This window comes from Canis lupus, chromosome 3 (genome assembly GCF_003254725.2).
Source record: "Canis lupus dingo isolate Sandy chromosome 3, ASM325472v2, whole genome shotgun sequence".
Lineage (NCBI taxonomy): Eukaryota > Metazoa > Chordata > Mammalia > Carnivora > Canidae > Canis > Canis lupus.
In genome coordinates, this window is record NC_064245.1 from 26820743 (window position 1) to 26964921 (window position 144179).

The 144179-nt window shown below is 43.1% G+C and overlaps 4 protein-coding genes and 1 long non-coding RNA gene across 8 annotated transcripts in view; 2 read left to right on the forward strand and 3 right to left on the reverse strand.

Moving 5' to 3' along the window:
- Positions 1–16932: 16932 nt before the first annotated feature.
- On the reverse strand, positions 16933–19601 carry LOC112653600 (WW domain-binding protein 11-like). The gene is given in 3 exon segments (XM_035714314.2): positions 16933–17576; positions 17579–18768; positions 18770–19601. Coding segments are annotated over 3 exon segments (1917 nt in total). The 5' UTR covers positions 19450–19601; the 3' UTR covers positions 16933–17529.
- An 8329-nt stretch (positions 19602–27930) lies between these two features.
- Positions 27931–69926, reverse strand: THBS4 (thrombospondin 4). The gene is made up of 22 exons (XM_025437689.3): positions 69794–69926; positions 64840–65043; positions 53587–53834; positions 51190–51298; positions 50732–50814; positions 50333–50384; positions 49910–50121; positions 47993–48130; positions 45418–45486; positions 43357–43509; positions 40175–40279; positions 39541–39648; positions 39108–39267; positions 37152–37270; positions 36214–36266; positions 33409–33602; positions 32315–32493; positions 31699–31747; positions 31405–31601; positions 30510–30682; positions 28686–28825; positions 27931–28152 (listed from the first exon to the last, which is right to left on the reverse strand). Exons 1-22 carry the CDS (start codon positions 69879–69881, stop codon positions 28091–28093), a joined length of 2895 nt encoding a protein of 964 aa, XP_025293474.3. The 5' UTR covers positions 69882–69926; the 3' UTR covers positions 27931–28090.
- On the forward strand, positions 28203–31518 carry LOC112653498 (uncharacterized). The gene is made up of 3 exons (XR_003132231.3): positions 28203–28878; positions 29810–30228; positions 31009–31518. It is a non-coding gene; the product is annotated as an uncharacterized LOC112653498 (long non-coding RNA).
- Positions 69927–108227: 38301 nt separating the features above from the next.
- MTX3 (metaxin 3) lies at positions 108228–134716 on the forward strand. Of its 4 annotated transcripts, XR_003132065.2 has the most exons (11): positions 108228–108356; positions 108812–108881; positions 109249–109325; positions 110246–110338; positions 110824–111006; positions 111150–111226; positions 111707–111864; positions 113117–113205; positions 116503–116701; positions 128448–129867; positions 133981–134716. XR_003132065.2 is itself a non-coding variant. In XM_025437291.3 (9 exons), exons 1-9 carry the CDS (start codon positions 108276–108278, stop codon positions 116611–116613), a joined length of 939 nt encoding a protein of 312 aa, XP_025293076.1. In that variant the 5' UTR covers positions 108228–108275; the 3' UTR covers positions 116614–123038. The 4 variants fall into 4 exon arrangements, 3 of the variants coding, with proteins under 3 accessions (XP_025293076.1, XP_048964294.1, XP_025293078.1); XM_025437291.3 differs by lacking the exons at positions 128448–129867; positions 133981–134716 and having other exon boundaries at positions 116503–123038; XM_049108337.1 differs by lacking the exons at positions 116503–116701; positions 128448–129867; positions 133981–134716 and adding an exon at positions 112242–112338.
- A 6484-nt stretch (positions 134717–141200) lies between these two features.
- The window catches only part of LOC125754815 (basic proline-rich protein-like), a 6017-nt gene continuing 3038 nt past the window's right edge, over positions 141201–144179 (reverse strand). Inside the window, exon 2 of the mRNA XM_049108120.1 lies at positions 141201–143771. Coding sequence (XP_048964077.1) covers positions 141201–143771 — 2571 coding nt within the window. The remainder of the gene's footprint in view (positions 143772–144179) is intronic.

Sequence of the window (144179 nt, forward strand, 5' to 3'; positions counted from 1 at the left end):
CCTAGACGGGGAGGAGAGACAGAGGCAGGGGAATTAAGAGGCAATTACCACTTAATTCCCCTGCTTTTCTAGCCTGCTGCTGAGTTCCAGAGAATGCTCTGAAACAACTACAGGTGCTGGCAGTTAGACATCCGTGGGTGACCAGGGGTAAGAGAGATGGACAGGCCAGCAGACACGTCTGCCACAATGTTTTTCGGGAGGAACACTGATGTAAGCAAGGCCTAGCGTGCTTTGAGAAGTAGGTTGAATCTCTATGAGCTCTTTCTCAAGCCCGACGTAGACCAGGGCCCCTGTATAGAGTTGTTGGGGCTGCGCGCTTCCTACAGGCAGCGGGCCATGAGGCACGGGCGAGGCTGAAACACAGCCCGGGCTCTGCTCTGTAGCCCACCTGAGGCAGGCACACCCAGGAAACCGGCTTTGAACTCTGCGGGAAGATGAAGGCATGACATCAGGTAAGGGAAGGAAGGTGGGGAGAAGGGAAGTAAGGGCCTCTGAAGTCCCAGGATGTGCCTGTCTTCCACTTTGGGTCTTCGCCAAGACAGGAAGTGGGGATGGCCTCCCTGGAGACCCTTGGGCTTTTGTTACATACGCTCTATTAGCCCCTCAGGACACTCAAACATGAGTGTCCTGAAGGGAAACCACCTTTCATACCTGACCGCTAACCTGGCCCCTCTAAGGCAACTCCCAGAGTAGGAAGGAGCATGACTCTGCAAGTCCCCAAACCTAGAACCCAGTCCCAGCTCTGTTCCTAACTAGCCATGTGACCCTGGCAAACCAGAGGTGACCAGGCCTCAGTTTCTCCAACTGTAAAATGAGGATGTTGGAAAAAAAAATAGTCCCTAATGACCATTCAGATATAAAACCTGGTGATTCGGGATCCCTGGGTGGCGCAGCAGTTTGGCGCCTGCCTTTGGCCCAGGGCGCGATCCTGGAGACCCGGGATCGAATCCCATGTCGGGCTCCCGGTGCATGGGGCCTGCTTCTCCCTCTGCCTGTGTCTCTGCCTCTCTCTCTCTCTCTCTGTGACTATCATAAATAAATAAAAATTAAAAAAAAAACTGTTGATCTTTAAAAAAAAAAACAAAAAAAACCTGGTGATTCTATCATGTTGGATACCCTGACTATAAACAGCTGCCTATCTCGAATCTTTTTAGGGGTAATTAAATTCAACTGGGAGTAACAGAAAAGCTCCAAGTTCACAGATAAAAATGTCTCTCTCATTAAAAAAAAAAAAGTCCAGGGCAGCCTGGTGGCTCAGCAGTTTAGCACCACTTTCAGCGCAGGGTGTGATCCTGGAGACCCGGGATCAAGTCCCATGTGGGGCTCCCTGCATGGAGCCTGCTTCTCCCTCTGCCTGTGTCTCTGCCTCTCTGTCTCTCAGGAATAAATAAAAATCTTAAAAATAAATAAAGTCCAGATGTCGAAATTTTACTCCATAATGTCATGTCTGTCTTGTTCTCTCCTGTGACATTTCCATTCCCAAAGTTTCTCTTCAACCCAAGATCGTTTCTGGAGCCTGTATTCAGTTTAGGAGGAGGGAAAAGAGGAGGAAACATCAGCTATCTTTATTTTATGTATGTATGTATGTATTTATTTATTTAAAAGATTTTATTTATTCATTCATGTCAGAGAGAGAGAGAGAAAGGCAGAGACACAGGCAGAGGGAGAAGCAGGCTCCACGCAGGGAGCCCAACATGGGACTAGATCCCGGGACCTGAGGACCAACATCAGCTATCTTTAAAGGAAGATTCCAGAAGATACTATGGTTTTTGTTTGTTTGTTTGTTTATTTATTTATTTATATATTTTAAAGATTTTATTTATTCATGAGAGACACAGATAGAGAACCAGAGATACAGGCAGAGGGAGAAGCAGGCTCCATACAGGGAACCTGATGTGGGACTCGATCCTGGGACTTCAGGATCATGCCCTGAGCCTAAGGCAGACACTCAACCACTGAGCCACTCAGGCATCCCTGTTTGTTTGTTTAAATGCTCTTGACCAGAACTTAGTCATATGTCCACACTCAACTACAAGGAAATCTGGAAGCTGTAGTCTTACTCTGGGCTTGGTGTTCTAGATGAAATTGTGGGCTCTGTGATGATGAAAGAAGGGTAGGGCAGAATTGAGAGGCAGTGCCCCTGCCTTAAATTTCTCCCGGTGCAGGACTAGCCAAATAAGCCACTCATGTGCTCCTTGTTGGCTACATGTGTCCATTCTCATGGTCTACATTTGGAGCCTGCTCCCTGGCTCTACAGGCAATTAGCCATTATTAGCCTCAGGGTTTGGGTCCTTATGTCCCTTTATGTCCTAATTAGTGACGCAGAACTAGCACTTTGTTTATAGTCTTTGCACTTTATAGGCTCTGAGGCCTCTTTCAGTTGCTGGATAGAGGTGATGATGTTCCAGGGGTGCCCACGGCCACACTCAGGTTCAGTGACTTGCTAGGAATCAGCATACAGCTGAGCTCACGGTAGTGATTTATTACAGCAAAGGATACAAAGCAGAATCAGCAAAGGAAAAAGGTACATGGGGCAGAGTCTTGAGGAAACCAGGTGCGAGCTTCTATGATGGCTCTCCCAGAGGATGGGTTTCACTCCCAGCACCCCTCTCCCCTTGTCAAAGAATTGCAACAATGTGTGCAGAAGGTCTACCAGGGAAGAGCCTAGAGACTCCACACCCAGATTTTCACTGGGGCCTGGACGCGTACACATGCTCTGCCTGGCGCATACCAAAGTTCCAGACTCCCCGAAGGAGAGCAGGTGTTCAGGGTAAACCACAGTGTACAGCTCAGGCCCAGTGCGCCGTATTTCAGTTCGGCGAATGCCAAGGGCCCTCCTGAAATTCAAGTTCTCTGATGCCAGCTGAAGGCTGACTTTGCAAGTAGGCTTTTTACAAATCTCAAGCCTGCTTTGTTAACTCTTTCCTGCACAACTGATGAACGTTTTAGGTTTTGGAGCTAGTGACACCGAGTTTGAATCCTGCCCCTGCCATTTATAAAGTAGGTGTCCTTTGCCAAGTCCTTACCATCCTGTACCCCAATTTCTTTGGTTATAGACAGAAATTCCTTCCTTCTGCCCCTTTGTAGGGTTGTCAGGATTGGAGGTGATGTGTGCAAAGTGTCTGGAATGCTAAGCCAAGCTATTCCTGTTAATTTTTTCTCCTCCGTGTCTGTTGACAATCTGATGTTTTGGCCTGATGCTTGGGGCAGAGGACAGTGTTCTGGGGGCTAAATTAAGGTGGGGTAGGAGTATGTTGAGGTCTTGTCTTTGTCCTGGAGAAAAAGTGGGGCCCACTCCCTACCTGCTTCTACCCTGGTTTCCATCTTAAGGGACTGCCATGAACTTTGGCATCCATGGACCCCCTTACACACCTGAGTGCTGAGTTTGAATAATTGGGGAGAGGGAGAATATTGGGGTAGGGCTACTTATTTCCTTCTCCCTCGAGTTCTGCAGGATTGCTGCGCCCCTCTATCCCAGGCCATAACTCTTGTCCACCAACTGTTATTGCACTCCTACCTTCTCCAGGAATGATGACTGTTCTTTCCACTTGCTCTAGGAAGGCTGGTGGGGAGGGGTGAGAGCAGCTCCCCACTCTTGCTTGGTGGGTGGAGGTGGAGGGGAACATGGGAAGAGATACTGCACTCTCTCCTTCGGTTTCCTGAGACCTTCACCAACTTTCATAAATGGTCCCTTTATTAAAATCTTCTTAATTACCCAATTTGAATGTGCCATCTGTTTCTACTGGAGCCCTGCTGGGACTAGGAGTTAGGACTCCTGGATTAGAGCCCAGGCCTTGCCATTCAGTGGCTGTGGGAGTAAGGATAGGTCATCTAACAGGTGTCCTACATGGAAACACGCTCATGTTTTCCCTTACTATAGAATTTTTAAATTTATTTCAAGGTAACTGTAATAAAAATCCAAAGCTCTGGCCACACTATCTACATTCCTGTTCAAGAATCTTAGGGCTGTCTCCTCCACACACCCTCTTCCTTCAATCCTCTTCACTCATCAAGCTCTTACTTGGTCCCTAGAGGTGACACTCAGAGACCCTCAACTTAGAATGTCCAAGGCACTTTGAGAGGCCAGTAAAGGGTACAGAGAAGGGTTAGACTCCATCCCTCTGACACCTGTATCGTTGAATGTGGTTTGCTCATATATGTATATTTTTTTAGAGAGAGAGAGAGAGCATATGTGCGTGGCATGGGGGAGGGGAGGGGATGGGCCAAGGGAGAGGGAGAGAATCCCAAGCAGGCTTGGTGCCCAGTGTGGGCACCGTCACAGGGCTCAATCTTATGACCCAAAGATCATGACCTGAGCCGAAATCAAGAGTTGGGTGTCCAACCAGCTGAGCCACCCAAGCATCCCTCATTTGCTAATACTTTGCCGAGGATTCTTATATCTATGTTTATCAGGAATATTGGCCTGTGGTTTTCTTTTTTTGTAGTGTGTCGTCTGTCTAGTTTTGGTATCAGTAGTGCTGGCCTCATAGAATGTTTTTGGAAGCTTTCCTACCTCTTCAATTTTTTGAAACAGTTTGAGGAGAATAAATATTAACTCTTCTTTAAATATTTGGTATAATTTGCCACTTAGTTAATCCATCTGGTCCTGGACTTTTGTTCATTTGGCGGTTTTTGATTACCAATTCATTTTTGTTACTAGTAATCAGTCTGTTCAGATTTTCTATTTTTTCCCGATTCAGTTTTGGAAGATTATATGTTTCTAGGAATTTATTCATTTTTTTTCTAGATTGTCCAGTTTGTTGGTGTATAATTTTTGGTAGTAATCTCTTGTAATTCTTTGTACTTTCTAAAAAGATTTATTTATTTACTTGTGAGAGAGTATGAGCAGGGGGAGGGGCAGCAAGAGAAAGAGAGAGAGGATCCTCAAGCTGCCTGCCTGCTGAGTGTGGAGCCTGATGTGGGATTTAGTCCCAGGACTGTGAGATCATGACCTGAGCTGAAATCAAGAGTTGGCCGTTCTACTGACTGAGCCACCCAGACACCCTAAATCCCCTCTATTTTTGTGGTGCCTGTTACCTTTCATTTCTGACTTTATTTGGGTCATTTCTCTTTTTCTTGATGAGTCTGGCTGAAGATTATCAATTCTGTTTATCTTTTCAAAGAACCAGCTTTTCGTTTCATTCAGCTTACCTGCCTTTTCTTTTTTCTTTTCTCTTCTCTTCTCTTTTTTCTTTTCTTTTCTTTTCTTTTCTTTTCTTTTCTTTTCTTTTCTTTTCTTTTCTTTTCTTTTCTTTTCTTTCTTTCTTTCTTTCTTTCTTTCTTTCTTTCTTTCTTTCTTTCTTTCTTTCTTTCTTCTTTCTTCCTATTTCATTTATTTCTGCTCTGATCTTTATTATTTCCTTCATTCTACTAATTTTGTGTTTTGTTCTTTTTCTAGTTCCTCTAGATGTAAGATCAGGTTGTTTGAGATTTTTCTTGTTTCTTGAGGTAGGCCTGTATCACTATAAATCTCCCCCTCAGAACTGCTTCTACTGCATCCCAAAGACTTTGTTTTGGATTGTTGTGTATTATTTTTCACTTGTCTCCACGTATATTTGGATTTCCTCTTTGATTTCCTCACTGACCCATTGGTTATTTAGTAGCATGTTGTTTAGTCTTTATGTGTTTGTGTTCTTTACAGTTTTTTTAAAAAATAATTTCTAGTTTCATACTATTGTGGTCAGAAAAGATGCATGGTATGATTTCAATCTTCTTAAAATTATTGAGACCTGTTGTGTGGCCTAACATTGTGTTTTTTCCGTTTTTTTTTTTTTTTTCTTGTGATTTCTGGTTTCATAGTGTTATGGTTGGAAAAGATATTTGATGTGATTTCCTTCTAAAATTAATGAGACTTGTTTTGTGGCCTAATGTGTGATCTATGCTGGGGACTGTTCCATGTGCACTGGAAAGAAACTGTGCAGTTGATTTTGGATGGAATATTCTGTACATATCTCTTAAACCCATCTGGTCTAATGTGTCATTCAAAAACACTGTTGCTGGGAGAGGGGAGGAAGAAAAAATCCCCAGTTTCCTTATTGATTTTCTGCTTGGATGATCTATCCACTGATGAAGTGGGGTGTTAAGTACTAGTATTGTACTGCTACTGGTATGGTACTACTCTCAACTTCTCCCTTCATGTCGGTTAGTATTTGCTTTATATATTCAGGTACTCAATGTTGGGTACATAGTTATTAAAATTGTCATATCCTCTTGTTGGACTGATCCCATTGTCATTATGTAATGCCCTTCTTTGCTTCTTGTTACAGCCTTTGTTTGAGGGTCTATTTTGTCTGATACAGGTATTGCTACCCTGGCTCCCCTCCTCCCATTTGTGTGGGATCACTTTTCCATACCTTCACTTTTAGTTTGCATGTGTCTTTAGTCCTGAAGTCCGTCTCTTGTAGGCAGCATATAGATGGGTCTCAGGTTTTTTTTTTTTTTTTTTTTTATCCATCTCATTATGTCTTTTGATTGGAGCATTTAGACTATTTACAAATTAAAGGAATTATTGATAAGTACTTATTGCCATTTTATTACTTGTTTTTTGGTTACTTTTGTAGTTCTTCTGTTCCTCTCTTTCCTTATGGTTGATGACTTTTTTTTTTTTTTTTTGAGGCTTTCTTTCTCTTTATTTTCTGTGTGTCTATTAAGGGTTTTGGTTTGTGGTTACCATGAGGTTTGTACATAACATCCTATGTATATAGCATTCTATGTATAACTTGAGTTTGAACACATTCTAAAAGAACTTCACTGTCATTCATCTACATTTTATGTATTTGTTTTAATATTTTACATCTTTTTGTTTTTTAAGTCCTCTTAACTAATTTTTAAAAGACTATTTGAGAGAGCAAGAGAGTGAGTGGGAAGGAGAGGGAGAGAGAATCTAAAGCAGACTCCACGCTGAGTGCAGAGCCCAACATGGGGCTCGATCCCATGACCCTGAGATCATGACCTGAGCTGAAACCAAGAGTCTGATGCTTAACTGACTGAGCCATCTAGGCACCCCAATTTTTAGTTAATTGTGTAAATATTATTGATTTTACTACTTTTGTCTTTTAAACTTCATACTAGTTTTATAAATGGTTGCTGTACTACCTTTATTGTATGTTTGATTTTACTCATGAAATTATTTCCTTTTTTTTTTTTTTTACGATTTTATTTTTAAGAAAGCTCTACACCCAGTGTGGGGCTTAAACTCATAACCCTGAGATCAAGAGTTACACACTCTATTGACTGAGCCTGCCAGGTGCCCTCGAAGATTTTCCTTTTTAAATTTTTTTCTAAGTATGGCCTTTTCTGTTCCATTTAAAGAAGGCTAGATTAGTGGTGATGAACTCTTTGATTTTGTTTGGGAATATTATTTTATACCTGAATAATATTCCTGTGGAAACTATTTATGCCATCCTCAGTTCTGAATGCTTTTCTTGCTAAATAGAATATTCTTGGTTGTAAGTTGTTTTTTTTCCTTTCAACATTTTGAATATATCATGTCACTCCATTTTGGCCTGTAAAATTTCTGCTGAAAAATCACCTGATAGCCTTTTGGGGTTTTCTTTATGTATGACTAGTTGCTTCTCTCTTGCTGCTTTTAGAATTCTCTCTTTCATCTTTGACATTTTCATTATTATGTATATGATGTGGACCTCCTTGGGTTCATGATGTGGGACTCTCTGTCTTTCTTGAACCTGGATGTCTGTTTCCTTCCCCAGGTTAGGGATTTTTTCAGCTATTACTTTTCAAATAAGCTTTCTGCCCCCTTTTTTTCCTCTTCTCCTTCTGGGACCCTATAGTGCAAATGTGTGTTTGCTTGATGTTATTTATCTAAGAGATCCTGTACTCTATCCTCATTTTATTTTATTTTTGTTTGTTGTTGTTTTTAAGATTTTACTTACTTACTTACTCACTTACTTACTTACTTACTTATTTATTTATTTATTTATTTATTTATTTATTTATTTATTTATTTATAGTGCATGTGAATGGCAGGAGGAGCCAAGGAAGAGGGAGAGAGAAAATCTCAAGCAGACTCCACACTGAGTGTGGGGCCCAACACGAGGCTGGATCTCACAACTCTGAGATCATGACCTGACCTGAAATCAAGAGTCAGATGCTTAACCAACTGAGCCACCTAGGTGCTTCTTGTTTATTAAGTTTTAATTGTAATTCTAGTATAGTTAGTATACAATGTTATATTAGTTTCAGGTGTACAATATAAAAATTCAACAATTCCATATATCACCAGCATTCATGATGACAAGTACTCTTCTTAGTCCCCATCACCTATTTATCCCATCCTTTTACCCACCTCACCTCTGGTAACCATCAGTTTGTTCTCTGTAGTAAAGAGTCTGTTTGTTGGTTTGTCTTTTTTTTTCCTTTGATCATTTGTTCTGTTTCTTAAATTCCACATATGTGTGAAATCATATGGTATTTGTTTGTGATTGACTTATTTCACTTAGCATTAGACTCTAGCTCTATCCATGTCATTGCAAATGATAAGATTTCATTCTTTTTTATACCTGAATAATATTCCTGTGTGCATGCATGTGTGTATGTGTGTGCATGTGTGCACATGCATGCATGAATGTATCCCTTTGAATTACTGTTTTTGTATTTTTGGGGGCAAATACCCTGTATTCCCATTGCTCGATTATAGAGTAGTTCTATTTTTTAATTTTTGAGGAAACTCCATACTCTTTTCCACAGTGGCTGTATCAGTTTGCATTCCTGCCAATAGTGCAGGAAGGTTCCTTTTTCTCCACATCCTTGCCAATACCTGTTGTTTCTTGAGTTTTTGATTTTAGCCATTCTGACAGGTATGAGGTGATAGCTCATTGTAGTATTGATTTGCGTTTTGTGATACTGATTGAGGTTGAGCATCTTTTCATGTATTTTTTGGCCATCTATGTGTCATCTTTGGAGAAATGTCTGTTTATGTATTCTGCTCATTTTCAGATTGGATTATTTGTGTTTTGGGTGTTGAGTTTTATAAGTTCTTTATATATTTTGGATACCAACCCTTTATCAGATATATCATTTGCAAACATCTTTTCCCCACTCAGGAGGCTGCCTTTCGGTTTTGTTGATTGTTTCCTTCACTGGACAGAAGCTTTTTATTTTAATGTAGTCCCAAAAGTTTATTTTTGCTTTTGTTTCCCTTGCCCTATGGGGTCTATCTAGAAAAATATTGCTATGGGTGATGTCAGAGAAATTACTGTCTATGCTCTTTTCTAAGATTTTTATGGTTTCAGGTCTCACAGTTAAATCTTTAATCCATTTTAAGTTTATTTTTGTGTATAGTGAAAGTGGTTTAATTTCATTCTTTTGTATGTAGCTATCCAGTTTTCCCAACACCATTTGTTGGAAAGACTGTCTTTTTCCAAATGTATATTCATTTCTTCTTTGTTGAGGATAAATTAAACATATAACTGCAGGTTTATTTCTGGATTTTTTATTCTGTTCCATTGATCTGTTTTTCTGCCTGTACCATACTACAGTTTTGTAATATAACTTGAAGCCTGGAATTGTGATACCTCCAGTTTTGTTTGTCACTTTCAAGATTGTTTTAGCTATTTGGAGTCTTTAGTTGTTTCATAGAAATTTTAGGATCAATTGTTATAGTTGTGTGAAAAATGCTATTAGCATTTATTTAAAAGATTTTATTTATTTATTTTAGAGACAGAGAAAGCACAAATGTGGGGAGGAGCAGAAGGAGAAATACAAGCAGACTCCACACTGAGCACTGACCCCTTTGGGAAGCTCAACCCAGGGCTCTATCCCATGACTCTTTTGAGACCATGACCTGAGCTGAAATCAAGAGTCAGATGCTCCAATGACTGACCCACCCAGGTGCCCCAATGTTGTTGGAATCTTGATAGGGATTGGACTAAATATGTAGATTGCTTTGGGTAGTATAGACATTTTTATCAATATTTTATATCATGAGCATGGAACATCTTTCCATTTCTGTGTCTTGTCTTCAGTTTTTTTTCATCAATGTATTATAGTTTTCAGAGTGTAAATCCTTCACCTCTTTGGTTAAGTTTATTCCTGGAAATTTTATTATTTTTGGTGCAATTATAAATGAAATTGGTTCCTTAATTTTTCTTTCTTCTAATTCATTATTAGTGTATAGAAATGCAATAGATTTCTGAACATTGATTTTGTAACTTGCAACTTTACTGAGTTCATTTATCAGTTCTAAAGTTTTTTGGTGAAGTCTTTAGGTTTTCTATAAATAGTATGTCATCTATAACTAGTAATGAAAGTTTTACTTATTCCTTAGCAATTTGGATGCCTTTTATTTCTTTATGTTGCTATTTACTATGACTAGGGCTTCTAGTACCATGCAGAATAAAAGTAGTGAGAGTAGATGTCCTTTTCATGTTCCTGATTTTAGGGGGAAAGCTCTCAGTTTCTTCCCATTGAGTATGATGTTCACTGTGGGTTTTTCAAATATGGTCTTCTTTACGTTGAGGCCTTCTTTCCTTGACTTATTTTGTTGAGGGATTTTATCACGAATGGTTGTTGTACTTTGTCAAATGCTTCTTCTGCATCTTTTGAAATGATCATATAGTTTTTAATCTTATTCTTATTCATATGATGTATCATGTTGATTGTTTTGTGAATACCGAATCACCCTGACATCCTGGGAATAAATTCTACTTGGTCGTGGTATAAAATGTATTGTTAGATTCACTTTGCTGGTATTTTGTTGAGGATTTTTGCATTTATGTTCATTGCATTCTGTAGTTTTGTTTGTTTGTTTTGGTGGTATCTTTATCTGGTTTTCTTATCAGGTTGACACTGGCCTCATAGAATGACTTTGGACATTTTCCTTACTCTCCAATTTTTGGAATAGTTTAAGATGGGTATTAACTCTTCAAATGTTTGATAAAATTCACCTTTGAAGCCATCTGGTCGTGGGCTTTTGTTTGTCGGGAGTCTTTTGATTACTGATTCAGTTTCATTATTGGTACTCAATCTGTTCAAATTTTCTATTTCTTCCTGCTTCATTTTTGGTAGGTCATATATATCTGGGAATCTATCCATTTCTTCTAGGTTGTCCAATTTATTTGTACGTAGGTTTTCATAATATTCTCTTACAATTGTTTATATTTCTGTAGTGTTGATTGTTATTTCTCTTCCTTCATTTGTGATTTTGTTTATTTGGGTTCACTCTCTCAATCTGTTTTTTGTTTGTTTTTATGACTCCAGTCAGAAATCAATCAACTTTGTTGATCTTTTCAAAGAATCGCCTGCTGGTTTCATTGATCTGTTCTATTGTTTTTAGTTTCTGTATTATTTATTTCTGCTCTAATCTTTATTATTTCCTTCCTTCTGCTGGGTTTGGGTTTGTTTTTTCTATTATTTCTAGCTCCTTTAGGTGTTAGATTAAGTTGTTTGAGACTTTTCTTCTTTAGATAGGCCAGTATTGATAGAAACTTCCCTCTCAGAAGCACTTCCGCTGTATCCCTAATATTTTGGATCATTGTATTTTCATTTTCATTTATTTCCATGTACATTATGATTTATTTGATTTCTTGGTTGATCTATTCATTGTTTAGTAGCATGTTATTTAACTTTCATGTATTTAGCTCTTTCCAGATTTTTTCTTGTGGTTGATTTCTATTTTCATATTGTTGTGGTCAGAAAAGATGCATGGAATGACTTCAATCTTTTTGGATTTCTTGAGGCTTGTGGCCTAATATGTGATCTGTTCTGGAAAATGTTCCATGTGCACTTGGAAAGAATGTGTATTGTGCTGTTTTAGAATGGAATGTACTGAATATATCTGTTAAATCCATCTGGTCCAGTGTGTCATTCAAAGCTACTATTTCCTTGATGATTTTCTGTTTGAATGATGTGTTCATCGATCTAAATGGGATGTTAAAGTCCCCTTCTATTATCATGTTACTGTCCAATATTTACAATTGTTATGTTCTCTTGTTGGAATGTTCCCTTTATTAGTATATAGTGTCTCTTTTTGTCTCTCTTTTTTTAAGGTTTTATTTGTTTATTCATGAGAGACACGGGGAGGGGGGTGGCAGAGACATAGGCAGAGGGAGAAGCAGGCTCCGGGCTGGAAGCCCTGTGCGGGACTTGATCCCAGGACTCCAGGATCATGCCCTGAGCCTAAGGCAGGCACATAACTGCTAAGCCACCCAGGCGTCCCCTCCTTTTGTCTCTAATTATAGTCTTTGTTTTAAAATCTATATTGCTCAATATAAGTTTTGCTACCCTGGCTATCTTTATGTTTCCATTTGCGTAATAAATGTTTCTCTATTCCCTCATTCTCAGTCTACACATGTCTTTAATCTGAAATGAGTGTTTTGTGGGCAGCATGTAGATGGGTCTTTTTTTTTTTTTTCCAACTCCGTCACTCTATGCCTTTTGATTGTAGTATTGAGTCCATTTACATTCAAAGTTATTACTGATAGATACATATTTATTGCCATTTTTTACTTGTTTTGTGGTTCTTATATTTTTTCTCTGATCTTTTCTTGCTCTCTTTCATGGTTTGTTGGCTTTTGTTAGTGATATACTTGGGTTGCTTTCTGTTTATTCTTTGCATATCTATTACTGGTTTTTGATTTGTGGTTACCATTAGCTTTGTGTGTAATATCTTCTGTTTATAGCAGTCTATTTCAAGTTGATAGTTGCTTAAATTTGAACCCATTCTTTATTCCTCTCCCCCCACATTTTAGTTCTATGGTGTCCTATTTTACATCCTTTTATTTTGTGAATCCCTTGCCTAATTTTTACAGAAATACTTATTTTTACTGCTTTTGTGTTTTTACTTTTCATACTCTCACTTATATTCTTTCCTTTCCACTCAGAGACTACCTTATAATAATTTTTGAAGTGGTGGTTTAGTGGTCATGCACTCCTTTAGTTTTTGTTAGTATGAGAAACTCTTTATCTCTTCTATTCTGAATGATAGCCTTGCTAGATAGAGAATTCTTGGCTGCAGATTTTTCTCTTTCAGCAATTTGAATATATCATACCATTTTATTCTGGCCTGTAAAGTTTCTGCTGAAAAATCTGCTGATGGCATTATTGTGTTTCTCCTTTTCTGTGTCCTTTTCTCTTGCTGTTTAAAATTTTTTCTCAATCACTACTTTCTGCCATTTTAATCAGTATGTGTCTTGGTGCAGACCTCCTTGGATTGATTTTTCTGGGGGGATCTCCTTTTTGTTCCCAAACTGTGTCTTTGTCCTTTCTATCTTCCTTGATGTAGACCCTTCCTAATCTTTGGTTGTGGAGTTTATTCTGATAGTCTTTGGATTATTTCTTGGGTTGTTTATGCTGATGTGTTACTTAGTTGTATCCACGGGATGAGGCAAGCTTAGGGGCCATTTACTCTGCCATCTTCTCAGTCTCTCCCACCCTCATTTTATTTTATTTTTTAAAAGATTTTATTTATTTATTCATGAGAGACAGAGAAAGAGAGAGAGAGAGAGAGAGAGAGAGAGAGAGAGAGAGGCAGAGACACAGGCAGAGGGAGAAGCAGGCTCCATATGGGGAACCTGATGTGGGACTTGATTCCCGAGTCTCCAGGATCGCAACCTGAGCCAAAGGCAGGTGCTAAACTGCTGAGCCACCCAGGGATCCCCTCCCACCCTCATTTTAAAATATTGTTTTTCTTTTTGCTGTTCAGCTTGGGTGCTTTCTCTTATCCTGCCATCTATTTCATTTATTGTACTCTTCAAGTCTGATTGATTCTTTTTTATATTTTCCATCTCTTTGTTGAAATTCTGAGTTTATCCACTCTTCTGTTCAGTCCTGTTAGCATCTTTATGACCATTACTTTAAACTCTTTATCAGGTAGATTGGTTATCTCTGTTTCACTTAGTTCTTTTTCTGAAGTTTTTGTTTTCTTCTTTTGTTTGAAGCATATTTCTCTGTCTCCTCATTTTGCTTGACTTTCTGTGTTTGTATCTATGAATTAGATGGAACATCTTCTAACCTTGAAGGAATGGTCTTGAGTGTATGGTCATTCCCTGTGAAGACAACTCATCCCTAGTGACTTTGGTTGATTGATTGAAGCTGTTGCTGTCATTGGGACACTCTGTGCTGGAATGTCCTATTGGGATGGCTAGAACTGAAGCAGGCATAGGATAGGGTGGTCCTGGGATGCTCTCTGCAGAGGGTGCCTTGGCAGGATACCTAAATCTGAAGTGAGTACAAGGCCCAGGGTGTTTCAGGTTGTCTTGTGCAGGGAGCATCTGGGCATTATAACTAAAAGTGAGGTGGGCACAGGCCAGAGGATTCTAGGGTCTTTCGTACAGGTGGTACCTGGCTAGGGTGACTGGACCCAAGATCAGTGTGTCCCAGGGGGTCCTGGGTTGCATTGTGTTTGGCATACCTTGAGAAGTCATCTGGAGCCAAAGTAATATGGGTCTGGAGTGTTCTAGGGTGCTTCACATCTGTGTCAGCTTAGTGAAATGGCTGGAGCTATAGTGAATACTGACCAGGGGCATTTCAGTGTGCACCATCCTGAGGCTGCCTTCATGGGATGGCTGGGGATGGTATGGGCTGGGGGCCTGGGGCTCACTGTCGTGGCAGGCCAGCTGCGCCGGTGCCGACCCTGTTCCTGTCCACACTATCGAGGTAGAGGGGGTACATAAACTCTGGTGCTTACCAATTCCTCTAACCTTGAGAGCATTCCAGCAGCTCCCACACAGTCTGGCAGAGTTCTGGGGCTCCTTTATATTCTAGGTGCCCTTTTGTTTTTTTATTTTTTAATTAAATTAAAATAAAAAATTTTTTGATAGAAAGCAAGCAGGTGGGTGGGGGCAGAGGGAGATGGAGAGAGAGAATCTCAAGCAGGCTCCATACTCAGTGTGGAGCCTGATGCAGGCTCAATCTCATGATGCTGAGGTGGTGAGCTGAGCCAAAATCAAGAGTCAGACACTTAACCTACTGAGCCACCCAGGCACTGCCCTTTTAAGCTATAGCTTTTTTTTTTTCTGTGCCTCAGGGCAGATAAATTTGCTCAGTGTCTGGGTACCATCCCTCTCCAGTGTAGTTAACAGCATCAGGGATGGGGGTTCCTCTTGTTACTGTGTCTCCATCTCTTGACATTCTCTGGCGGGGGGTGGGGGAGGAGGGTGTGTGTCTCTCTATGATTTGCAGAAGCTTCTCAGTCAGCCCTCATTCCTTCTTCAGGGGGAATTGCTCTATAAGTGGGATAGATTTGATATGTCTGTGGAGGAGGGGAGTTCAGGGTCTTTTTACATTGCCACCTTGGACTATAAGTCCAACTTCTTCCAAGTTTTAAATGTTTGCATAAGTTAACCACCCAAACAAAAAACCCCAAGAACAATGAAAATACTATGCAGGCCAAATAGTTTTTGACTAAATCAGCTTTGGTCAAGCCACCCATCCCTGCCTGGAAAGCTGCCCTCTGTTCCCTGGAAAGCCACTCTTCCTGGTGGGATATTTAGGATGAGGCTCTTTTTGGCTGAGCTAAAAACTCTTAAGATTAAATAAGCAGAGGTTCTTCCAGTAGACAGGTGCTTTACAAATAGAGTCAGAGAGCAAGGGAATCAAGAAAATTGCTTTAAGTTTCATCTAGCCCCAAATTATTCTTTTGCACTTATTGGTGTTAGAGAGATGATTTTCACTCCTATAGACACCTGGACTACAGCCAGGTAGTCCAAACTGGATTTGCCTACTTTTTTTGTGTCCCGCACAGTGCCTGGCGCACAGCAGTTGCTCAGTAGGTATTTGGTAAGTGGGTGAGCGAGTGGTGAATGGAAAGGTGAAGGGCTCTTTTCTCCACTCACAGAGAAGATTGTCATGCGAATTTCGGCTGAGGGACGGGAAGGTCTTCTCTAGGCAGTTCTGGCAAGTAAAGACAATGAGGCTTCTGTGTTCAGAAGTAATTCAGAGTGTAATTTGCAATATTTCACATTTATTTGTTGCATGTGTGGTTGTCGTTTTTTAATTCAGTTGAATGTTTTGAACAGAGTTCTTAAATATTGGATTATTAACAGTGCCGAGGCTAGGAGTAAAGTAAGTATTTAATAAATTGTAATTGTTACTGTATTTTTAATGAACTTCAGGAATTGTTTTTTTTAGCTAGAACACAAGCTTGCTCAGAATAGGCCAATTTTTGGAGGATTGCTGCCCCCTCGTGGAGTCTATGGAGAAAGACAAGAATTTGAAGCTTGCTGTTGGGCTTGATGAGCAACTGGCTTTTCCAACTCAACAAATACTTTATTGAGGGGCTGAGGGTAGGGTACAGAGATAAATATTGCACAGTGCTCACCCTCCAGCAGCTCACAGAAACCGCAGGGCTGGAAGGGACATTACTTCTCAACTTTTAATCCTCAGAAGTCTGGTGGAAGAAGAGTGGGAGCAAGATGGGCCCTTGTGAGGATAACGCATAAAAAAATAAACTAACGGAGAACATCTTGAATGAAAATTTTCCTTCCATAAATTTTTCTTAGACATTATGTGTCTGCTACTGTTTTTTTTTCTAGTAGGTGCTATAAAAGAAAAACAATTAATGAACAGCTACTTAAAAGAAAACCCTCCAAACTGGTAAGAGATGTTCACACTTAGTTGGACAACTCTTTTTCATAGAGACATACGTTCCCAACTGTGATTTCTTATTGTGTTTTATAATGTATGAATTTGATATTACTTAGCAAGGTGAACTTAATGAAGGGGAGGCTTGTGTGCTAGACCATAGCTTGGGTAAGGCTTGAAGGGACTCCTTTCTTCAGGGTACTTTGTTGTTGTTTTTAAAAGATTTTATTTATGAGAGAGAGAGAGAGAGAGGCAGAGACCCAGGCAGAGGGAGAAGCAGGCTCCATGCAGGGAGCCTGATGTGGGACTCGACCCCAGGTCTCCAAGATCACCCCCTGGGCCAAAGGCAGATGCTCAACCTTTCAGCCGCCCAGGCGCCCCTCTTCAGGGTACTTTTTTTTTTTTTGGTGTAGAACATTTATTTATTTATTCCACGAAACACTCAAAGTTTAGGTCAGTGGGAAATAATTTTAATCAAAGAATTGTACATTTTCTTCCCACATATCTTGCTTTGTATTAGGAAATGACATTGCGATCCATTTCACTAAAATATTATAAAATATTTACAAGAAAATATTAAAATAACTCAAACACAAAAGGCAAGATGGGGTAAAATAAACTTTTTTTTTTTTCAGAAATCTCTACTCCAGTGCCCACTGCACACAAGAAGAGAATCAAAACAAATAAGTAACAAGATCCCCTCGATCACAAGTTTCCAAAAAATTGGAGAAGGGGAACAAACCGGATGAAAACGGTGGTATGAAAGGAATGGACTGTTAGCAGCACTGCTTCAATAACCAATTTATTCTGAATGAAATAATCCTCTCTTATATGCAATAAATTCTGAACAAGGCTAAACTTTAGGATATTCCTTGAACTGAAATTTAAAAATACCCTGACAGTGAAAGTCGCTCTTTCACTAAGTTTAGTAAGAGCCTCTTTCCCCACCAACCTCTGGTATGAACAGAAACGCTCTGGCATTAAGAGCTGTCACAGTAGCCCTTCCATCTCTTTCATGAAAGCTTCATAAACATCATGGTCTGAACGGAGACAGGAACAGATGGACCAGATTTGGGAGCTGCTTTGGCAAGAGGCACAGCAGAATCATCCTCTGACTTTCTTTGGGGAGCAGCAGCAGCCCCTTTATTCTCCCGACGTACCCTTAATGCCGTGGGCACGAATCGAGTAATCTCTGCCTTGGGATTAGTGATCTGTGGCTTGGCACTGATGGTTGCTGTGGCTTTCTTCTCAATGGTGGCTGCGCTTGTATCATCCGCCTTGGGTCGCTGAATCAAGTTGGGTGGAGCACTTAAAACCCCCGGGTTGGGCAAGGGAGCTGGTGGGAAAAGCCCAGGTGGGGCAGGTCCAAGTGGAGGCACCAAAGGTGGGCGCATCATGCCAGGACGAGGTGGAGGGATGCCTGGAGGTGCAGGGGGAGGTAGCCTTGGTGGGGGTCCCCGAGGAGGAGGGCCAGGAGGCAGACCTGGAGGTGGACCCGGGGGAGGGCCAGGGGGTCGGCCTGGTGGTGGGCCTGGAGGCAAAAGTCGGGGTAAAGGCCCCCGGAGTCCTGGCATTCCAGGGGGCCTCAGGAATGGAGGAGCTCCTGGAGGTGGTCCAGGAGGAAGGCCAGTAGGTGGTCCAGGTGGCCGTAAAGGTGGAGCAGGTGGTGGTCCAAGAGGAGGTGGTCCTGGCATGGGAGGTGCTTGTATCTGAGAAGGAGGAACAGACTGTGGGGGAGCTTGCTGCTGTGAGGAAGTAGTAGATGTGCCGTCAGAAAGAGATTCCTCTTTATGCTGTTTCTGTGATTGCTTTTCTGCTTCAGAATCATCAGAATCATCTTCGTCATCATCCTCTGAAAATTCTTCTACTTCTCGTCCTTCCTCGGGGATTTCCTGACCTGCCATTCGAAGCATCATGGCTTGAAGAGGAGTCAGCTCCTTCATGTTCTTCTTTTTCTTCCTTGATTTTCCAGGCATATCTGCAAATCTTACACTCAGACCTGACTTCTTTTCTTCATTGTTGTCTCTCTCGTTATCATCACGGTGCACAAATTCATCCCCTTCACTTTCTCCATCTGACCTGTCAGTGTCACTGTCATCAGTACTGTCATCATGCTTATCTTGATCCATGTCCTCAGGATATCCGTCATCTTCACTGGTGCTGGAAACATCATCATCATGACCCCGTTGAGCAAGTTCTGGGCTATATAACATATCTTCATCCCGCCTGCGGGGGAAGATCTAGGGCAAAGCCCACTTTACGGCCATACATTTGCAAGACTTGAGGAGGTGGTGGACCAGGGGGAGGACCAGGAGGTTTTCTACCAGGGGGCAAACGTGGCACACCATGTCCAAGAAGAGGAAGTATAGAAACTGCCCGTGTCGGAGGTCCATAGGCTGAGGTCTTTTTAAGGATGGAGGGTGGCTGGGCACCAGGAAGTGGAATGTCCTGGATCAAGATGTTGGAAGGAGCATGTGGCATATCTGGCAAGGGAATACTCTCCACTTCCACATGCTGAGCATTCTTGACAGCATCAAAATATTGGCTAAGTTGAGCCCTCTTCTGTTCATATTCCACTTCTAGCTTTCTCAATTCTTTGTAAATGTCTGGATTCTCTTTTTCATAGAGTCGTAGAATACGTTCAAAGGTTTCACGCAGCTTTTTACGCTTGTCTTTCAGCACCTTCTCATTTAACTGTGGTTGCTGCACTGGGTTAAACTCCATTTCATCCAATTTCTCCATGTCCCGGATAATCTGTTTGGGATCCTTCATCTTCAAAACTGCAGCTCGTACCATCATGCGCTGTTTTTTGTTCTTCTTTAATTCTCTCTTCCGGGCTTCTTTTCGGGCTTGGTCTGTGGGGTTCATAAATTTTCCACTCTTGGTGGATGATGTAGATCTCCGTCCCATGTTGACAACTTATATGGTTTACCGGGCTCATTAAAAAAACAAAAAACCACTTCTGCTGGGTTCCTGGGACTGCGAGAAGCGGGGAGGGAACGATTCTCGGCCTCTTCTACTTCGTAGGGGCCTTCACCTCGGCCTGCCCTCTTCAGGGTACTTTGAACTGAACTTGTGACTTCCGAGAGCTGCCTTTCGAGGGTGGGATCGACCCCCACCCACATGGAACACTCAGCTCAGGGGCTGTTTGTGAGATTTCTAGGTGGAGGAGTTGGCCTGGTCTAAACACAAGCATCTTTTAATTTTAGGAACAAATCCAAATAGTAGGAGCTGAATAATCCAGGTCACTTTGTAGCCACTCAAGAAACTGAGTTGAGATCTGGCCTTGGTAATGTGAGTTGAGAGGTAAAGCCAAGGCTGTTTGATTTCCATTTTATGTTTTCCCATTCATATCATTTATTTATTTATTTTCAGAAGATTTTATTTATTCATGAGAGACAGAGAGAGAGAGAGGCAGAGACACAGGCAGAGGAGAAGCAGGCTCCATGCAGGGAGCCTGCCATGGGACTCGATTCTGGGTCTCCAAGGTCACGCCCTGGGCCGAAGGCAGGTGCTAAACCGCAGAGCCACCTGGGCCACCCAATTCGATTCGTAACATTTACCCCCCCCCACTTCTCTTAGCCAATATCCTGTTGAATCACTTTAAACTGTTCAGTGGTTTCTCTGATACTTTCTTAACCTTAATTCGATTCCATTTCTTCTTAGAGAAACCACACACGGGCAGGAGTTTTAGAATTGTGACTATGCTTGGCAGCCTCCTGATTCCACAGGGGGGTACGGTACAAGGCTGCGTGTCACCAGAAACCCCTTCTGGAGTTGGGAGTGTGGGGCCTGGAGGTGGGCCTCGCACTGCCTGTGGACCCCTTCCTTCTCCTGGGCGCAGGTCTCTTTGGCCCTGGCCCTCGGGTCCTCCCTTCATCACCTCTTCTCTTAGCTCCCGTGGGTGGGTCGGGGTGAGCAGAGCCCAGGCCCCGCTCCCCCCCCACAACCGGCCAGCATCGTCAGCTTCCTGGGGCTTCTTCCTCAACCCCATCTCCCAGGTTCCCTGGGTTTAGGCGGGGAAGGGGAGGGGGTGCTTTTCCTCAGGATGGCAAATGGGTGTTCCTCGTGATGGGCCTGCCTGCCATTGCGGGGTGCATCTGGAGGTGGCTCCGGGTGTGGGCTGAGTGTGCGGTCCACGGTCATGAGCAGGTGCCCAACTGGGGGCTCCAGGGCTTTCTCCCACCAGGCGGGAGGGGCAGGCCAGGCCCCTTGCACCCCAGCGCCCCTCACCGCCCTCAGCACCCTCTGCGCCTCCAGCCTCGAGGAATCCCTCCTTCCGCCACCCCTGCTCTGCCTTTTGAGTAACTCCTTTCATTCTGCAAGTCTGACTTCTCCAAACAGTATTCCCGGTGGCTTTTTTTTTTCTTTTTCTTTTTTTTTTAGGTAGGCCCCGGAAACCCAGAGAAGACACTGCACCGTGGATCATCCGCAACTGAGGTCGTTCGAAATGTGCTGGGGTAGCTCCCTGGGGCACTGACCCCATCTCCCTTTCTCCTCCTCTTCTTCCTCTTCTTCCTCTTCTTCCTCTTCTTCCTCTTCTTCCTCTTCTTCCTCTTCTTCTTCTTCTTCTTCTTCTTCTTCTTCTTCTTCTTCTTCTTCTTCTTCTTCTTCCTTTTTAAATTTTTAAGGGTTTTATTTATTTATTCATGAAAGACAGAGAGAGAGGCGATAGACACTCAGAGACATGCAGAGGCACAGGCAGAGGGAGAAGCAGGCTCCATGCAGGGAGCTTGACGTGGGACTCGATCCCAGGACCCAGGATCAGGCCCTGGGCTGAAGGCGGTGCTAAGCCGCTGAGGCACCGGGGCTGCCCCCCATCTCCCTTTCATAGTCCCCGTTCCCTGATTGTCCAGGCAGAGGGGGGCTCTGAGCCTGTGACCGCACCAGGGACGGCCTGCGGGCTGGGACAGGCAACATTCCTTGCCAAGACCTCCTGGCACCCGGGTGGCTGGTGGCTGCCTTGGGCCCAGGGCGTGACCCCGGGGTGCCGGGATCGAGTCCCATGTCAGGCTCCCTGCGTGGAGCCTGCTGCTCCCTCTGCCGGTGTCTCTGCCTCTCTCTGTGTGTCTCATGAATAAACAAATAAAATCTGTAAAAAACAAACCAAAAAACAAAAGCAAGGGGGAAGATGAGGCTTTCTGCCTCAGCCTCAGGATAGATCCCCTCATGCCAGGGGGAGGCCTGGGGGAGGCCTGGGGGGCTCCGCGGGCCCCATGGTGTGGGGGAGGGAAGGGCCCGTGGGCCCAGGGGCTCAGCCTGGGGTGGGTGGGGGCAGAGACCCAGGCCGGGGAGCAGCAGGCTGCACGCTGGGAGCCCGATGCGGGCCTCGATCCCGGGACCCCGGGGTCACGCGCTGCCCCGCTGAGCCCCCCGGGACCCCGCCCAGGCCTTTGGGGGATGCGGCGGCCTGGTGGCACCCCTGGAACCACAGGGGCTGCACCGAGGTTCTTCTCCCCTCTGTGCAGTGACAGTCCCCTTTGGAGAAAAGGCGTGTGCTCTAGAACAGTCGTCACTACTAATCTGGGGTTGAGGATGTGTTTGCCCACACTAGCACTGGGCTGGTTTTTTTGTCGGTTTTGTTTTTTGCTTATGAGGGCAGCTTCTGTACACAGAAAACACAATTTATGGCTACTTTGGTTTTGAAAATTAGTGTTTGATTAAAGATACAAATTGTAAAACCTTAAAGGTTATAAGCTCAACTTATTTTTATTACTCTTCTATACTCTATAAATATACAAATATATTTATTATACGATAGCAAATTTTATCATCACTTTTAAGCTTTGTTTAGTCTCATTTGCAAACTTAAATTTCCACAGACATTTTCAATTTCATTTATAAATTGAATATATTAATTTATAGCATCTAAAATGCTATATTAATTTGTAATAGACTATAAATGTAGTATGTTTAGATTTCATTTATAAATTTAACTTTTTTTGACATTTGACAAAGCCTACATAGGTACTCAAGTAACTCTTATAACAAACTTATACATATTATGGATTTAAATTATCTTAACTATTTCTTATTTATATAGTCAATCAAATTCTTTCATACCTTTTAACCTAAAATCAGAAGTCTAAAGTCAAATATGCAATTATGCGTTTTTTGATTGAATCACAAGTTCAATTTATTAGATTCTCTAATATGCCAAATTCTTTAAAATATTTCAAATACTTTACTTGCATTTTATTTTTATTTTTAAAAAGATTTTATTTATTTATCCATGAGAGACACAGACAGAGAGAGGCAGAGGGAATAGCAGGCTCCATGCAGGGAGCCTGATGTGGGACTTGATCCCAGGACCCTGGGATCATGCCCTGAGCCAAAGGCAGATGCTTAACTGCTGAACCACCCAGGTGTCCCTCTTTATTTTTATTTTTTTAAAAAGTTAACTTATTTAAGTAATCTCTGTACCCAATGTGGGGTTTAAACTCAGAATCCCAAGATCAAGAGTAGCATATTGTTCCAACTGAGCCAGGCAGGTGCCCCTCAGGTACTTTGAATATCACATATTAAGGGACGCCCGGGTGGCTCAGTCAATTAAGTGTCAGACTCTTGGGTTCATCTCAGGTTGTAACTTTATGGGTCATGAGATGGAGCTGCCCCTCTCCACATGCTCAGCAGGGAGTCTGCTTGAGATTCTTGCCCTCTCCCCTTCCCCCTCACATGCACTCATTGGCTCTTGCACTCTCTAGAATAATCTAAAAATCAATATCATATATACAAAGATAATTTTTAGACACTATACAAAAATATTAGGAAGGTGAGTTTATTATCTCTGTACTTAATTTTAAGTTTTCTCAGGAATAAAAAACCCTCAAGAAATTTAGGGTAAACTTCTCAGTGGACTGAGGTTATTTATTACCAAAGATTTGAGCAAAGATGTAAGATTTGGAGCTGTGGACAGTGCAAGGGATTTTGCTCATAACTCTGAAAGGCTGAGTGCTCATAAACCCAATGATAAATGATATTAAGGAGCCCAAGTGTAGGCCCTCAAACAAGGGTACCTCATGCATCACTCCCTTTGCTTCGTATCATTAATGACCTAGTTCTCGTTTCTTCCAGACCAGATTCTTTTTTGTTGTATCACTATACTCCTAATTATTTCCTAGTCTGGGCCATAAGAAATGCTTATAGGTACTTAAGTAATGGGTAACTGGGTTCTGTATCGTTCTCATTTTCTTTGACTTTGTAGCCCCACATTAAAATTAAGTGAAGGACAGTCCCCTGTAATAATTCTCAGATATAGGAATAATAACCTGGGAGAAGAGGAAGAAGAGCTTTCTTTTTGTTGGATGGAGGCAAAATGTGCTCTACTTCCCTCTTTGCCCCCTGCTTCCATCTCCCTGGGCCTTCTACCCATGGCCCCAAAGCCCTCCTCTGCCCCTAGGAACTCTCCTCACATCCTGTGGGAATACCCCGGTATGGTCTTTTTCCCCAGGGACGTCCCTCTTCCTTTTCCCAGTCACCTCAGGACCCTTGAGCTCAATGAACAGTCAGGAGGAAGATGGGCACTAGATGAATTCATCCTAGTTGGAGAGTGAGGGTTGTTCCCACCCCTACAGGTGTTGATAAGATTCAAATGAAGACCTCACTAACATGACTAGGACTCTCACAGAAACGTGAGTTTCTGCACTAGGGTTGAGTATAAACATTCAGAAATCCCAGGTTTCTGTTTGGGGCAGAGGGCACCACACCAGCTGGTCCAGTCCCATAGTGTGTTGCTACTCTCTGGCTAGACTGTCTCAAGTGTTTCCTGATTCTCACAACTCTTTCTACTTCTCCCTCCTTTTAAAATTGAATATATTTGACATGTAATGTGTAAATTTAAGCATTACAACTTGTTAATTTGATACATTTATATATTATAATATGATTGCCATCATAGTGATATTTAGCACCTCTATCATGTATAATTATTCTTTTAGCAGTTAGGATAATTTTTAGTCTGTTAGTGGTTTGATGATTGTGGCACAATATTGTCTATATTCATTATACTGAACCTCAGATCTCTGTGACTTATTTACTATTCATTGCAAGTTTGTGCCCTTAAACACCATTAATCTTATCCCGCCCACCCCCATCCTCTGGTAACCACCATGTCACTCTGTTTTTAAGGAATTTTACTTTTTTAGGTTCCACACATAAGTGATGTCACACAGGAATGCTTATTGTTCTCTATCTGACTTATCTCACTTAGAATTATTACGCTCAGGGTCCATCATGTCATCACAAATGGCAGGATATTCTCCTTTCTCATAGTTTGACAATATTCCATTGTGTATATTTACCACCTCTTCTTTATCCTTTCATCCACGATGAGCACTCAGGTTGTTTGCATATCTTGGCTTTTGTGAATAATGCTACCATACACATAGGGGTGCAGATAACTGGTTGAGCTCCTGTTTTCCTTTCCTTTGGGTATATGCCCAGAAGTGGACTGGCTGGATGGAATGGTAGATCTATTTTTAATTTTTTGAGAAAAATCCATATTGGTTTTCATAGTGATTGGACCAATTTACTTTCTCACTGACAGTGCAAAAGGGTTCCCTTTTCACCAGATCCTCACCAGCACTTGTCCCTTGTCTTGCTGATAAGACAAGCCATTCTAACAGGTGGAAGGTGATAGCTTATTATGGCTTTGATTTACATTTCCCTGATGTTTGGTGATGTTGCATATCTTTCCATGTGTCTGTTGGCCATTTTGATGTCCTTTTTGGAAAAATGTCTATTTAGTTCTATCCATTTAAAAAAATCAGATTTTTTTAAGTTACTGAGTTGTGTGAATTCTTTATATATACCCCTTATCTAATGTATAGTTTGCAAAATTTTTCTCCCATTCTGTAGGTTATCTTTTCAATTAGTTTCTTTTCCTGTGCAGAATTTTCTGAGACTGATGTAGTTCCGTTGCTGACTTTTGCTTTTGCTGTTTGTGCTCTTGGCATCATATTAAAAAAAATCATTGCCAAGACCGATGTCAAGAAGTTTTTTCTGTACATTTTTTCCCGGTACTTCTCCATTTATTTATTATTTATTTTAAAGATTTCTTTTAAAGAGAGTGCATGTGGGGCAAGGGACAGAGGCAGAGGGAGAGGAAGCAGACTCCCCACTGAGATTGGAGCCTGTCACGGGGCTGGATTTTTAGGACCCTGAGATCACCATCTGAGCTGAAATCAAGAGTTGGCCACTTAACCAACTGAGCGCCTCAGGTGCCCCAGTAATTCTCCATTTAAACAAGAAGTTTTCTGAAAGTTTCAAGTTTTCTACCCCAGTTCTCAAGATATTGAGGAAGGATGACTAGAAGTAAGACAAAAGAGTGTACCCACTCAGTTGTGTGTCACTAAATGTTTGATGATCGGTTCTCTGGTGCCCTGCTTTGTAGTGTTTGCCAATTTCTATAGTGTAAATATTTCACCATGGTTGATTTCTAACTGTCAACATCTTGACAACTGTCTCTCAAAATTCCTCAAAATTTAATTGTTGGCTCTCCTGAGCTGGTATGTGCTGGCTTCAGCACATCACTGGATCTATTTGCTCTCTGTATTTGATGACTTTTGTCTTCCCAACAATATAATAAGTTCCCTAAGGGATGCAGTTATATTCCTGATCTCCAGTAAGCTGATGGTACTAGCATGGTTACACATGCAAAAGTATCAATTAAAGGAAATTTCCTGTGGATATGTTGCTTTCTTAACGCAACGGCACAGCTAGTAGCAGGGAGACTTGGGGGTGAGGAGGGCAGTGGAAGGCCGCCTCTCCTTTCCACCGGTCTCAAGAAGACTCCTGCGGGAGCCATAGGATCGTTTTGCTAAGGAAACCAGGCTCCCTGAAAGTCAGATCAAGATACAGTAAGAATTCATCTTAGATTCACATCCAGATCTGATCAACACATTGGGAGATGAGTGTATTTCGACGATGAGCATGAAATCTCCCACGATTTCACCATAGACTGCCTAGGAAAGTGCCAAAGACTCAGTAAAAGGGCATTAAAATAGTTATAAAGGTATAACCTAAGGGCACTGTTGATACAGTGAGTGAAAGAGCTTCTAGAGTTCCTAAGGGATCAGGAAATAATCATCTTTCCGTGAGATATAGAAAGTTAGGAAAAGGAGTAATATTGAAAGAGGACAATCTCTAACCAAATGAATTTGTCCTTCTGAGTTTTTTTTTTTTTTTTTTTTTTTTTTGGAATTAGGGAAGACTTATAGATGTGGAACCACAAATTGGAAGAAGCCCATGACAGCACGATGGCCCAGAAATCCTTGGAAGGATCCTGGAACAGAATCCCCCCAGGGGGACTCACAGTCCAGCAGAAGGAGTTGGTAGACTGGCCTGAGTTCTGGCCACTGAGCGAAGACCCGGATGCAGATCAGATGTTGCGTTATGATGCAGCATCTGTCTCTACACCTCATGTGTGCAGGCAGCTACCTCGAAGTCCTGTCCCTGTGCTGGTCATGCCTGGGCCATGGGATTTTCTGACTACTGAAATCATGCTCAAACCGTGGTGACTGTGTTTATGCTTCCCTTAGGATTTAAGATTCCTCTAGGAATTTTGGAACAGAATATTTTACTACCCAGCAATATTCTTTAAAACAGAATTCTTTTTTTTTTTTAACAAAAAACAAAAACCAGAATTCTTAAGGAGTTTGTAAAAACTCGCCTGGATCTTTGCCTCACAGATGCAGTGGTCAAAAGGCTAGTGTAGCGATGAGGCACCTCCCTGCCCTGCCCCAGGTGATGTCACGGATACCATCGTCGTTCGAGCGTCTGTTGTGAGGAGCCGTTTGAGTTGTAGGAGGGCCTGTACGATCCGTCTACACTACTGTCCATTCAGCCAGCCAGCAAACACGTCCTGGGTATTTACTATATTCCAGGTACTGTGTTGGGCGTGGGGGACGCTGACTATAGGAAGAGGGAGGGGGCCTTTAGCTCGCTGAGCTGACATTCCACTAGGGGGAGCCAACGCTACAAACAAGCCTGACGATGGGGCGGTTGGTGCTGGTCTGGAGGGTGCGTCCTGGGAAGGGGGGCGGGGGGTATGTGCAGAAAGCACTGCACACATCTGCTCCAGGCTTGGTCTGGTACAGTCTTCGTGGGGAAGGTTCTCCCGAGCATGTGTTTTTTTTTTTAGTTTCCTTACCCAGAAGAGGGAGGGAGGCTGCTGAGGCGAGCATGGCACCTCGAGGCTTTGCTGTGAAGCTCAGCCAGAGTGACCAGAGATGGGAGCTCCCTCCTGAGCCTTCTGACTCACGCACTTGCCCAATCTCACTGACTCCCTGAGCAAGAAAGATCCCCCAGCAAGGTCAATACACAGACCTCAAGAACAACAGACTCACCCCCAAAGCCTGAGCCACATGTAAGCAATGTTTGAACAACACGGTGTTTAGAAATTATCTCTTCTTTATTGTCACGTTCATATAAAAAGTCTGATATAGTTGGGTTGGTAAAAGGAAGCCACCGTGTATATAAAAAAAAAGTTGTAGAAGTTAAAAAATATATGGCTTTAGTGTTTGGAATAGCAGTTACGGATTGCTTCCTTGGCTTAGCTATCCAGGCGATCGAAATTCTGCGTTTGAAACTCTTGGAAGTCCTCTGGGATGGTGTCTGCGGACAAGAACAGGCCCAGGGGTTAGTAAGGCTCCTGCCACCTGGAAGCCTGGCCCGGCTCGCGCCGCGCACGCATCCAGTAGGGGTCACTGTCAGCCCGAGCAACAGGCCCCAGAAGGCTCCACAGCCATTTTCTACCTCAGGCTGCTTTGCAAACTGTTGGCTTAAAGCCCAGGAGTGCTCATTCACGGGCCTAAAGGACATTAGCAGGCAGGAGGGATGGAGTCCGTGATTATGCTTGAGCCATAAGAAAATAAAGGCTGCCCGTAAATGAAATCTGACTGAATTTCTCACTGAACCCCCAAATCCTAAGTCAAGCAGTTAAGTTCTATGCATCTCAATTTCCTCATCCATCAAATAGGAAAAATGAGATCTACCATTTACTTTAGCTAAGCAGGGACTGTTGCATTTTAATGAATACGTGGCATGAGCTTGGGGCTTCTGGGAGGAAAATGTGCTATAAGAATAAGGTAGTAGGATTTGATTAATTCTAGTAATATTATTGTATAATAACAAGAATAGTACATTACCATTGCAGCGATACTTCAGGTTGGACCAAATGATGTTTTCTTGGGAGAAGCAGAACACACCAAGCCGGCCTCCACGCATGGTGGTGTCTATGGTGACCCCAGAGTCAGCCACCAACTCGGAGCCTTCATAAAATCGCACTCTGCAGACAACACAGCCCAGGCTGGTCACCATGAAGCTCAAACTGGAGTCAAGGTCAGACCCACCTCTTTACTGTTTCATACTCCACTTCTCACAGCCCTGGCCTGTGTCCTCACTGTCCCCCCTTCCCTACTAGATTGGAAGCTCCATATGGTCAGGGACTGGAGGTTCATGCCCTCCCCTATGCTGTCTCTCCAAAGGCCCAACACGATGTTGGGCACAGAGTCAAACCTGATGGGTACCCGCTGAGGAGTTCAAGAGAAATCACAAAACCCACTGCTTTTCTTGAGGTCCGACAGCATCTGGTCGAATCGCAGAATAGTGATCCCCGCTGGGGGCAACTGCATCCCTAAAGTGGGGCCATTTCTGGCTGGCTCTTTGGCATTTTGTGACCGAAGCCAGGGATGCTGAACGGTTCACCTGGCCCTGGACAGAAAGATCAAAACCTGTCCTGCATCCTCTACACTCTGGACTTGCCTCCAGACACATGGGTAGGTGGAAAGGCCATTTGTAATTGACCTGGGACCAAACTTCCTCTTCCTTGTCGACAGCGAGTAGTTTTTGCACCGTTTGAATATATACTGAATTTTCTGTGGGTCAGCTGAGGAGCGATCGAGTACTTTCTTCGGCTTAACAAGAGCTGTTCTCCATTTTAGAAATGAAGTCAGCAGGAGAACAACCTGCATTAAAATGTCACTGCCACTATGTCATTTTGTGTTGTGGTGTAGTTGTGTCTAAGCATTTACGTGATTCTGTTATAAATTACTCTTCTTTCTCTATTAAATTGTTAGGGATCAGATTGTTTTCCAAATTGTCTGCAGGCAGACTGTCTCTTCTATGATTTCATTTTGGGACGGAAAAGGAGGCATCAGGCTTCCTCGGGCTGAGAACGTGATCATCTTACTGTGTGACAAAGAGTACACTGGACTTAATGTCCTCGGGAGAACAAAGCATGAATTAGCCCTCATGATTTTCTTTCTTCCAGCACGCTGCTTGCCTGCCCCGGTCAGGAGATGGCAATTTGTACTCCTTTCTCAGTGCGCTACGTAAGATGGCGTCAGTGTTGATCTGCGAGCTTGAGGAGTGAGAAAGGAAGTACCTGGTCTAAATTTCAAAGGTGCAGCCTAAGCCATTGTAGCTTCTGCGGACAGTTGTTTGCATCTGGTTTTCAAACAGTCCTCTAGGGAAATGAGGCAGCTTGCACTGGCTGCATGAAGGTCGGTTCCTGCCACGTGTGGTACACACAGAGCAGCAAGGAGGCCAACATAAAGTGAGATACAGGCACTGCCTCCATGGAGTTCACCATCCAGCCGGGAAGAGATGGTAAGGGACTCGTTGCAGTGCAGTTTCGAATGTCCATGAAGGAGCCAACACCCAGGCTGAGCCGCATCTCCCTTCACACTGGTGAGTGTGGCAGGCGCCCGTCACCAGTCAAGCACCCCCCTCCTCCAATGCGGAGGCCTCCATGCAAAGAGTCCCTCTACCCCCCAGTTTGGTTAGTCTGAGCTGGGGGTCTTCCTCCCACTTCCTTCCTAGGAGCCAGAGCCTGACATCTCAGAAGTCCTGGTGTGCCCTGGGAGGGCCATGGTGGGCTGGGGCTGCTCAGGGCAGCAGAGGCTCTGTGAGGCTGAACGAGGGTGGGCCTAGCTTCAAGAGCAAGGTGAGGAGCTATGTCCTCCACGTACCTGATGTAGCCCACCTGGGGCCGGTGCTGCAGGAACCAGCGGTAGGACACCTTGTCCTTCCAGCCCACGTTCCTGGAGTCCTTCCACAGCAGCCGGACCTGGTCACTGGTGTCCCCAGTATGCCACAGGGAGTTGCGGAGATGCTCTCCAGGACCTGTCTTAGACTTAACAGCCTGGAAGGGACATAAGCGAGTTTTTATTTTTTTTATTTTTTTAAAGATTTTATTTATTTATTCATGAGAGAGAGAGAGAGAGAGAGAGAGAAAGGCAGAGGGAGAAGCAGGCTCCACACAGGGAGCCCAAGGCAGGACTCGATCCCAGGTCTCCAGGATCATGCCCTGGGTCGAAGGCGGCACTAAACCACTGAGCCACCTGGGCTGCCCAATAAGCGAGGTTTTAGACCAGAATGCACAGGCCACCCTTCCTGCTTCCTGGGTTCCTGGGGTGGTGACTTCATGGTTATAATCTGGCTGCCTTTGGATCTGCCCTTTCTATGGAGGTGACCCTCAGCCCTCGAATAATCAGCACTGGCCGATACCCCGCTGACCTCGCCCATGGCTTTCCTGCTGTAACTCCACCGCGCCCCACACCTGTCCTCTGAGGACTTGGAAGTCTGCCTTTTCTCCCAGCAGAGAGCGAGTGCCCACTAGAGCGGACCCCACCGAGAGCTCAGGTTAGCCTGTTTCTGGCACAGTGCACCTGCTGACGTGCCCCCAGGGCTCCCCCAACTCTTGATTCCCCACCTGAGCTGACCTGATGGGGAGGACATGAGTCACCCAGGAGGGAGCTTGTCCACAGGAACGTCCATATGTGAACTAAGTGCCGTAGGCGAGAACAGGCCTGAGAAGGAGGGTGAAGGGCCCAGAGGGGAGGTGAGTGACAGAACGGTCGCTACCTTGAGCTGGATGCCAGGCTCGGCGACAGCGCGGAACGGCGTGGCCTGCCAGTACGTCTGCTCCGTCTGCTTCCACATGACCACATAGAAGCTGGAGCTGTCTTGGTAGCCAAAGATGAAGCCGGCATAGTCATCGTCCGTCTGGGTGTTTACGTGGAAGGTCCCTTCAAAGTCAACTCCGTTAAACGCCGTGTACCCTGCAGGGACCACAAGAAGATCAGAAAAGCTGACCGGCCCCAGGAGGAGCTGCGGAGAGCGGGTTCCATGCACGTGCTGCGGAGGCCCTGGACATACCCACTGCCAGGCCGGGGTCGCTGTTCATGGTCTGGACAATCTCCATGCCCTGCAGAGAAAGTTGAAGGAGTTAAGGGCAATCTGAGAGGGTGGGGAAGCTCAAGGAAGCCCAGAGCCTCCGCGGCGGGGAGCGCTCACGAGGCCTGGCCTCCACACAGCCTGCTTTATCTGAGGAACTGCTCTACCTCGCTGGTGCTCGAACAAAGCACAGCCCTGGGAGGGGGAGAAAAGCTGAACAGAAATGATTTTGCTAAAATGGGAATTAAGAGTTCCTTGAATCAGCTTACTTATGAGAGAGCATCACTTCTAACGCATGTGACTTGCCGGGTGAGGCTAAAGGCTGGAAGCCTTTCTGTGCCTGCTTTTCGTAGTTTCACAACGAGGGGGGCAGGTGGGAGGCAGTCTGCTGGAGAGCTGGGGGGCATGGCTCTCGGGCCAGACTGCTTCTGCCTGGGTCCCCATTCCAGACTCTCCCTGCGGAGCTCCCGTGAGCCACCACTGCAGACTGAGGGGGCTCCATGTCCTGTGTAGAACGGGCTCGCGGAAGCGCTAGGCCAGAGGCCAAGGGCAGCGCGCCCTCTCCTGTGTGGAGAGCTGCCCACCACCGGGCACCTACTTGGTTCAGCACCACCCAGTTGGGATCGATCTGCGCGTCCCCTTCAGGGTCCAGGACCACCGTCTGGTAGGCTCTGAAGTCAGTCAGGGTGACCTCTGCATTCTCCGGGCAGACGTCGATCCGATCGATGACCTGGTCCTGGTCAAAGTCGGTCTCACAGATGTCTCCCACGCCGTCCCCTGAGTGGGGTGGGGTGGGGAGGAGGAGAGGATCTGGCTCCCGTCCACACTGCCTGCACCACTGCTCCTTCACAGAGACAGGGCTGGGCAAGGAGCCGAAGGGAGCCCCCCCCTTCCAGGGCGACCATCTTCAGCCCATGCGGCCCCAGGCCCCACCCTGGAATCTTCAGGGTGGGTTGGTGAACCCCACTGTATGTGACCAAAAGAATTTCCTGGGGACAGACTGGAAGGCAGCTGTTCAAAATTGGTCTCATAAGAAACTCTGAATGTTCTCTGAGGACACTGGGGTTCACCAAGTGGTGGGTCTGAAGGCTGACCTTACAGAAGCAACATCCATAGCGCTTTCGCTGTAACATATGAAAAACCGGGAAATTGTCACCAGAGGGTCTCTAAGACCGTACTTTCTGGTGATCCTTAGGCTGAATCCGGCTCATGGTATGATTTGTTCCGTTGATATGTTATTAAAATATTTCAGCTAAATGCTACCTAGCTGTGGACGGCTGTGCCCTCACCGGCCCTCCAGGGTCCTCACGGTTCTGTCTCCTTTCTGGCTGGTGCACACTCTCCCTGTGGGCCTGGCCCCCGGCGGCCACTGAGGTGATGAGCCCACTGAAGCCGTTCGCGGCTCTGCCCTTCCCTCTATCCTGCTCCTTTCCTGTGGCCCCTGGTGAAAGCCCCTTGGGCAGGAGCACGTGGCTGCTCCCTTGTCGCATGTGACCTCATCCGGGGCTGCTGAGAAGCTGCAAAGCAGCTCTTCTGTGACAGAGTTAGGGGGTTGTGTCTGCCAGCTGTCCACTGTCCACACAAGCTGTGGCTGCTCAGGGAAGTCCTGGGAGAGGCGTCCCACTCCCACCCCAGGCGCCTGGTGGAAGGGAGCCTGGGAGCCGCACGCAGCCTGACGCTAAGCCCACTTACTGTTGCTGTCCTCCTGGGCTGGGTTTGGGACCAGCCGGCAGTTGTCTGGCCCAGGGGGCACCAGGTCTGGGATGCCATCATTGTCATCGTCATCATCACACTCGTCACCAATCCCATCCTTATCAGTGTCCAGCTGGGCACTGTTAATGACAGTGGGGCAGTTGTCTGTGCTGTCCTGATGCCCATCTCCGTCACTGCGGGAGAAAGAACAGGTGGTTTGTGGCACAGATAAGCAGAGAACAGGATAGGAATGAGAGCTGGGGTTTGGGGGTTGGGCCAGAGAACATTTTCCCATTCCTGCGTCTTGTTGAAACAAGTAGATCATATCCTACACTCCAGAGGATAAAGGCTGATTCCCGATTTTGTGACCAGATGCTCCCAATCAGTCCCTGGGGACTATGATCACTTGCCCCCCCCCAACCCCCCACGCAACTGAGAACCTACAAAGGGAGCCAAGTGTGAGGGGCAGTGGAGCCAGGCCGCTTAGTGTGGATCCTGGCTCAGCACTCACCAGCAGCCGGCCCCTCTGCGGCTCAGTGTCCTCATCTGTAAAATGGGAATAACGGAGCCTACCTCATGGGGTTGTTATAAAGATTAAATGTTCACACGACTAGAATTTGGCACATTACATTTTAGTATGTGGTAAAGCACTTCTACACGCTGGCTCCTGGGAAGCCCTATAATGTTTTCTCTTCCTCTTCGCGTCCCCTGGCCCGCAGACCCAAGAAGGAAGAGAGGTGAATGCCCCGGGGAAAGTGGCAGAGAGGACAGGGCCGCCTCTTCCCGAGAGCTGCGCGTGGAGTCTGGGCTCGGTCCCGCTCTAAAGCTTCTCAGAACCCTCATTCTCTGCCCACGTGACAATTCTTTTTTCCAGGCCTAACGGCCACCAAGGATGAGACTGCCCTGTCCCCAGAGGCTGCCCTGAGCTGATGCAGGCCACACACTTGGAGTCAGAACAGATGCTCCTTTCACCTCATCCACCCATGGCCTGTCCCAGGCTGGGATAGGACGGGGGAGGGGTCGGAGACCTGTCGACGCCCTTCAGGCCCCGCTTCCCAGGGGGGTCCCAGGGAAAATGAGGCCAACCCGGACAAGCAGAAGGGGTCAGTGGAATGGCTGTGCCTGCAGCAGGGCTGGTGTTTAAATCTTAGGATCGGGTATTTCCACGCGGCTGTTCTATACAGCCTTGAACATTCTTATGCAAAAACAAGCAGTTCCTGTCCTCCTCCCCAGGGTTCGAGTTTGTGGGAATTAAAATGTCTCAGGATGAGTCATTTATTTTAGGCAAATATCTAGAGGCTGACAGGATAGGATATTTTAGAGATTCCTGGGATGGCTGGCAGCGCAAGAGGATCCACAAACGGGGAACATTCTCGATGTCCACCACTTAGGGAGGGTTCCGGGTGCCGGTCCCACCTTCCACGCAGAAATGGCGACCTCTCCTCAGCTGTGGCAGCGGTAACGCAGGCCGCCATTTGCTGCACGTCACCTGAGGGCCGCATTCTGCCCCGAGCTCTGCCTAATTTCTCTTTCATTATTACCGGAACCTGCAAGGTAAGTTTAATTCCCTCTACTTTGCAGAGAAAGACATCGAGAGTGCAACTGCTAAGGGTGTTTACGTTCACTGGGCCACAGGCACACAGAGGACCAAGCTGGGGCTTCCTAGGAGCTGTCCTTGCACAAAGTTTGGCTCCAGAGCCACTGTGTGCAGGGCGGCCTCGGAGAGGAGGTCGGGAAGGAGAGCCCTGTTTGCCCCTGCTCTGCCCTCCCGAGTCTCTTGATGCAGAGGAAAGGGGCCAGGGCCTGGATGGCAGGAGTCTCCCGGGCAGAGCTGATGCTGTCTATGTCCTGGGTGACGCTCCACAGCATCCCATCCAGGCCTGCGTCTTGTCTTTTCTTTTTTTAAAAAGATTTTATTTATTCATGAGAGAGAGAGAGAGAGAGAGAGAGAAGGGGGCGGGGTGGGGGGAGAAGCAGGCTCCATGCAGGGAGCCTGACGTGGGACTCGATCCCAGGTCTCCAGGATTAGGCCCTGGGCTGAAGGTAGGCGCTAAACTGCTGAGCCACTGGGGCTGCCCTAGGCCTGCATCTTAATAGGACTACCTCCACGTGGGGCGGGCGGGGCGGGGGCGGGGGGGGGGGGGGAGGTGGTGACAAAACTCATTTGCCCAGAACAATCCCACCAAAAATAAGGGACGCAGAATGAAAAAAATTCCAAGGACAATGAAACGACAGTGCTCTCTCAAACTGACAGCTTTCTATTTTGGGATCGTGGTGAAGCTTTCCTGAGTTGAACGAACATAATGAAAACGCTAAGCCCATTGAGCGCCTCTAGGTAAGGGCAGCTGTAACGTGCACTCTTCATAAATTAACTCAGTCTTCACAACAGACCTATGAGCTACATGGCACCGTCATCCCCGTTTTTCAGATGAGAGACAACTGAATAACAGAGACTGGTGACTTGCCTAAGGTTAGGTATTTTGAAGTGAGGGGTCTGGGATGTGTAGCTGGCTGGGCATCCGGAGGCCAACTCTGAAGCACAATGCTCTGCTGCTTTTCCTGTAATAGAATCTCACTCACTAGAATGCTCGGTGGCCCCTTCTGACCCCATCACTTGAATATAGGGAGCGTTCGAGGAGGTGTGGTAACCCTGACCAGAGGCGGGCTACTGTCCCACCAGTAGCTCAATCTCTCTCCATCCATTCAGAGAGATCCCAAAGTAAGGTAGCGGCAGATTGCTCTCAAAGCTAAAATTCTCCCCAAATTTTTCATCTGGCCCTCATGCAGCTGGGAAAGGTGCCATACCTGTCCTGATTGGTGTCACAGGAGTCCCCAACCAGATCGTTATCCACATCAGACTACAAAGAGAACAGAACAGGTTATTATTTATGCCTGGGCCTTCATGCACAGAATGTTCCAGAGAAGGCAGGCCTGGCCCATCATCACTGCATCTCAGGAATTATTTCTCTGGAATTGGGTTGGTGCAGAACTGCAAAAGGACAACACCATATTGGTGTAGGCACAATGCTGAATTGTCAAAAAAGCCTTCCAAAATATCAAGCCACATGGCTGGGCTGCCTACACACCAGATGAGCTGATTGGAAAGGGCGCCGGGGCAGGAGGGTGGCAGGTGGAGACGTGCAACTCTGGCACGGGCCGGAGGGGAGCCAGCCAAAGGCCTGGGGACTAGGCAAACCGATTTTGCTTTCCCTCCGCATGTTGGAATTGAGCCAGAATGGGAGTGAGTCACAGAGGGCAACAGTGACGCCCCTCTCTTGGGGCTTTAAAAATACATGACACAATCTATCCAATTATCCAGACAGGAAGGAGGAGTGAGAAGGGAAACAACACGTCGCTGACTGAAGTGCATCTGAAATGTCCATACATAGGCTGTGTAGGGGTTTGGAGACTAAAAGGACACAAGGCGCCCAATGGTTAGATGCCATGTTACATTTTCCTTCCAGGAAAACATCATTGTTGTTTTGGGCATCACTAACTCCTGCCACTAATCTTACAGCAGTCTGCAGCTTGTGGGACCCACCCAGAGGGCCTCAGACTTCCTGTAGCAGTCCTCCTAGCACCCCCAGGCCTGGAGTGTGCAACCCCATCAGCTCTGCTCCAGGAGGCTGTGGCAATGACAAGGAGCTGGGCCAGTGCGCTCAGCTGGTTTTCTAGACAGTGTTCTTAAAGAATCTGCACAGGGCAGCTCAGCCTAGAGTCTGAATCCCCCGGACGGTACTCACCTGGTTAGGGTTGCTGACATCAGGACAACTGTCACAGGCATCCCCCACACCATCACCATCCTTATCCCGTTGGTCACGATTGGGAACTCTTGGGCAGTTGTCCAGAATGTTTTTTATTCCTACAAGAAAGGAACACTTGCCTGAGTCAAGTGAAAATCTCAGATGGGTTTACAGACTTCTAGGCGATAAGAGATCAGGCCTAGATGCAGGCACGTAGTGAGTGACTTCTGCTGGGGCCATCCTCCCGGAGCCGCTACCTTTTGTCAGCAATTATCTGCAAGTGACATCAAAGGATGGATTCTGGGAGACTTAAAAATGAATGATGACCTGAGGCATTTCTCCACGGAGTTTTAAGTTGTCCAAGACATCTATGGCAACCACTGCAACTAGATGAGAAGGTCACGAGGGTGAGATGGCCTGACCCTGGAGGAGGGCTGGTGAACAAAGACTGGGACCTGAGGGTTGAGGCAGTGGTGTGCTGGAGCCAGGCCCACTGTGCCCCTCGTTTCTCAGCTTTTGTCTCATCAGGTCCTCTTATACCAACTGCTTGAAATCAGTCATGGTGGGAATGGGATTTATCCCACAGAAACTGGCCAACACTACAACTTGGGGCTTTTTGGTTTTGTTGAGCTGGTTCACCAGCATACCACTGGCTCTGGTCGTCCATCAGGCTTGCAGAAGATGAGGTAATGTTTTAGGGAGGTGTAGATATTCTGGAGTGGGGTGTGTGGGGGGGGTGGGTGGTAGGAATGGGGGGAGGGGGTACACATCTGGGAAGGTTTTCCTTCAAGGCCCTTGTGATGTGAAATGTTTTTTAGAAACTATCAGATCCAGTCTATACTTCGATGACAGTCATCTCTATGTCATGGAAGCTATACAGAAACAAATGTCCTTCAGCAGGGCCTGAGTGGCTCAGTCAGTTAAGCAGCTGACTCTTGATTTCAGCTCCAGTCATGATTTTAGGGTCGAGAGATCAAGCACCATGTGGAGCTCAGTAGGGAGTCTGCTTGAGATTCTCTCTCCCCCTTTCCTTCTGTTCTTCCCCATCCCCTGCACTTTCTCTTTCTTTCAAATAAAAAAAAAAAAAAAAAAAAAGGCCCCAAACATGTCCTTCTTCACATCAGGAGAGGCTCCAGAGCTCAAGCTGTGCTCTAGGGGGTGCCATTCACACAGCCCACACTAGAAGGCCCCTTCAGGGGAGCTAGGAGCTGGGCAACGTGGATCTCCTGCCTCCAGGCTCTTCCCAGAATAGGCAGGGCATGGACACATTTCCCAGGAGACGTCTGATCCTCTGCTGGAGGAGCCTGACCCAGGTGTAGCCGGTGACCCTGCTCTTTTGAGGCCCCTCATTCAATTCTCTGCTTCCAGGACTCTTATGCATGCAGAAGGATGGTGGTGGGGGTGGTAGGGAAAGACACACTTTTTCTAGGAAGACAGATGCCCTACAATGACAAAGCCCTGACAAGACACAGCTTGAAATAATTCCTACAAAATTTCTGGCAATGATGTAGAATTCCAGAAACACTCGGGGTATTAAATAGCAGAGTAGGTTAGGGAGAAACAGGTGGGCCAGAGGCACCCAGATGGCTCATCCAGACTTGTGATTTCAGCTCAGGTCATGATCCCAGGCTTGTGAGATCAAGTCCCAAGTCGGGCTCTGCACTGGGTGTGGAGCCTGCTTAAGATGCTATCTTTCCCTCTCCCTCTCTCCCTTGCCCCTCTGTACCTCTCTTTCTCTCTTAAAAAAAAAAAAAAAAAAAAAAAAAAAAGAAAAAGAGAAAGAGAAAGAGAAAGAAAAAGAAAAAGAAAAGAAACAGGTGGGCCAGACACCGGCCACAGGTAACCACGCAGTGTGGGAGCCCTTCTGAGTCAGCAGTTCTATTTGTGCTCCTAACGGAGAACGAGGGCAAAAGGACAAATGAGTCCCAAATGAACGACAAAGTGAGACAAGCCCACCATCTCCATCCATGTCGTCGTCACAGGCATCTCCTTTCCCATCCCCATCGGTGTCTTTCTGGTCATTATTTAGGATATTCCGGCAGTTATCACAAGCGTCCCCAAAGATGTCTTTGTCACTGTTCCTTTGGTCCACGTTGTGAGTCAGGACACAATTATCCTAAAGGATTGGAAGGCCAAGCATTTACTCAGGCTCATTGCTGGTCCTATAGTGGATGCCAGCCAGCCTCCGCAACGCCCCAACCTTCCCCAACATCCCCACCCCCGACCGGTCACACGCAGTCAGAACTCAGGATAGAAGTCACAATGCCACAGGATCGCAGGCATGGAAACTAGTATTTGGGATGAGTAATAGAAACAGGTGACTTCGCGGGCTTCCTCCCACGATCCCTGGAATGGGGCACTTCACAGGTCCTCCTGGCAGGGCAAGTACCTGCTCATTCAGGATCCCGTCTCCATCAGCATCCTCGTCACAAGCATCCCCAACGCCATCTCCGTCTGCATCTTCTTGGCCAGAATTTGGCACATACCTGCAGTTGTCCTAAGGAGAAGAAACAGCTCAGAGAGACGTCTCTGACCTTTTTTCCAATTTTATTGATGCATAATTGACAAAACTGTAATATACTTGAGGTGTACAGTGTGATTATTTACCATGCACGTATATATGAAAGGGTTCCCATCATGGAGTCAGCACATCCAGCACCTTGCATACTGACCATTTTTTTTTTTTTCTGAGAACATCTAAGTTCTGGCCTTTCAGCAAATTTCAATTAGACAATACAGTATTATCAACAAAACTCACCATGTTTTACATGAAATCCTCAGACATTATCCATCTTGTCACTGTAAGTCTGTGTCCCTCTATCCACTTCTGTTTCTCCACCTTCGTCTACATCTGTCTTAAGTCAGAAATGATTTCTAACCTCAAGACTGACGGCAGCCGCCTGACTTTATTCCTGATGGATGTTTTGCTACGTTTGAGATGCAGCTACGTGAGAAATGCCATGGAGCCCATAGAGTCTCCCCGCCATGGGAGGTGTAGTTTCTTTCCTGTGTGCCGCCCTTACCTTCTTGCAGTTCCTGGCAGAGCAAGGCAGTTCTTCGTCAGGGTAACTGTCAATGTCCACGTCCTTCCCGCAGATGTAGCCATCACCAGCCCAGCCGACGCCACACTGTGAAGGCAAAGCCCAGCAGGGGCTTGGGGAGCTGAGCCCCGTGGGAGGTGGGGGGCTGACAAGGGCCTCTGCGCTGTACCTGTGAATCCCTGCTCCCCTGTGCGCATTCCCAGAGGCAGTGCCCACAGCCACACAGCGTTGTTGGGGAGGATTTTAAAACTGTTATTTTTTTGAATAGTCTAGTGAATCAAAAGGTTAAAAGGGACACAGAATAAAAACTCCTTCCCATTCCTGTTCCCTTGACTCGGGCAATGCATTCTTCTTTCTCCCTCACTCCTTCGCTCCCTCCTTTCCTCCTTTCCTTCCTCCCTTTCTTTCATTTGACAGAGAGCATAAGCAGGGGGAGTTGCAGCCAGAGGGAGAGGGAAAAGCAGGCTCCCTGCCAAGCAGATAGATGGATGCAGGGCTTGAACCCAGGACCCTGGGATCATGACCTGAGCAGAAGGCAGACACTTAACCCACTGAGCCACCCAGGTGCCCCCATTCCTCCATATGCTTTAATTAAGAGATATGCCATGCACAGATAAGCAAACACACATTCTTTTTCTACCTTGTCTTTTGACACAACTGAGAGCACACATACCCACAGTTCTGCACTTTATTTAAAAAATTGATATCATACCTTGGAACTCTTTCCATATCACTGCATGTAGATTCATGTCATTCTTTTTAATGGTCACAGATCTATCATACATAAAGTGGTGTGTGTGCGCCTCCATGAATTTCAACCAGTCCTCTACTTGTGGGTGGCTGTTTTTTTTTTGTGTGTGTGTGTGTGGCTGGTTTTTAAAACATTTTTTTTTCTCTTGCAAATAATGCTACAACAAGTAATTCTAGTACATTTGTCATTCTGCACCTGTACTGGTTTCTTAGTGTGAATTCCTGGTTCAAAGGTTATTTGTAATTTTGAGTTACTGTGGAAATGTTCCCCATGGGATTGTCTCATTTCTTCTCCCAGCAGAAACGATCATTCTTGAACTACAGTCATATATTTGACTTTTACAGTCTTCTAGATCAATTTCCACCAAAAGAAAAGTGCTTTACCTCTACCTCTTCCAACATGCTTTACTCCTACTCATGCCCTTTTAACAGGAAAAGATTCCCACAGGTGCAGAGCTGGGCCTGCATGGTCTCTTTGTCCCTGGAAAAGTCTACCCAAGTATCTTGCCACCACCAGCCACTGACTTCATTATCAGCAGAATAGGCATTAAGAGTTACCCTACATTGGAATGTATAACCATTGTCTCCAATCCTTACAATGACACCGCAAGGTCATTGCTACCCACTGTACCAGAGACAACTGGGCTCCTGAGCCAGGATCAATGGCAAACCAGAGAGAAAAGAAATTAATTCCCTAAGTGGTGCCCGGGGCAGAAGGTGGGACCAGATTGCTCAGTCCAGGAATGGGATAGGCACCTGCAAAGGGGGCAGACAGGAGAGCAGGAACACAGAGGAAGGGGACCAGGAAGAGACTGGGGAACCAGAAAGGCAGGCAGGGGGCAGAGCATCTGAGGAACAGAAGCAGGGCCAAGGGAAAGAAACTTTCCATGAACCAATGTTAAATTTCCTGGCCTTGCTAATCAAAATAAGGTGATTGAAGACCAATGACTTCCTAAGTGGCAGCCTGCCTGTTCTCAATCGTCCAGGCTCTCCTTCTGTAACCAGAGATTTAGAAGGCAGGAGGCCAACGACACCCCTCCCCTTAAGTGCCTCTATTTCCGCTCAATTGCTTCAGCGGGCCTTCAGAAGGCCTGGAAAGCTCAGCCATGGGGTACAGTCCTTGACTCAATTTAATGAAGAAAAAATTTCCTCTAGGAACAAATACATTTTTAATGAGCCATTTGCTGGCAGATTAAATTATTTTAGTAGTCACACCAAGTATATTAATCCTTTACCATCTGTCGTTGTGCCTTATTACAAATTCAAAAACATATTAAGAGCCCCATCACCCACTATCCCAGGGAAGTCATTAATTTGTTCACAGAAAATTAGGATTTAAACATAGATCTACCCTCGCCTCTCGGTGGTAATAAACATTTCCAGCAACGGGAATTAGGAACATTGGGGGGGTTTCCCCTCTGACCCAACTTGCTCCTTTGTCAGGACCTCGTTATGGACTATCTGTGCCGCCAGAGAGGACGGATGTTATTACATTTCTTTCTCAAACTTAGTTCTCATTCTTCTTGTTTCTCCTATTTGAAAAGCGATAGGCTCACCGTAGAAAATTTTGCGAGCATGACGTTAGAGAGAAGTCTAAGTTTGGGGTATCAGGAGGAGAGGAAAGTCTGTCCTGCCACTCAGAGGTGATCCCCGCGAACCCACAAATCCCACCATCTGCAGGGCCACCTGCCAAGGGCCTGGCCTGCTGGGAGGGAAGGAGGGGACAGCAGCTCAACGGCTGACTTCTCAGCGCCCAGAAGCCCTGAAGACTCTGGAGCCTGGGACTTGGGAGGGGGTGGCAGGGTCTCCTTCACCCAGGCCCCACCACCCGCCTGGCACCGTAGCCATGGCCGCCTGGGAACCTGCTCTCTTGCCGGCTACCTCCCCCCGATCGGCTCCAGGGTTGGGAATGCCCAGGCGGAGAAGGTGGCCATCCCTGCAGCTCTCCCTGAGCCCGGTGGGGATGGGCACAGAATCGTGCCATGCCCCCTCCTGCTCACTGGCGGACACAGGGCCTCCCTGAGAGTTTACAGCTGCTTGCACTTCGCTGCCACCTGCTTCCTGGGATGCCAGGCCCCACTGAGCACAGCCACAGAGGACGGCAGGATGCCAGCCAGCTGCACAAACAGGGCGTGGATGCAAGGGAGGGGAGGAGCCTCCTTCTTGGCCCTTCACAGAGGGGGCTGGGTGCGGGGGCCCCACTGCTGACCACCCGAGGCCTAGAGGGGGAGCAGAGGTTAACTGGGCTTCGGAGTGCTCTCCAGGAACTCCACTCACCCTGCTGCTATTACATTCTGTGCTCTCTCAGGGGGAAAGTTTCCACTTGTGAGTACTTATTACTGGGAAGCAAGGAGTACCCGAGGAGGGGTGGCATTTAAAATGGAAGAGGGTCGAGCAAGTGACAAACAACTCACCACACAGGTCACATCCCCCTGCCTCTCTTCGATGCACTGTGCATTCACGCTGCAAGGATTCAGCTCGGGATTTCTGCAGCTTCTCTCAGTTCTGCATCCCCTTGTCTGATCGCCGGTGTACCCTGGCTTGCAAGGCCCACAGCGGTAAGATCCCTACAAGGAGCCAAGATCAGAGGATGGGCCAGGGGCTCAGGACTGTGAGCAAAGCTATTGCAATCAGGTGTGTTTTTATATGTACTCAATGATGCCTAGGGTTGTTTTTTTTTTTTTTTTTTTTTTAAGATTTTACTTATTTATCAGAGAGAGAGCACATGTGGGGCTTGATCCCAGCACTCCGGGATCATGACCTGAGCCGAAGGCAGACACTTAACTGACTGGGCCACCCAGGCGCCCCAACGATGCCAAGATTGAGTGACACTCGTGCCTGCCTCTCCGCGCCCATACATATCTTATAAGATTACGGGAATACCCAGGGAGACACCAGCAGCCTGGAGCCACGCTGGCATGAGGGAAGAGCACCGAAGGCAGAAGAAGGCCAGAGTGAACCCCCGTCACTGTGATCTGCCAGCTGCACTGTGGATGACACAAGGGAAAGGGCTGGTGGTGTCAGTGAAGCCCTGGGAGGTGGAGTGAGAATTTATTCTGGGGATAAGGGAGATGGTTTGATGGAGAAGCAGGTTAGGGTGAAAAAAATGTTTTTTTAACCGTTCCATTGGCTTTTTAACAATTGAGTGACAGAGAACAGGTGTACAGGGAAGTGTCAGTGGCCTTGCCCCGAGAATTCTTGATGAGACGGCTGCTATGGAAGCAACCTGGCAAATGAGCCGTCAGCTCCACGGCAACAGCACTTCCAGGGCCAGCCATGACTTTTTTTTTTCAAACAGCTTTACCGAGTTAAAATTTACATTTCATGAAAGACACCCATGTAGAGTATACAGTTCAATGATTCTAGTCTCACAATCCCCTACTTGCCAAATCTAAAGGATGCTCTTCAGTGATTTTTTTTTTTTTTTTAATTTCCTTGATCTATCAGCCTTACTGGACTGCTCCATTTGGCTGGCTCTCTTCTTTTCTTTACTCCTGCTCTTTTTTTTCTCTGCCCATTTCTGAGGTTCCCTGGAGATCTACTTTCTAGGTCGTTTCAAGGTCTAGTTTCCTTCCCCCAGGGTGGCTTTAGGTATTCCCTTTACCAGCATCTCCCAAATCTGTATCTGCAGACTAGGTGAGCTAGCCCTGGTGAAAAGCAAAGAAATAACAATCCCCATCAGCTCCCCATCAGGCAGCAGAGTGTGTAGATAGGAACATAGGCTCTGTAGCCAGACCAGAAGCCTTAGGAGACCATGACTTGGCCTTGGCCCAATGGCCTTTTCCATAGCTCAATGTCTTCAACTGTAAAATGGCAATTAATAGTGCCCAGTGACAAACTTATTGGGAGGATTAAAATAAATGACTTGTTATCTATAAAATGTTTTTACATACAAGGAAACTAGGAACCTAGAGATGGATTATCTTTCCAAGGGATGTGAAGCTGGAAGCCGTCTTTCCATCATGTTGATGGTTTTCTGAGTCACATCTCTATCTTGGAATCAGTGGACAAGAACTTTCGAAATTAAACCATACCTAAAATATATACATTTTAGACACCCCAAGGGCTAAGCATTTTAATACAAATGACTTTTGAAAAGATTTATAAAAATAATGAACACTATTTGGGGATTGTGTCATCACCAATAAAATGCATATTCTCAACTATATAAACTCAGAAGCCCTTCACATTTTTAAAATATAAGAACAATGTTTTATTCAACAAATATTTTTCTGAAAGCCAACATGGCAACTCTGATTAAAGTCTGGCACTTATAAAGTTTTTCTTATATAAATATTACTTATTAAATTACTCTTACATGAAAAACCATTTTTCAATGTAAACTTTTATCTTCATTTGCCAACCAAATATATTGTGCCCATCTGTTCTATGTGTGTTTTGGGGGTTACGACTTATAAACATACATTTGTTTTAATAACTGGTCTGCTTTGATATCATCCATGAAAAATACTTACCAAGGTGTTAATACAGATAGAATTGAGAACACATGCTCCATTGCGACACTCATCAATGTCAGTGCAGACCTAGTGCAGAAAAGTTTAAAGAGATACTCTGTTTAAGCAGAAATGCAAATAAATTTTGCTTTGCTTTGATGCCTTTGTGTGAAGGTATGGGATTTCAGATAAAATGATAATAGGAGCATCACTCTAGCCGCCTCCCTGTGTTTGTATCAGTCTGTACTTAACCTAATTTCAAGTGATAGTTGCTGACTTGGTATTTCAAGTTGTTCAGAAACACAGCTTGTATGGTTACTCTGTTCTACAGCCTTTCTACTCGGGAAGGTTCTTCTCTATCCTGTTCGGTACTCCATGTACTTCTACCTGAGGATTCCTAGCTTTCTTCAATTCTGGAGGATTCTCAGCTTCGCTCTGCTCCTATTCTTTCAACTCTTTTTTTGGAACTACAATTAGACAAATATTAGACTTTCTCATTAATCTCTTCTTTTGCCTCTTAACTTCTTGTTCCTATTATCCATCTCTATTTCTCTGTGCTACATTCTTTTTTTAAAAAGATTTTATCCATTTGAGACAGAGAGAGAGCACAAGTGGGGAGGGGGGCAGAGGGAGACAGAGAAGCAGGCTCCCCATTGAGCAAGGAGCCTGAAGTGAGGCTCAATCCCAGGACCCTGTGATCATGACTTGAGCCAAAGGAAGATGCTTAACCAACTGAGCCACCTGGCTCCCCTCTGTGCTGCATTCTGCATGGTTTCCTTAAATCCACCTTCCCTTCTATACATTCTCTGATAGCTGTCTTGTCCATCTATTAAGTTTTGTGGGGTTCTTGTTTGTTTGCTTGCTTCTCTTAAATAGGCTCCATGCGCAGCTTGGAGCCCAACACCGAACTTGAACTAATGACCTTGAGATCAAGATCTGAGTTGAGATCAAAAGTCAGACACTGATCCCACTGAGCCACTGAGATGCCCCCCCCATCTATTGAGTTTTTAATGTCAATGATTACATTTTTCATTGAATAAATTTAACTTGACAATTTTTCAAAGTTTCTTTTATTTCCCACACTACGCTATTTTTAAATTATGGTATATTTTCCTTCCTTTTTCTCTTTATCCATTTGAATTGTTTTACATTGATCATATTTCCTCATGGTAGCTTCTTCAGGTAAATCCCCACTTTTATTTATGAACATATGTTTAGTGGCCCCGTTTTCCCATGTTCTACTGGCACCTGAGTTTCAGAGTCTCTTTACCAGTGGTATGGTCTTGACATTAGCCAAGCTCCTGGGGATTTTACTGCTCCAGAGCTGATTTTTATGTTAATTTTCTGGCTTGTAGTCCCACATTATATGTGTAACATAGATTTGAAGCTCATAGCAGTATGCACTATAAACTTGGAACTTTGATTTGCGGTGGCCAATTTTCTTTTTTGTCAACCGTTCCCAGAGATGACATCAAGCTTCCTTGTTGCTTTTGGGAGCTAGTGGTTTTCTCACCATCTTGTAATGGGTAGGGTAGCTCTTGGAGGCTGTGTCTTTATGAAGGGGTATTAGGTCTTCCTAAAGGTCCACATAGGTGCTCAAACCTCAGATCCCCACTCCTAGGACCAACTCCCAGCTCCCATGAGTATGAATTTGTTAAGCTGTAGCAAGGTGGCTCCTTCTACTTCAGTTCAGTCTACCATATTACTGGAACTCTTACTAGCTCACATAAAGCATCCACTATTTCATTTTGTCTATTTTCCTTGGTTTAGTCTTGGAGATATTGTCTTCAGAGGAGAGGAAGCAAAACTTTGGGTCATTACTCTCATGGTTTCTTGTCACTCCTATATGTCCAGCTTGCCTCCTTTTTCTCGTCTTAAAAAAAAAAAAGATGCCCTCTAGAATCTTTTGATATGCAGCTAGAAAATAATGAACCCCTGCCCTTCTTCAAACCTGATAATTTCCTTAAGGTAGTAAAAGATATTTATAGACTAACCATTTTTAAGGGCTAAAAACATCAAAAAGAATTTCACAGTCAGTCAGTTAAATAATGGCCAGGATATAGTAGAACATTTGGAAATAAATGGAGACTGTCACAAAGTGCTCAAGTGCTTTATGACAATTTATAGCTTATATAAGAAGAAGGGGTTTTCCTCAGGGGATTATTTCTACTACTGAAATCCTCTCATCTCTGAAACAGCTTCTTATCAGCAACAATGACTCTATAAAAGTGACCTAATTTTTCAAAGCTTTTATTTGTTTTCCGTATTCTCAAGTTATTCTGCAGGACAAAACGTTGAATGGCTAACAGAATAGGCCTGAAATCATGCCACACATTTAGTATTATCCCACTGATTGTTTTCCTACTGATACTCTATTATCCTGATTTAACAGCTTCCTCCCTACTAGACGTTATGAACAAATATGCTCAGAAATGAGTCGGAAAACTTCCTTTTTTGCCCACTATTATTCACCAAGACATTCCACACGACATTGGCTGTTCAAGGAGGTTATAATGAAGGAAGTGGGAACAAACCAAGATTTTTCTGTTGGTAATTAAGATAAAAAATGAATAGAAAGACCATAACTTCAGCCCACCTGCTTGTTTGACTTGGCAAAACTGATCCCGATACCCTGCACCACGGGCCCAGTGAAGCCCACTGGGCAGGCCTCACATCTGAAGCCAGGAGCCAAGTTCACACAGCGCACACCTGGGTAGCAGGGGTGATATTTGCACTGGAAAGGAAAAAAAAAAAAAAAAACCTGAAGTCTTTAGCCACACAGGGAAAATAAACTTTCATTCATCTATTTATATATACTTATCTACTTAACTATTCATTTTTTGAAGACCAAAATGGTAAAAGGAAGTATTTTTTTGTATATTTTTTTATTGGAGTTCGATTTGCCAACACATAGTATAACACCCAGTGCTCATCCCATCAAGTGCCCCCCTTAGTGCCCGTCACCCAGCCGCCCCATCTCCCCACCCGCCTCCCCTTCCACTACCCCCTGTTTGTTTCCCAGAGTTAGGAGTCTCTCATGGTTTGTTTCCCTCTCTGATATTTCCCACTCATTTTCTCTCCTTTCCCCTATAATCCCTTTCACTATTTTTTATATTCCCCGTACTAGTGAAATGGGTAAAAGGAAATCAAAGCCTCTAATTTCACAGTTGCCCACAGAATCCCAGACACACACAGTATGGCATTGCCTTGTAGTGGGCTTTGCTCTATTACAGAATAACGGCACAACCAAGTGAAAAGGTCCTTAAGGATCATCAGTCTACCTCCCAATGTAAATTCCCTGATATTACACCTTGTAATTTAAAAATCACCATGAAAGGACAGTGCTCCCGGGCCACCTGTCAGCTGACTGATAGATGAATCCAAGCGTATTACCAAAGCAACTTCTCAAAGAAGAGATCCAGAGGAGACAAAGCCAGGGCACTTGTGTTTTCAGTAAGCTGCGGTCTATTGTGGTCTGCATCTGCCTTCATGCCCTATCAACTCCACGGATTTTCCAAAACTCTTAGAACCTAGGAGACTGCTTCTAACTTTTTTTTTTTAAACCACCTGAACTAATGTAAAAAACATGACCACTTCCTGCCCTTTCAAAAGGAGGGAAATTCCAGCTCACAGATCAAAACCAGATGCAGTTCTGTGAAACACGCACGATGGTTCTCCAACTGAGGGATTACTATAGACCATCTCAATTGCTTACCACCTGAGGAAGTAGTTAGTTGGGTGCTACCATGAGCTTGCAGGAGCTGTGTGTGTGTGTGTGTGTGTGTATGCATGCACACCTAAACTCCTAGTATGCACCTTGCCACCTCCTTTCTCCCTCTAGCACATCTCTGACCCCATGGGAAGGGAATGGCATATTCTAATGGCAGCCTTGCTATGTACTGTGAAAATTGCTTTGGGACTGGATTAATGACTGGCTAATCCCTCCCTTGAATCAGTCTCCTTCAGAGGCTTTGCAAGCTGGCCAAACAGCCTGCATTTGCTGTGTCTTTCTGGCTCCATCCTCCAGCATTTTGGGTTACTCACGGTTTGGTTTATGGGACCTCCTCAACAGGTCTTGTTGGTTTGAGATTCCCCTCTGCACTTGCAATTTAGGAAGGCTGAAGAAATTGGTTGCAAGCCCTAAAATATACCCCTATGCAGATCATCCCCCTCCCACATATGATGAAGTGTAGAAAAATCAAAGCTGTATTGCTGACTGCATATGAGAAGTAATCAATGTTGTAGTACAAATGTCGGCATTGTAGCAGCATGGGCCCTGCAGAGCAGCTGGAGACAGGAGACATTACGGACGCAGCTACAACAGTGTGTCAGGCCTCCTTCGTCCCCCTGCTCACAGTGGCTTGTGGTCTCTAAGGATCCATGAGGGAGTAGTTTTTATGTCATTTGGACACCCCAAGTCATCCTTTAGTCATCCACCTAGCTTCCTTTTCCCTAAGCTGTAGGGTATCCAAGATACTTAGGGAGCCCTCACCCCACCAAGTTGAAGTTTTACCTCATCAATGTCAGAACAGGTGATCCCATTTCCTGTGTAGCCCTCAGGGCAGGGCCCACACTGAAAGCCATCTCTGGTGTCCGTACACCGGACGCCGCGGAAACATGAGTTGGAATCACAGCGGCGCACTGGGGGTGTCGGGGATGTCGCGGGTGCTGGGGGCGCTGGAGGCACCAGTGTGTTTGGGGTAGGAGACTGAAAGCTGAGAGGACCTAGACAAAAACAATAATCCACAGACCTACTAACAACCAGAAAAACACAGCTGATACAAAATGAAATTTGGGTTCCCAACGAGCTTCCCTTCCCTCCAACTCTGTGCCAAACATCCAGAAACCACAGTCAATGTAGCCGACCCCAGGCCCCTCATCCCTCCTCATCTGCCCATCCAACTCAGAACGAAGCAGTTATTTGAGCAGCGCTTACCACAAGCCTGGCACTCAGCTATAGTGTTTCGCAAAAATGATGTTTCCTTGACCTTTAGAAATGGGAAGGGAAAAACAGGATGGAAAAGGAGGATCTGATATATAATCCAGGAGGGAAAAAATTCACGTGAAGCAATCCAGTAAACACTGCTTAAGGGAGTGCTCATGTAGCTCTTGATGGCTCCCTCTCTGCTTGGGACTATGGTGCGTTCATCACACACCTGCCCCCCATTTCCAGAGCCCTTTTAACAGACCTCCAGGGTAGTGGGCACATGGGGCCACCTGAGGTCTGTCTCCAGGTCCGCCTCCCTGCCTCCACGGCCTCTGCAGCTCCACTAGCTCGTACAATAAGCTTCTCTGATGGGACTAGGGTTTTCCGATGCTGCGTCCTCATCATTACCTGCTGTCTCAGAAGATCCTTCACCTCTCCCAGTAGCTGGTTTAGTTGTGTCATTTGCCCCAAGAACTGCCGATTAAAATCTCCTGTAGCAATAGCAAAAGGCAAGGAGCATTCAGCCACTGACTGACATTCCTACAATGACTCAAAAACGATTTCCCAGAGAACCATCGTGACAAGTCCCTAGGGTACAGGAATTTAACTTGGGGTAATTCATCTAATACACCTAAAAAATGATAATGATGCACTGGCTATTAGCCCAAATTCATGAGTTATACAAACACAAGTACAATGGAAATATTTCTTGGCCTGAACTTTGGCACTAGAGCCTGATTTCTGTAGACACATCCTATAGGGGTGCTCTGCTGAAGTCCACCTTTCAGTGAGGAGACCCAGTGCTCTTGGGGGCTGAGGGTTTAACTGTATTGATGAAGGTGTGCAAACTGCCCAAGAGCCCACACCTGTGCTTGTGGTGGCCAGTGGCTCACTCTGCTGCAGGAAGCAGTCTTGCAGGCTGGCCACCTGGAACAGTGAGCCTCTCACCACCAGCTTCAGCTCTTCCAAGAAGTCCTGGAAGAAATCACATTCATACCACACATTGCTGACACTGCTCAAAAGCCAATGTGCTTGCATACTCACACAGTTTTTATAATATACTAAGTAGCCCTGTAGGCTTGGATTCTGACATCTTACATAATTTTGTGGGTTTGGTTTTCCCTAAAACCTGCCAGTCCTATCCTTTTGACTGGAGCAAATATGGAAGCAGCCAATAGCCTAGGAAAATGTTGGCATCCAACTTGGCCTGAGGGTTCATCAAGGTGGATCTGAGGAAAGGCTTTTGGTTTCATGGTAAACAAGTCATTTTGTGGCAGGAGCTTATTAAAAATTGTCTGGAATTTATTTACAGTGTTTGGATGGTAATGAATAAGATAATGATCTCAATTTTAAACACTATTGTTTTTATGATGTCTTAGCTCCAGGTTTTTAGCAAAGTCCCTGATTGTCTGGGATAGGAGAATGAATAAACAGTATATTCTATGATTATTAGGTAGTTGGAATCGGATTTTTTACATTATTGGTTGATATCAATCATTCATTTTTAGTCACAAGGTCAATTTCCTCACCCCTTTATTTTTAACTTTTAATTGTACCCATTATTATATATTCATGACAAAAAGTTTATGTTAATTGCCAATGTAATGCCATCATCCTTATTTTAAAAATGAGGATGCTAAGGATTTTCAGATGAATTCTACTTCCTAATTTAGCTAAGTTAAGACATACAGAGCACCTATTGTAAAGCAGATATTGTTTTGGACATCAGGCTATGAGATCAATAGGGTAGGGCTATGACTATTTTGCCCTCCATGCTTTCCCTGATGCCTAGAATTTGTTAATTAACTGAATAAATGAGATGACTATGAAGATAGACCACTGCCGTCTCTGATAGTCTAAGGATTTAGAACTTTTGAAAAAATTCCACTAAGTATAGTTTCTTATGACCTTGCTGTGGCTGACACGTGGCTTTTAGAAACTGACCTATTTGGTGGTAGACACTAATTTCTGAAATGGTAGTGACACAATTTCTGTCATTCTAATTATCTGGGCTACTTCGGGGATTCAGAAATAAAGTTCTACATATCTATTAACTATTTTTTTCCTTTGTAAATCTATACTAAGTATATAAACATCTTTCTCTCTTTTTCTGTAAAAACAAAACAAAATCCTGGAATTTTAGCTTTCTTGCAATTTCTGCTTGAAAATACTTCCTATTTTCCAAGCACAAATTCTAATATCAGATTCATAGTTTTTATACTATTATATAAAACTTTTCAGCATGCCAGTGTTGTAATGGAAATTATTACTTACACCCAGCCTCTTTGTACAAAGGGCTCAGAGCAGCTTGTAACTAAAGCACATAGAATAAAATAATAAAAAGGAAATGGAAAGTGACAATGAGACACAGAAGATAACATTATGGGCCATAACAGATGAACACAGTTACTGATTTTGGCATTGACTTCCACATCAGATAAAATTCAGCAACTATGACCAGTTCTAGTTATAATTAATGGAAAGGACAAAGAATGCTAGTTCTTTATAGGAAACAAAATATTTTCCAACACAAAAGATTCTTTTAAACTATATGTGGCAATTTCTACGGTAGGTACCATGATATAATAAAAAATTCCATCAACATGGCATAAAATAGATAATAGAAGTGATGGAACTTTTAAGCCTTGTGGAACTAAGTTGGCAATAGGGTCCTTTTTGTTAGGGATGCTCTAATAAGACCTGTGAAAAATGTTGTTCCTAAGTGGATGGCAGTTTCCAATCATTTTTTTTTTATCACTTTCATTACAAATAGTAAATAGTATCATTATAGAAAGATTAAAATAGATCATCCTATTGCCCTAAGATTTTATGGGTTTTTGTTTGTTTGTTTTAAGTAATCTCCATGCCCAATGTGGGGCTTGAACTCATGACCCCATTATCAAGAGTTGTATGTTCTACCAACTGAGCCAGCCAGGTACCCCCCGTAAGACTGCTTTTTAGATTTTTGCTATTTCTTTCCAACCTCACAATTACATCCAGAAAGTCTTCATTTATCATCTAAAGCAGAAGCTCTCACTTAGCTTCCCATTAGAATCAGTATTTAAAAAAAATACCTGTTCCTAGGCACCACTTCTATAGGTTCTGATTCAATTTGTCCTGAGGGTGGACCCTCTAGTTTTTTAAGTTCCACAGGTGCTTTTAATTACACAGCCTGAATTAGACCCACTCATGGCCTTGACATATTACTCTGCATTCCCTGAGCCTGGGCAGTCCATCCTTCCACTTTGGGGAACAATTCCTACCTGTGCCTTCCTCTGGAAGGTTCTCAATTCAATGGAATCAGGACTCTGGGAGGAGCCGGAAAAGGCTCTGGGAAGATTGTGCACAGAATCCACTTGGGTGCAGTCCAGATAGAGCTCTACAGAGCCAGCCCCTCGCTGCAAGTTGGTCAGTCTCAGGAGGACCCTGTGCCGCCTGCCATCAGCCAGCTGCAAGTTGTTGAAAACCACCAAATGAATCTTCCCATCATTCTTCAGGTAACGGAGAATGGCTGGAACCAAGCACATATCAGTGAATGGGGAGTATTAGGGGGGCAGGGCTCTGCTGAACAGCCTCCAGGTCACAAGGCTGGGTTACCAGAAAGAATCCAAGTGAGTTGGAACCATAAATATTCAACATCTTAAGTGCTGGGCATTGTTCTAGGCACTGGTAACCCACTCAGTTGCTGCAGATGCTTTGTGCTCATGGAAAGATAGACAATAAACAGCAAATCAGAAAACAATTTCAGACAGTGTAAATACAATGAGCAAGGAGAACCCATCAAAAGTCAACTGTAATCCAAGTAAGCTCCTCAATGCATTCATTCCTTGAACGAACATGTTCATGATGCAACGTTCATTAATTTACCAAACACTTACTAAGCACAACACTGTGGGCTAGATGCTGCCCGGAGTTGCTTTCAATTTGTTTAATTTCTACTCGTTGCAATATGAGCAAACTGGAGTAACTCCAGATGACAGAAGCAAAGCTCAGGTAAGTGAAGGAATTTACTCAAGGACATCATAAGTGGCAGGACTAGAATTTGAAACTGAGTGTGGTTTATTCCATGACTAAAAGAATGTGACATACGGATAGGCCTTTGTAAGCACCTACTGAATGGAATATAATCTGTCATACTGTCCCTCGGCAACCTATCTTCAATTTAGCAATGCTCAGTTAGAGAACCAAAGATATCCATGGTTGCAAAAGAAGGACAAGCACAAAGTGGACTACCATCCACTATCTCATGTTCTGTTTGTTCTGTTTGCTTTTTTCTTTTTCTATGCAGGTAGCTATCTACTCACATATCTTTTTAAGCTCAAACATTTTCACTTTTTGTTAAATAAAAAATCATACAAATTTTAGGATTCTGGTTTTCCATCTTGTTTTACTCCTTTATTGCCTTGAATTTATTGAGCCCTGATCTAAAATCTGTTCCTGGATGCTGAGCTTCTGGGAGTAAAGCCCAATGGTGATATTTGCTGTAAAGAACAAGGTGATTTGCTTCCAAGGACTTAATGAGTCTACCAAGAACAACTCCAGATCCATTCATAGGTACCATTGCCAAACCCAAGTTCATTTTCAGAAATAATAATTTCATATAAGAAACATCTGTATCACATGTATGTATAAAAAGAAGGGGCCGGCTGGCTACATAAATTATGATGTAATCATGAAATGGAATACTATGGAATAGATGCATATTAAAAACACAAAAGCATTCCCAGTATTTTTTTGAGTGGAAAAAAAAGTTGAGTCACAGTGTAATTTCATACAGAAAAAAATATACAGAAAATCAGAAGGAAATATGTCAACATTAATAGGGTCATTGCTGGGTGCTTGGATGATGTGTTTTTCCTCTTGCTCATCTTCATTGTCTAATTTTTGCACAAGAAGTGTATATTCCTTATATAATAAAAAAAGGGAAATGTGTGAAAGGGTATTTCACACAAATAACCAGACTGTGCTTCTGTCAAGTTGTACAATTTGTAGCGAGTAACTTGGACTATCTCTCCTCAGGTACCTTTTCAGTAGAGTGTAAATGCCAACTTGGTGCTGCCCCATGGAGTAACCAGCCTATTTATGTTGTAGCACTGCCAGAGAAAATAATCACTACTGTGAAACTTTAGGGTTTATTTGAAGACTTCCTCCAAATATATTACACTTTCTAGGCTGATATTCCCATGGCTTCTAAAATCTGACTAGGTCTGCTTTTCCATTTGACCATGGTTGGAGAGGGCCAGATGGCTTTAGGTTCTGTGATAAGAGAGATTCCAGGAGGAGTAAGGAGATCTTTAATACCGACGTGGTCACCACCACTTGTTTACCAAGAGAAAAGAATTGCTAAGACCTGGCAAGACAGACTGGCTACAAGGCCCTTCTAGGACTACAGTACAATACCATATTTCCTGAAATAAAGTACTGGTAAGACTTAAGTAGGTATGATATGAAAAGAAAGAATGGGAAGGAAGAAAAGAGACATTAATTTAAGAGATATCTTAAATATGGGATACCACAGAATTTTTACCCTTTTACTTAATATCGTTGAGAATATAAATAGTAACCACATAGCTGGAAATTGGAGGCATATATGGTACCCAAAAGGGGGAAAATTGACCAAAACTATGCACTAATTCAACTTTTTAAAAGATTTTATTTATTTATTTTGGTGGGGGTGGCCAGAGGGGGACAGATAAGCAGACATGGGGCTTGATCCCATCACCCTTGATACCCTGAAACCATGACCTGAGCTGAAACCAAGAGTCGGACATTTAACTGAGCCATCTAGGTGCCCCACCAATTCAACTTTTAAAAATTCTTATTTCTTCATTTTTTAAACGGTTTTAAAAAATATCTGGAGTTTTTACAGACCCAAGAAAATATCACTGGGATCACCAAGCTTCAGTTAGGTCATAGACACGTATGGTCAACATCTCCTTATTCTCTTTACAGCTGCAACCTGGGCTCCTCATATTAACAGTTGAGGAGATACACATAGTGGTTGAAAACAAATAGGCATGGTTTTCTTTCCTAAACAGAGATTTCTGTGGAATTCAAGGGAAACATACTTTCACGGGCATCCTGCTTGCTTTTTGACAGTCAGTCCTTCCAGAGTATGTGGGTCATGATTTATTTTCAGATCTGAAATCACCAAGTTTAATTTTATAAATAGTACCCAGTGGAGTACTTTACACGTAACAGGTGCACATTAAATGTTGCGCACATGAACTTTCGATGAATAATAAAATGATCGCATTGAAAGCATTTCACATATAAATTTAAAAGTCTAGAGAGTGGCAATTCAACATCTACTGCAGGTAGCAAAGGCTCCTTTGTGCTCATGCTGTCATTTAAGGGGTTTCTATACCTCTGCCTTGCTTCATGTTGCAATGCAACACTGAAATGACAAATTCCTCAGGCTCCCAGACCTTGCGACAATAGCAAGAGGAAAAAAAAGGAAAAGAAGAATTATGGAAACTTCCATCTTCACAATCTCTGTTAGCAGAAAAATTATCAAGTGCTTTGACATTTACCATTCTTCATATTTGATTTGGTAATTCTCGTTTCTCTTATGGCTTTCATTTTTCTTTTTTATTGCAAACTCCTTACCTCAGTGCCTCAATACTTATTTTATCTTCAGAGCACTAAGACTACCCCAGAGGGCAGACAGGCACCTGCTCAGGAAACTCAATGTTTTCGCATCAGTCACAATGAGTCCAGAAACAGTCTAAAGCTCTGGCTCCAGGAGCCTGCAGCCTGCTGGGTGGAAGTTTCTCTGACGTTCTCCAGAGATAGTACCACTGGAGCAGGAGAGAACAGACATGTTTGCTTTCTTCTCTCTCTCCCTTTCTCAGCGCTCACTTAGCCCTCTCTTAGCCCAATGCATGCACACATGTGCGTGAACACCCACACAGCAGAGAGACCAGAGGGGAAGTAGCACAGAGCTAGTAACACATCGTTCCCTCCTCCAGCAAGAGTGGGAGCCCTGAGGCTGGAGGGAGTGGTCTTCTGGGTCAACTACCCTCTGCCCATCACCATCTCCAGGAGTACGGCACTTGGAAATGGTCACTGGGTACAACTTTCTTCAGCTGTCGCACGCTGAGTTCTCCTAGTCCGTCTTCACTCAGCCCTAGCTGACACCAGCTCATTGGTGCTGTCAGCCTGCTTCTCCCGGGCCTGTACAAAGACCTGGGCACACATGTGATTACATGGAAGGCTACGGGTCTCCACGTGGCCTCTGGGCCTCTACTCCATTCTACCACTGAGTGTGGCCCCCAATTCCTGACTCACCTTCCTACTGAAGCTTTCTTGCTGCAGTTTTTCTGGACCGACAGCTTGAGCTCCTTACAGGACTCTTCTGACCAAGTTATTGCCTTCGCAAAGCCACACACAAGCAAATGAAATCTTTTAATAGCTCCCCAGTGGTCCCTAAGAACTGAACTCCTCATCCCAGGACTAGCTACAACCTTCCCCCTCTGCATTCCCTCCATGCTGCCATGCCAGCCAAGCTGAACAGTTTGTCTTACTTTTTCACCTCTCTCTAGCTTTCTCTGGCTTCCCTCCTCCTTCCCTGTGTGGAATGTTCTCTTTTCCATCACTCTCTTTCGCGATCCATCACTGCTACGTGTCTGAAGCCAAGACCCAGCTCAAATGTACCCTAATACTCCCCAAAGTCTTTCTTCTTCCCAATGGCTGGCAATTGTTCTCATTCCTGTTCCCATAACACTTTTCCAGGATGCAGAGTCCAGTTGTGGCCCAGACACCTAATAACTATGTGATCCTGGGCCTGTTATTTTTGCGAAATGTCCATTGCTTAAACTATTAAATGGAGCTAGTAAGATTTGCACCTTCTGTCCCATTTTGTTTTCAGTGGTAGTCAAACAAGAAAATGCAAAAACTGTAAACTGCTTTACAACAGTAGGTATATCTATTTGTGTTTATTTCTTATCTTCCCTATTAGAACACAGCTCTTGGGACCAGCATTCTATTCTTATTAATTTTCTCATATACCACAGCATCTGACAACACCAAATACAACTATTTATTGAATGAAAACCAGGTAAAAGAGAATATTCATGTATCCACTCCGATTTTTTTTTTTTTTTACCCACAATCTCTTAAATAATATGTGTGTGTGTGGGGGGGCAGTTTCTATTGGCTTATTTTTACAGAGTTTTAGTCTTCTAAACTTTACATCTTTGTACACTGGACAATTTGGGGTCTGATTTTATACTTTTATTTCCATGCCCGGATACCAGCCTGACACCAGAACCACAGAGCCTAGCTTGATTAAAAACTGTCTCTTTGACTGGCAGGAGATGAAAGAGCAAACCCAAGCAAGGAAGATTTGAAATATTGCTTTCTTGGAAAAGAATTTTCAAAAGGTACTGTTTAAAAAGTGGACTTGGTAGTCAAAAATATTATGATGTACTGAATGTCAAAGCAATGAAGCAGGGTGCCAGCTTTCAAGGACTGGAAATGATAATATTTTGTCTGCTTGGGCAAAAGAGTTCAGAGTGACCTGGCCTGCAGGCAGCAAATGTGTGAAGGTAGTCCGTGGCTTTCTGCTTTGCTTGGCAAATGGCTTTGCTCTTTGGCACTTTTAAATATATGATGAAAGCCATTGCTGTCAACCTTTCCTCTTCTTTTAAATAATTGTACATTTTTAAAAAAGCCTTCTTGCCATTAATGTCTCTGGTGATGGATATTCTTGTTTGCCTTTGCTTATTTATCTTTATGCCCTATACACTGGGTCTTTGTTACTTTGTAACTCAGTGCTTTGGAAAGATATATAAAAGGTAAATCATCAAATTGCTTTTCCTGGAAGTACTCTGGTGACTCCCAGGTGTGATGGATGCAGTCTGGAGGTTTCGAAACCTTCTTCTAGCAGTTTGAACAAATATACAGTATACAGAGTATATGTACGTACACCCACCCTCTCACCCCCGCCCTGCAAAGAAACCATCCAGTGAAAGGAAACACAGCAATTATATCAAACATCTGCAGAGGACTTTATACGTGGAGAAGTTTTGAGATGCATGGTATACTCGACTATCTGGTGGACAACAAAGCTGGAAGGGTGCACAAAATCCCAAGGTCATGTTGTAGGAGAGAGTTGCAAAGCAATTCCTTAAGCGCCCATGGAACCTTCTGGCCGTAGCAGAGCCACAGAACATGAGCCCTGTAAGTCATCTCGTGCAGTATCTCACTTCACAAATCCCTTCAATAAAAGTGCAGCCTCTACCAGCACATTTCCAGGAATAAGGAACTAATTATTTTTGACAAGTAGGAAGATGATAGATTTTAAAAAATATTTTATTTAAATTCAATTTTCTAATATATAGTATAACAACCAGTGCTCATCTCATCTTGTATTCTCCTTAATGCCCATCGGAACTAATTAAAGAGAAACCCATTTCACTTTTGGATTGCTCTCCAAGATTTTCCAAATACAGAGCCAGTATCTGCTCTCCCTGACTTCTACCAATGGGTCCTAACGATACTGTTCAGAGCTATAGACAGTAAATTTAGTCTTACCCTAATCTAAAGGCTATTCAAATATTTTAAGGCAACTTTCATCTCTCTTATGTCTTCTATCCGGTTCCTTTATTTCTCCAAGTCCTTTAACATTGGTGATTTGTGATGTCATAAAAAAATGGGCTACTGTTTTGGTGAGTCTCCTCAAGGTGATCTCGGACTTGAGAGTGTCCCTTTGAAATGTGTTCAGGATGAGACATAACATTCTACATGTGGCCTGGACGGTTACGAGTAAGGTGGGACTTATTAGCTCCCTTAATCTGGCCACATGAATGCATTAATGAAGCCTAAAATTTAAGATTTAAAAAACTGCTAAATAAAAAAATCACTGTATCTTTTCTTTCATTCATTCAGCAAACATTTCTAAATAGCTACTAAATGTTAGGCTCTGTGCCCAACACTACTTGGTTCTGAATGTTGTTGCCTAGAACTCTTAGGATATGTGTTCCATATCCTGTAGTCGCGCAATTTACTTTTCACTCCTAGATGATGAATTTACATTTCTTCTCGTTAAATTTCATCTGGCTGATTGTGGCATATATGTGTCAGGTCCTACCTAGGACCTTTTTAATCTTCTTGATGGCATCCAGTATGTTCAACTGTCTTTTCCAGCTATGTGCCATTTGCAAACATGATAAATACTATTTACGTCTTCACCTAAGTCACTGATTTGTTGAATAATTCAATGCCCAAGATAGAGCCTTGTCAAAAACCACTAGATACTTTGCTATAAAACAACTTATTAACCCCTAACAGTATTATTTATCTAGTTCATTCTTTTCTACAGTAACCAGAAAGGTATAATGAGCGACTTCATAAAATTCTTTTCTGATGTCAAGATACATTACGCTCACAGTATCTTTTTGATCTGTCAGCTTAGAATCTTTACTTTAAAAAAGTTCAGCATGACTTCTTTTTAGTGAACCTATTTGCCTTCAAATAATCCCAGCTTCCTTTCCTAAGTAATCCCCAAATACAAGGATAATGATATAACCCTCCAGGAGTCTGTCCTAAAGTTCACTAAAATTCTTTCCATTTTCCGTATATGATCACTTTAAATGTGTGCCAATTCAAGGGCACCTCACAAGAATACTGTGAAGATTAAAAAAAGAAAATGAGTGTTGAGCCTTCAGTATAGTCCTGGTACATTATAAGAGCTCCACAAATTCACCTCACTTTCCTCCTTCAGTACTGGGTTCATAATTCTAATTTTGAAACTCTTCTAGCTCCCTCATGCTGGGTTTCTCTTTAGCCCACAGGCTTCTCTGTGGACCCTTACTCTGCACTATTTGACATTCCTATCCTTAGGCTAAGGGGCTGGATTATCTACAGTCATTACTGCAAATTTTGGGGTTCCCTTTGTTTCCACAGCACCAAGTTGATTTTCTGTGGCATTCAAATTAAGACTAAAGGAGCAGCTCTTTTTTTTTTTTTTTTCTAAAGGTGAAGGCCTCATCAAAGCAAGCCAAGAGTTCACCAAATCATCTTCAGAAGACAGTTGCTGAAAAGTAGAGATCTTCATCTCCCCTTCTTCGTTCTTTCTACCTACCCATCTTATAGAAGCTTATGGAAGAACCTCAAATTTTTATTGAGCATCACGATCTAAAAAAATCATACTTTATATAATTCAGTTCTTGCAATCAACCTGTGTAGTAGTTATTATCACCCCCCACTGTAGAGACAGTAAACCAAGGCTGGGCAATTTAGAGACATATTCATGGGGACACAGCTGTCAGGATTTTTACTGTGACTCAAACTCAAAATACTAACTGGAAAGTTGCCCTATGCTAGATACAAGAAAAGTATCAACCACATCTTCTGTCCAGCCAGGTGGTTTCTGTAGAATGCTCATTTCTAGCAAGATTGTACCACCTGTATTACTAACAATCTGATAGATCATTTATATCAGAAATACGACTGAATTTCCTTTATGACCTCATCCAAATGGTGTTCAAAATTCATTAATTCATGAATGAATTTCAATCAGACCTACTATGTGCCAGACATTGTGTACTTCCAGAATTTTCACAATAGTATATATCTTTTTCAAGAAATAAGGCTACTCTTCCCAGCCGCCATTCAATTTGCTCATGAGCTACTTCCTTGTATGAGGCACTGCGCTAGGTGCTGCAGCAGCCACAACCATGAGTAAAGGGAGGCTCAGTGTCTGCTTTGAGGGAGCTTACAACCTACTGGAGAGAAGACCTAGAGTTAATTCATGTACAAGGCAAACTAAGAAACTAATATTAGTACCTTCTATGGAAGGACGAAGTCCTATAATGAAAGATGTCAGAAGGACTAGGACATGGGTCTTGCATCTGTATGATTTGGCATCTGTAGATGGTGCAGTAAACATACCAGTGGGGAGCAGAGGGCAACAGTAAAAGGACAGAGAAACACAGACAGCATGGGCACCCCAGGGAATGTAACTAGTCCATCAACTGAAGGGTAAGCTACAGAGAGGGCTGGAAGGAGGGATACATTGGAAAGGCTGGTTAGGGAACATGTAGCAGAAAGTCCTGACTGCCCAGCAGGGACATTTGTACCTTATTCAGTCTGGAATGGGAAGACAGTAACTATCTGCTATCGGTGTAACTCATTTCAGGTTATGCTTCTGAACAGTAATGACTGGAAAGATGTCTTGGGAGCAAGACAGTAGAAGCAGAGAGCTCAGTGGCAAACTTGTGCATTGCAGTCTTCCTGGAATCCACTTCAGTTGATTATAGGAGCTCGTCTAGGGCCCTAGATAATGACTGGGGCTCACCTTCCAGGAAGAGGTTCTCCCCCCACAAATTATGTCAGGCCTGCACGGCTACACCAAATACCTCAACGGGGAGTCACAACCACTCCAGTCCCTGGAGTCCATCTTTTCCAGGGAGCTAATGGACCCAGTGACTTCTCCTTGTTTGCATCACCATGGGCTGCTGCTCCTTAGAACCTCCAGATCCACCAATGTTGGCAAATTTCTGTGCTTTTTCCTATTGCTCCAGTGAAACGTCTCTTTGCCAAATTCTTTAACTCTCCAAACTCTGGTATAAATTGCTTTGTTTTCTGAGAATTTTCATTTCTGGAGTTTGTTAGAAAATATTCATAAAAAGAATCCTAAGAGCTATTTATCTTCTCTAATAGATTGGAGGGTGGAGAGGTGTTCAGCAACATGGAGATTAGCTGGTGTTTACATGACTGGTGGCTTTCCAAAGTAAATACATTTACAAATACCATTACTTCTCCACCGTCCTATCCAGCAGTACCTTTGCTCATATAGAGCAGACAGAAAGAATCAGTTCCTGGAAGTTGTGGCCTTATGTTTCCAGGCAACACAGATTTTCCACAATGGGCTCCCACATACTGGCCAATTTTGAAATAGATGGGGAGATTCAGTGAGGATGGACTGCTAGACACAGAGTTTTTCACTCCATAGAGGGCCCTCTAGCTACTAAGCTTAGCGAGCTAATCCAGAATCTTCCAATGCATCTAAAATACACAGTTCTGTGAGAAGCTCTGATCTCTGGATGAAGAAGGGTGGTGTTTATAGATCACAAACTAAATAGCCTGGGTTATTAGAGCATGAGCAGTTCCTTCAGAGATGGGAGGCATATGGGGCTATCTGATTCAACGCAGAGAGATAGGTGAAGTTGTCTCCCATGAGGGGTACGGATGGGGCAAAGGGGGCAGGAATGGTTAGACCATCTGCTGAGCCATGTCCTCAGTCTCCCTTCACTCTCTGAGACCTTACCCCAGTATCTGAGAGGACTGGCTACAGACAGAGAGGGCACAAGTGAGTGGGGAGGGAAGTGGGAAGGTGGATGTTGGAACTTGACATAAAAGGAATTAAAATCCCATTCCCTCTTGCTTTTAATTCTGCTGTCTTATGAAAGCTAAGAATTAGGAATTTCTTTTAGCTCCTAATATCTGAAAATTTCAGTGTTCAATCACAATTGGAATCTGATAGAGTCTTGAAGCAGTGCAACAAAAATAAATATAAAATCTAGCCAGAAGGACCAGTCCTCCTTTTTTTTTTTTTTAACTATTATTATTAAAAGCATGCAGCAGCAAGAACATGTATCTGTCACATTCCTCAATAAGCAGGAACAGGTGTTGTCCTCAGGGCACGGGTGGAAGGGAAAGAGATGAAAAAAATAGTGACCTTTTTCTTTGCAAGCCATTTCTTAGCATTTGTAGTAACTCATTCTGACAGTGAAACATTTGACAGCAAAGCAACCAAACAGGTGTCAGACCTGTGTAAACTGGCACAAAACAGGCGAAAAAGAGAGCCATTCATTTAGTTCTACTGATTGAGGCATATTCTCTTTATCAAGTCCAGGAAAGTGCTTGCAGAGCTGGGAGTTAGGTGTGTTAAGCCACATGCTTCCAAGGGAACATAAGAATGGTGTGGGTGTCTGTCCCTCTCTCCCCGCAAATTCATATGTTGAGGCTCTAACCTCCCATGTGGTGGTAGTAGGAAGTGGGTCTTTAGGAAGCAATTAGGTTTAAATTAGGTCATAAAGGTAGGACCCTCATGATGGCTGAGGAAAGGTCATGTGAGGACAGAGCAAGAAGGCAGTAGCACACAGGCTTTCTCCAGGAACAAAATCTGCTGGCACCTTGACCTTGGACTTCTCAGCCTCTAGTACCATGAGAAATAACTGTCTACTGTTTGAAGCACCCGGTCTACAGTACTTGGTATAACAGCCCGAACTAAGATGGTGGCCTAATGGCCCTGGGTCCTGTTCCTTTCCAAACTGGACCCAGAATAACAGGAGGTTGGGCCTTTTCGCCATAAGCAATTCTTTGTTCTCGCTCCATATATCAACTCATCCTCCCCGTATAGGTCAATGTACAAGAAGAGTTTGGTCTTGAAAACAGAAATGAATGGTGGATGAGAATAGATTTGTAGGAGGAAACCATCTAAGTGGACCCCAAAAGCTGGGATAGGGAAAGAAAATTCTTAAGAAAAGGATTTCTGCAAATGTGCTTACCTTTGTTTAAGCGTCCCATCACAGTGAATTCAAAATATTTGCTGTTGTCGGTTGAAGAGTAAAGGCCAAAGATGGTGGCTGAGCTTTTAGTGTGCAGCTTGAAGGTAGAGATCACATAGACCTCATTCAGGGTGGGATCTGTCAGGATTGGCTTCAGAACAGCTGGGTTCAGTCTCTGGCTGGAGGATGGGAGAAGGTCAAAGACTGGAAATAACAGGGAGAAAAGGATCATCAGTGAAAAAAGTTTGAGACAACTAGATTTTTTGAGGGGGCACAATTTGTTAGTAAGATACAAGGAATGTCAACTAACACTGTTACCACTTTCCACATTGCTAAAATCACCAGTTCATTAACTTGCTTTCTTCTCTTTTTCTTTCTTTCTTTTCTTTCTTTTCTTTCTTTCCTTCTTTCTTTCTTTCTTTCTTTCTTTACAGTTCTTTCTTATCACTCTTATAGTGGCTGGACATTTGAGCCAGAAAAAAATACAGTACAATTTTCATCGCTGGGTCATGGCCCCCAAGAGAAGGCTAAATTTGCAAACCCTAAATTGTATTTGGTCAAAGAAGTGGCTCTGAAAATGCCCACTAGGTAAAGGACTAATAGTTTAGAGTACAAAGGGAACAGGTGAGAACACTCAAGTCACTGTTTCTCCTATGGGCCCAAGCAGTGAATTTCTGCCTTCAGCCTCTAAAACTTTAGATACAATGATCTGGTTATGAAAGGGTAATAGTACCCATAATTTATAAAGACCTCTTACATATCAATAAAATAAGCAATAGAAAAACGGGCACAAAACATGAATGAAAAAGCAATTTACAGAAAAAGAGTTACAATGGCAAATAAGTGTGTGTGTGTGTGTGTGTGTGTGTATACATACACATATAAAAGTTCATGTTTAACTAAAGATTAAGGAATTGCTAAGTTGAAAAATAAGGTATTATTTTACACCATCTCATTGAAAATACAATAAATATGATAACACCCAAAGGCATTAATTACCAGTGGTAATTCTATAATTTCTGTTTGAAGGAATTATGAGAAAATCTGACTGGAAGAGGTGAAAAAACAAACCCCTGTTGGGATAACAGTTATTAAAACATAAACTGTCCTTAGCAGAGAGAGAAGGCCTTAACAGAGATCAAGGGGATATTAGCTATCCCAAGCCCTCCTGCGCACCACAATTGTTCAACAAATTGTTGTTTATAATATCAAGCCACTTGATGCAACTTAAGTGTCCTATATTAAAACCCTGGATAAATGAATTTTGGTCCTTCCGAAAAGTAGAATATTAGCTAACTAAAAGGGTAATACAGCTGACTACTTAGAGGTATATGAACTGGAAAAAAATCATAAAACTATGTATAACATAACCCCATTTGAAATAAATATTTGCACATAAAAGCTTTGAAAGACAACACAAGAGAATGCTAACATGAATAACAGATATCTCCTGGTTGTATAATTATATATATATTTCCTTTTCTTTTGCTTATCCAGTTTTTTATTTTTATTTTTACAATGAACAGGTGTTGCTTTTGCAGTAGGAAAAAGTAAATAAAAGTTGTAAAACCAACAGGCAAAACCTAGTTACTCAAGAATGTCTACTCTGTAAAAGACAATCTGCCTTAATACTGGTTTGTATTGTTTCTTTCCCATGTGCTTAGGGCCTTACAAAATAATGAATTTGATACTAGAAGCATTGGAAAGCAGAAAATCTACTATGTTCCTTCTAGCACTTCACATTCCCCCAAAACATGAAGCTTGCTGCCTACCGTACTTCAAAAGGGAAATATTTTTTAATTTCCAGAGAATTGGAAGCTTTACATGTCCACCGGTAAGAGCAAAAGGTCTAGAAGTTCTGGGATCCCTGGTGGTGCAGCGGTTTGGCGCCTGCCTTTGGCCCAGGGCGTGATCCTGGAGACCCGGGATCGAATTCCACGTCGGGCTCCCGGTGCATGGAGCCTGCTTCTCCCTCTGCCTATGTCTCTGCCTCTCTCTCTCTCTCTCTCTCTCTCTCTCTCTGTGACTATCATAAATTAAAAAAAGAAAAAAAATTAAAAAAAAAAAAGGTCTAGAAGTTCCATTCAGGACAGGGTATCTGCAGATGTGAGTTTAAGGTATGGGAATTGCATTCAAAATTAAACTCTTCCTGATTCTTGCTCTATGATTACGTTCATAATTTAACTTAAGCTAAATTTACTCTATTTCAATCTGCAAGGCTCATCTAATCCATTGGCTTCTCTCTCAAGGGGCAGAGTTGGGATTAGTTAGTAATGAGTTTGGAGTGTGTTTTGAAAAGGAAATGAGACACAACAATTTTCTATTAATGTTATTACATTTTAGTAATAGTGCCAGGATCTAAGTACAACCTTCTAGTGTTAGAGGTGAAATTACTACCCATCAGCCCAAACACCATGGTATGAAAATTGAATACATACTAAGAAGACTAGCAAGGCAGCCCAGAGGAGAAAGGATATAAAAGCAAAGTATTCAGTTGAGCTGATGATTAAAAGACTAATTAACTCACTAAAAGAATCTACCAGAAACTTGACTTAATCTGATAATCTACAGCAACTAAATTAACCAGGTAATTTAGGTAGTTCAGGCTGATTTCAACTCCCATAAAACAGGCAGCTCTAAGAAGCAAAATTCAGACATGCAGCACACCATGAAGTTGTGTGTTCCACTGTCAAGAATTTATAAAACACAAAATATTAAACCCATAAATTTAAAACTGCCAAATAATGTCTGCAATCAGTAAACCTTTGAGTTGTGTTATAAAGCTTCCTTTCTAACATCAAAAAACAAAGGCAACAAAGCAAAAATACACAAGTGAGACTACATCAACTCAAAAAACTTCTGCACAGCAAAAGAAACCACCAATAAAATGAAAAGACAACTTACAGGATGAGAGAAAGTATTTACAGATCATATGTGATGAGGGATTAATACCCAAAATATATAAAGAACTCCTACAATTCAATAGCAAAAAAGAAACAAGCAATCTGATTTTTAAGTGGGGAGAAGATCAAGTGGACATTTGTCCGAAGAAGACATACAGGGGGCAACGGGCAGTGAGAAGATGTTCAACATCAGCAATCACCAGGGAGATGCAAAGTAAAACCTGACACTTGTTAGAATGGTTATCATCAAAGAGAAATGGCAAGTGTAGGTGAGGATGTGGGGGGGGGGGGGGGGGGAAAGGGACTCTTGTTCACTGTTGGTAGGAATTTAAATCCGCGCATTCACTACGGAAAACAGTATGGAGGATACTCAAAAAACTAAAAATAGAACTATATATGATCCAGCAATTCCACTTCTGGATATTTATCCAAAACAAACAAACAAACAAGCCCAAAAACACTAATTCAGAAAGATACATGCACGTCCCGTTCACTGCAACATTATTTACAGTAGCCAAGAGATGGAAATAACCCAAGTGTCCATTAATAATGAATGGATAAAGAAGATGTGGGGGATATATAGATGTATATAATAGAATATTAGCCATAAAAAAGGAAGAAATCTGGCCATTTGTGACAAAATGGATGCCTCTTGAGAACATCATGGTAAGTGAAGTAAGTCAGACACAGAAAGACAAATACTGGGATCCCTGGGGGGCGCAGCGGTTTGGCGCCTGCCTTTGGCCCAGGGCGCGATCCTGGAGACCCAGGATCGAATCCCACATCGGGCTCCCGGTGCATGGAGCCTGCTTCTCCCTCTGCCTGTGTCTCTGCCTCTCTCTCTCTGTGACTATCATAAATAAATAAAAAAGAAAGACAAATACTGCACGATCTCCTTTTATATGTGGAATCTAAAACAACGACCCGAGCTCCTAGACAGGCAGCAGATGAGGCGGGCAATGGGTGAAAAGTGACAAAAGGTACAAACTTCCATCTATAAAATAAGTAAATCATGGGGATTTAAAGCACAGCACCCGACTGTAGTTAATAATAGGGTATTGCATATTTGAAAGTCGCTAAGAGGGAAGACCTCAAAAGTTCTCATCATAAGAAAATAGTCTTTTGTAATGCTGTATGGCGGCGGATGTTTAGACTTACTGTGGTGACCGTTTCACAATGTGTATACTTAGGGAATCGAGGTTGTCACTTTCCTCTCAAATATTTCAAGGAAAACTAAATGCAGTACATTACCCCCTGAACCTGCTAGTTTGGTTGCCTGGTCAGAAATCCAAGGGAGTTAGCTGGTGAAAGGCAGAGTTCAAGCGGGGGATCCCTGCCCTGGGCAGGGAAGGAAGGGGAGAAGTCCCTGCCTGCGCCCCAGCCAGGGAGGACAGCCTGTGCTGCAGCCTGTGGGCTCCTGCAGCTTTCTGCACCAGTCGGCCCAGGGCAGCAGGTGAAGGTCATCCCTGGCCAGAGAGCCCGAGGATCTTTCCTGGCTTAAATAATTTTTTCTTTTTGGGCTTCAAAACAAACAAAAGCAAACCCACAAAAACCCAGTTGAAGCTTAAGTGCCTTCTGGCCAACGCTGTTGGCGCCCTGTGTACCCGGGGGTTTGGGGGAGGCCACAGGGCCTTGGTGCGTCTAGGAGAGAAGCGCCCACTTCTCCGTCCGTCCTGCTCCGCTGATCTCGGGAATCCAGGGGCTGGCGTCGGGGAATCTGCTGGTGTCAAGGAATCAAGTCGGCTCGCAAGGGAGGTTTTGGGGTCCCAACCAAGGGCAGAGCAGGGGAACGCCGTGCGCTTCTGGGGGGCCGGGGAGGGTCGGGAGCAGAGGGCGGGGGGGCCGGGGGGCGCGGGGTCAGCAGCCGTCAGGCCGGGAGCCCCGCTGTGTGCACCGGCTGCAAAGCCGTCTGGCATCCCCGGGGCGGCTGTCTGGGGAGCTGGCGTCCCCGCCGAATAAGGGCTTCGGGAAACGCGCTCCCCCGACCCCCCCTGCAGTCGCAGGCGCCGCGGCTCGGGCGCGGGGGGCCGGCGGGGCGCGAGCGCACTTACCCTGGGGGGGGCCCTGGGCGCCGGCGCGCAGCCACGGCTGCAGGACCAGGTGCAGCAGCAGGAGGGCGGCGCCGCGCGGGCCCGGCATGTCGGCGGCGGGCGGAGGGGGCGCGCTCGCAGCTGGCCGCGCGGCCGCCGCCCGGCCCTTTATGGCCCGGCCCGGGGGCGGGGAGGGCCGAGGCCGGGGGGGCGGGGGGGGGCGGGGAGGGCCGAGGCCGGGGGGCGGGGGGAGGGCCGAGTGCCGGCGCCCCGACGGGGCGGTGCAGGCGGAGAAGGGGCGGCGGGAGGAGGACAGCGACCCGGTCCCGCCGGCGTCGGCACCCCCACCCCGCTCGCCCCGCTCGCCCCGCTCGCCCCCCCACCCCCCACCCCGCTCACCCCCCCACCCCCCCTCACCGCCCCAGAACGTTTCTTGCGGAGGCTCCCGAACCCCCGTCGCAGGCCCCCCGCCCAGGAGCCCTGAAGGCTCCCCAGGAACGCCTGCCCCCCAAAGCGGCCCCGGGGGTCCTCGGTTTCTGTCCTTTCTCCAAGCTTTTCTTGAATATTCCAAATGTTGAGTACTTTTCCCATCGACTTTTGAGACCTGAACAGCGAACGTTTGAAAACGTTGGGTTTTTAATGGAAATAAAACACATCCCGAGGAACCCATCGGCCCAGGACGGGGCTGCCTCGCGGCAAGGTCTCTGCCTTGGGCTTCCAGGCCTCGGCCAGCCCACCCCCACCCCACCCCCACCCCCACCCCACCCCCCCACCTCCGTCCTCCTGGACGGGCTTCGGGGCCGTTCAAAGGTCCGGAAGGAGCCCAAGGAAGTTGTCTTTCTCCCAGGCGAAGCCCCCTGGAAATAAGGTGGTGTAACTAGAAGAAAAACTATCTCGGAGCAATGGCTAAACGTTTGCCTGTTGAAAAAACTTGAGAACTGGAGAAAGTGCCCCAAAGCATTTCTGTCCCTGTCTTCATGTCTCAAAGAATTGCGTTTCGAAATTTAATCTGCCACGAGCTGGAAGATTGACTCACCATCTTATTTTCGAACTGTGCTGGGATAACCCCTCACCAGTTATGATTCTGGCCGTAGCTGGTGACCTGGAGATTTGCCGGCTACCTTGAGGCCTCTCTTCTCTTTGAGGTCTACCTTAGCTCTAGGCTTCATTTGGTGTCCCCTCACACAGATGCCACTCTGTGGGATGGGTCATCATTGATCTGTATATGACAGTGTACTGTAGCAATGTGACTGTAAGCTAATGGGATGGCTGAGTAATCTTCAAATCAACTGTGTCCCCAACAGTGACCTGAGTTAGAGGGAGCTCCAGGTTTACAACTTCTGCTTTAAGCAGAAGAGCTTCGCTTACATATATCTTGTACGATGGACGTGAGGGTCAGCAGGACTAAATTCTAAGTTCTTTTAGAATAACTAAAGGTGGATATTATTTTTTACTCATCTTTGCTAGGTAACGCCAATTCCTAGAAAATTCCCAGCAAAATAGCTTGCACAGGTAACGTTTGGTTGAAACTGGATGACTGCTAAGTGTAGCAGATCAACAGTGTAGCGACTTTCCACTAGCCTAGCATACTTACAATCTCCTTTTGCTTCCAAAGAGTCTGGATTTTTATGAAACCATTCATTGGAGAATCTCGTCAGCTTTTTCTTTATGCCTTCAGAACCAAGAGGAAATTCGATTACAATAAAATCCATTACATTGGCTATGAAATCTACGATAACAGAGATGAAAATGTTAGTGTCTTTCCTGTGACACCTCATTAAAATATCTATTGTTGCACTTATTAAAGTGAATTTTAATTTATTTTAATAATGCATTATTTGATTTTTCCCCAATGTCCGACTCTGACCTCCTTAGCACTATCTCTCATTTATTTTTGTAGACCCAAATCCTGGTGCCCAGCACATAGTAGTGAGTAGCTCGTTGAATTGTCTTTCCCTCTACCAGCAGCACTGTAGGATAAGAGGTCGTGATATGTTAGTGATCCATTAGTGCAGTAGGTTGCAAAAATTGTCCTAATGCTTCACTCTGCAGTCTACACATCTGTTGCTTTCCCACTATGATTCTAGGCTTGGCCATGTAACTTCCTTGCACAATAGAGTTTAGAAAAAAAATGCCACATTCAGAAGCTTAAGAAGTTTTGTGTGATTGGACTTGCTTACTCTTTCACTTCTGCCTTTGCCATGATAGCATGGCTGTGCTAGCTTGTTAGAGGATGAGCCACATGGAGCAGAGCTGGGTCACCACGGTCCTCCTGAGCATAGCCACCTAATATCAGCCGGCAGTTGATTCAGACAGAGGAGTGAGTTCAGGCAAGATCAGCAGAGCTGTCTAGCCAACTCCAGACATGGGAACATGGGAACAATAAAAGTTTATTTTGTATGTCATTACGATTTTAGGATTATTATGTAGTATTATTGTAGCAATAGATAACTGGTATACTAGGTGTCCTTCCACTTGTAACTATTTTGTACAGAGTATAACTTCATTTTTTCATGTTTGCTTACAGCTCTTGAGCTCTGGCATTCCCCTTCCCATTGGCCCTACATCTCAGCGAGCCGATAAGAAAGCCTGGGTTTTCCTTCCTTTGGTGCTGGCAGGAAGTTCCAACTGTGCAACCCCCACATCATACCCAGGAATCATCACCCTGGCGTCACACTCTAACCACCATGAAAACCCCCAAACGACCTCCTTTCCCTACTCTCTCAAGCCGTCTTCACATCAGCTTGGGAGCCCATCCTACTCTTGCCAGAAAGCCTCATTATGTGGGTGATAAACATTTTCAAACCCTTTTGTGCATGTGTGGCGCTGTCATCACTCTTAACATCCAGATCACATTTTGTGTACGGGAATACCCTTCCTGCTCCTGCTCCTTCCATTCCTCAGAAGTGGGAGAAGTTACTCATATTATATACTGTTATTTGGCACAGCTAAGTAGCTTTACACATATTTGTTAATTGATATTTGAATAAGGTTATCATTAGTTATGTTAAGTTTTCCACTTGAATTCTTGAAGGGAGTGGAAATGGAAAATAATTATTAACATTTAAAGATGGCTTTAAGGGAATATGGTTTATAGTCTAATGTGTGATAACATTTATGCCACAGCACTGGAAAATGTAGACTTTGGGCTACTATGTAATTTAATGTGAATAGCAAAGGAAGGCACTTGATTAACTGACAGGAAAATAGCTTCTCTAGAAACTAGTTAGCACAAATAAGGGCCTGGTAAATTAAGGAGAGGGCTTTTGATTAGTGTGCAGTTAAAAGTAAAAAGTTTTTTTGGTGTTTTTTTTTTTTTTTTCCCAGAACTTAAAAGACAGCAATTTAGGCACTGAAGATTAGTGAAGCAAAACACAAATGTATAAAATCACTCATTTTCAATTTCACTAAGGGTCTAAGCAGACTATTTAAAAAAGCTTTCATTAAGCTTCTTTAACATACTTTACTAAATACTGCGTAAAAATTCCTTAGAAAAATGCAGTTGTGAGGACCTTTACTACAAATAACAATGTCTACCCAACTTGAAGTCCAGAGTTTTGACAACTAGCATCTCGTTTTTCTTTTTTAAGACTTATTTATTTATTTAAGAGAGAAAGTACACATGGGGGCTGAGGGAGAGAGTCTCAAGCAAACTCTGTGCTCAGCATGGAGCCTGACATGGCGCTAGATCTCATGACCCTAACATCATGACCTGAGCTAAAACCAAGAGTAGGATACTTAACCAATTGTGCCACCCAAGCACCCTGCAACTAGCATTTCTTAAAGTAACTTCTCTACTTCATTAAACAATACATTAATCCACCCAGATGGTAGTTCCTGCAATATCAGGTGATAACAATGATTACTGTGCCAGGACAATATCAAATTTATATCAGATGTCTAAATATATTTGCTAAGAAAACACAATACAAAGTGTAATAAAATAATATGATATAAAGCAAACTTGCAAAAAATGCTATAATTCTATTCATTTGGATGTAAGGATTTTAGGGTTGAGGATAATTTGCTTTGAATTGAAGTTTTTCTGTGGAAAAAAAGTTTTGTAAGCAGACAAATAGAATCACTTGGGTTCCTGGGTACATGTTTGACCTAACTAAGAGAATGAACATATCAAAGATCTTTGTTTACTATCAAGGGGAAAACTCATACTGCTAATTAAATGAGCCTTAAATGAGTTCATAAAGGAGTAGGGCTAGATATTTACAACTTTTCCAACTCCAAATTCTAAAATTATATGGGTGTTGCTGAGTGAGAAAAGTGTTGAGTTAGAATATTTGCCTATTGGGTACAGAATCTTAGAGTTTCTTCTCATTCATGTGATCAGGTAAGCAACAAATAATTACTCTGTATCCATTACTTAATTCACTCAAAAAATATTTACCGAGAGTCTCCTAGAATGTTCCCAGCACTGTGTTAGATGATAGGCATACAAAGTCAAATAAGATAGCTCTTATTCTCCAGCTCATTGTCTATTCAGAAAAGATATAAAAAATATGTTCAGGCTTATAATAGACATGTATCCTAAGAAATTAGGAAGTACTTAAGGGAAAATAACTTGTAGTTAGAATTTGAAAGGGCTTCCCAGAAGAGCTGGCTTTTCATTTGGGTCATAAAGGATAAGAAGGCATTTTCCATGTGACAGAAAGATTTTGGATTTTCCTTATGTTGCAGGATGCTGCTATAGCTCCAAATCTTATATGACATCATCCAAAGGTAGGTAGCAAGGAGATGAGGCTTCTGCTCTTGTCTCTCTCTCACACTTTGGCCGTCACTCTCTCTTTCTCTCTTTTTCTAGTGGAAAAAAACCTTTCTCAGGGGCACCCAAAGAGACTTCTCAGGTTTAATTGTCTCGGTGTGGCTCACAGACATACCCATGTCTTGTCTACCAGGAGGGGTGGGAAAGTGATGACTAGTGTTCAGCCTCTTTTGTGGGAGTAGAATGTACTAGGAAGGACAAGAAAGAGGATAATGGATAACTGGCCGTGTCAATGTGGTTAGCCACAGACTCTGTGTCTTCCATCTCATTAGTGCTCTCTCCAATGCTGGGTGCTTTCAAGGGGGTCTTTGGCAATTTCTCTTGTGAGGTTCATAGTACAAAATAGCAAATCAGAGTAGGAAGGAGGCTATGGGGAAAAATAACTGATGTAGGGAAAAGTGGAAGGGGAATAAAAGACAGAGTAACTTCTACTTTGACGAGTCTAATGGGAAGAATACTCTTAATATTTAAAAAGTTCTAGACCAGAATTGGCAAACTGGCCTACAGTGGCCCCTTGTCTCTTTTTGTAGACTCAGCAAGCTAAGAAGAGTTTTTATATTTTTAAAAGGATACGAAAAAACTGGAAGAGTATTATTCCTGACATGTGAAAATTAGGTACAATTTAAGCTATAAGTAAAGTTTTATTGGAACACAGCCATGTTCACTCATCTGCGTCTGCTTTTATTGCACAACTGCAAAATTGAGCAGTTGCAACAGAATTCCTATGGAATGTAAAGGCCTCAAGTCTTTATTCCCTGACCCTCTACAGAAATGTTACCAAACTCTGTTTCAGACCATAATTTTTCTGAAAATCCTGTCCAGTAAGTTAGGCTTAATTACTAAGCAGAGAGGAAAAAAGGGTAGGAAGGAAAAAGCAAATATTAGTGGACTCCTCTTGCTGATACTCCATTCCTTACTCTACTATCTTCTGCTCAAACCTAGGTTTTGAGGGGCATGGGCATGAGTTACATCTTGCTGTCTAGCACCACAAACTAATATTAAATCCACGGTTTCTCTCCTTCCTCTTTCGAGGTACAGTTTTTTCCCAGTGGTATTAAAATGGACCAGCTTTCTATCCGTTTCAGGAGATGAAGAGTTGGTCACTGACCTGAAAAATGTCTAATGAAAATGTGATTCCTTTTATGGGAAATGGGAACTGCAAACACATTTTAGCATTCTGTTGGAACAATGGCTTTCACTGGTATATAGCATGTGTTCCATCATACATGTCAGTTAAAAATGAAATTCTGACTTATGTAATTCTCAGAGATTTCCTTATGGGGTCTGGCGTGTTCCTTTCACAGACGTAATCTGAGTATAGATCTAATTGCTAGTGATGATTATTCTGGCTGCTGCATTTAAAAATTGAACAGCAGGAAAGGAAAATAGATCTGTCCAATTCAGTTGCGTAAAAGTTGTGCCCAAAAAACCAGAACTGAGCAAAAGCAGAAGAGGAACTAGGGAATAAGAAAAAGAGAAGGAGAGCAGGGGAAGGAGAGATGAGAAGGCAGCAAAGCATCCCTTAAGGACAAGCTTATTGTGTCCAGGGCTGTTAAATGCTGATTCTTTGTAAACTCCCTTCAGTGAGTCCCATGCCCCTTGTAATACCTTCCTCTTTCATCATCCCACATCCCTCCCTCTCCCACACCCCTGGCTTGAGAGCTCATTTCTGGTGCCCTCTGGGGGAACTAGGGTGTTCCATGGCAGCTCCCTGGAGTCCCCAGTGGAGGCAAAGCTTCATTCCGGTCCTCTGAGGACTATCATTCCTCTTGGTCACAGCAGCAATCTTTCAACACTCTTTGCATATCCCATAGTTAGCAGCTAAAACGAGGCCTGCAGGCTTGTCTTAGCACACTGTATCAGGACTTTTCCTGTCATATTATGACTAATTTTTTTCACCTTCATCTGTACAACACAGCTTACTTATACATAGTACATGCATACGTGTTCATGCATGCATATCTGTGTGTGTGTGTATATTCGTAAGCACATACATACACCTCATCTTTTTCTTTTTTCTGTGGCGGAGTCGTAGTACCCCACATCATAATAGTAATCAACTTTAAATATCTCATTAATATCTCATTCAGTAGCTCATATATTTCATCTCAATCTTCACAACAAGATGTGATGGATAGGATGATTATAATTCCTACTATACAGACTAGAAAATTAAAAGTCTGGGAGGTTGAACAACCTTCCCAAGGAAATGCCGGAGCTTGGACTCACACTCAGGTCTCTGATCCCAGGCCCAGCACCCCTTTGTTCTGCTGTGTTGCCTCGGGAGAGTGAAAATCTGATCAATGCATAAAACCTTGCTTCCCAGGCAGATGAAGTGAAGTGAAGCCATAAGAATGACTTTCTTATTGTTAATTTTATATGAAAATGATATGTGAGGGACATCTGGGTGGCTCAGTGGTTGAGTGTCTGCCTTTGGCTCAGGTCATGATCTGGGGCTCCTGGGATTGAGTCCTGCATCAGGCTTCCTTCAGGGAGCCTGCTTCTCCGTTTGCCTATGTCTCTGACACTCTGTGTCTCTCATGAAAAAATAAATAAAATCTTTTTAAAAAATGGTGAAACAAAAACTCAGTTTTCCAGTATTTACTTTTTATATATATATACCTTTTAAAGACCATTGCCAAAATGGCATGATCATTAACACAGTATATTACGACCTAGCCCTGACCTGTGAAGGAAATGCTATGACGAATCCGGGAAGTAGCATGGAGGAGCCACACCAGGCTCAGGCATTTATTAGGTGTCTGGCTTTGGGAATACCCTTAGGCTTTTGTTGTGGGAGGGATGGTATCTCCATTTCTTCAGCAGGAAGTGCAAATGACACCAACCTTGTGAGTTGTAGAAAGGCAGCTCTAGGATGGTACCTGATATATTGTGGCTTTCAATTAGTAGTGGTTGTTTATTCCTAGGTTGGGGCTCTGACTCTGGAGACCTGAAGCTGACATCCCAGATGTATGAATTCAAAACAATTATGAGCAGATGGTGAAAACAAGCAGGGGTAGTGTCCTGGTTAGGACTGCAGGAGGCTCTGTGGCCATAACGCCTGGTTTTGTTCCTGACTCTGTTTCCATGTATCCTTGGGCAGTCATTAAATAGCTCTGTCTTGGAGACTGGAGTGTCACTCTAGGATAAAGATGCTCATGGTACCTGCTGTAGGGTGAATGGAGATGCTAGTAAAATATTTAAGATCAATTTGACCTAATTGCCTATTGCCTAGGACACAGTTGTTGATCATTGTATTTTCTTTCTTTCTTTCTTTCTTTCTTTCTTTCTTTCTTTCTTTCTTTCTTTCTTTCTTTCTTTCTTTCTTTCTCTTTCTTTCTTTCTTTCTTTCTTTCTTTCTTTCTTTCTTTCTTTCTTTCTTTCTTTCTTTCTTTCTTCTTCTCCCTCTCCCTCTTCTCCTTCTCCTTCTCCTTCTCCTTCTTTCATGAGGTTCAGGTATTGTCATTTGTCATTGAGTTAGTTAATCTATTATTATCCAGAGCCTAAATGAAAGGAAATGGAGAAGCAGTATCTTGCCTTGACAATCTTTAAACAAGTAGAGGATATTCTTTTTTTTTTTTTAAGATTTTATTTATTCATGAGAGACACACAGAGAGAGGCAGAGACACAGACAGAGGGAGAAGCAGGCTCCCCACAGGGAGCCCAATGCGAGACTCAATCCCCAGACCCCGGATCACGCCCTGAGCTAAAGGCAGATGCTCAACCACTGAGCCACCCAGTCGTCCCAAGTAGAGCATATTCTTGTAGGGAAAGGGTACCCACCCTCTTGTAAAAAGAAGAAAAGGACAGCAGGATTTAGAGGAAGTTTTAATTATCCTGACTACAAGCAAAAATTGATGCTTTTGACTGCTTTGGTAACCAAGGGCAAAAATTGAGCTTCAAAATCAAGGGAGGAGGTTATACTACTATAGACAGAAGCAGAATAATCTCACTCCCGAGTAACTATGTGTGTACAGGGACACCTAGATATGTTGGCCAAGATACAGATCAGAAAAATAGAGTTTGAGTCTGGTTCAGGCCAAGGAAGGTCCTAGAGTGAAAATATCCTCCATCCACAACCCATAACTGACATTGGAGAACAATTATTCTACTGTAATCAGGGACTATGGAACATCATGGAAAATTATGATTCTGAAATTTGCTTGTTGCAGAATATATAATGATTCTTTTCTTTTTCCTTATTTTCTGTTCACCAATTGAGGCTGGTATTCACACAACTGAGGGAACTGATGATAGCCTACTCAGCTACTTGAGGGAAAGGCTTACCCTGGTTCTTAGCTGGAGGCTTGTGTTAAGGGAAGTGTGACATCCTAGGGAGTACCTTGATCCAGAGCGTCCCAAGTCCACTACAATAAGAAAGAAGATGTGAGAGATAGTGGCTTTAGTAGTCTGCTCCTCACAGAGCCAAATAAATCAAGCATAGAAAAAGGGATGTTTTGCTCTTTTCAACAGCGCTGTTTCTACTGTTGTTATGAAAGGTGTTTATGACTTACTGAGAAGGTGTTCTTTCATGATCTAGCCTCTCATATATATATATATTTTGGACACAGAATGTAGAATTATGACTTTATAATAAATTTAATAAATGAGCTTCTTAACTTAGGGGAAAAGATTGACTTAATGGAGTAATTTTTTGTGTTGAGACAACTATATTTTCAATCGGATAGTTGAAAGGTAAATACACTGGATTTATGTATTAAGGCCAAGGGTTTATAATAATGATACGATAAGGAATGTTTTTTCAAAATGTGCCTGTGGCTTTAACCGCTTTTTAAATCTCTGCAGGAATCGGAAGAAAAACAATACCTTTCATTTAAAATGTTGTTGCATGAAGACTTCTGTTTCTACTAGTATAATAGGGCAAGATGCCCTAAATGATTCTCCTAGTAAGAACAATTAAAATTTTGGGGTGGAAAATATTTTACAAATTAGATGAATTGCTGAGCTGTAAGAAAGCAAGAAATCCATAGAAGTCAAATATAGAGTGTGAATCCTGGGAGGTAGATGAGCAGGAAAATCAGCTTTTACCCTGAAATTATCTGATAAACCCTGGGATATTGAACTTTTGTTTTACCAGTTTCCTAGGTTGAAGGGGTTTTTAAAAAGCCTAAGGCTCTTCTAAGGTGAAGAGTCTAATACAGGACCTCCTCTTCCATATAAGGCTGAGACCTCAAGGGTTACATACTCAGTGTAAGACAAGATTAGAAATAAACCTTCTGTTCAGAAGGGGGAGAATGAGGAGACTTGCCTGTCTTCATCTTGGCTCTCCTGGAGGGGAGAAAGTCTTCCTCCTGAAAATTTGTAGCTACAGCTATCCCTCATGTGGTTTATTTCTTTGTCTTTGCCTTTTCCCACAAAATTTAAAAGTTTAAATGTTTAAAAACCTACAAAAAAAGTCAAGAGAAAATAAAAATGAATAGTTTTCCTAGAATCACCAATTTCTCTACCTATACCTATACTTCTGTGTGTGTGTGTGTGTGTGTGTGTGTGTGTGTGTGTGTAAATAACCATCTGGGCTTTTTAAAAGATTTTATTTGTTCATGAGAGATAGAAAGAGAGAGAGAGAGAGGCAGAGACACAGGCAGAGGAAGAAGCAGGCTCCATGCAGGAAGCCCGACGTAGGACTCCTTCCCAGGACCCTGGGCTCACTCCCTGAGCCGGGAGGCAGATGCTCAACTGCTGAGCCACCCACGGGCTCATTTTTTTGTCCCTAGGGGATTTTTGTTTGAACCAGCTGAAATGAAGTTATAAGCACAGGACACAAACGCAGCACCCTTAAATACTTGAATAGGCATTCTTACTTCAGAACATATCTTACTTCAGAAAAGTAAGAATTCCAAAATATCATTTCATATATGTTCAATATTTTAATATTCTTGTCTCCCAAATATGTTTAATGACTTTAAAAAAGGAAAACAAGCTGATTAAAGTGCATTGTATTGGATTGTTCTGTTTCTTTAGTTTTTTTGTTGTTTTGTTTTTTAATTAAGAGTATCCTGCCCTTTCTTTTTGCCTATGTGACAATGACTTTTTTTTTTTTTTTAAGAATTCAGGCCAGTAGTCATGTAAAATGTCCTATATTCTGGGTTTGATCAAATTTTTTCTCATGACTAGATTCAGGTGAAATATTTTCATCAAGAATGCTTCATAGCTGATGTTGCTCCTTGTTGTTCTGTAGTCTCAAATTCATGCTCAAATATGGTGTGAAAAACCCAAATAGAGAACTGATAGTGACTCCAGGCAACTAAAGTCACAGAAAATCCTCTCTGGGGGACAGGAACATTAGCCCAGTTCTCAAAAAATTCCTACAGATAATGTTCCAAAGAATATAGGCCCATAATGAAAAGAAAATTACAAAACACTCAAGGAAACAAGGGTCATAAGTGAGAACCAACAAAAATACAGAGAACAGAATTATATTTTCACAAACTTTCAAACTATACAGTTAGTACATTTAATATGCCTCAAGAAATAAAAGAGAAGCCTGAAAGCAAGAATAAGAAACACACAAACAAAAAGTATTAAATAAAAAACCAAGTGTATTTGAAATAGATCTTTTAGAAATGAAAAATAGAATTGAAATTAAAAATAATGTATAAATTAAATAACAGATTGGACAAAATTAAGAGATAATTAGTGAAGCAGATGATAAAGCTAAAGAAATTATACAGAAGGTAGCACAGAAAAGCAGGTTAAAAAGAATATGAGTAATTACAAGTAAAGGAGGATAGAATGAGGAAGTCCATGTCTTACTGAAGTTCTAGATGGAGACAGTAGAAAGAATGAAAAAGTGACAGTATTTAAAGAGATAGTGGCTGAGAGTTTTTCAGAATTGTTGAAAGACTGCAAACCACAGAATCCCTACAAATCCCAAACAAGATAAATAAGCAGAAAATCACTCCTAGACACATTGTAGCAAACGTTCAGAATACCAAGCTCAAAGAGAGGATCTTAAAGGCAGCCAAAGTCACCTCAAGTGAATAAAAATTAGAATTGTTTTGTTGTGGCATTGTTTTCAGTAGCATTGTGGAAGTTGGAACATAAGGAATTACCTTTAATGTTCTGAGAGAAGATAATTATCAATCCCAAACTCTACAATTAGTGAAAAGTTCTTTTAATAATGAGAGGAAAATAAAGACATTTTAAGACAAATCAAACTGAGTATAAATCCTCACAAAATCAAATTCTAAAGGATTTACTTCAGACTCAGAAAATGAACGCAAATTGAAAGTCTGGAATGCAACAAAAAATGGTGAGTAAAGCCATTCATAAATATAAATAAATTTAAACATTGGCTACATAAAATAACAACGTTTAATTTGTAGAATTACAAAGCAAGAAAAAACCCAAAGTACTATAAACTTATAGTAAGCTTATAAAGTTGGGAGGGAAAAAGAAAAAAAAAATAAAGTTGGGAGGGAAGAAATTTGATACAATCTTAAAATGTCCTTGTACTTCTCAGGAGCAGGTAAAAATATTGATTAAATTTAGATGTTATTAAAAATTAATATATTTATACTAACATTTGGAAGAATAGACAAAGGATGTATTGCTCCAGTAAAAGGAAGAAAATGAACAAGGAAAAAAAAATCCCTCAAAATACACAGAATTCTTTTGGTTTGTAAGTTGCCAAACTATATTGTGGATGGCATCCGTATTACTAAGTTTTTCTTATATAAAGAGGTAATACATCCATGAAGGCAAGAGAAACAAAAGCAAAAATGAATTATTGGGACTTCATCAAGGTAAAAAGCTTCTGCACAGCAAAAGAAACAGTCAACAAAACTAAAAGACAACCTACAGAATGGGAGAAGATACTTGCAAATGACCTGTCAGATAAAGGGCTAGTATCCAAGATCTATAAAGAACTTATTAAACTCGGGGATCCCTGGGTGGCTCAGCAGTTCAGTGCCTGCCTTTGGCCCAGGGCGTGATCCTGGAGTCCTGGGATCGAGTCCCACGTCAGGGTCCCTGCATGGAGTCTGCTTCTCCCTCTGCCTGTGTCTCTGCCTCTTTCGCGCTCTCTCTCTCTCTCTCTCTCTCTCTATATATATATATATATATATATAATGAATAATGAATAAATAAATAAAATCTTAAAAAAAGAACTTATGAAACTCAACAGCAAAGAAACAAACAATCCAATCATGAAATGGGCAAAAGACATGAAGAGAAATCTCACAGAGGAAGACATAGACATGGCCAACACGCACATGAGAAAATGCTCCGCATCACTTGCCATCAGAGAAATACAAATCCAAACCACAATGAGATCCCACCTCACACCAGTGAGAATGGGGAAAATTAACAAGACAACTCTTAGAGAGGATGTGGAGAAAGCGGAACCCTCTTGCACTGTTGGTGGGAATGTGAACTGGTGCAGCCACTCTGGAAAACTGTGTGGAGGTTCCTCAAAGACTTAAAAATAGACCTGCCCTATGACCCAGCAATTGCACTGCTGGGGATTTACCCCAAAGGTACAGATGCAGTGAAACGCGGGGACACCTGCACCCCGATGTTTCTAGCAGCAATGTCCACAATAGCCAAACTGTGGAAGGAGCCTCAGTGTCCATCGACAGAGGATGGATAGAGAAAATGTGGTTTATGTATACAGTGGAATATTCCTCAGCCTGAAACGACAAATACCCACCATTTGCTTCAATGTGGATGGACCTGGAGGGTATTATGCTGAGTGAAGTAAGTCAGTCAGAGAAGGACAAACATTATATGGTCTCATTCATTTGGAGAATATAAGAATTAGTGAAAGGGAATAAAGAGAAAGGAGAGAAAATCAGTGAAAATATCAGTGAGGGTGACAAAACATGAGAGACACCTAACTCTGGGAAATGAACAAAGGGTGGTGGAAGGGGAGGTGGGCGGGTGGGGTTGGGGTGACTGGGTGATGGGCACTGAGGGGGGCACTGGATGGGATGAGCACTGGGTATTATGCTATATGTTGGCAAATTGAACTCCAATAAAAAAATAAAAAAAAAAGAGGCAATAAGAAATTTCTTTTAGCTTCAATGCCAAAAAAAAAAAAAAAAAAAAGCTTTGTTTATTTTGGGAGGTTTTCTTTAGGGGTAGTAGGTAATTTCATATCCATTATATTTTCATTTTTCCTTTTGCCGCCTGGAAGCCCAGCCCAAACACTGACCTCCACTTTAATAATCATGCAGGAACTACTATTATCCTATGTATCTTGTAACTCTTCCCTCTCACTTTATCTAACACTGATTTTGATTTTTTCTGATCCTAAGTTTCATCTTGTGTTCTTGTCATCTGTCTTACGTGCTTTGTGGAACAAAAATCAGGTAAGAATAGATATACAATTGAGTGAATCAATAAATAAAAATAAAATGATTAAAGCAAACAGAAGATTGAAATCTAGAAAGCAGCAACTATGTCGCCTGCTCTGTAGAGTTCTTTGTTATTGGGAGTGAGGTATGCGTTAATCTATCCTGTTTGAAACTGCTCATCTGGGCAGCCCCGGTGGCACAGCAGTTTAGCGCCGCCTGTAGCCCGGGGTGTGATCCTGGAGATCCGGGATCGAATCCCATGTTGGGCTCCCTGCATGGAGCCCGCTTCTCCCTCTGCCTCTTTATTTATTTATTTATTTATTTATTTATTTATTTATTTATTTATTTATAATAAATAAATAAATAAATCTTAAAAAAAAAGAAAAAGAAACTGCTCATCTAAGGTTGGAATCACAAGTAGTTTGTCTAGGCTTGGGGTTTTTAGGAGCTGCTGGTGGTTGCAAAACACCAACAAGACAAAGTCTTATGAAAAAGAGAAATAAAAACTGATTACCTCACATTGCCAGTGAGACCAACTTTCAGAGCCAACCGTAATTCTAAATGTGATGATATATGTATATTCATTTCACTATTTTTAAAAAAGATTTTATTTATTTGTTTGAGGGAGAGAGCACAAGCAGTGGGAGCTACAGAGGGAGAGGGAGAAGCAGACTCCTCACTGATCAGGGAAGCCCGACACGGGGCTTGATCCCAAGACCCTGGCCAGGATCATGACCCGAGTTGAAGGCAGAGGCCCAACTCTCTGAGCCAAGCAGGTTCCATCATTTCACTGTTTATGAACATAGTTTTATCTCTCAAAGAGAAATTGTAACAGGGAAAGAACTTGCCCTCCCTTGATATAATGAAGTTGATTGTGGCAGTTGAATTTGTTATAAGATTTCATCTCACTCGATTCAATTTATGCCAAAAATAACATCCTTTCTCGGAGTAATCCCACTCAAGAAAATCAGTAGAGACATTTAGAAGAACACAAAAAATAAAAATGAAATGAAATAAAACAAAATGACATTTTAAGACCATAGTGTAGGTGTTATATGGCAGGAGGGCAATAATGGGGTGACCCCAAGAATTAGGCTAGGAAAGGAAATAGCCTTTTGCCAGCTGAGCATGTGTAACGGGTAAACCTAGTGTGCAGCCATACCTTAGAGTGTGACCTCTCCTGATGAAAGATTTTAACACATTTAAGGAAAGACTGTGTCAGTCAGAAAGGGAATTAGTCAGACACTGAAGTTTGGAAATGGGTGGCACGGGGAAGAGTCAGTGAGGCAAAAGTTGGCAGTGGACATAGGAGTACCCTTCATGGAAGGGTTGTCCTGGCCCCAAAGGCAGCCTTCCTGGTCCAGGAAGCAGGCAGGCCACATGGTGGAAATGGATGCATCAGGTAATTGCAGACTGACCCCATTCAACAGCCGCTTTGCTGCTTGCCAGGCAACTTTCTGTTAAATTGGCTTCCTTGCAGTTTGCCAAAGAATGTACTTACCAGGCTGATGTGAATGTCAACCTCATAAAAGACACCTTGACTTTTAATGACAATCCTGGCAGTCTGTGCTTTAATCTCCAACCTCCCTCACACACTGACAAGAGTTCCCCCCGTATGCCTAAGACTGACTCCCAGAGCCTGGGCTCTGGCACTTTCCCCTTGGGAGCCTGTCTTCCAGTCTTCCCTGTGACACTTGGCCTCCCCAGGGACCTTCTCCATGAACCTCCACCATCAGCCATCATTTTATTAATGATGAGGATGGTATTGTTCCAATGAAACACATGATTATCAGAGGCTCCTTATCAGAGGGAGGTATGTGCCAGAAGGCATAAGGATGAGCTCCAGAACATGAATTCCCCTCTCCTATTACATCTCATAGACCTACTTGTTGTCTACCTTCCAGCCCCCAGGTGAGGCCAGATTTAGCCCTTTAGAATGTGCCTTCCTATCTCCTCCAGAGACTCGTAGACCTCTATAGAAGTTCTCTTACTTGTGGCCAAGCATGCAAGCTCCAAGAGGACATCATTTGCCCTGGCTGCAAGGAAGCAGCCTAGATACCTGGATCATCTCAGGGAAATCCGTCTCTATTTAGCTTTTGCTGCCACCAACTTGGTTCTAAAGAAACTAAAACTTTCCCCATGCCTTAATTGAGTATTTGGACGTCCAAAAGAAAAAGTACGATAGGGTAACAACTTTTTCTTTGCTTCCTCTTTTCTCATTTAAACTTGGATAATGTTCTAAGGTTGAGTACTGAGTGCTAGTTATTTTAAAGGATGTACTATTTCCATGAAAAGATTCCTTACCGGAATGGTAACATTTCCAAATTCTTGAGAGTTTCACATTTCAACCGGAAAAGACAGTTTGAGAGACCCCGGCTTTATCTGAATCTGCTGGTGATGAAATAAAACCATTACAGAAAGGGTCTCAGTTATCAAGACTCCTTTCCCTCCTTTCTGTACATGGATACGCATGGAGGTTCAAAGAGGTGGGGTGCTCCTCCACAGGTCAGCGGCAGGCTAGGATGAAAACCTAGTGCCCTGGGCTCCCGGGGCAGCGCTCACTCCCCTTCCTCACTGAAATATGGTGCCTGAATGAAGCTCTTCATTTGACTCTTACAGGGATCCCAGATAATAGAAGCATGCGCCATACCTCCTTGCCTGTGTTCTTCACTACAGCTCACCTCAGAGTCTCTTTTCCACTTCCCTCCTACCCACATTTCTCTACCTTGGGCTATCCCTGCACATGTTCCTGAGTTAATACTAGCAGCTGCTCCCTGGTGTCAGCCATTTTCTTCCTCCCTCCCCACCCACCACTGGCCGATCCCACAGTCTTGGGGCCCAGCGCCGCCTGGTCTCCACCAGCCTCATACTGTTGAGACTTCCAAGGGTCCTGCTGCATCCACAGAGCACCACTATGCTTCTTTCAGAGATACCACCATGTCTGCTAGGGACCATTGTCACGTCTGCTGGCCACTGCAATCATGTCTGCTGGAGATCATTGTAATGTCTGTTGGGAGCCATACTGATGCCTACTGGATACTGTCGTCACATCAGCCTAGGGAATACAGTCATGTCTGCCAGAAAAATCGGTCACATTTGCTGGGTATCACCTCTGATGCTTCAGATCCTGTGAGATTCCAAAGCCGTGCAGCACGTTGCAGGTAAGTTTGGGGGATTACCTCTCCCCTTGCCCCCGCTCCCCAGTCAGGTGGAATATATATATATATATATATGTGTGTGTGTGTCTCGTAGGAGTTTGTGGTGGTGCCAAAGACACGCTGCCTTGTACCTCAAAGCCTTAATGAGTTTTTAATGAAACAGCTCTTTTCATAATTTACTTATAATCCTACCTCCACGTGGAATTTGATGATGAATTGCTGGGAAGGTGGGCCAGGAAACAGAGCTAAGAGCAGGGCACACCAAACTGTATTCAGATTCACTCCTTTTGAGTGTTTTTTTTTTTTTTTAAACTGGGTCAAGTTGACTTTCTTCTTACTTTAAGGTAAATTTATGTCAAGGAATATTATTTATGGGATAGCTACTATTACAGCTGTCATTTTTGGGGTGCTCACTACATTCTAGGCCCTGTGCCAAGAGCTAATTTTACCCCACTTAATTCTTACAGGGGCCCTGTGAAGCAGATACTATCTTTACATCCTTATTTTGCAAACGAGGAAATGGAAGCTTAAACAGGATACATGACTTTTTCAAGGCCACATAGCAAATATGTGGCAAAAGTGAAGTTTAAACCCAGATCTGGGGCAGCCCGGTGGCTCAGCGGTTTAGCGCTACCTTCAGCCCAGGGCCTATCCTGGAGACCCCGGATCGAGCCCCACGTCAGGCTCACTGCATGGAGCCTGCTTCTCCCTCTGCCTGTGTCTCTGTCTCTGTCTGTCTGTCTGTCTCTCTCTCATGAATAAATAAATAAAATATTAAAAAAAATAAACCCAGATCTGCAGAATTCTAGAGACTGCTTTCTTAATCTTTATCCTATACAGCCTGGTACAAATACACGTAGAGCAAGCCATCACTACCTCCTACCACATGTACTTGGCTAAGGCTAAATCCCAGAGGTGGACATAGATGGGGCTCAAAGTTGTGCTCTTTATGGCAATTATCACTTTATTCTTAAACTATCGGTATGCAGAATCCTGGCAACACCCCTCTGGATTTAAGAAATGAAACATTTTTTTGGTGGGGGCGAGCAGAAACTTGGCTCATTTTGAGGATTGCCATAGACCTGCCTGCATGCAGCTAAGAAGTGCCCTGAATTCCAGCCCTGGGTGTGTGGGAGAGGATGAGGAGAGAGGAATACTTCCAGGAGTCATCAGCCATTTTGAAGTCAGACTTCGGGTCCCTCATACTCACTCTGTTTTGGTCTCCATAGTTGACTCCATGACTTTCCTGTTACTGCATACTGGCTCCTCCTTTGTCTTATTCCAACTGCACAAGGGGATCAGTCGGTTGTTTAGTCCCCTGCTATCTCATGCAGCTCTGTTACTGTGAGACTTTATTACTAGGCTTCTTTAGAGGTTGCTCATCTCCTTATGTGCAGCCTATGGTGGCAGCTTTAATTTTGGATTCCAATCCTTGTTCCAATTAGTCACAGTAACCGGTCTGGCTACTTTGTTCGGAAAGGGCAGAAGGGGCGGACACTTGAGCTTTTCGTAGTCTCCTTCTTTTCCACACCATTATTATGTTAAAAATCCAAGTACCCTAGCAGAAAGTGGTACATTTATATTAGTACTATCTGATTTGTGCCTGATTTGGATCATGACAATTGCTAGATTCTTTGTAGAATCAGCACCGTATTTCAGTGTACTTTATCCTCTACATTAAGTGAGGTGTGTAGCAGGTCTCAGAAAAGGATCTAATCCCATAGGTGGCTCTACGTAGAGTCCAAAGTAGGGGCCTTCATGAAAATACTGCTTTATTTGGTTCTCCCTGGGGCTTGGGGAAATAGACTGGACCTGTGCCTCCAGGAATCTCTTCCTGCAGAGCTCTGGGGAATCCATCTCTGGCTCATTCCAAAATCTAGCTAAGTTTGGTGTAGTCCTCACTATTTAAAGAACATCACTGGGTATAAGCAACCTCTGTTGTTCTTGCCCCATTTTTAGTTCTCTTTCTGCCTCTGTGCTTTGCAGGTAACTTCCTCCACGAAATAGTTTTTGATCTAAAATAGTCAATAAGCAGAACAAACTCAAGCAGTGATTTCCTTTCCTCTTGTGATTGTTCTCCAATATCCATTCTTCCATTCTTCCTTTTAGTCATAACTAGGCACATGGCCTCTTAGCTAAAGGCTATATTTCCCAGCCTCTTTTGTAATTCTGGTGGCCCTTCTAGATAAAAGCTGCAAGTAGAAGGGATTTGTGCAACTCCTAGATCACACTGTGTCCTGATGACTGCCCTGCCCTGCCATGGTTGTTGGCTGACAGGGCTCTTTAGGAATTGCCTCGACTTAAAAGAGCTATCTCTTCCAAGGTCATGTCCTCTGCCTAAAGCAGCTCACAGCTGATAACTGGTCAAGAATACAAAGGCTCAAGTTTCCATTCCACCTCTGAACAGCTGTCTCAGCTTCAGGACTCTCTAGAAGGTCAATTGAAACCTTGTTATGACTGTCCTGCAGCCTGATTTCTCTCTTGCTCAATTCTGCTTCCTTCCTCTCCTCCTACAGCTGTCCATCTCAGGAGTATTCCCTAACCAACCTCTTGCATGCTGATCTCCATCTCAGAATCTGTTTCCTAGGAAACCCACCTGCGACACATCTTTAAAAGAAAGCTTTTTACCTGACACTCTGCCCATCTTTCTATGGCTGAGAAGAAAGCATTCTCTTTCTACAGAGAGAGTGCTGGTGAGTGAGCTTTGGCCATGTGGGTGGGGAGAATGCCTTATAAGGTAGAGGAGCAACTAGATAAAGAATACCTGGTCACTGGATCACCTCACTGATCAAGATCCCCACGAACCTTGGGCCACTGAACACCTGTATGATTCTAATCCATTATGTGAGAGAATAATTAAATATGATCTTATTTGAGCCACTCTACTTTGGGATCTCTATGTTAGAGCAGTTTAGCCTATACCCTAGGAGTTGGAGAAAGTGTGATCAGCTCCAGTCCGATAATTTACGACCTTATAGGGATCCCTGGGTGGCGCAGCGGTTTGGCGCCTGCCTTTGGCCCAGGGCGCGATCCTGGAGACCCGGGATCGAATCCCACGTCGGGCTCTCGGTGCATGGAGCCTGCTTCTCCCTCTGCCTGTGTCTCTGCCTCTCTCTCTCTCTCTCTGTGACTATAATAAATAAATTAAAAAAAAAATTTATGACCTTATAGACTGCAGGAAGGATTCAAGACTTCATCTTAAGGGCAATGGGTCTTTGCTGCACCTTCAGGCAATGTGTATATTGTTTATCTAAAGAAAGATCTGTAGACCAGAATTGAGGTGCTTCATACTTAGAGCAGAACTGCCTTGACCTAACTTTTTAAAAAAAAGAACATTATAGGGGGATATTTGTCCCCTAAATTTAGTTCGAATGACTCAATCAAAAGACACTTTTTGCACTATCCTCACAAAATATGAAACTGAAAATTTCAAATTAATAAAAGCAGAATAAGAAGCTCATGTATTCTCTTTGGAATTTTGTTTGAACCACTGTGCTCTTGAGTCTCTCTTCACTGGAAGTTGATTTGATTTTTCACTCCAATCTGGCAATCCTGTAGAACTTGAGTGGAAAATAGGATTATGCTGAAAATTCTTTGGAGGAAGGAATGATTAGTGAATCTCTATGTACACCAAAGAACAGTAATTAGAGCCACAAAAGCTTGAAAGGTTAATTCTTTCAAAAATTCTCTATAATATGTGTAACCACATTACTTTCTTGGCTTAGCCAGCAAACTAAATTCATATGTTTTCTTGGGGGAAAACAGAAGCAACAACACCATAGCAAAATTCCCTCTCAAAATGTTTTCTGAAGATCAAACAGTAAATAGATTTCCCCACTTTGGTTCTCAACACATCTCTTGGTAATTTGATTTTTTTGGACACACACATGATTATTCAGCTAGGTGGTCTAGGTTGGAATTTCAATTATTGCTATCCAAATACAACACTCCTTTTCCAGAAATCAGCAGACTCAGTACTAACTGTTCTTTCAGAGCCTGGATGAAGGCTACATTGGGAAACTGAGCCCTCTCAGAAGTCCTTTCTGCTGCCTTTTTCTCAAAGAGGAAACAAGCTTCTCTCACAGAGCCTCAGATTGCAAAAAAAAAATCCCACGTCTTACCAGCTCTTCAACTCCTCAACCACTTTCCATCAGTTCTCCATTAGTGTCTCTCCCCGGATGCTTTAGAATGAAAACTATATAAAATATGGCTTTTCTTTTCTTTCTTCAAGACCAGGACAGGCTAGTTCTCTACTAAAAAATACATGCGCCATACTTACTCATAAATAAGCTTCTTCCCTCAAAACAGTGGTCCTCTGCCAGAGACAATTTTGGGTCCCAGGGGACATTTAGCAATGTCTGGAAATATTTCTGGTTGTTACAGCTAGGGGATGTTATTGACACCCAGGGGATAGAGGGCACAGATGCTGCTAAACATCCTACAATGCCAGGACAGCCCCTACTACAAAGAATTACCCAGCCTCAAATGTCAGTAGCGCCAATGTTGAGAAACCCTGCCTTCAGGAAGATTTGAAATTGTATTTAATTATTTTCCAAATTAATTTGCCATTGTATCCTTTGGTTTTATGCAGGAGCAGTGTTTGGAAACGAAATTTGCCCCTCAGATTATGGTTTCCATATTTATCAAATAAAAATACAGGAAGCGGAGTTAAATTTAAGGTTTTTACTAATATAAACATTATTTGTTATTCACATGAAATTCAACTTTAACTGGGCGTCTAGTATTTTGCCTGGCAACCCTACCTTAGATGGAGACATTTGCCTTAGTTTTTCACTGGGAGAACACTTTTATGTCTTAACTTAAGTCACTGATTTTAGTTAGAAGATGCTCACTGGTAAGAATTGTTTTTAACATAGTACATAAACAAGCTAATTATTGTTCACAAAGACTATATTACTCTGAACACAACTTGCATGTATCTTTAGTTTCTTCTCTGAAAATTATGCCAGTCTGATTTTTGTTGGCATATCTGTGATATGATAATCAATGCTTTAATGCTCTTAAACTCTGCTGCCACATGTACTCTGGACCTGGGTTCAGTTTGTAATGAGATCTTTCCTTAAATACACAAATCAGGGTCTTACATTTTCTTTTCTTGCAAGTGCATCTATGGCCTTCTTCACTCTCAAAATAAAGCTAAGTAGCTATGAATTGAGAATATGAATAATTGATACTGTCAATCTCGGACAAAACTCAACATACCATCCACATCACCAGAAGAAAAATGACAGTAAGACCCAAAACATAATATTTGTCTTCCATAAAATATGTGAATATGTGATATGTGTATGGGCCCAGGGCTGGTATCAGAAGATCTGCATGCTGGATGAAGTTCTGCTATTGCCTTACTCTGAGCCTCTCATCAATTCTTGGGTTTCAATTTGATTCACAGACAAGTTGGGCCCCTGAAACAAATGGACCCCAAGAGCTGTGTCAATTGACAGGATTCTAGTCTCGAGATAGAATCTGACTGAGGATCAGCATCTGGGTAACAGGTGTGTCCTACAGATAGGGCACACATAACAGACAGAGGAGGGATGCCTGCTTCGGGGTGGGGGTGGGAAGCTGACTTTGAACACTAGCCATCTGGCTTCATGGTACAAACTAATTTCAGGAGGCACAGGATGCCCCTGCACTCAGCTCTGGTTTTGCTGACTCAGAGCAGCATGAATGCTGATCTTTCAATGTCCACAAAGCTACTATTGGGCATGGTTGGGACAAGTAAGAACTGACAGTAAATACCAGAAAGTTAGAAAAAGTTACTAGCATTAAATTAATTTAGTCCTTTTTAACCATGTCACTTTATATGCCTGGTAAATTCATAAGAAAGGATAAGCTTAATTACTCCCTGCTAGTAGCCAATCACACATCCAGATCAAGTCTGGATCTGTGTATGTTTATGGGCTATGAAATTATGAAAGAGGATGAACACCTCCTGTTGTTCACTGGGCATCACCCACTCACCCTCCTATCTGATCCTTCCAGGATTTTGATGTCTTGGGCCACATATTCAGGAATAGAAGCAGCACAGAAGAAAGAATTTTTGCCTCTTTTATTTATTTATGCACCCCAAGCACCCTGAAGAGTGCCCAGCACATAGCTGGTACCCACTAAATATTTGCTGAATGAATGATTGGCATGCCTCTTTTATTCTTAGGCAGCTCTTGTGACAATAGTGAGACTCCTTCCTTGGCCATTCCCACTTCAGACATTTGCCAGCAGATCCAGTGAGGGGAGCAGTGTCCAATCTGACCACGAGTGGACACAGAGAATCTGAGGAACAGGTCTCATTCCAAAAAGAATTGGAACAGAGGGAACCGACCAACTTGTGGAAGTGAAACCTCTTGATATTCTATAGCTATGAGAAAAAAGTTTCCCCAATTCCTTTTCTGAAACCATCACTTTTCAGGAAAACCAAAATGTATACATAACCCTTTACTTCAAGAACAATGCTACAAACAAAACATATACTTGTGCACAGTGTTCCAGGTCATAAACATCTCCACCATGCACTAGCCCTCTGGAGTCTTACAACGCTCCACCGGCCAGGTAGAGGAGCCATCAGTGCCTCCTCTACACAAATCAGAACCCTAGAACGCAGAGAAGTAAAGTGAACTGCTCAGGCCGACATGTGGCCAGCTCCAACTCGCTAGAATTCACAGCTAGTGTTCATCCGTCTAGGCCAGGTTCTTTCTTTCCTTCTTTTTTTTTTTTTTTTTTTTTTTTTAAGATTTTACCTGTTTATTCATCAGAGACACACAGAGAGGTGGAGACACAGGCAGAGGGAGAAGCAGGCTCCCTGCAGGACTCAATCCTGGGACTCAGGATCATGCCCTGAGCCGAAGGCAGATGCTCCACCACTAAGCCACCCCGGCGTCCCAAGGCTCTTTCTATATAAAGTTTAAGGTATTTAGTGGTTTAAAAGTACATTAAAATATATTGTGAATGACTTAATTTAACCACAAAATTGTCATGTCTGGTAATTACATTTTAAAGGATAGTTAATTCAGGTAACTGCAAATTCACTAATTAAATTAACCTCTAATGTTACTTATTTTTATTACACATGGAATTATATAAGCTGCTAAACTTTGAGAAATCCATAATCCATGATTTTTGCCAATAGTGGGAAAGCTAGAGAATATTACAGTAAAAGTGAAGACATTTATAGTACTTTCTGGATTTTCTAAAATAAATGTACACAAAAGGACCTCAGGAAATGAACAAGGAAAACCGGGATCCTGGGTGGCTCAGTGGTTTAGCACCTGCCTTCGGCTCAGGGCCTGATCCTGGAGACCCGGGATCGGGTCCCATGTCAGGCTCCCTGCATGGAGCCTGCTTCTCCCTCTGCCTGTGTCTCTGCCTCTCTCTCTCTCTCTCTCTCTCTCTCTCTCTCTATCTGTGTGTGTGTTTCTCATGAATAAATAAATAAAATCTTTAACAACAACAACAACAAAAATAAGGAAAACCTACCTTACTCCAAAATATATCAAGTGCAACTTACCGAGATGAACTTTGTCTGATTACTGTCATTTCTGTCCTCTAATCATTATTCTAATTTTAAATTGGTTTTTATTTTTTCACTTATCACAGTTGCAAAATGCTAAGAGCTGAAGCTTTGCTTGTGTGGGCAAACGCTTCTCTAAACTTTCATCTATTTGTTTATATCTAGATTTTTCTCAATTTCTAAATCAAATCTACAGGCTACAGAGAAGGGAAGACTCTCATAGATGAGAAGGAAGAAGGGTCCAACCCAATGTCCTGCAAAGATCTAGCCTGCATGATGCACCTGGCAGGATCTCAGATCTGCACCTGGAGAGGGAACACCAAGAGAGTTTCCATTACCAACATTTGAAAGCACCTGCCCAGAAGGCAGAGTCCTGACTCAGGCCAGTCCAGTGCAGTGCTGATCCCATTTACTGAACAAACAATATCATTTACATCTTAGTTATGGCTTTAAAATGGATCATCTAATAAAACCTTTCCATATTCTCCATTTGGGGAAAAAAATAAAACCTTACGGCAACCCTAAATGACCCTTCAGAAAACCTGGATTCCACTTTTAGCTGAGCCACTGTGGCTAGTGTTCCTGGTGAAAGCTCCCTGCCATATGTCAAAAATCAGGGAGCTGAACTGGAAGATTTTCAAAGTCCTTCTAGCTAAAAAATTTAGTCCTCTTTATCTTCACCTATCTACAAGGGTGTCCCCTACTTCCTATTACACATTGCCCTGTGCTCAGCTGCACTTTTAACAATTAAGGGAATAGACTTATAGAGAAATGTTTAAAACCCACAATAGATGAAGAGCTTCTCCAGAATCTCCCCTGAATCTGTTTCTGATGATAAATACCAGATGCTACAGTGGAAGATTAACTATGCAGACAACTTGCACGTAAATTACACAGCAAAGGCAAGAAAAGGGTCTGGAGGGATATGGGATTTCATTTTGAACTTGGCTGAGGCATCTGTATCTGTCCCCAAAGGGGAGTAGTTAAAGTGGCTTTAGGTTCATTTACACACGTGTTCATTGTTTTTTCTTTCCTTCTCGAAGGAGCTACATCTGCTGTCCTTTCCTTTTCTTTTTCCCCCCTTTCTTTTTCATTTCTCTTTTTGCCTTTGGAAGAACTGCTTTTGTGCCTTGGTTGTAGAAATCAGGATGCCATGGGCAGGCACTGGAGCTCCTGTGGTGAGAATTGGCCAAGAGACTTATTCCCTGAGGGCAGTAGTCAATAAGGCAAACCACCAGCAAACAGCATGGAGGCGAAGAGCTCTTGTAGGTTCAAAACCATCCCTTCAAGTCTCTCTTTTTTTTTTTTTTTAAATTTTTATTTATTTATGATAGTCACACAGAGAGAGAGAGGCAGAGACACAGGCAGAGGGAGAAGCAGGCTCCATGCACCGGGAGCCTGACGTGGGATTCGATCCTGGGTCTTCAGGATCGTGCCCTGGGCCAAAGGCAGGCGCCAAACCGCTGCGCCACCCAGGGATCCCTCTTTTTTTTTTTTTTATCTTTCCCTTACTTCTTCTCTTTGTCTCCTCCTCTGCCCCTCTGATCCCTTTCTTGCTCCCTCTCTCCTTTCCCTAAATATTGCCTGAAGCTCTAATCCACTTTTTAAATGTATATAAAATGCTCAGGCACAGACAGAGATATAAAGAATAATACAACAAACATTTGGTCCCACTGCTCAGCTAAGTTGATTATTGCTAATTACTGAAGCCCCTTCCATATCCCTCTCCTGGTAATATCCACCTTGGGTTCTCTATCCCAGGAGTTAAACCCAGTGCTTAACGTGCATTCGTATGGAAGTTTAAAACACAAACATTCTTATTATTACTGAAAAAAATTACATTCTTTGTTCTTATAATAAAAATTGAGACATTTAATAAAAAATTTTAAAGAGGAAAATGAAATAAACTGTTTGACATGAACTTTCATTGCACTAAATAGTCCCTCCACCCACCCCCTGTGGTAGGGGTATGTACTGGTTCAGCTTTCCAGCACCATCAATGCAATTTTGTTCAGGAGTCTTTCTAAATCTATAAAATCTTAATGTTCTTTCATGCAGTTCTTGAGCTTTCTTTTCTCTCCTGGAGTTTCCTCGACCGTCTGATGTTTTTCTCTCCTGTCTCGTTACAGGACTCACCCGAATGACATTTATTGCTTGGACAATTTATTCTTGAATATAAAATGTGCTCTCTGCTCTGCACCGAGCGATTATAGTTGACTTTCTCTGCACCCTCTCTATTTAAGTGACTTGGCAAAAAAGGATAAAGACCATTCATATTAGGACAGAACATGAGGTCATCTAGAAGTGTTCTCAGCCCTCCTGAGGCAGTACTACTGCTAAATACGACAGAGGGCATGGTTCTTGGGGCTCTGTTCCTCTTTGGGAAATGCTAATGGTTTAGGGGCAACAGGGTCATCCTTAGCAACGGGTTTCCCCTGACCTCCACCGAGGGGATGTCAGTCTGCTATGGCAGGATTGGGAAAGAACTCTGCTCCCACCAGGCCCAGCAGATGTACCTTGGTAGAAATGCCCTTGATGTGAAGGTCTGGTCTCAGAACCATACTATGTCAGGTAGCTACTGAAGCCAGTGGCTGGATGCTCAAAAAGTAGAGTGCCTGCTTTGGAGTACCCACCAGTACCCACCATTACTTACTGATGTAAGCCCAGTATCAAATGTTGGTCAGTTTGCTATTTTAATATTAATGACAGTTAACAAAACCAAACAGAGTGCATGGTATGGTATAAAATAGCAGAGTGTAAGATGTCTAATTAATAGACTCAAAGTTCATAGAATATATATTTTTAAAGATTTTATTCATATGAAAGAGAGCGTGAGCAGGGGTAGGGGTGGGGGTAGGCAGAGGAAGAAGCAGACTCCTTGCTCAGCAGAGAGCCCAACGTCAGGCTTGATCCTAGGACCCTGGGATTATGACCTGAGCCAAAGGCAGACACTTAACCATCTGAGCCACCCAGGTGCCCCCCAAAATATTGAAAGTAGGATTATAACATGCACTTTTCAAATAATGTTATTCAAGTATTTCCCAAATTAATGTTACTGAGTAAAAGTACTCATGTAATCACTTTTCAGGACAAGGAAGGTATTTAACCCTTGGTGCTTCCAAGTCCAAATTCCTTAGTGTGGCTACATAGGCTTCTGACTATATCTGTAGTCTTTTTTCTCATCATTATTCCACTGCTCAATTTACCCTCCTGAAAAGTTGAGTTATACATAAGTCTCAGGCCTCAACATAGTATTTCCTTATTCTTTCCCTATTCTTATTTTATTTTATTTTTAAGATTTTAATCCCAGCATAGATAGCATACAGCATTGTATTCATTTCAGATGTACAAGATAGTGATTCAACAATTCCTTATATAACTCAGAGCTCATCATGATAAGTGTACTCCTCATCCCCTTCACCTCTTTCATCCATCCCCTCTTACCTCCTCTCTGGTAACCCTCTGTTTATTCTCTATAGTTAAGAGTCAGTTTAGGGGGTTGTTTCTTTCTTTTTTTTCTTTCTTTCTTTGTCTTGTTTCTTAAATTCAACAAATGAATGAGATCATACTGTATTTGTCTTTCTCTGACTTATTTCCCTTAGCTTTATACTCTCTAGCTCCGAACATGTTGTTGCAATTTGCAAGACTTCATTCTTTTTTATGGCTGAGTAATATTCTATTGTAATTTTGTGTGTGTGTGTGTGTGTATATATATATGTATATATATATATATATATACATATATATATATATATATATATACAGTTTGCATTCCTACCAACAGTGCTTGAGGGTTCCTATTTCTCCACATCCTTTCCAACATTTACTTCTTGTGTTTTTGATTTTAGCCATTCTGACAGGTGTGAAGTGATATCTCATTGTAGTTTTGATTTGCATTTTCCTGATGATGAGGGATGTTAAGCAACTTTTCATGTGTCTGTTTGCCATGTCTCTGTCTTCTTTGGAAAAATGTCTGTTCATGTCTTCTGTCTACTTTTAATTGAATTATTTGTTTTTTAGATGTTGAGTTGTATAAGTTCTTTATATTTTTGATACTAACTCTTTATCAGATATTTTATTTGTAAATATCTTCTCTCATTCAGTAGGTTCTGGTCCATGTCTTTACTGGAGCTGTTATCTCTCCTGGGAACTCCTTCCTGGCCAGCTGCCTCCAATGGGTGCTTGCCTGACACTGCTTCATCTGCAAGACCTCTGCAGATGGGTGAATTATCCTTTCCCTATAGTCTCATAAATATCCTGAATTTATGAATTTGTGCTCCCAAAAGCACAAACTGCACAGAATGTATGTCATATGCTTACCTTCTCTGATGTAAGCCATTCAGTAGTAAAAATGACATCTTATTTATCTTGGTATTACCTGTGCCAGCATTTAGTAGACTCTAAATGTTTGCTGGATTGAAAGGGATATAACTATAAAATGAGTATAATACTATGCCTAAAGTTATTGTGAGGAGAAATTCAAGAATGCTAATGCTAATTCTGTTACCCAACTTTCTCTTCAGGTATTTCTAAGATACAGAAACAAATACATAGCAATTGCAAGGAAAATATGTATTGACGGGCACCTCTAAGATGTTGTTTTTGTTCTCATAACATTTTCCATGAAAAAATATGTTCAACAGAATTGCAACTATATTTGCCAATTTGAAAACACCATTTGGTTTATGAAATCCAAATAGAGGGAAGATACTTATGGATCAGATAAACAGTCAACTGGTTTCTTTTAATTTTTGTAAACTGTTGGCCATATCTGCAAGTACAAATTATTTTAAAGTTGAATGTATTTAAAATACACTATTTTAAAAACAAGTCCATATACATAATGAATACATCTACATGTAAAAAGATCAGAGAGAAGAGAATTTTTTTCTTCAAAGTGGAGACCCTCTGAGAATATTTTCTTTGCCTGAGGAAGCTTCTACCACAATTCCTGCCTTGTAACCCTTCTTCCACCCACCACTGCACACACATACATTTCTTGGAAGCACTACCCTGGATATTCATACTGAGTCACTGTTCCACACTGGAAATATGCCCAAGAGAATCCTCTCTAGACTTGCCTTGCTCACCTTCCTCTAACCTGTTAGTCTTCAGTATTTAGTTAGTTTTGCATGAGAGTTCAAAGTCAATTATTTACTCCAAAAAAGAAGGGGAAAGACACATAAACCACATTTATTCACATAACAGTCTTGCTCCCTCATTCTTATGATGGAATCAGAGGGGCAGAATGGAAGGCTGTGATGGCATTAATAGAAGGCATGAAGTACTGGGAAGCTGGCAGTAGGATATGCCTTGTAGAGACTGAGGCCAACAAAAGGAAAAGAGTTCCAGAAGTGGAGAGAAGATGCAGTGGAAAGATAGAAAGTCAGAAGAAACCACTACAAGAAGAGCTGGACATGGGAGCACCTGGGTGGTGCAGTTGGTTAAGCATCTGGCTCTTGGTTTCTGCTCAGGTCGTGATTTCAGGGTTGTGAGATTGAGACCTGTCCTGAGTTCCAAACCGGCCTCCACACTCAGTGTGAAGCCTGCTTAGGACTCTCTCTCTCTCTTCCACTACCTCCTTCCAAAATAAATAAATAAATCTTAAAAAAAAAAAGCAAAGAAGGGGTGGACATTGTGATGAGATGCAATGAATGAGTTTGAGACACTGGAAACTGAAGAAGAAATTTCTGCTCTTTCAAAGGTTGCTTCTTTTAATAGTTGAACATGTTTTGTGTCCCCTTTTGGGGAACTCCATCAACTCTGAGTATCTATGATGTGCTTCTTGGCTGTGGGAGATGTAAGACTTAGCCCCTGGATTTGAGGTAGAAGACCAGTTCAACTTCATGTCTGGGCAACCATATGGTGTGAGTAGATACAATAATACAAAGTTAAAAAGAATTCACAATTATTTACATTAGGACATTTTGTCAAGTAGTCAACATATATTCCGTTCTTCCGTATACTTACTCAATATTACCTTTTAGTTTGGTTGTAATGTTGTTGCCTCAGCCCCCTGATGAATACGGGGAACAAAAATTTCAAGAGCTGTGGACAATACACACATGTAAAATTGTCCTGTGACACCATTTCAAATTCATTGTACTCTGTCCTTTCCTCTTCCTAATTCACTTCCATTACTCAGAATACACAGTAATTCCTTCTAGCCTGCAAATATAACATTTAAAACATTGATGTAAGTAATAGTTATTTCAAGAGGAGACTCCATGAAGTAGGGCATCAGACCAGGTATGTATCATTTTATACAACTGATAGTGTTTATAGATAGAATTTATATACATGGGCTATTTTTAAATGCTAGTGGGTTTGCTGTTTAAAACAACTTATGTCTAAAGAAAAGAATCCTTCAAATGAACCCCTGCTTATCCAGATGGCACCATTTTACAAGGTAGATTTATTTGTCCTTCACTGTGAAGGGTAGCCTATTAATCTGGAAAAGTTAATGCAGCTCCCTAAAGACTTCACAACATCATGAATGACTTAAGTTCTGGAAGTAACTAAGATTATTTTATGCATCATTTTAAGACACTCATGAAGATGGTACTTTATAACTTTTAATTACTACTATAAAAAATGATGCATGTGAATTTAATGTTTGTTTTTTTTACACCTAGTAAATTGGGCTAATTCAATGGAGGAAACAAAAAGGAGTTCATATGCATATAAAAATTATATATATGGTTATATGTAATATAATTACAGGAAATATGTAATTATATTAAATGTAATTTTATTATTATAACAGTTATATTGAATATAATTATATGTAACAATATAATGTATGTATACTTATATGTGCATATATAAATTTATATACATATACAAATTTATATTTCCTCCATTGGATCGACTATGTGCAATTTTATACGTTGCTTTTTTTTAAAAAAAATAGCTCTAAAAATATATCTTTAGCCAAAATAGAGGCTGCTGGATTATTTGTATGTCATATAGAAGTTCCAATGATTACCAAAGTTGACTCAATCCCAGTTGTATAGGGGAGTTCATCCGGTGCTGAGATTGTGTCCTGCAAGGCTCCTTGTCCATCCTTATTCATCATTATTGATCATGGAGAGCCATGTGGTCAGCTGAACATAGCTCAACACCACTTCTGGGAAAACATTTAAAAGGCATCACCCTGCTGATGAAAAGATGTCCTAAATATAAAGGTCCATGAAGGCAGATGGTCCACAGTTTTAGCTGCCATTTGGTTGAGGGTTCTGGATATTTTTTGTTCTAATTTTTTGCATCACACACCATTACATCATAAATCCTTAAAATAACTTTTTATTTTCAGGTAAGTAAAGACTCATACAAAGTTGTGAAACAAATGTACAGGGAGCCTCTGTATACTCTTTACACTATTTTCCCTAAAGCTAACATCTTGCTTAACTACAATACAATATAAAACCCAGGAAATTAACATTGGTACAATCCATGAAGCCTTTCAGATTTCACTAGTTTTATATGCGCTCATTTGCACGTACCTGTTTGTATATAGTTCTATGTAATTTTATCACATGCAGATTTGAGGAACCACCACCACAATCAAAATACAAAGTCATTTCATCACTACAAGGCACTTGAGCTCTTTGTGGCCACACCCACCCCATCACCTTCAACCCTAACCTCTGGTAACCACTAATCTGTTTTTCATCTCTTGTTATTTCAAGAATATTATAGAAATAGGATCATACACTATTTGGCCTTTTGAAATTTTTTTTTCCACTCAGCATAATTGCCTCTAGATTCACCCAAGTTATGTATATCAATAGTTCATTTCTTTTTGTTGTGGAGTAAGGATGAGCCAGTTTGTTTACCTATTGAAGGATATTTGTTTTTTTTCTAATTTTTGGCAATCATGAGTAAAGCTGCTATGAACGTTTGTGCAGTTTTTTTTGCCTTAACATTTCTTAGAATTCTACTTAGGTTTATTTAGTGTTTTTGAGTATATCTCTTTGTATACTTTTCTTAGTAGTTGCTCTAGGTATTACAATATGCATATAATATCACAGTCTACTGGTATATGATGCTTTATCACTTTGAGTGAAGTATAAAAGTCTTATTTCCTTTTCGGACTCTTTACTATCTTCACTTTTAAAATGGAATTTTCCTGTTTGATTGCTATGTTGGATGACAGTACTACTATTGTTTCATTTAATTCTTCTTCATACAAAATAGATATCGGGTTCACTATGCTGGAAGAACAAAATGAATCCTTTTTAATATATATCACTGCCTGATACCCTCGATACCAAATGAATAAATTAAGCTGGACTCAATTTAAACTTCCGGGCAACAAAGACCATTGGAGGAAGCCACACAACTGTACTAACTTATTTAGACTTAAAGATGGGTAATCCCCACTGCAGAAGCTATTGGTTCCATCTTTTTTCAATTTGTAGGATCCTCTTCTTCTTTTCTGTTATCCTTAGGACCAAACTTTAAGTGGTACCAGAACCCAGGTCTCCACATAGGACTTCAAGCAGAAGCAATTGGTAAAATTTAAACTGATCCTGTTATGCTCTCTGGCTAACTTCATTTTAATTAAAAAAAAAAAAAGTTGAACATTTAAAGAATAATTGAAAGGACACCTAATATTAGCCTGTCTATGGCTCTCACTTGATTTGTCTCCTTCACACTAATTTATTTATTTTTCCTTCATACTAATTTAAATATGACCTTTGCAACTGTCAGCAATGCTTCCATTTTTTTAAAGTTTGTTTGTTTATTTATTTATTTATTTATTTATTTATTTATTTATTTATTTATGAGAGACAGAGTGTGTGTACACACAAGTGGGGGAGGGGGACAGGGAAGGATGGATAGAGGGGGAGGGTGAGAAGAGGGAAAGAATCCCAAGCAAACTCTGAGCTGAGTACAGAGGCTGATGCTGGGCTCTATCTCAAGACCCTGAGATCATGACCTGAGCCAAAACCAAGAGTTGGTCACTTAACCGACTGAGCCATCCAAGTGCCCCTCCATTCATTTATTATTAACTTTCAGTACATCCTCTAAATTTTTCTCTTTCTTTTTGAAGCCCCAATCTCTCTCTCAGACTATTTGTTTTCTAATGTACAGAGAAATTTGAAGGTAACTGGTTTAGGCTAACTCAGTGTCCCATGCTCTCCTTGAATCTTCCTTTGGTGTCAGAGAGAAAGCCTCTCTCATTTTCAATGCCAGCTCCACTGCTCATGCTCCTGATTGCAGCCTTTCAACTCCTTAGGATAATTCTGAGAACCCTAGGAATAGGATACTAGACATTTTTCTCTCTGACATCTTCAGACTTTTGCTCAGTAGTGGCCAGTTTTGTCTTCATATGTATGTAGATTCACTTTGTCATCTCCTTCAAAACATTGATCTTAAGTTTTCTGCTCCTGTTCCATTCCTTTCCTTCCTTTATCTGCCATATGCCTGAGGATCTTATAATTGCCCTTTTTCCAAATACCACGTCCTTCAGCAATGTCTTGCAATTTGATTTCTCACATGCTCAGTACAAGGGTGCCAGGTGATTTTCTTCTAATAATATTCACCAGCATCTCCTCACTTCATTTTCCACAACATTTTGCTTCACTTAATACAACTGATGGGTTCATAAAACCCTTCCTCCTATGGTGGCCACTCACTTTCCATCCATGACTATGTGCATCCGTTAATAATCGTATTCAGACTTTTACTCTTCTTTTTTACTTTCTCAAAACTGTATATCTCCATGCCATCCAATATCACCAATTCTGATTCCCAAGTGAGTCAATCAACACTCTACCTGATAAGTTTCCAGCTTATTATCAAATTCATCATCCATTTATTTAAGATTCTTTGCCATAGTCATTCTCATCTCTATGACTTGACTAATGTAGCATAACCCATGTGGAATCCCTTCCCTGTGCCAATCTAAATCCAATGCAACCATCCTTCCTGCAAAGTCAGCTAAAGTCCCACCTCTTCCATTAGGCCTTTGCCAAGCAGTGCAATACACTAAAGTCCTTGGTCTAAAACCACATTAGGCTTGTGGTCTACTTGACAAAATTGTATTCCTAATTACTTCTCATTACCTCAAGTATGTAGGCCTTGTCAACTATCCCTCTGAAATCATGAACAATGAACATTGTGAACATACGTTTTCATTCTCTGATAGCCTAGCAATGTGTGCTGGGCATACAGAAGTTGCTTAAGGAACTTATTTAATAGCCTGATACTAAAAAAAAAATATATTATTGAAACAGGTAATGATAGTGCTATCATGGCATTGATAACTTCACTTTGAGTAAAACTAGGATTTTTACTTATTTATTTTCAATTTTTAAAATTTGACACAGAGAGAGCTAGAGAGAGAGAGCACAAGCAAGGAGTGGCAGAGAGAAGGAGAAGCAAGCTTTCTGCTGGGCAGGGAACCCAATGCAGGGCTCAATCCTGGGACCCTAGGATCATGACCTGAGCTGAAGGCAGACATTTAACCAGCTGAGCCACCCAGGCACCCCAAAACTAGGATTTTTAATGGACTGCTTAGAAGGCTACCAGCAGTATGACATAGTGGTTAAGAGTATGAGCCCAGATGGCCTAGGTTTGAATCCTGCTTTTACCATCTACTGGCTAGGTGAGCTTGGGAAGGTTAATTAACATCTTTGTACCTTAATTTCTCTCTCTGAAAACAGTTGAACATAACAGTACGTACCTAATGGAGCATTATGAAGATAAAATGAATTTTGTCAGATACATAAAATAATTTCTGGCATGTAGAAATTGCTCCATGAATGTTAACTATTATTAAATGCTTATTATATGACATAGCATAACAGTACCTCAGAGGTAAAAGAACTCTCTCTTCATAAGTGAATGAGTTGAGGAATAAATGTAAAATGGTTACCTCATGGTCTTATGGTTAATTAGAGGCAAAATCAGAAACTAACTCTTCTGATTTCTGTAGAGTATTTGCTTTTCCTCTGAAAGGATTTTACATCTGAATGTAGAACTAAATTACTGAAGTTTAGAGTTGAAAGGGACCTTCAAGCATCTTTAATTCAACTTTCTCACAAATAATCATACTAAGTGATCACTAAGGCTTTTATCTTTGTTGACAGCACCATTTCACAGATTCTTAATCACCCAGACAAAAAGATCCTACTAGAACTTGCACCATGGCTTTCAAGTTAGGAAATACATGAGGGATAGAAATTGATGCCAAAATCAGGCCCCCTGACTTCACATGACTGTCACTAGATGAGGCCATTTTTAGTGTCCATCTTTTGAAAAATAATATTTCTTTTTCAGGGAAAACATTGTCTGGAATACTCATTAAAAAGCTGTGATTCAAGTCATCCCACACATGTGTGAATGTTTTGCAGATAATATGCTTCCTGGTAGGAATCTGAAATTATGATTTTGATGAACTCTGAACAACACACTTTAGCAGCCAGAAAAAGGCACAGGGGCCAACTACCCATACCAGGCATAATTCCTGAAGGTTTCAACTTTCTGTGTGGTTCTCTGGAACAACATTCAGCCTGGTTGTGCAATCAGCAGCACTGGGGTTTTAAAATTCAATCTAGCAAATACAGACTCTCGGGAGGAATTGCAAAAATAAAAGATTGGTATTAAATAGACACAAATAAACCTGTGTGTAAGGATTCTCATCAGATGCAATGGCATGCTATTTTCTGTCTCAATTCAGAAGTGTTAAGAGGAGAGATTTAATTTCTCTTTAATGCAAATGAAATTGTTATATGTAACAGCAGCAATAAGGGAGAAGGCTGAACTAACTACATTATGTGTCCACAAAAAATGTTCATCCGTTACCCACCCCTCCCCACCCTGCAAATAAGACTCAGGTAATCCATATTCTCTGTGTATGATTATTTTAAATATTTTATTTATTTGCATATGCACGAGAGAGCACGTGGGGAGGGGGAGGGAGAAGGACAAGCAGACTCTGCACTGAGTGCAGAGCCCAATGTGGGGCTCTCGATATGGGACTTGATCTCATGACCCTGAGATCATGACCTGAGCCAAAACCAAGAGTTAGATGCTTTACTGACTGAGCCACACATGTGTCCCAAGCTGTATATGATTATTTTAAATGCCTGATTGCAGTATACAGACTCCGAGCTTTATGGCTTAGGATTTTAACCCTCAAAACAGGGAGGTCTGATTTTTTTTACCTGAAAGTTGAATTACCTTCTTTACATTGAAGACTGAACAGAGAGCTTCCACTGCTCCTGGACAGGATGCATCATTCCTGGTTTGTGGTTCCATAATATTTTATTTGCACCTCTAACTTTATTCAGGATAATCTGATTTCTAAACTCCGGAGCATAGAGTTCATGTCTTACTTATCTCTGTCCTCTCAGAGCCTTACAGTGTTTTGGATACAGTAGCTGCTCAATGAAGGTCTTAACATTTGGTTTCAATGGCACATATATTAATTTCCCATTTATAAAGTGTTATTAACACATTCCTACCATTGATATACTTTATCCTTCCCATTTCTGAGAACTCTTGCCTTTGAAACATGAAAAAAAAAAAAGACTTTAGCGTATCGATGCTATAATTTACCTAGGGAGTGCCTTGCAAGTATTTGTTGAATTGTAATTTTATGAAAATTTGCAGAGGAGGTTTCTTTCGAGTTTACTGTTGTTTAAGGGGTCCAACTACCCCATAAAGGAAAGGAAAGAACTCAGAGAAATGACTGGGAGGCTGTCCCAGAAAGACTGCTGCACCTTGTAGAGGACGGACCCAGCACCCAAGTCCTAGTTCCAGCCTCCTGTAAGCACAATGGGATCGTGGCATTCTGAAGGCCTGTTTTTCCTCCTCGACAGTTTCTCTGAGAAACTGTCAGTGTGATGTTCAAAAAAAACCCATTTGGTTCTTGCCCACAGATTCAGCTCGGCTATATGATCTGCAGAACCCAGCAGAAAATGAAATGGTGGCTCAGCCTTGAGCATCTGCCTTTGGCTCAGATGGTGATCCCGGGGTCCTGGGATCAAGTTTCACATCAGGTTCCCCTGCAGGGAGCCTGCTTCTCCCTCGGCCTGTGTCTCTGCCTCTCTCTGTGTGTCTCATGAATAAATAAAATTTAGAAAGAAAGAAAATGAAAATGGAAGGCCCCTTGTTTGAAAGTTAAGAATTTCGAGACAGTGGCCCCAGAACATCCAGGCAATTCTGGGTCCTTGTAAGACAACTCATCTCTCCCTTTGTCATGATTTTTTTTTTAATTTTTATTTATTTATGATAGTCACAGAGAGAGAGAGAGAGAGAGAGAGGCAGAGACACAGGCAGAGGGAGAAGCAGGCTCCATGCACCGGGAGCCCGATGTGGGATTCGCCCTGGGCCAAAGGCAGGCGCCAAACCGCTGCGCCACCCAGGGATCCCCTTTGTCATGATTTTAAACACGACGATCTGGGGTATTCTGCAAACGGGTTTTGCAAATTTGCAAACGGGATTTTGCAAATCAGGCCCCAGGCAGTGATGCTCGGAGGCTCTGGGGCACGTCGGGCATCCACTAAAACACGTGAGGACTGCCCGGCGGGTCCAGCTCAAGGGCGGGGGCTCGTAAGCACGGGTCCCAGCCGGTCCCAAGCGGGGCCCTAACCTCGGCCCCTCCACTGCGCAAAGGTGCTCGCCCCGCCCTCGCCCCGCCCCGTGGTTCAACGTGCCGGAAATTGAACCGCTAAGTGCTTCCGGTGGTGCAAAGGTCGGCCCCGGCAAGATGGCGGCCCCCTTGGAGCTCAGTTGCTGGGGAGGTGGCTGGGGGCTCCCATCGGTGCACAGCGAGTCCCTGGTGGTGATGGTGAGGCCTCCCGGCGGGCCAGGGCGCAGGAAAGAGGGGCGGGGCCCGAGGCGCGAGGCCGGCCGGGCGGCGGTCCCCTGCGGCGCTGCAGGGCCGAGCCCGGCCGGGGCACCTCTCGCCGCGCTCTGCGGGCTCCTTCCCGTGGAGCCCCAGCCTGGCCTGTGAGCCCGCCGACGCCCGGCGGGAGAGCCCGAGCTTCCCCGCTTGGCCCCGAGTCTCCTCGGCCATGCACAGCTCTCGGGGCGGTGCGCGCGCGCTCTGCACCCCCAGACCTTTGGGGGGCCAGGTGCCCGAAGGCTGCGTGGCGGGCGCGCGTCCTCGGCAGGACCTGTGGAGGGACCCAGCCCGCGGGTCCGGCCTCTCGGCCGTGGGGCCGCCGGGCTGTAAAATAAAGCTGCTCTGCACGTTGGCACCGCGCGCTCAGTCTAAATGTTCTATTGCAAACTTTGTTTCAGGCTTACGCCAAATTTTCTGGCGCACCCTTGAAAGTCAGTGTCGTAGATAACACCTGGAGAGGTTCGAGAGGTACAGTGTGAACGTTTCATACACCTTGGGCTCTGTTAAATGACCCCCGCCCCCGCCCTTGGAGCCAGGAGGCACGTGGCCGTGCAGTGCAGTACCTTGGGCTTTTCATTTCTTCTTACCACGGCCCTGGCTGTGTGTTGCTTATGGTTTGCCCATTCGGGGTAATACTTTACAGGCCCGATCAATGGGAATTATGAGAAATGCCAGTGTTCTCCAGAGCTGCTCTGTGAAATTGCAAAAAAAACTAGGATGAGCTTGCTCATTCTTCCCCCCTCCAAGTGTGCAACTGATACAGTTTTCTAGGGGATCAGAATCTCTTCGGAGGAAATAGAAACATTTCCTTGTATGTAAACTTCTTGATTTATAGGGGATGTACCAATTTTGACGACTGAAGACAACATTGTTTCTCAGCCTGCAAAAATATTAAACTTTTTAAGGAAACAGGTGGGTGGTTCCTTTTTAACATGTTCCTTGCATGTTACTTTAAAAAAAAAAATTCTAAAGTTTGGGGTTTTTTTTTTCTTTAATTCTTTTTTTTTACCAACTCAGTAGATAATTGGAGATACCTCGGGTTTCATATAAAAATAGACTTGAGAATTATTGCTCTGAATCATGAGTTATATTATGATTTGAAAGTCCTATAATGAGGTATACTCAATTTATATTTTCATGTACTTTTTTGGATTTTATTGAAATCGAGACATGCAGATTCAATGAAGCCATCTTCACTATTCACTCATTGATGTGATTGTCAATTTACTCACAAAGCTGCTGTGCACCTTCTGCTACATATGCCATCTGAGTTCCACCAACTAGCAGCTATTTTATTTTTAAAGAACTCTCAAAGGGAGAGTTGCAATCAGATATTTCATTAAGTAATGTATTTAAGTTGCATGAGCATGTAAAGATTTGTATGATGTATCCATAATATTTAAACATGTAAAGACTTTTATAAATACCAAAGTTATGGGTTTTGTTAATACTTTCTTAAAAAAATAAATCCTATGTCAGCAAATTTTAGAATTTTTCTAAATTGGAAGGTTTTTTTTTTCTTTCTTTTTCCATGGGAAGAAATGCAAACAACTAGAACTTCTTGCTTATTGTTAAAAATAATAGCTTGTGTTTATTAATTTTGTACTTTATGCCATGCAATAAACTAAACTAGGTCATAATCACTGAATTATAGCAGTTAACCAAAGCGTAATACTTACTGACCTTTGTGTGTGAAGTTGTGCTAAGAACTGTATTTGCATTAAGCAGCATTTGTCACTGAGTTTGTATTTATTGTTCTGCCTTTTAATGTCATTTTTCCGTTTTTGAGGAAGAATAAGAATCTTGTTTTTTGGTTTTATATTTTTTAATAGAAATATAATGCTGATTATGAACTCTCAGCAAAGCAGGGGGCAGATACACTGGCTTACATTGCTCTCCTCGAAGAGAAGCTTCTTCCTGCAGTGGTGAGTATTGGTATTGTAGTGACCTACTAAAAATACACCTAGTTCTATTTAGAAGCAACGTAATGAAAAAGGTTCAAGAGCGGAAATTGCATTTATGTATTAACCTTGATTCGTTTATGTTACTGTGAAACTGGATTCTATTAGTCATTCAACTAAGACATGAAACAATGAATGCATTTTGGAAATAAAAATTATTTGTGGAAGATGGAGTTGTTTGTTCCCGTGTATAACTATCATTCATTCATTCAGCAAGTAATTATTGAGTGCATATGTGCCAGGCCTTGTATGGGTGCCTGGGATATAGCAATCAACAAATCCATGTGTTTAAAATCTTGTTTTGTTCTTGAGTCATTCTAATTGGGAAGGTTGTATGAAGCCACTTTAGAAAAAACTTTCACACTGGATGACTTCTTGAAATAAAAGAACATGCTTATAGTGGTGGTGGGTTTGTTTCTTGGTTTGTAGTTGTTTTGTTTGCTTTGCAGCTTCACACATTCTGGGTTGAGAGTGACAATTACTTTACTGTGACAAAGCCATGGTTTGCTTCACGAATTCCTTTTCCCTTGAGTTTGATCCTGCCTGGAAGGATGTCTAAGGGAGCACTGAATAGAATTATCCTGACCAGAGGAGAGCCTCCCCTCTACCACCTCCGAGAAGTGGAAGCTCAGGTATGGTTGGGATTACTTTCAAAGCAAGGGGCCTCCGGAGGAGGGACAAGAGAGACAACAGAGATGAACATACCTAGATGCCTGCCTAACAGGAGTTCTAGAGTATCCTTCCTACTTTTGAGTTGTCATTTCATCCTTATTAGATATACAGAGATGCCAAGGAGTGCCTAAATCTTCTATCAAACAGATTGGGAACATCTCAGTTTTTCTTTGGAGATTCGTGAGTGCATGCCCTTAAAAACCATTTTGATGTTTTGTATGCATATAATCCATGAGCAGTTATTTAAAGTAAGTCCTCTTGCCCCCCACCCCCCTTTATGAGTTTTTTACTTAAAAGATTTAATAGATTACTATAGTAAACTTTTTCTGTGCATGCTAATCAGGTAGTGACTCAATATGCTACATATGTGAATTTAAAATATCTTAAGGCTATTCCCACCCTGTTTCCTACCTCTGTGCAACAATTGTGAGTAAAAATGAATCTTTAATTTATAACGTTTCTTCAAATAAAAGAAATGGTTAGGGTATCTTAAAAACTAATCAATAAAGCCCTCATTACATCATTTTCATAAGCTAAAACGTGTAGTAAATCTTTTAAAAGGCTGTATTATATAGTCCAGAATTGCCAAATGTATGAGAAAAAATATTTTTAAGTTAATATTTTCTTTGTGTTTTAAGAAAATCCTTAATTTATTTTTAGGCCATCTACCTTGGATGCCTATGTGTTTGGTTTCCTTGCACCTCTTTATAAAGTACGCTTTCCTAAAGTTCAGTTACAAGAACATTTGAAACAGCTGTCCAACCTGTGCCGTTTTTGTGACGACATCCTAAACAGTTATTTTAGGCTTAGTGTTGGAGGTAAGGTGGCTTCTCTTCAGCTAATCTGTGTTTGCATAGAATATCTGCATATTCTCCTCAGGATGTATAAGCATAATTCATGACTTATTGAAGAAGCTTGTATATTGTCTTTAAATGTTGAATTATAGCACTTGAAAAAGTTGCGTTTTTCCATTTTATTCCCGTGTGTTAGTTCCATGTTAAACAGAGAAATAGATACTTACCTTTTGTCTGTTCTTCAAGCTTTTATACATTTCTTGCCTCTTGTTCTTTAAATTTTGCCCCTTTGAAGTGGATCATTTTCTTCTAAAGTTAACCACAGGTATTTATTGAGTACCTGTTGAAAGGTAGCATTTATCCTAATGCAAATGGGCAGTTATTTTAAATGTTGCTTCTAGCATTTTCCTGTGTGAACAGAAATCAGCAGCAGACTGATTTGGGTGAGGTACACTCTCACGATTCCACTACTTGAAAACTGATTGCATCAGACTGGAGGTATTGTAAATAGAGGGTACCTGTCACTTAGGATGTGATTCCTTGGGAGTGTGGGGCCTTGTGCTTAAGTGATTGGGATACAAAATTTGTATTGGGAGAATTGGCAGAAATTGTCCTTTTAAGAAAAACAGTCACAAGGATAACTGGCTTAGGGACAGTTTATTTTTCATTGTGGGTGATGTGTTTTATACAGAGGTAGGGGTTAGCAATTTGAGAGTCATGAAACGAACTTCCAACCTTGTTACTCTGGAGTAGTGATTAGCAAACATAGCTAGAGGACAAATATGGACTCCTGGGTCCTATGCCAGATTTACTGAAATAGAATCTCATAGGGACAGAGCCCAGGAATCTGTATTTTTTGAGTCCCTCCAAATACTGTGGGTGCCTGGTTGATAGTTGTTTGGGAGTCGCTGCCTTAGAAAGCTATCCCAATCAGTTATGACTAAAGGCCTATTTGGTATGGGTGGGGAAAAGATACAACTCAGATTCGAGAAGGAAATGAGAACTGCTGTGCTCTTTTACTAATTACTTTGGCTAGCTGCATAACACTTGGCTTCTACTTCTACTGAATAGACAAATTTAATCCTTTTGTTTAGGGTTTGGTTTTGGAGCATTACTATCCCTCTTAACTTTGCCTTTGAACCCAGAATGGTTTTTCTCTTTGCCTAATTTTATTTGTTTTTGGAGGGCGGCCTACTTGGGAGGGTTCTTTCAGTCTGAATAGCTTTAAAGACTTTCAAAATTTTCTGTCTCTCTGATTTCTGTCCTGGCTTCTTAGGCATCTCTCCTGCTGGACAAGAAATGGTAGACGCAAATCTGCAGAAACTCACACAACTTGTAAATAAGGAATCCAACTTGATTGAAAAGGTCAAGTTTATTTCAATCATTTTTTTCTAGTAGTTTAGTATTTTCCTTTCTAAAATTAATATCATAACTTTAACTTTACCCTCTTAGTTTTTTTTTTACCCTCTTAGTTTAAGAGTTTATTTTTTCATAAATCTGCTCAAATATACATTTACTGCAGTTGTACATAGTATAGTGTTTTGAAGCCAGTAGTGGCCTGATTACTTTCTCTTTTTTAAAAGATTTTATTTATTAATTTTGAGAGAGAGAGAGAGAAGCAGTGGGAATGGCAGAGGGAGAGGGAGAAGCAGACTCCCCGCTGATCAGGGAGCCTGATGCGTGGCTCCATATAGGGACTCCGGGATCATGACCCGAGCCAAAAGCAGATGCTTAACCAACTGAGGCACCCAGGCTGGGATCAGGCAAGGCCTGATTGCTTTGATAATGGTATTGGGTTTACTTTTACCACATAATTAGTATTTTTCAAATTAAGAGACCCAGGAGCCTGGCCTAAAAAAAAAAACAAAAAAACACTCTTTGCTTTTCTGTTTCTGTCTCTCTGTCTCTGAAGGTTAATGTTTCTTGAGATCGTAAGCACCTGTGCTTGTCCTTTCTTTCTTTTTTTTTTTTTTGTCCTTTCTTATTAATGGCACTTGTAATGTCTTTTTCTTTCTTCTACGTAAACTTTTATTTTTTTCCTCCTTTCGTTCCTTCTCTAAATGTTGCCTACAGTTTTTCATCATTGTGGATATTTTGCCACTTTAGGGTTGTTCATTTGGTAAGAGAGAGAGATACTGAAGAAGTGGGTAGGGGAGACGGCCAGTAATGGAAATTTCAAAAGTGAGTCTAATTGGAAAAATACAAGAGAGTTACACATTTTCCCCCCAAGTGTCTGATAAACTTGTTTTTTTTTTTCTTATACCAGTGAATGATACTTCATTTTTTCACTAACCAATGAGTCAAAGTGGCCTAATAACACTAGCTCGCAGTTTCTGAGGTCTGAGTAACCAGCAGTGTGTTGTATGAGCTTTATGATTTGTCTCGTTGAATCCTCACAGCAGGTCTACATACTGCAGCTACTCTATCAGCCCTATTTTACAGATGAGGATACTAAAGCTTCGAGAGTAGTGTATGTCACCTCCCCAAGGTCATTCAGCTGGCTAGCAGCAGAGAGGGAATTTGAACCCTGGAAATTGGATTCCAGCGTGGGCTTTGCAGTTAGCTGCAAATGAATGAAATACATGAGATTCTGTATCCAGTACTAGTAGCACTACTAGCCAGGAAACCTCTGCCACTCTCTGGAATGGCCATTCTCTTTCTTGTTATAGTATTTCATGTGTTGTTAGAACGTGAGAAGTGAGTACGGCTGAGCATAAAACTGTAAAAGACCAGTACTAAAGTTGATGTGGGCTGGCTGAGCACCAAGTGTGTCTTTTTAGCCCAACTTAGTCAGTCCCACGAGAGGAAATATATTGTGTTTTTTTGTTTTTGGTTTTGTTTTTTAGATTTTATTTATTCATCACACACACACACACACACACACACACACACACACAGAGAGAGAGAGAGAGAGAGAGGCAGAGACACAGACAGAGGGAGCAGAAGGCTCCATGCAGGGAGCCCGAAGTGGGGACTCGATCCCGGGTCTCCAGGATCACGCCCTGGGCCGAAGGCGGGTGCTAAACCTCTGAGCCACCTAGGGATCCCCTATATTGAGTATTAAATGTGTGTAGTAGAAGATAATACATATTGTGTTAGACACCTAACTGCTAGATGAAGGCCATGCAATAGAATTTTCATTTTCTACATGTGGCAAATTCATGACAGACATGTAAAGGGAGCCAGGAAATACCTACTGGTGCAGAAAGGGAACCTAAGAGGCCCTGTCACCACTTTGTACACTTCATTCTCATATCATCATCAACATATGAAAGTTTCCTAACTCTGTCAGGTACTCCTTCTCACCCCTGTTTCATATCTGCTCTTCAGTATGGTTCAGTGTTAGCTATAAGACGTTAGAGCAACAAGTCCTATTGGCTACTATAGTTAACCATTTGGACAAAAGATCTAGAGCTTAAAAAAGGAGTAATGTTGGAGGAACTTAGTTCTTGCAAGAAAAAAACATGACAACACTATTCAAGTAGTTCACTGGGAATACCTTTTTCCATTGGAAAATTAAGTTAATTTTTTATTCCCTTTGCTTTCCTATAAGTTCCATGTACCTCTGCTGAGACACTTCTTCTGTGCTTTATAAGAGCATCTGGAGAAGATACGGGAGAGTTTTGCTCTGCACATGCTCATAACACTAGAAAAGCCTGCTTATCAAGTGGGTAATCAGATGCTGTCTGCTGTCAGGTTTGGGATCCTTGGTGGAAGCTGCTTTCCAGTCTTCTGAAGTTGAGCTGATAATGAGCTCAACACTAGGCCTTGAACTTTCACTCTATTTTGGGGCCCCTGCTTAAAGGTAGCTTTCTAAGGTCTGACTCAGTTCTAAATAATCCCACTCCTAGTGTTTCCAGGGATGCTGATGTCCTGCTAAGGGCAAGTCTGAAACTCTTGGACATTTTCTCAATATGCTCCATAGTACTTTGTTTCTCTAGAGCAGACTTAGAACTGATGCGGTTGTTGTAGTATCTCTGGATTGGGTCTAAACAATTTATCCTTCAGTGTATCTCTTCTCCTGGCTTCCCATGGTCTAAATACTTGCAACCTGAAAGAGCTGGGTTTTTTGAGGGGAGTACAGGTCTTTTTCACTGAGACACTGAGGTATAGTTGAAAAAACAATAGTATTGGAATAAGACGACTTGGGCTCTAATTTCAATTCATGATACTAGCTTTGCAACCTAATGCAAATTTCTTAACCTTTCTGAGCTTCGTTTTGCTAATATGTAAAATAGGGAATGATATCTTCCATTTTTTTCTTCACAGTTGTGTTGGGAAGATCAAGGGAGATATTAGATATGAACATAATTTGTAAACTGGGAAGCTCAGTGTGTCAGAAGTATTGCTTTTTCACTTATTATTGGAAGACCTCTTAAGTTATGACATGGTTGGGTTCAATAGAATATTCATTTTATGGAGTTGTTATAATTTATGATGGCATCAAAGGTGAGCAGTATTGCTTTTATACATATACTGAGTTAGCTGGTATTTGAGGTACCACATCTTGAGTTCCTGAGAGATTGTAAGGAAAAGGTTCTCAAGCAGTCCTGGAACCCTATGGTTCTGTACTCTTCTAGGCTATAGTTTGGATGGGGAGACCACAGTCCACATAAGTGGTGCCACAGCCATCAGTCAGATTACCTTTTGTACTTTCCACAGATGGATGACAATCTTCGCCAAAGCCCTCAGCTTCCTCCTCGGAAACTGCCGACACTTAAATTGACTCCAGCAGAAGAAGAAAGTAATTCCTTACAACGACTATCACCGTGACAGTCATCATGCTTTGTGTCCAAAGTCCTATGATTGTTGCTGTAATGTCTTACACTACATGTGTGAGAGCAAAAAGAAAATACCACTAGTAGGTATACGGAAGGCTCTAAAAAGAAACTTTCTATGACATCTAGTTTCTCTTAATTAGGAAGCTTGTATTTTAGCTTGGCAATGCACTTTAGATAACATCAAAGTGAATACTAAATGAACTTGGGGAAAAAAGAAAACACACTGTACTGTACATTTAAAAAAAACAAAAACCCTGCCTTAATCTTGGCAGATTTTTGCCTTTAGTTCACGCTGCTGACCAAAAGCTACAATTCTGTTCTGAATGTGCACTCCTATTTATTCCAATTAATTTATTTAGTTTTCATAGAACAGTTTGAATGTCTAATATGTGGCTGTTTGAGGCTTTTTTCTTCTGTTTAGAAATTTGATGCCTATTTTAGATGTTAGGAAAAATGTAATATTCTCATATTCTATTTACTTCAGTAGAAAAGCCTGTATTTAAAAAGCAATGGGGAATGTGCTTTTTAATTATGCTCTCGGAAGTGTAATCTTTTGGGTGATTAGTACCATGTATATATATATGTATGGTACTATCCTATGGTGTGTGTGTGTATATATATATCTGAGAGAGATATATATATTTCAAAGGTGGTCACATATAATATTCATCTGACTATATGCACTTCTGTGTACCATTTGTATTTGCACATGTGTTCGTTATAAGGTTAGCAGGGACTCTTTAGTTTATTGGACCAATGGCAGCTTTAGACCTATATATTTATAGTCCATTTTTAACTCTAGTCCTCTCTTTCTTGGATTAATTTCAGGAGAATTGAGTGTGTTGGTCATCATTATTACGCCAGGCTGTGAAGTCTTACTGAAGTTTGCCCAGTTGTCAGTCACTTCTTGGTTAGATAATGGAATTACCTACTGTGTGCTTGGTCTGAGTTGACCATGCTTGGACCAGTGTTCAGACCAGGGTTCTTTCCTGAGGAGCCTGTCATGTAGTCAGAAGCTTTTATGGCAACTTATCTTTTTCCATATAGTTTAACTACAGTTGAAGGATCTAATGGAATACTCAGAAATAGCAGTAGTTTTTAAAGAATATTTTCTCTCTATTCGTTGCTGAACTGTTAAAGGATTTGCTATGCAGGTGATTTTGCTTATAACAGAATTTCACTTATTTTAGTGGCTGGGGTGCTTCTGTTGTCCTGAAACCACTTCTGGGGTTTTTTAAATATAGAATCATGTTTTTGATTAGTGTCTCAAAAGATTACTATGGTGCTCAGCAAATCTTACCACGTCGTGCAGAAACCCCCATGTTAAGAAAACAGCTTTGTAGTCAAGAGACTCACCTAATTTGAGCTAAGTGGAGCTCAGCTGTGTTTAACCTAAATCCTCCCAATTTGTTCTGTATTTAGGTAGCTGTGTATACAGGAGTCTTTAAGTCATTGTAAATATTTCTTCTTGAAAGTCTTTATTAAATGAGAAACAAGGTAGTCTTCAAAATCTTGTTCATCTGTTTGGATGCATTTAGGGAAAGTAGCTAATGAGTTTCACATTACTTCTGCAACAGGTTTGTATGTTTTGTATTAATTTTCTACTAGATTCCAGCAATCCAAAATCCCTGTGAATATTCCATATTGAAAATCATGACCATAGGACTTTATCGTTCTCTAGATTGATACATATTGGAGAAGGGTGGTTAACACATTAATCAGGCATCTGTTTATGCTTTAGTTAGGGTTGGTCATTTTCAATTATGATTTATAGTAAGCCTTCCAGGAAGCACTTGAAGTGGCTTAAAATTGTCACAGTCATAAAACAGGACAATTAAAATTAGTTTGGGAAAAATTAAAAATAGGGAGAAAGAACTATACCAACCCTAACAGATTCTAAAATCAAACAGTAAGTTTAACTCCCAAGTTTCTCCATGGACACAAATACTGGCTCATGTAAAGTTTTCTGTCAATGAAACTACTAATATCCATGCTAAGAAAAATGTGTTTAAAGTTCTATAAGAATGTGAAGATTGTGTTCTTATGACACAGCATTCAGCCAATAAGCATACTGTAATGTTTCACGTGTTGAAAGTTTAATCAAAAGATAGCATTTTAGAATAACAAGTATTTGTCATTTTTTAGTAGAAAAGACAACTGTAACTATGATTTATTTTCTTTTGGTCATTCCTGCTTTGAATTGCCTCTAGCCTTTTTGGGATAAGCCAACGAGATACCAGGAAGCTATAACTGAGCATAAACCACTCCAGGGATCAGCCATACATATAGGTAGTATAGGAAGCTTTTAGAAAGGAACAACTTTCCAGATTGGGCAGAGAGCTTGTGATCAGTCTATGAGGATATGCTTTGGATAAGTGTGAGTTTGCTGAGATAAATGGTCCACAGTGTTAAACAAAAATACTGGGAGCTACTTTCTTTAGGATGTGATGGTTGAATATGACCAAAGGGACTATATTTGTGTTTATATTTGTTGGTAGTATAGGATTAGAAAATCAGTCAGATAATTCCCATAAGGTAAAGATCCTCCATCAACAGACTACCATCACTTATCCATAAGGCTGGCCTCTTTTTTTTAAACACTGAAGACACTAAAGAGCACTGAGGATAGTCATCCCTTCACAGTATTTTTTTTTCCCCCTGCAAAGGTCAGCACTGAGATTTTCAACTTAGGTATGTTTGTATTATTTGGGGGGGGAGGGCACTAGAGAATTCAAGATTTTTATAATCCAAAGCATCTGGATTCCCATTTGTAATTCCTATTCATTTAACATTGCTAGATATATTAACATGAAGGAATAAGGAAGCTTATTTCAATCACAGCTAAGGTACAACTTTCAGAAGTCTACAAAAATGGAAAAAAACTAGACATCAAAAGAGACAGAAATTGGTAACAGTGATAGAATCTCAGAAAAGCAATTTTTTAAGGTGCTTTCATGTGATAAAAGTGATATTTGAAGTCAGCGGTATGTTTTCGTGGGGCCTCTTCCAAGAATATACATTCACCAGACCTATTAGATTTTTTGAGTTTTCTATAAACTATCAAAAATGTTAACCCTTTAAAATCAAATCATAAATACTTAAAGACAAGAAGCTGAGGGATGGATACATAGTCTGTGTACTATTTTTGCAACTTCTTGTGAGTCTATAATTATTTCAAAATAAAACGGTTTTAAACTGTATGTTTAATAATGCAAACATAGTAATTAGTATTCAGTTCCAGACAAAAACATAATATAAATTAAATATAATTTATTTCCCTCTTAAGTTTAAAGAAAGAAACACCTCAGGTTTGTAACGAATGATTATCTAAAGATCTGTGTTGCCTTATCAGAAAAAAAACAACAACCTAAAACCTTTTCTGGTAAAATATTATATGATTTTGTATTTGTAATAGAATCTTCTTCCTATGGTACCTGGGTTTACTTTTTAGGATAAAATATGTTGAAAAAAATTCTTCTGTGTCTTCATGTGGTGGTAGTTCTTCACTTCACTGTGCTCTAATTACACAATGTGACGAGATGTACACTAGGATTATGTGTTAAAGAAGAAAGTGCAGCATGTGTATGTTTTTTGTTCTAAGCTCATAGGGATTTAGTAATTGACTTTGTCTTGGTTTGGTTATTTATATAATTGAAATCCTGAGCAGAGCCACTAAGTATAATTTGGGTTATTTTTTTTAAGATTTTTTTTTTTTAAGATTTTATTTATTCATAGAGACAGAGAAGGAGGGGCAGAGACACAGGCAGAGGGAGAAGCAGGCTCCATATAGGAAGCCCGATGTGGGACTCCATCCTGGGTCTCCAGGATCACACCCTAGGCTGCAGGCGGCGCTAAACCGCTGTGCCACCGGGGCTGCCCTGTAAGTTTGGTTATGGTCTTTTGTATATGTTGTTGGCATTAAGAATTATCTCTTGCCTTTCTTTCTGTTCAGCTTTGTGGAATTTACATTTGCTTTTCAATGTTTTTGTAGTTTTTAAATAGATTATTAAGAAATTTGTTGTTAATTACATAAACTAAAGGTTTATAATCCTGTTACCCTCAAAGGTTTAACAGAAGTGTCATTAGATCTTCAGAATGCACATTTTCGCAGAGAGTAAAGATGAGGTTTTGGGCTTTTTTAAGGGCTTGCAAAATATTTTAGCCCCTGTTGGGATGTAGTTAGTGTTTGCTAGGAAGAGCCCAAAATCCTGTTGGGAGGTTATATTGGCTAGGAGCCCAGGTTACCAGCCCTCAAGTTAAAACCACTGTGATTGAGGTGGAGAGGTATTCTCAGAATCAAAAAGCATACAGAAATTATTTGTTCCAGATGAGAGGCCAGTGGTTACTGATGAGAGTTAACATTCTTGAATAATGATATAAGGAAGAGTAACTTTGAGCTGGACATTTGTAGAGAGGGGAGTGTTGTGATAGAAGCATATTCTAGCAAAACAAAGTAGATTCCTTAAAAAAAATTACAGGAGAACAAGTCTTTTTGTATCCTGATTATTATTAATTTGAAATTATACTGTCAGATTTTTTTTAAAACCATCTTTTAGTTCCTTGGAGAAGAAGGTGTGTTTTGGCAGCTTATATTTTTATGTGAATAGAGGGTTCTGTGGCCAAATAAGCTTGGGGAATGCTTGGTTAGACAACGTTAAGTTACTCTAGGCTTTTCTGAACCTTTGTGTGGTTTCAGTCTCTGAGAAGGGACTGTATTGTATACACTATTTCCCTGATTTATTGTATATGGTTTTTTTGTTTTGTTTTTGTTGTATTTTTCGTTTATTTTGTTTTTTTAAAGTAGGTATCTTCTGGGATTTGTATTCTGAGACATATACTTAGGGAAATGCTGCCGTGGAATGTTTTTGCTTGTTTGTGCTAATTGCAAAGGTTTCCTGTTGTTAGGTGCCCCTCTAATGAGTGGTGCTAAAAAATGAGAAGATAGGTTAGGGTTCCCTTGGACTGTGCAGTTGAGAGAGAGGTGGCTGTGGGTTAAAACAAATTGGTTATTTAGGCCCCTGCGAGGCCCCTGGCCAGGCAGTCCCATTTCCCTAGAATCCCAGTTGGCTTGGAACAGCTCTACAGGAATATGACCTGGTGGCTCCAGAGAACTAAGCAGTCCTTAGGCATCTACGAGGCAGAGGGAACCAACTTGGAATTCTAGAATAATTTTCCAAATCATTTTTGGCTGTGCTTTAAAAGTGCCAAAAAGGTGATGAAATCAATAGCATTAGAGTCACATACAAGCTGCTTATTTTATACATATATAAATATACATACATATTTGTGTATATATACACAGTGCTGTAGAAAGTTTACAGTTGCTTTAGTGACAAAGCAAAAGAAATTTAATATTTTCAAGTTCTATTCTAGTACTGAAGACATGTTCTAAACAAGGATTTTATGTTCGTGTGTACATTTTCTAGGATGAGGGTGTACAGTTTTCACTAAATTCTAGTGGTTACTATATCCTAGAAAATTTAAACATCACTAGCCCTCCAAATTTCAGAGGATTAAGTATATTTGATTTCATTTCAAAGTATAAAACCGGATCACTATTCAGGCATAAGGGTGCTCTTTGTTTCTTCTCTACATTGTGTACGGTTGTGTATTTGGAACTTTGCACTTTGGATATATATTTGATAGAAAGCTTGCCTTTGGTTTTTGAGTTGTATAATATTTAGCCATAAGAAAAGCAGTTGGATCTTTATTCTGATTCTTTAGTTTTCCTTGTGCAAATTCAGAGAAATGCCTTTTAATCATTTACTCTATGTATCCCAGATTCTTGGAAATCAAGAAAAATGACTAGAGTTTGCATCAGTCCTCGGCAAGTCATGCACCATAGAGACAGTTGTGCTGGTCACTTGTTCTTTGGGCTGTTGGCTACTTCTCTTGCAATCCTGTGTGTGTTTCTTGGAGAAGGAAGGCTATACCCAGGCTTTTATGTTAAATGCATAAAGATGAGCTTTATTCCTCTTCTGACTCGATGTTTTATTTTGTATAATAAGAAATAACATGTTTCCATTTTTCTATTCATCTTGAAATGGAAATTTGAGGTGTTTGTAATGTAACTGTAGCTTTCTAGAAGATTGACAGAAAAGAAGATTCAAAAATCTATGTGTACACGTATTGGTTTTGTTCTACCAAACCTATCTTTGGTAAATATTTTAAATATCTGTACCAGTGTACAAATACTATAGTTTTATTGTAAAGTAAACATCTTTAAGCAATGTTGGTCGTAATTTAAATATTCTAATCATGCCTAGTGTGAATATATTTTACTCAGAGACTATATATAAATACCCAGAAGTGATAATGATGATCAATGTTGTAAAGAATTTATTCTGATAAGTGAGAAACTGGATATAATATCAAAATAGCTATTTTCACAATAAAATCTCAAATTGCCTGAATGTTTATTAATTTCTAATTTGATGTTATTTATTCCTTGAGATAAATATTTTCATTGGGAAGAATTTTTGAGCGGTGAAAATGGTTCTTCAGTGCTGGGCCTGAACTCAATAGGAGGCTGTTCTTTATAAAATGTTTATTCTTTCTATGATGTGTTAAGATCACCTGTGCTCTTTTTACCGCATGCTGAGGCAGGTTAGAGGCCTGCTCCCTCAGCCTCTGGTATGCCAGTGACTCAGACAGCTCACACAGTGTTTCAGGGCTACAGTTAACTCATCATCCCTTTGGCCCAATAAGTTTCTTTTAAATTTTCCCTCTTGCCCACCTAGACAGTCCAGTGATGTTCCATTTAACATTGAATGGAAGACACACACTGAAAAATGCAGTTTTAGTGAGGGGCTGGGATGTGTTTGAGGGGGAAGATATTAATGTTTTTTTTGCTGCTCCCCCCCTTTTAAAAATGGGGTAGGATATATGGGCATAGAGAATCCTTTTAGAACTTTAGTCAAGTAAGGACAGCTTCCTTGAGGGAGTAAGTGTCTTTGTTAGTAGAATCAATTTTTTTTTTAACTGAGTCTAACTTACATCTAGTAAAATGCATTGATCTTCCACATAGAGCTATCAGGTATGTGTTTCTCTCACATGACAAGCTGGCCACATCACTGTTGATACTTCTATCCCCAAAAAACACACATCTTAACTGCATATGAACTTTAGGTTCTAGGTGAAAGGTTCCTGGGTAGATTGTGGTGGTTAGTAACAATCACCTGCTTTCTGTAAGAGAGCAGGAAAGAAGAGTCGCTACTGTGGACTAATGGAATTCTTCTGAGGAAAGACAACTATTTGGAGTTATAAAGCTGAGAACCACACAGCAAAGAACTCCAGAAATTTTGCTTCCTAATTGCTCAGCTCAGAGGTTTGACTTTGGTCTGGGGTGGTTTCAGGTGCTCAAAAACTCCTGGATGACCATTCGGCATGATGCTCTTCAGTGGATGATAGGCTATGACATAAACCCTGCTCTCTTTTTCCTTTGCCACGAATAGCAGCTACTGGTAGGAAACGTTTATGTTTTGCCATATTGGGATCATGTCCTAAGTGAATCTCCACGGGAGAAACACTGAGATAAAGGGGAACCAGGAAGATCACTGAGTGTGGCAAAATATGATTGAGATGAGCATATATGCCAACAAGAAGGAAAGTGCTGCGGAGGAATAGGAGGATTTGTCTTAAAGCAAAAGCAAATTGTAATTAAGTTCCTAGGTGTAGAGCAGGGAAAAATTAGTCCCTTCTTGGTCCAACAAGAGCTTTGGGAGAAAGAATGAGAAACCAGGCTTCATTTCTCCAGGTACATTAGTCAGCCTCCTGGAATGCATGAGACATCTGTGATGAAGACATGGAGACAGCTGCGCATCATCAAAGACATTTCTAATTTCAAACGCAGCCAACTTGAGCCTCCAAAAGTTGTATTTTTCCAAGTGAGACAGAGGCTATTCTATTTATCTTATTTTTTGAGTAAGCAAGTGAAAACAGTAGGAAGAATTTAACATTTATAAATACAATGAAGGATGGGTTCCTCAGATCCTACTTTGGGAAGGGTGGTTCTTTTAAGAATTCACGTTTTGAAAAAAATGAAATCTTTTGGTATAGAAGCAAGTATGGCATTGTCTAAAAATCACAATTAAGACCAGATTTATGTTAAATGCACGACGCTAACTGACTTATCTGAAGACCCTCTGTTCCCATTATGTGGCCCAGTTTTCTCCAGGAGAAAACTTTTCATTTAGTGACCATGATTGTACAGTGTTTGTATTCCCTGTAACAGCCAATTCACAGGGTGACTACTGCTGAAACAGGTCAATAGGTTTAGTCAATAGGTTTAGAAAAAGGTGTGAAGGGATATAGTAGATGTAGAAATTAGGAGGGAAAAGAACCCAAGAGAAAGGGACTCTACATATGATATCCCAGGAGCTCTGGGGATGAAGCTGAATGGAATGTAGGAAGACAATGGATGTTAGCTTTAGAAAGCCCAGCTTACAAATTCGAACTCCAATAAAAAAATTAAAAATAAATAAATAAAACAAAAGCCCAGCTTAACACAGTACACCACTTGGTGATGTTGAGCAAGTTTTTCGATTCTGAGTCTGCACTGCAATGCAGGGGAATAACTGGATCTGAGTCTATGTATGAACAGTTTTATGTGTTTGATTTTTTCAAAAACTATTGAAATTTAAAGCTACCCAAAAAAGCCCCCACCTCTTAGGAATAGCCTCTGTTAACATATTGATATCTGTTTTTCCAGTCTTCTGTTTTCTATACACACATATATACAATCCTGAATATCTTGGAATCCCATAGTATGGACTATTCTGTAATATGCTTTCTCATTTAATATTCAGGAAATCTTGTACATTACATATTCCACATGATTTTTAAAGGCTATGTGCAATTTCATTGTATGGATGTAGCACTGTTTGTCTCATTCCATAGCAATGGACATTAAGGTAAATTCCTCTTTGGTAGTCCTTGTTATATATTATCAAATTGTTTCTCAGGAAGACTGCAAGCTTCATCTATGCAGCCCTGTGTAGGGGAGCCTGCATTACTGCATGATTCTCTCAGCTTTCACCACGTGAGAGGTAAAAAAAAAAAAATAGCCTGTTTATTTACTTAGTATGTATTCCTTTGTAACTAGTAAGGTTGAGCATTTCCCCATGTGTCCATAGTCCATTTGTACTTCTCCTGGAAGTAGTCTATTCATCCTCTGCATAAAAGGCAAATTATTTAACTTCTCAGAAGCCCTGTTTTCTTAGCTGTAAGATGGGGTTTCCATGTGGTCTAAATGGGATAACACGTTGCACATCCAGAATATGGCAGTTGCTCAACAGTATTATTTCCTTTCATGTTCTTTCCTGGATTAAGAGCTCCTGGAGGATGGAGACTCTTTTCTTTATTGTATCTTAGCACAGTGCTTGGAGCATAGAAGGAGCTCAGAAAGTTTTTGAGGAAGGAAGAATAGAATTTGAAAACATTTTGAGTATATCAGGAAAAGGAGTGAGAGAAGTTGAAGCCAAGATCCAGTGAATCAGCAGTGAGAAAACTGGTGGGTTCCTCAGAAGCTTACTATTAAAATGGAAGAATTTAAATTTTATTCTTAAATCTCTACTAAGAATCAATTCCTTGTAGACTGACATGGCTAAAGGACACTAAATACCTATATCCGAGGCCATAAGTAGCCTTGAAAAGTTGACTGATTTTTTTTTTCTTGTAAGCAAAAAGAGATTTTAAGTAGGCTAGGAAAGATGACTAAAGGAATTAATAATTTTATATACAGTGAATAGTGAATTTTAAAAAGGATTAATCCTAATTTTCACATACTAGATTCTCCTAGACTAGGAGTAAATGCAGTAATAATGTAATCATATTTTAGACTGGTTATAAGTAAAAGTAACTCAGAGTGGTGGTGCCTCAAATGGAAGGAAGAGATTGGTGTTAGGTCCTGTTTTATTCAACATGTCCTGTGACTGTGGGGGGAGAAGGAGTCAGTGGTTTGCTAATGAGATTTGCAGATGGCTTTAAATTGAGAGGTATTGTAAACAGCAGGAATGACAGAGAAATGATACAAAAGGAGCTGGAAAGGTTAGGAACATAGACAGGAAATCAAATGATTCAGGCTGTAGTAATGCAAGCCAATCTGACATGTGGGGCCAAATAAGAGGAAATACAGATACGCTGTGAGAGAGACAAACATAGAAAATAGTCATCTCAAAGGAGGTTGGGAGGTGGTACTGGAGGAGAACAAGAGAGGTAGGCAGCAGGAACCAATGGCTATTGAATGCCTATTATGTGCCCTAAACTATGATTTGGTATTTTCTGTGTTGACTCCTTCCTTACACCCACCCACCTTCCCTCCCTTCCTATTCTGTTACCCCATACTCAGATACTCGGTGTGCATCACCGTAAGTGTACTCTTCATCGCCTTTATCTGTGTCACCCATCCCCCACCCACCACCCCTCTGGCAATCACCCGCTGTTCTCTGAATTTATGAGTCTGTTTTTTGGTTTGTCTCTCTTTTTCTTTGTTTATTCATTTGTTTTGTTTCCTAAATTCCACATGAGTGAAATCACATGGTATTTGTCTTTCTCTGTCTGACTTAGTTCACTTAGCATTATACCCTCTAGGTCTATCCATGTTGCAAAAGGCAAGATCTCATTTTTTTTCAATGGCTGAGTAATATTTTGTGTATATATATATATATATATATATATATATATATATATATATTCTTTATTCATTTTTGGATGGGCACTTGGGTTGTTTCCATAATTTGACTATTGTAAATACTGCTGCAATAAACATAGGGGAGCATGTATCTTCAAATTAGTGCCTTTGTTTCTTTTCTTTTTATTTTTTTATTTTTTTTATTTATTTATAATAGTCACACAGAGAGAGAGAGAGAGAGAGGCAGAGAAACAGGCAGAGGGAGAAGCAGGCTCCATGCACCGGGAGCCCGACGTGGGATTCGATCCCGGTTCTCCAGGATCGTGCCCTGGGCCAAAGGCAGGCGCTAAACCGCTGCGCCACCACCCAGGGTTCCCAGTGCCTTTGTTTCCTTTGGAAATGCTAATTGGTATAGCCACTAGCATTTCTCAAAAAATTATGGAAAAAAATATGGAAGTTCCTCAAAAAATTTTAAAAAATAGAATTACCATGTGATCCAGTAATTCCACTACTGGGTACCCCAAGAAAATGAAAACATGAATGTGTTGATTTCTTTTTGACCAAGATTAAGCAATTCAGTGCTTGCATGAGAAAAAGAGTTTTTGAGGATTAATTATGCACAAAAGCTCAGTACTTAAACAAAAACTCAGCCTAATTGGTTGATCCCAATGATTGTTAGTGTTACCAGTATTGGAGAGCACTGTGGAAGTGGCCTGGAATCTCCAAAAAAGCTTTGGTAGGAAAGGTCAGTATCGAGATTCCTACCCCAGGCATTTCTTATTCAGTGGGTATTTCTGAGAATTCTTGGCAGTTTTCTCCAGGCTATCCTAGTTGCCAGCAGCATGATGGAGGTACCACAAAACCTTTGGTGAGTTAGCACAGGAGTCTAGCTTGGGCAAAAATAAGATGTGTGTCTCACAGTGGCTACCCCATGAGGTAGTCTGTTCCTATCGGCCATGCCCCTCTGCATCTCTCTCCCAGTACTCTATTAACATATAGCTCTCAGCTCAGCCCTTTGCTTGGATCTCCTGTTATTCCTTATCCTTCTCTCTTTTTGTAAAAATCTAGGAACTATTTATATTTCTTCTAGGTGTCAATAAACCAAAACAGATTTATTGGTGGTATTGGCTTAATTTAGGAATCTCCCCCCACCCTTTTTTTTTTTTTAATGGAGCTGCTACTTCTCATTTTTTCAGTTACAAGGACTTGAGGAATTGGGTCACAGTGAGGATCCCATGGAGATGAGGAGAAAGAACCAAAATATTCCAGGGAAGACAAACCTTAATAAACCTTCAATGTATTCATCTACATCCTGAGGACAAGACCGGAACACAGCGCAAAGTATATGTTGAAGGTGTGAGCTGGAAAGGAAAGATGTCCAGGACATATTCATTTTTTTAGTCAACAAGTATTTACTGAGTGCCTCCTTTGTTCCAGACACTCTTCTTGGTACTGATGATATACCAGTGAATGCAACACTGCCCTTGTGTTACCTACATTCTAGCAGAGGAGACAATTAACAAGGAGCTCAATGAATAAGCAGATTGCATAATATAATAGAGAGTGACACGTGCTATGGAAAATGAAAAAAAGTAAAGCAAGAAAAAGAGGCTAGGAGTGTTGGGCTTGGGGGCACATGATGGTATTAAATATGTCAGGGTAGGCTTCATTGTGAAGATGACATCTGAATAAAGACTTGAAAGAAGTGTTGGGTTCGCCTTCCAGATATCTGACAGAAAGCATTTTAGATGTAAGGTACAGGTAGAGCAACAGTCCTAAGGTAGGGCTTATCTAGCGTGTCTGAGAAACAGCAAAGAGGCCAGGGTCTCTGGAGCAGAGTAAACAACGGGAAAATAAAAAGAGCTGAGGTCAGGGAACTATGGGGTGGGAGCAGACCATGTAAGAGCTTGTAGGCATTTGCAAGCTTTTGGCTTTTACTCTGAGCCATTTCAAGATTTTGAGTAAAGAAGTGATGTCACTGATTATTTTTCAAAAGGATTATTTGAGCTATGGTCCTGAGGATGGACAAGTGTGTAAGCAGGAAGACAAGTTGGGAGTATGTTATAGTAACCTAGCCAAGAGGTTGTAGTGGCTCAGATGGATTAGGATGGTAACAATGGAAATAGTAAGAAGAGATTGGAGTCTGGATTTAATCTGTGGGTCCTACCAACAAAGTTCCTTGGCTGATTAGACGTGGGTTGTAAGAGGAAGAGAGAAGTCAAGGGCAACTTTAAGATATTTGGCATGAACGCTGGATGGATTGAGTTGCCATCAACTGAGTGGGGAAGGCTATGAGTAGAACAGCTTTTGAGGGGAGTTTAGGAGTTCTGTTTTTGATATGTCGAGTTTGTGATGTCTATTAAACACCCAATGGAGACTTTGAGTAAGCACAAGTCTGGAGTTCAGAAGCTACAAATTGAAGCATCATAAAGACGATAGAGATGTTATTTAAAACCTTATAACTGAATGAAATCATCATAGGTTTAAGTTAGAGAAAAGGACTAAGAACAGAACCCAGGAACATTCTGAACACTATGAGATCATGGAGAGAAACAGCAAGGAAGCAACAAGAAGAAAATCCAAAGAATGTGGCATCCTTGAAGCCAAATGAAAAATGTGTGTGTGTAAAGGAAGAGGGAGTCATTGCAGTGAATATGGCTGATGGGTCATAGAAAATGGGGACTGAGAAGACCTGACCATTGAATTTAGCAAAATGGGGGCATGGGTGATCTTGAGCAGTTTGGGTGAAGTGGTGAATGGGAGTAGGATCAAGAGAGACTAGGAGGAAAAGTACTGGGAAGAGTGAGAAGAAGCAAATGATGAATAGGATCATTGTAAAAAGTGTGACAAGGCTGGGAAAGATCTCTAGAGGTAAAAACGCTTTCCCCTGGGTCCGTGCATTCCATCAAGGAGGCAGCCACCTATTTATTTATGTATATTTATGTATAGCTGCAAATCAAGTCAGCATGTAGCCGGCAGTGTTGAGCTAGGTCATTAAGAAATCTTCCCCATTAACAGAGATCCAAATGGGGTTTACAGAGTTTGTCAAAGGACTTGTGATTACAAAAATATTGCTATTTGAAACATGGGCTCTTTCTCACAATGATGAGTTACATTATTTTCTTTTGTAAATAAAGTCTAGCGTCTTAATACATAAAGTATTAGTTAAGCCAGATAATATGGATAACCAAGTCAGTCACTGGAGTATTTTCTTTGGAGGCTTTCAGCTTCTGTGGTTTAGGTAATAGAATTTGTTTCTTCTACCTAGGCCTGGAGCCCAGAGAACTGAGCCCAGATGAAGTAAATCTGCATCTTTATTTTCCATGTGAGCTACTTAATGACTGTGTGTATTCATCAGGGGACAGGAGGAAAATATAGTCGAAAATTAAGGGTTATTGCTATAGAAAGCACCGAGAATGCTTTGTGAAGTATAAGTACATATTAGGAAAAATGTAATGTTTTAAAGGCACAGATGTGTTTGAAAACATCCCAGAAGCCTGGGTGTCATTTTCTCTCTTGCCTGCTCTTGGTAGCCAAGCACCTACTCCTCTCTATTCCTCCCTGTGATCATCACTCCAGTCTGAGTGGTTCTGCCCCCCATGGCCGTCTCTGTTCTGGGTCACTGCTGCAGATACACCATGAGTCTCTGGGCTTCTGGGTTTGCTCCCTACCAAACTATTCTCCATATTGTTCAAGAGTGATCTTTCTAAAATGCAAAATAATCACACATCATTTTTGCTTAACACCTTTTATTGGCTCCTCGTCATTATCCCGCCTAAGCTTCTTAACTTCTAAGACATTGAATCATCTGGTTCAAGTTCAGCTGTGCCCCGCTCTCTGTCCTCACCACTGAAGATCCAGCAACCAAAACCAGAGAAATCTTCCAAATTTATCCCATCCCCATACTTTCTTTTCAGTCTTTGGATGAGAAAGCTCCAATGAGGAATAAAAGAAGGCACAAAATCAATTGAACAAGACTAAGCAGAGAATTAGATCTTCAGGCTCCATTAAAATAGAAATGGAAGGGAAGTCCTTTGTTTCAGTATTCATTACATTCAGATTACACTAGATGTTTCTATTTCCGCTAGTCTAAAGCGCATGTGTAACAGCACTGAACATAAATCATTTATTGGTTTCTTTTCTACTCGGCTTTGAGAACTCTTGTGGCTCAGTCCTTGGCCCTGTTTTTACACTTTACTCACTTACTTTACACACCCACTTTACACACTTTTCCTTGTTTGTCTTTTCCATTCCCCAGTCTATAAATACCGCCTATATTTTGAAGTTTCACAGATTGATATCTCTGGTCCAGGACTTTCTTCTGAGATCAGATTTCTTTCTTCTTCTTCTTCTCTTTTTTTTTTTTAAGATTTATTTATTTATGATAGACATGGGGGGGTGGGGTGCAGGGCAGGGACACAGGAGGAGGGAGAAGCAGGCTCCATGCTGGGAGCCCGACGTGGGACTTGATCCCGGGACTCCAGGATCGCGCCCTGGGCCAAAGATAGGTACTAAACCGCTGAGCCACCCAGGGATCCCCTAAGATCAGATTTCTATCCAACAGATGCCCAAAGGGTCTGCACCAATCTCAAGATTTTATCTAAAGCTGAACTCTGATCTTCACCCTGCCAAGATCTCTTCCTCTGCTAGTTTTCCCTAACTCATTGTCACCTAAATTACTCCACCACTGAGGTCAGAGACCTGGAAATTTACCTCTTTTTTGTTAGTAAGAAAACCTACTAATATGCCAGACATTGTCTGGAATGTTTATATATAGTAACCTGTTTAATCCTTTTAACAAAACTGTCAGGTAGCTAGTGTTCTTGTCATCCACTTTATAGACAAGGAAACCAAGGCACAGAAAGGTGAAGTAATCTGCCCAAGGTTACACGGTGGTGTAATGGTGGAATCGGGATTTAAACTCAGACGATCTGCCTTCACAGTCCATGTGCTTAACCTCTGCACCAACTGTTATACTTGGCGCCTCCCTCTGATTCACCCCTACACCCAGTTTATCAGAAGTACAATAAGTTTCACCTCCAAAAATATCCTGAATCCATCTACTTCTTTCCGTGACAGGTGCCTCCACCCTAGACTTTGGCAGAGACTGTCATAATAATTCCTTGGAGATCTCCAATTCTACTCCCTCCCTCTGCCTCACTTGGCCACCCTGTCATTCTTCCCCATGAAGCCAGGTCTTAAATTACATGTTGTTTTTTTCTGAGAAGCCTTCCTTGACCTCCATACTAGAATCACATCCCACCAATAATTCTTTCTCAAATCACCCTTTTCTATTATAGTACATTTCACAATTGATAATTATACATTTGTGTCTATATTTTTTTTAAAAAGTAAGCACTGTGAAAATAAGCACTTATTTTTCACCGTCTACCTGGTACCAACACAGAGCTTAGCCCTCAGTAGGCGGTTAGTAATATTTGTGAACGGGTGGATAAGTGAGTGACTGGCTAATATTGAATAAGAAGTGATTATATTATTCTTATTTTATGTGTTATAATGAAAGTTCAGTTTTACTTCTTTATAATGGGCTAGTGGGAGGAGGCCTTATGAATTAGTGAAGAATGATTTTTAAAATAAAATGTACTTTTATTGTTTCAATGAAGGACACTGTATCATTCTAGTAAGCATGCTATCCATTCCCTTTACTCCTACACTCCTTTCAAAGAGATTCCATCCCTACCCTCATACCCTTTACTCAGCTCATTGGACCAGGGGTAAAAACTAGCCCAAGCTACCCCCCTGTTCAGAATTTAGAATCAGGAAACTGAGAAACAGAGCTTTAAGGCAGGACTACATTCATTCATTCTTGAAATATTTATTGAGTGTCTGGAATGAACTGATCCTTGGGGATATAATGAACAAGACACATCTCTCCCTGAAAGCATTGATAGTTCATTGGAAAAAACTGATGAGTAAACCTGCCACCATAATTTAGCATGTTAAGTGCTGTGACATGGAAATTACCAGAGAATACACAGCAGCACATAGGAGAGGTACCTTATGCACTCTTGGCAAGGTAGAGAACGCTTCTTAGCAGAAATGATGTCTTGGCCAAAGGAGAGTTTAACAGATGGAGGAGAGTATAGGGATGAGGGGAAAGAATATTTTAAGCACAGGGAACAGAAAATGCAAACGTAGTACATTTCATCTTTGTGAATGGGGAGGGGAGATTATGCTGAGAGGTGAATGGGTGAATGAATGTGGTCTCCACCATGAAAGCCCTTGTCAGCCTATAGAGTTGGGTTAAAGGATTTTAACCGAGGGATGACATGTTCAAATTTGTACTTTAGAAAGGTCCCAGTGGCCTCAGTAGGGAGAATATACTGGAAGCAGAAGTCCCAGTTAATAGATTGTTCTAGAATCGATTTTTAGAATGGATTGCCGACATCAGGGATAAGTTGGCAACTGTGGGAAGAAACAGAGTGGATGTTGAAGGTGATATTTAGGATTGTGATGGGTGAGGGAGAGAAGAATGAAGGGTGTGTGTGGGTTTAAGGTATAGGCTAGCATTAGATTTGTGAGGTCATTTGCTGAGACAGGAGGCCCATGAGGGAGCTCAAGGAAGAAGTCAGGGCTGAAGACACACATATGAGCATTACCTCCCTAGAATTAAGAAACATTTTGGGGATTATTACCCACTCAGTTTATGGAGAGTGAGAAAAAAGAGGTCCATGGGTAGAATCCTAAGTAACTCCACCATTTAAATAGATGGGTGAGGAAGAGCCAACAGAAAGGATTTAAGAAGATGTGTCCTGACAGCCGGTTGGAAATCCAAGGAAGGATGATGTCCGGGACACCAGTGGACGAGACCTTTTTCAGAAGGGTCTAATGATTGTCAGTGCTCTAACAAAGAGACCCAAACAAGGAGAACTTCAGAAAAATTCATTGCTTGGGATATTCAAGATACCGCGAAAATGTCTCTTAATTGTAAACATTATTCTTAATTATCTTATTTGTTGTATTCATCTGTCCTTACGAATGCGGAAGTAAGCTTCCTTGTCATCTCCTAGCCTAAAACCTTAGAAATGCTCTAAGAGTGGAGTCTGGATTCATGAGGGTTTTCTGAATTTGGTTTTCAAATGCTATTACACATCAGCTCGTGAAGTGCACTTGAATGTCAGAGTTGAGAATGTGGAAAAAAGGAGACATAAGGAAAATTTATTTTAAAAATGTTTTTCAACTTTAAGAAAAGCATCTAACAACTCACTAAGTTTAGCATTTCATGTGTGTTTATGACCTGTCAAAAACTGCCAGAAATTTACTTGTGAGCAAGAAGAAAAAGATGTTGCCTGTTTGTCATCTCTCAGAGCATTCAACTTCTGAAGGCCACTTTGCAACCAAAAAAGAACTTTCCTTCATCAGTGGATGTATGTTGAAGAAGAGAAACATTAGTAATAGGATCCGGGCCATGTAATGTTCATTAAACAATTAGATGCTGGTGCCAGCGGGTAATCGCTTTTTTCCATTTTATTTTCAACAGCTTGAGTGTTCCTAAGAGACTTGCATGGGGCTAGATCTGGTATTTTAATCAGAATTTTAGTGTATTTTCAGTATTGGTAACATCTCCCTCCCTCCTACTTTTACTAAGCAATACACTCTCCAGAGTCTGATTTGTGCTCCTTCTTCTGAATGTTTAGTCAATTTAATATACGCACTGGACATATTCGGGGGGGAAAAATGCTAGGCTCCTCAGTAGAGTCATTTTAAAGATTAGGTGTTGTTTAAAAACAAAGGCATACCATTCGTCACAATTACGAGGCAGGAAATATAGTACTCTGCTCTGTAGAATTAGAACTTTTCTTGAAGGACTCTTGTTATTCGACCTTGCAAGCACCCAGCTTCTCTGCAGATGATTTTGTGACATCCCTCAGAAGTTCCAGGTCCTGGAAAAACTCAGCACAGTTTACTGAATGCTTTCCATTTAAAACTGTTTCACGGCATGATTATGGGAATGGAAAAGAAAGCACCGTATGAAGTCAGTTGTGGTCGAGGCTACCAGTTCTGGGGGGCAGGACAGAAGGTCTGAGTCTCGTCAGATGCCCCTGCCAGAGCACCAGCCCAGCCTTCTCCCACCTGGGGGACCACAAAGGGGCAGCGATGGGCGACGTGGCATGGGTCCCAGGCTGCCAGCTCAAGGTTTAGGAATAACTGCCTTCTCTTTGTGTAATAAGTTATTTTCCAATGCCAGGGTCTCATTTCTCCTGCTAACAGAAAACATGACAAAGAACACACAGCCCAGGCCTTCCCGGGATGCCCTCCCTATGGCTGCATATGCCAGTGTTTCTGGAGCTTATGCAGGGCCAAGGCCTCTGCAGTGGGACCCACCTGGTCCTCCCTCCCTGTCTACACAGGAGGTCCCGGACAGCCTCGCCCTGGCCTGGCCTGGCCCGCATGGCCCCTTCAGGCCCAAGCCCTCTCCCTCCCCACCGCCCCACCCCCACTCCCAAGCATCGCTGCCAGGGCACCTTTGTACCACGCTGACATCACTCCAGAGAACGCAGGGCTTGCAAATCCTCTCACCTCCACGTTCACCTTCTAGCTGAACAGAATATCTTCCCGGTTTGGAAAAAATCACTTCTTTCCTCCCCAGTTTCTCCAGGACAATCTGTTTCTCTCTGTCTTTCTGTCTCTGCCTCTCTCTCTCTAATTGAATCCTGATCTGCTAAGGGCTTAGGCTTTGGTTTCCAAACCCTGGATGCCAAGTCTTTGCCTTGTGCTCAGTCGCAGTGAGGCAGGAGCACAGAGTCAGCTATTATCTGCTTGAATGCAGATAAGAAAGAAGGGACAGGGGGGAAATGAATAAAAATCCTAATAGATAGAGAGCTCAAAATCTTATCCAGCCTGAACACACACCTCTCCTGACTTGCTCTCCTGAGATTTGCACCCCCGGTGTTTGTTAGGAAATACTCCCTCACTCCCTCCAGCCACATTTACTGATTTTCGGGGACCTACAAGCCTATGTCTTCACCTACAGACATGCATACGAGGTACAGGGCAGGACCAGGGCCCTGGGAGAGAAACTGTCCTTTAACTGAGGAAGGAGCCCTGACCCACTCAGCTGAGCACAACACCCGTAGGTGAACCATTCTGATGCAGCCAGGGTTCTTACAGGCCCTGGATGGGACGACCGTATGGAGAAACAGAACTGTAACCCCAGCGTGGGCCCAGGGGAGGCTGCTAGTGGCCTGCCTCTTCCCACCCCTTCCATAAACATGCAAAATGAAGTGCGCAAAAGAGCGGGACACAGAAGGTAGAGTCTTTCCCGCTCTGCTAGAGAGAGGCCCCAGGATCACGGAGACAAAGGGCCCCAGAACCACCTGAGGAAGGTGGGTAGACGGCCCAAAGTCTTCAGAGGTCACGGAAGCTTTGGCAGGTCATAGGAAATTATGGTCTGCATCACATGGCTGATTAAGAGGCCAGCAGGGAGGAATGAGACAGGAGCAAGCAGCGGCTGGGTTCTGTGGGCTGTAGCCTCCTGCGTGCCCCTTGTGTATTCCCAGTGACAAGAGCAAAGGCTTTGTCATTATGCAGGCAGGAACGGGCTGGGGAGGTGGCTGCTGTTTTAGCAGAGTTAAGGACAAGCTGTTAAAGAATCTTAACCAGGATCTGTAAGCTAGAAGGAACCCAGGCAGTTACAGATACCCACACTCAGGCCTCTGGGTCACCATTTTAATGCACGCGCCACAGTAGAAGGCAAACCTTCCTCCTAAGTGGACCTGGGTTTAAATTCCAGGTTATGTCTTAGCTATCACGTTCTTTGCAAACTACGTCTCTTTCCTCTCATCTGTAACTGGACATTACAGTTTTTGAAAGTACCTGGCATATCACTTGCCATGCAACAAGGAGCAAATCAATGGGAGTTGCTGTTTGATTACTAGCACTATTATCACCCAATCCCTTCGTTTCACTAGTGAAAAACCAGGGCTGAAACCTAGAAGGTTCTCGACTCTCTTTGAGTTTTTGCATGTCCGAGCCTGCAGTGGGCCGGTGAAGAGAAGAGAGAACATGATCAAATGTCCAATGGGGGAATTCTGTGAGAGCCTGGACATGTGGTCACTCTTTGTTCACTCATCAAAGCCATACACTTGGGTTGTCATAACTTCTCTGGAGGTATTGGGACTGAGTCAGCAAAAAATGATGCTATTTGCTGAACCCAAGCCGTGAACAGCTGTGCTGGGTTAGAAATAGCTTTTCAAACAATGACTTTCTTTGCCAAGTCAAAGGCACAGCTCGCAGTGGGCTTGGAACCACAGAAACATCTAAGGGAAAAGCTGTCTTTTTCAGGGGGGCACTGAGCAATCTTTTACCTTCAAAATAGGGAAATGACCAAGGTCTAGAGCACATTCTTTGGCCTGTTTTGGAACAAAGACACAAAGAAAGATTCAAGGGAAAGAGGAGTCTCGGCAACGTATTAAGATGAAGCAGGTTCATCAAATCAAAATCCCAGCAGGAACTGTCAGTTATAGAACTTCAAAACTTCTGGCTCCCACATCCTCGGTTGCCTGTTGTCAAGAGCACTTGTGGACATAATAGCCAAGTCTATGTCCCCAAAACCCAGGCCAATGAAAGAAAGCAATGCATTCGGTGGAAAAGTCATAAAAATAAAGACATCCTAATAAAGCGGTTGGACTATTCTCACAGTATTCTGACCAGAGAAAGGAGCTATGGAAAGATTCTTTCACCATCTATGATCCACTTGCCATCAAAGCATAAATCATAGGATGTTGGCAATGGAAGGACCGCAAAGGTACGCAGCACAGTCCCTCAGCCTTGCCCAAAGGCTTCAAGCTGACGTGAGACATCTTCAGTACTAGGACCCAGGCTTTTGCTCCCAGCTGGAGTCCTTTCCACCATCCCGGCAGATGTCCCAGAGGTGCCAACAGCACGCATTTCCAGAAAGCACTCTAAGCACATTAATCCAGAGGTGCCATCTAAGTACCAATCAGGACTAGCATCTGAGGACCAGGGATAAAAATAGCACTGCATGTTGAATCCGAAAGGACCAGGAGACCAACAAAAATAGAGGCTGCCTCCAGCTTTGATCAGACGTGCTTCAAGTTCACTTCCAAGTCCTTAGTTTGGAAACCATATATGCTTCCAGGTAGAAAAAATAGAACAACTGGTTAAATTCCCAGGTCCATCTAGACAAGCTTATGTAATACACAACTTTACCTGAAGTCCTGGACAATTCCTGATATTCCAACTGTTACGAGACACCATTTATAAGTCTGTTTCATTCATAGAAAAAAAAATTCCAGACTCCAGCTCAGGAGGCAGCAACACACCTTCCTCTTCTTCTCATGGTAGTGGTTTCCTTTCGGGTTGCCTGGGACCCCAGGTCTTGGGGTCGGGGGAAGAGGCAGGAACTCTCCCCCAAACTCTAGGAAGTTGCTAACTGCTGGCTTTCACACCTGGCCCTTGGAAGGTGCTGGTCATTGGCAAAGGTCTCACTGGTTTAAGGTGAAATACAGCAAGTAGACCCAGTACAGAAAGTCTCCAATGAAGCAAAGTATATTCAATTTAAAGAAGCACTCTTTACTCTTGAGATGACTTTTCTGGCCTTTTGGTGCTAAATTGTCTTTTTGGAAATGACTGTAGTCCATGGTACATGTTTTCTTAATCTTTTTTGAAAAAGTAACATACTGGCAGTCTTATGTTGTCAGTCCCCAGAACTGCATTCTTTGGTTTTGGGAACTCCAATTCTGAGAGCCCCTGCTCAACACCTCCCCATTTCTCTGGTGAGTAGGGAAGGTTTTTTGCTATAGTGTTCATTCTTCAAGGCTTCACAGGGGATGAATCAAAGGTGAAATATAAGACCAAGTGGGGACTGCGGGCCCCTAGTTTTTTTTTTTTTTTTCACCATTGGTGCCTAGGAGCCTGTGGCTCACTTATGAATTAAATATTACAAAGGAGTATTTACTTAATGGTTTATAAGAAAAATTCTGGGTGAGCCAAGGGTACCTCAAATTGTATTAATTAGCACTAATTAGAAATGCATGATATTCCAGGTAGAGACTAATCATTCAGTTTGAAGCTACTGCCTCATGAGGTGTGGGGTGGAGGGAGCTGGAAGGGGAGGTGACTAAGCAAACCAAACACAATTCCAGAATTCCAGAGGAACATTTGATCTACCTAGGAATACGATCTTTCAAATGATATTAAAATATTAATTTTCATTAAAAACACAAATATTTTGGAGATAGATTTGGCTAGACCTTGTTTGGCATTCTGTTGTTTGTGTTATTCTGTTCTTGAAAGCAAAACAAGACAAAAACCAAAACCATATTCATATCCTGTCGGTTACCAGCTCCTTCCTGTGCTCTTAGAAATCTCTCTCAAACGGTCTTCTATTCCTCGTCTCCCATGGATGCTGCCTTAGGCAGGCCCTCACTGCCTCCTGCCTGAAGCATGGTTTTCAGGCTTTAAAAAAAAATCAGAAAAATATCTTCAAGCAAAATCTATATGGAAATCCCATTTATAAACAAAGCAGAGCAGAAGTAGGGGTAGGGGCTGAATCCCTGCTACCTCACCCTGGGCATCCATCATTCATTCATTCAATGCTCCTTGAAAACCACTGGCTTACTGTGTCAACGTAATTTCTTGACTGGGCCTCCTGGTTCCAGTCACCTGTCTCCACCATCTACTGTCCATCCTGGAAGCAGAACTAATTTTCTAAGACTCAGATCTGATCTTCTCACTGCGCTCTTCAGAAATTTTCAGTTGTCTCCTCATTGTCTGCTGATTGACATTCAACCTCCTTAGGCCCTTCAAAGTTGGCTTCACCATACTTTTCCCTCCTTCTCTTCTGTGTGCTGCGATCCATCTCCTGTGTCATTCCCCAACACACTGTGGACATTCATGCCCACTTGTCTTTGATGGTGCTGCTCTGTCTGCTTGGACCTCCCTACTCCATCCTTCTTGCTCTGATGTCTTACTGTTTTTTATGGGAATATCACCTCCTCGGTTCAGCCTGCCCTAATTACCACAGCCCTCTTCCCTCAAAATCTGTATTGATAGTTAGATGCCACGTGTCTGGCTACCCAGCTGTTGCTCAAAGGCAAGCATCTTATCTTTATTTATGTTGATATCTGCAGTATCACTGTTGCCAAGGTGCAGCTGATTAGAAATAGCAAATTGGTTTTATTCCACAGGCCAATTCCTATTGATTGGTGATGATTTCCTGGAATGCAATTTTGAGAAAGATACTGCTTCATCTACAGGCTGTGGCAAAGTACTTAGTTGACTAATAGCAATGTCTGCCATGGGCTAGGGTGCAGGGTGTCAAGGCATGCTTGCTATATGCCTGGCCCCTCGGCAGTAAGTGCACAGTCAATGTTTGCTGGTAAATAGATGCATTGAAAGATTTCTTTAGGATCGTGACATTTAGGCTTTTTTAATAGGTCAAAGTTTCCCTTTAGTCCACTAAGCTTTTTTTAAAAAAGATTTATGTATTTTATTTTAGAAAGTGGGGGGAGCAGAGGAGAGGGAGAAGGGGAGAGAGAATTCTAAGCAGACAGGCCTCTGAGGGTGGAGCCCAGCACAGGGCTCCATCCCAGGACCCTGAGATCGTGACCTGAGCCACAACCAAGAGTCAAACGCTCTTTGGCCACCCAGGCGCCCCAGGGAGCTTTTGCTGTCTCATTCCCTTGAGTGAGGAGGGCCTTCAGCCTTGAACTCAAGCTGATGTTCTGGTCTAGCTGGGTCCGGCTTTCGCACGGAGCCCTGCGTGGTGTCATTTCACCTGAGGCGGTTTGCGGGAAGGGCCTCTGCTGTTGGCCCCAGGGCGGGTTGGAGAGCCTTGGAGGATGAGGGGAGGGAGGGGATGGGAAGGTGGTGGGGTGCTCGACCCCACGACCCCGCGGCGTCTGCAGCTGCTGAGCTTTCGCGGAGACCAAGGCTCGAGCCAGGAGCTGGAGGAGCGGCCTTTACTAGGGGCCGGGCAGGACGCGGGGGCCAGTGCGGGGGCTCCAGGCAGGACGCGGGGGCCAGTGCGGGGGCCGGCAGGACGCGGGGGGCAGATTCGGAGGAGGGGCCGCCCGGCCGTCCTGGAAGCCGTGGGCCCCCTCGGTGCTGGGCAAGCCCAGGCGGACGCATCCGGGCCCGGGGCATCGCCGTAGGTCCCGCGGGGGCACTGCCGGGGTGCCGGCTGGGCGCGAGCGTGGGGTCCCCGGGGTGCCGGCGGGGCGCGAGCGTGGGGTCCCCGGGGTGCCGGCTGGGCGCGAGCGTGGAGTCCCGGGGTGCCGGCTGGGGGCGAGCGTGGGGTCCCCGGGGTGCCGGCGGGGCGCGAGCGTGGGGTCCCGGGGTGCCGGCGGGGCGCGAGCGTGGGTCCCGGGGTGCCGGCTGGGCGCGAGCGTGGGGTCCCCGGGGTGCCGGCGGGGCGCGAGCGTGGGGTCCCCGGGGTGCCGGCTGGGCGCGAGCGTGGAGTCCCGGGGTGCCGGCTGGGGGCGAGCGTGGGGTCCCCGGGGTGCCGGCGGGGCGCGAGCGTGGGGTCCCGGGGTGCCGGCGGGGCGCGAGCGTGGGTCCCGGGGTGCCGGCTGGGCGCGAGCGTGGGGTCCCCGGGGTGCCGGCGGGGCGCGAGCGTGGGGTCCCCGGGGTGCCGGCGGGGCGCGAGCGTGGGGTCCCGGGGTGCCGGCGGGGCGCGAGCGTGGGGTCCCCGGGGTGCCGGCAGGGCGCGAGCGTGGGGTCCCGGGGTGCCGGCTGGGCGCGAGCGTGGGGTCCCCGGGGTGCCGGCGGGGCGCGAGCGTGGGGTCCCCGGGGTGCCGGCGGGGCGCGAGCGTGGGGTCCCGGGGTGCCGGCGGGGCGCGAGCGTGGGTCCCGGGGTGCCGGCTGGGCGCGAGCGTGGGGTCCCCGGGGTGCCGGCGGGGCGCGAGCGTGGGGTCCCGGGGTGCCGGCGGGGCGCGAGCGTGGGTCCCGGGGTGCCGGCTGGGCGCGAGCGTGGGGTCCCCGGGGTGCCGGCGGGGCGCGAGCGTGGGGTCCCCGGGGTGCCGGCGGGGCGCGAGCGTGGGGTCCCCGGGGTGCCGGCGGGGCGCGAGCGTGGGGTCCCGGGGTGCCGGCGGGGCGCGAGCGTGGGGTCCCCGGGGTGCCGGCGGGGCGCGAGCGTGGGGTCCCGGGGTGCCGGCTGGGCGCGAGCGTGGGTCCCGGGGTGCCGGCTGGGCACGAGCGTGGGGTCCCGGGGTGCCGGCTGGGGGCGAGCGTGGGGTCCCGGGGTGCCGGCGGGGCGCGAGCGTGGGGTCCCGGGGTGCCAGCTGGGGGCGAGCGTGGGGTCCCCGGGGTGCCGGCAGGGCGCGAGCGTGGGGTCCCGGGGTGCCGGCTGGGCGCGAGCGTGGGGTCCCCGGGGTGCCGGCGGGGCGCGAGCGTGGGGTCCCCGGGGTGCCGGCGGGGCGCGAGCGTGGGGTCCCCGGGGTGCCGGCGGGGCGCGAGCGTGGGTCCCGGGGTGCCGGCGGGGCGCGAGCGTGGGTCCCGGGGTGCCGGCTGGGCACGAGCGTGGGGTCCCGGGGTGCCGGCTGGGGGCGAGCGTGGGGTCCCGGGGTGCCGGCGGGGCGCGAGCGTGGGGTCCCCGGGGTGCCGGCGGGGCGCGAGCGTGGGGTCCCGGGGTGCCGGCGGGGCGCGAGCGTGGGGTCCCGGGGTGCCGGCGGGGCGCGAGCGTGGGTCCCAGGGTGCCGGCGGGGCGCGAGCGTGGAGTCCCGGGGTGCCGGCGGGGCGCGAGCGTGGGGTCCCCGGGGTGCCGGCGGGGCGCGAGCGTGGGGTCCCGGGGTGCCGGCTGGGGGCGAGCGTGGGGTCCCCGGGGTGCCGGCGGGGCGCGAGCGTGGGGTCCCCGGGGTGCCGGCTGGGGGCGAGCGTGGGGTCCCCGGGGTGCCGGCGGGGCGCGAGCGTGGGGTCCCCGGGGTGCCGGCTGGGGGCGAGCGTGGGGTCCCGGGGTGCCGGCTGGGCGCGAGCGTGGGGTCCCGGGGTGCCGGCTGGGGGCGAGCGTGGGGTCCCCGGGGTGCCGGCGGGGCGCGAGCGTGGGGTCCCCGGGGTGCCAGCGGGGCGCGAGCGTGGGGTCCCGGGGTGCCGGCTGGGCGCGAGCGTGGGGTCCCGGGGTGCCGGCTGGGGGCGAGCGTGGGGTCCCCGGGGTGCCGGCGGGGCGCGAGCGTGGGGTCCCCGGGGTGCCAGCGGGGCGCGAGCGTGGGGTCCCGGGGTGCCGGCTGGGCGCGAGCGTGGGGTCCCGGGGTGCCGGCTGGGCGCGAGCGTGGGGTCCCGGGGTGCCGGCTGGGGGCGAGCGTGGGGTCCCCGGGGTGCCGGCGGGGCGCGAGCGTGGGGTCCCGGGGTGCCGGCGGGGCGCGAGCGGGGTCCCCGCGGGGCGCGAGCGTGGGGGCCGGTCCGGGGGGTGGGGGCGCCGGCGGCCCGGGGGAGGGGAGCAGCGGGCCCCCGGAGCAATGCCGGCGCCAGTCGTGGGGCGCCGCGGGGAGCAGGGCAGGGTGTGCGGGAGCCGGTGCCTTGGAGCCCCGTACCCCTACACTCTGAGGGGGTCGGAGGCACACCACGGGTCACAGAGGCTTCCAGAAGCCGTTTCCGGGGATCCAGCTCTGGGTTTCAGGGCTGAAATCCCCCGTGGCTGTCCCCGCCTCAGACCTGCGCCGCGGGCCGCGGACCATCCCTGCGCTCGGGACATTCCCGCGGGGCCGCCCGAGCCCCGCCAGCCCCCGCCGCAGCCTCGGCGCCTGGGCTTTGCAGGCCCGTTGCTCCCCACGTGGTTTGCAGGGGGGAGGTGGTGCGGACGAGAGGACGGTTCTTCGTGGGAGACGCCGGGAGCGGGATATGCTGTGGGGATCCCTGGGGACAGAGGGGCGGCCCGCGTCCCTATCTAGGCACCTGTGTCGCCTGTGGCCACGGCACCTGCCACATCAGCCAAGAGCCGTCTGACATAA

Coding starts and splice junctions, on each gene's coding strand:
- THBS4 (XM_025437689.3), bottom strand. CDS start 69,881: ATGCCGGGCCCGCGCGGCGCCGCCCTCCTGCTGCTGCACCTGGTCCTG. Junction 53,835..64,839: donor GATGGGACGCTTAAACAAAG/GTAAGCACATTT, acceptor GCTTGGTTCCAG/CCATTCTCCGTTACCTGAAG. Junction 45,487..47,992: donor TTGCCAAGTCAAACAAGCAG/GTGGGCTGAAGT, acceptor TTTCTGCACTAG/GTCTGCACTGACATTGATGA.
- MTX3 (XM_025437291.3), top strand. CDS start 108,276: ATGGCGGCCCCCTTGGAGCTCAGTTGCTGGGGAGGTGGCTGGGGGCTC. Junction 110,339..110,823: donor AGAAGCTTCTTCCTGCAGTG/GTGAGTATTGGT, acceptor TTTGCTTTGCAG/CTTCACACATTCTGGGTTGA. Junction 111,007..111,149: donor TCCGAGAAGTGGAAGCTCAG/GTATGGTTGGGA, acceptor CATCCTTATTAG/ATATACAGAGATGCCAAGGA.